Below are 144,179 nucleotides of genomic sequence, written 5' to 3'. Positions count from 1 at the left end.
TTTCTGGTCACCCACCATTATTTGCAGGAACAAGAAAGGAAGTATTTTCAGGTAGTTGCTAAATGGGCCATTGAAGAAGCAGCTTTGTTAATTCTGATTCCCATTCTCATTCCAACGTGTCAGTCAGTGGCCTCGTCTTGTGCCGAGATGAGGCCACCCTCAGAGTGGAGGAGCAACACCTTATATTCTGTCTGACTGGCCAACCTGATGGCATGAATATTGATTTCCCCTTTTGGTGAACAATTTTCTCATCCCACTTCCTCTATTCCCCACACAGAGCTTTAACCTCTTCTTCCCTGCCTATTACTTCGCCCTGAGTCCCCTCCTCCTTCTTTTTCGCCCATGGTCCACTCTCTTCTCTTTCAGATTCCTTTCTGTCCAGCTCTTTACCTTTCCTACCCACCTGCTTCACCTATCACCAGCTAGCCCCCTTCCCCTCTCCCCACCTTTTTATTCTGGCATCTTCACCCCACCCCCTTCTCAGTCCTGAAGAAGGATTTTGGCCTGAAACGTTGACTGTTTATTCATTTCCACAGATGTTGCCTGACCTCCTGAGCTCCTCCAGCATTTCGTGTGCATGTTGTAATGTAAATGTTAGATCTTGCTCAACTATCTCTTACTTTCTCATTTCTGTAAACAATTGCTGCCATCCATAGAGGACAATGTTTGGATCACAAAGCTGCTTGTTCAATTGCCCATTTAGCATTTTGCCAAACCCTGTCCAACCAGTATGGGAAGTCTTTGGCAAGGCTTCCTCCAACCCCTAAGATAAATCAATACTCAAGCCAACTGGCTGCTGACAGATGGTCTTGTTAGGATTTTATGGCCTCGGGATGTCCCAAATCACTTAATAACAAACTAAGTACATTTGATGTATAGTCAGTGCTGTAATACAGGAAACGCAGCAGGCAGTTTGCACACAGCAGATGCCCCACAAACACCAATGTGCTAATCATGTGATAATCTGTTTTATTTTTAGATGTTAATTGAGGGATAGATATTGGCCAGAATGCTGGCAAAAACTCCCCTGTTCTTTGAAATGATGTTATGGGTTGATTTATGTCGACAAGGGATAAGTTGTCCTCAAGGACTATCGAGGGTAATTGTAGAAAGCTCTGTCAGCTGTGGGTCAAGCAGCATCTATGGAGGCTGAGTCAGTGTTTTGGGGGAAGACCTGCATCCTGATTGAAATGTCGATTTTTCTTTTAGCCTTCAAAGTTACTGCCAGACCTGTTGAGTTCCTTGAACAGCAATGGCTTTTTTGTTTCAGATCCCAGCATCACCAGTCTCTTGTGTTGCCATTCAAAGCGGTTTGATAATGCATTTTTACTGCCACTTGAACAGTGAGCATTAACATTTTAAGAACTGATAACTTCTGTAAACAAAGTTGTGAACATATTTTATGTTTAGCTCTAAGTATAGTGTTTATAATAAATAAACTTGTAAAATAGACCTTTAAAAATGTTTTTCATCTCTCTGTGGAATGCTTGGAGTTTAGTAGAGCCAGCTGCAGTTTATATAAGGAATTACTTCCTTCGAGACTGGTTACAGCTGCTTTATTCTCAGAGAAAGAAATAATGTTCTCTGGTGCAATGTATTAGTGGCCTTTAATAGATCTTTCTTGTCACTGCACCTGTGCTACTACCAGGGTTTAGAAATGGAATGACAAGTTGGGTGGACATAGTTATGGGTTCCATTTTACAACTTGCACAGAAATGTCCACATTTGCAATAGTATTAGGCAACACTAATGCCATTTGCAATGCCAACCTCTGGCCTGCTTATTAGGGAATAATAGCACCTGGTTGTGTCTGTAACCTAGAAGGCTGCTCTAGTTTTTTTTCCCGCATGGTCAAGATAGAGATCATATTGTGACCATGGACTCGCTAAAGGATGTCAAAGAATACCAGGAAACAAGAATAACTGCAACATAATACGGTGTCCAGGCAGAGGAAACTTGGTTGGGCTACCACAAAGCTAAAAAGCAGCTTCACCTGCCTGTGCCTGTAAACTCCATTTTTATGAAATATAGTTGTAATTTGATAATTTGAACTATTTAAGTGTATATCTATCTTTAGTTCATATATACTTGAAAGCATCTGCTAATGAAGCAAATGGAAATAATGTGAGATTTTTCTGTCCATTAACAGTGAACTGCAAAATTAGAATTGTAATGATATCTGTGGAAAATTTGTCTTTTCAGATTTTAAGTACTTGCAGTTCTCCAAGTGTTAAATTATTTTGTTTGTAACATACAATTGTATTAATGTCATAATTTAGCCAATGTGCAAGTCACTCCCACTTCAGTCAACTGATACGATCATCAAATTTCAACATTGAACTTCAGTAATTCTGGATTCCATTCTGCTGAAAAGTGCATTTTTGTCAATTTCTATTTTTTTTTATTCCCATAAAAAGTTTAGTTTCATCTTACCAAGTCTATATCAAACCACACCTGGAGTCCAAGTCTGCAAGGAAATGTTTTTACCATCTGGCGTTCTCAGTAGATAGCAGGACCCGTAGAGAGAGTACATCAGAAACTATAGGAATACAGACTGAGAGCTTCCAATCTTGGCTTACATGCTCTTGGCTTCCATTATATTAGCATCTTGTGGTGCTGGTTCATTCCCAGAAATGATCAAACTTACTATCACCTATTGTACTTCTTCCACTTGTCACTGTTTTAAAACTGTTGGGGAAGTTTTATATACACAATTTGGTGAGATTATATACACCACTGCCTGGACCACAACACTCCCTACAAACTCCAAACTCCTCACAATGTGCCATATGCTCAGTGCTACATTTCATTGTGTGGTAAGAATCAAGACATTTGGCCCACCTGGTCCATGATTCCCATCTGAGCTAGTCTCATTAGCCTGCATAAAGCCCTTATCCCTTTAAACTTTTCTATCCAAGTAACTGTTCAAGTCCCTTTTAATAGTTTTTAATGTACCTGCTTCAACCAGTTCCTCTGCAATCTCATTCCACATATTGACTGCTTTCAGGGCAGAAAATGTGCCCCAGGTACCTACTAAATCTCTCTCCTCTCACCTTAAAAATGTGCTTCTACCTCTTGATTTCCCAACCCTGGAATATAGTCATTGAGCAATAGAGAAATATAGCACAGAAACAAGCCATTCAGACAACCGGTTCATGCAGACAGCACAATCCTCTCTGCTGTTTCAATTTGCCCCTGTTCAGCCCATAACCCTCCAAGCCTTTCTCCTCCAGGTATCCATCCAAATTCCTCTTAAATGTTGCAGCAATTGTACTCACCTCAACCACTTTCCCTGGCAGCTCATTTCAAGTCCTCACTACTGCTTGTATAGAAGTTACTTCTTAGGTGTCTTTCAGTTATCTTGTGTGTCTGTACCCTCTCGTTCTTGATTCCCCAGCCCTGTGGAAAAGAGCACAGCCATCCACCTTACCCATTCCCCTCATGATTTTATAAATTTCTGTGAGGTCATCCCTCATTTCCCTACACTCCAGAGAGTAAAGATCCAGTGTGGTCAATCCCTCTCTATAACTTGGACCCTGTAGTCCAAGCAGGGTCCTCACAAATCTCTTCTCCACCCTTTCTGGCCAGACGATGTCTTTCCTATATTAAGGTGACCAAAACTTTACACAATACTCCAAGTGTGGCCTCAGCAACGCTTTATATAACTGCAACATTATGTGCTGACTTTGCACGTTCTCCTCATCTATGCCTCGTAACTTTATAACATTTTATAATTTTTTTTGTGAGATGGAAGTCCGATCCAGTCTTGCAAGTTTCCCATCAGGCTGGTAAGGTTAACATTATTTCTAGTCAGCAATTGCAAATCTTCCAAAATGACGTATAAATTGTTCAGAATTCCAGTATTTAGCTTAAGTTTCATTTGTGCTTCATTTTTTGATTTCCTGTAAGGCTCAGGTATCATGACATTTCTTCACCTCTTTGCATTCTTGTCCAAATTCACAATTATGTTCCTCTACAGTATTCACTGTTTTATTTGGTGGTCTATTTGTCATTTGACCTATGCCTATTGTTGATGGAAATATTGTGGTTTGAATGGGTTTATCTGAACATAAACCAGCTGAGAAGTGGTAAATTTACAGTGCACTAATTCAGTAGATATTGCTTCAGATGATATACCTGGGTGAAGCAGAATGTTTCATTACAGTTCATTTGTGCGATAATGTCTGTGGGTTTCTGCATGAAATTAATGTTGACCTCAATTGTTCATCGGCCACAAGCCCTGTGGCCACATCATGACTACTCCTCCCTTCAATGATCTTGCTGCTGCTTGTATACACAGAGACAAGACTCCTAATCTGCACAAGGTGTGGTAAAGAAGCTGTTGCTTGTGTTCCTCACACCTTCTTTAATGGATGGGACCATTTCTTTGACTTGCACATTTCCCCTCCCCCAGGTGGGCCTGCTTGTCGCCTCAGTTCATTGTCAGTTTCCCAGGCAATCCATGATGAGATAATCACTATCAATAAGAACTTATAGGTATTTACATACCAGTCATAAAAGGGAATAAAAGGTTTCTTGATGCAGAAGGGCAGAAGAAGTTTCAAGGACATTTGAGTCCTTCAAATGCATAACATCCATTTATGATCAGAACACCTAAATGATTATAACATTTTAACATCTCATGATTATATATTGCCTCAACTTCATCTCATTCCTGAGACCAAATCCTAGAGTCTAATAATTCAATAGTTGTTCCACTAACCCAAAGGATCATTTTAGTATGTGACATCTTCTATATCATAAGCACAAGTTGCTTGAACAAGGCATTTAGAAGCAATCCCAAGAGGCCCTCCTTAAAAAAAAGCACTTCTATTTTCCTGACAGAACAATAATAGCACTTTATAAACATGAACAATAGACCTCTTTCATTTAAAAGTTTACCTCATCACATTGTTCAAGCATAAGCAGCCATAAAAGCCTACCATAATCATCTGCAGATGATGAGAATTTGTCCACTGGTGCCTTTATGGTGAACTGCTGATGAGGCCAAAGGAGGAAAAATTTGTAAAAATAAAATTACCTTGACAGTGAAGAGCAAGGGTCAAAAGCAAAGTAAAGTCCCTGCTTTCAGCAGTAATCGAAACAGTATGAACTGTCATCACCATAACACTTTTACACTTGAGAACAATGCACACTGAGAGCTCCTGCTGTGTTTAATTTGATTACAACCAAACCAAATGTGATATATATGCAGCAATTAGAAAGAAATAAGCACTTACGCTATTCTCAAGCATCAAAAAACCACGGTTCAGTAAAGCTTACAGAATACGGTGCTATGGACATAAAAGAATTGAAAATGATTGAGAGTGGTAAATTCCTAAACATGTTCTGCACCGTTATGAGGCATGATTAAATACGTTCACATGCTTTAGCTGGATTTCCTCTTCTGACCTGAGTCTTCTTACTCACAATTGCAGGATGTGGGAATCACTGGCAAACTCATAATTTATTGCCCATCCCTAATTGCCCTGGAGGTGTTGGGGCTGAGCCACCTTCTTGAGCTGTTATGGTGTAGCTGGGAATGAGTTGCAGAAGTTAAATCTAGTGCAACTGAAGGAGTGCCTCTCTAGTACAAGTCAGGATGGTGAGTGACAGGGAGAGGACCCTGCAGGTGGTCGCATCGACGTGGGCCTTCTGCCCTTACCACTCGGGCTCAGGAAGCTTGTGAATTTGAAAGATCCAGGCAAAGTCGCCTTGATAAGTAACTCCTATTTTTCCAAAAAGAAAGACAAAATCTTCAGTCGCAGGATTCTTTTGCTATGATAGCTAACACAGAATTACTCAGTGCAATTTAATGGCAAGAAATGAATTAACAGAGAAATTATTACTGGTAATCTAGTTAGAATTTCAGTACCTATTTGTTTATTCACTGATGGGATGATGGCAGCCAGTTGAGCATAACTGGCTAATTTGCAATCTTCTCTCAGCTGCCAGGGAGGACGCAATAGCGAACTGACCATTGCAACCATGGCAGTCTGTGACATGGGGGTACTCACACATTACAGTTTGGTCACAAACTTCAGAGTTTTGACCCCATGATAATAAAGGAATAAGTACTTCAAAATACCTGATCAGTGAGCAAACACAATATATGGCAAATATATTGGGTTGTCTATTTGATACATCAGTTATAGTTGAGTAATATTGTTAATATATTGTTTGATTAAGCATTCTAGTTTGTTTCAATAATTTATTGAAGTTCAAAACTTCAAAGTAAATTTATTATCACAGTACATGTATGTCATCATATACAACCCGGTGTCATGGTCCCTTCTGGCAATCGCCAACCTGGCTATTTACCTCAGGAATTGGGCCTCAATCACCTCGCTTATTTCCAATCATTCCCAGGTTCCACTAACTACAAACACCTGCTTTCCAGCAGCAAATGCAGTATAAAAACTGCGTGACCACAACAAGGAGTTGCCAATTCGTTGGTCAACTTATGTACAGGTAACCTCATTCCATGGTTCTTAGGACTATCAGTTCTAAATCTAACATTGTTCCTGAATTCTTTACTAAAACCAAGATTCTGGGTAAAGACTCCCCTGGCACCAATTCTGCGCTCGCTACAACCGTAACGCCTCCAAACTCGGCCTCCACGCCAACGTTCAGCCCTTGGGTTCGTTCCACCGCCACGTCCTTGGAACACCCTGAGGTTCATTTTCTTGAAGGCATACTCAAATAATCCAGAATAGAATAATAGCCCTAATAGAATCAACAGAAGATTGCACCAAGTGTGCAAACAAAGCAAAAACAAACTGAGAACATACAAAAAGAAAGGAGTAATAATAATAAATAATTAAGCAATAAATATCGAGAATGTGAGATGAAGAGTCCTTGAAAGTGAGCCCTTAGGTTGTGGAAACAATTCAGTGATGAGGCAAGTAAAGTTGAGTGAAGTTATCCCCTTTGGTTCAAGAGCTGGACGGTTGAGAGTTAATACCCATTCCTGAACCTGGTGGTGTGAGTACTGAGGCTCTTGTACCTTCTTACTGAAGGCAGCAGTGAGAAGAATCAGCATCACTGAATGGTGGGTGAAGGATGGTTGTAGTTGGAAGCTAAATGTTCAAAGTTACATGTACCGGAGGGATAGGAAGTTGGGCAGAGTGGGTGGCATGGATCTTCAGGTAAAGAATGACATTAAATCAGTAGAAAAGTGTGACATAGGATCAGAAGATGTTGAATCCTTGTGAATTAAGAAATTGCAGGGATAAAAGGACCCTGATGGCAGTCATATACGGGCCTCCCAACAGCTGGGATGTGGACCACAGATTAGGAAACAGAAAAGGCATGTCAAAAGGGCAATGTTATGATAGTCATGGGAGAATTCAACATGCAGGTCAATTGGGAAAATCAGTTTGGAAATGGATCTCAAGGGAGTGAGTTTGTTGAATGCCTATGAGATGGCTTTTTAGAGTGGTTTGTTGTTGAGCTTACATGAGGAACAGCTATACTGGATCAGGCATTATACAATGAACCAGAGATGATTAGGGAGCTTAAGGTAAAAGAAACCTTAGGAGACAGTGAGCGCAATATGATTAAGTTCAACTTGAAATTTGATAGGGAGAAAGGAAAGTCTGATGTAGCAGTATTTCAGTGGAGTAAAGGAAATTACAATGGCATGAGAGAGGAGTTGGCCGAAGTAAACTGGAAGGAGCTGCTGGCAGGGATGACAGCAGGGCAGCAATGGCTTGTGTTTCTGGGACAAATGAGGAAAGTGCAGGATAGATGTATTCCAAAAATGAAGAAATACTCCATGAGAATATAGTACAACTGTGGCTGACAAGGGAAGTCAAAGCTAATGTAAAAGCAAAAGAGAGAGCATCCAACAAAGCTGGAAGGCAGAGGATTGGGAAGCTTTAAAACCCTACAGCGAGCAACTAAAAGAATTATTAGGAAGGAAAATATGAAATATGAAAGCAAGCTAACAAACAATATCAAAATGGGTAGGAAAAGCTTTTTCAAGTACGCAAAAATAAAAGAGAGATGAGAGTGGATATAGGACCACTGGAAAATGAGGCCAGAGAAATAATAATGGCGGAGAAGGAGATGGCACATGAACTAAATGAGTATTTTGCATCAGTCTTCACTGCGAAAGACACGAGCAGTATGTCAGATGTTGAAGGGTGTGAGGGAAGAGAAGTGAGTGCAGTTACTATTACAAGGGAGAAGGTGCTCAAAAAGCTGAAAGACCTGAGGGTACACAAGTCATCCAGACCAGATGAACAGCACTGTAGGGTTCTGAAAGCGGTAGTGGAAGAGATTGTGGAGGCATCTTTCAAAAATCATTAGACTCTGGCAATGGTAGCAGAGACTGGAAAATTGCAAATATCACTCTACTCTTTAAGAAAGGAGGAAGGCAGCAAAAAGGAAATTATAGACCAGTTAGCCTGAACTCAGTGGTTGGGAAGATGCTAGGGTCAATTGTTAAGATGAGGTTATGGCGTGCTTGGTGACACAGGACAAAATAGGATAAAGTCAGCATGGTTACTTTGAGGGAAAGTTTTGCCTTATGAAACTGTTGGAATTCTTTGAGGAGATTACAAGTAGGATAGATAAAGGCGATGCAGTGGATGTTTCATATCTGGACTTCCAGAAAGCCCTTGACAAGATGCCACACATGAGGCTGCTTAACAAGTTAAGAGCCCATTCTATTACAGAACGGTTACTGGCATGGTTAGAGCATTGGTGATTGGTAGGAGGCAATGAGTGGGAATAAAAGGATCCTTTTCTTGTTGGTTGCCAGTGGTCAAATGGCCTAATTCTGCTCCTAAGTCTCATGACTAGTGGTATTCCACAAGAATCGGTGTCGGGACTCTTTGTTTTTATGCCGTAGATCAATGATTTGGATAATGGAATAGATGATTTTGTTGCTATGTTTTCAGATGATACAGAGATTGGTGGAGGGACAGGTAGTGTTGAGGAAACTGGTAGGGTGCAGAAGGACTTAGCTAGGTTGGGAGAATGAGCAAATGAAATACAATGTTGGAAAATGCATACTCATGCACTTTGATAGGAGTAATAAATGTGCAGACTATTTTCTAAATGAGGAGAAAGTACAAAAATCTAAGATTCAAAGGGACTTGGGAGTCCTTCTGCAGAACACTCTAAAGGTTAACTTGCAGGTAGAGTTAGTGTTGAGGAAGGTAAATGCAATGTTAGCATTCATTTCAGGAGGTCTGGAATACAAGAGCAGGGATGTGATGCTGAGGCTTTATAAGGCACTGGTGAGGCCTCACCTTGAGTATTGTGAACAGTTTTGGGCTCCTCATCTAAGAAAAGATGTGCTGGCATTGGAGAAGGTTTCTGAGGAGGTTCACAAGGATGATTTCAGGAATTAAAGGATTATCATACGAAGAATGGTTGATAGCTCTGGGTCTATACTCGCTGGAATTTAGGATATGGGGGGGATCTCATTGAATAAACTTTTCAGATTTTGAAAGGTATAGACAGAGTAGATAGGGAAAGGATGTCTCCCATGGTAGCGAGTCTAGGACAAGAGGGCATAGTCTCAGGATAGAGAGGGGTCCATTTAAAACAAAGATGCAGAGAAATTTCTTTCACTAGAGAGTGGCGAATTTGTGGAACTTATTACCACAGGCAGCTGTGGTGGTTAGGTTATTGTGTGTATTTAAGTCAGAGCTCAATAGGTTCCTGATTAGACATGACATCAAAGGTTCTGGGGAGAAGGCCAGGGAGTGCTGCTGAGGAGAGGGAAAAAAATCAGCTATGATTGAATGGTGGAGCAGACTTGATGGGCCAAATGGCCTAATTCTGCTCCTATGTCTTACGGTCTAAGAGAGCATGACCTGGGATGTGGGTTTCCCTGACAATGGATGCTGCTTTCCTGCCACAATGCTTCATGTAGATTTGCTCAATGGTGGGGAGGCCTTTACCTGTAATGAACTAGACCCTATCCACAATTTTCTGTAGGGCTTTCAGTTCAAGGATATTGTTGTTTCCATTCCGCGCTGTGATGCAGCCAGTCAATGTACCCACCACCATACAACTATAGAGTTTTGTCAAGGTTTTGAACACTATGTCAAATCTCCGCAGACTCCTAAGGATGTAAAGATACTGCTATGTTTCCTTTGTGATTGTATTACGTGCTGGGCCCAAAACAGGTCCTCCAAAATGACAACATCAAAGAATTTAAAGTTGCTGACTCTCTCCTCCTCTGATGAGGACAGATTCATGGAGCACTGGTTTCCTCCTCTTAAGATCAATAATCAGCTCCTTGATCTTGCTGACATTGAGAAAGAGATTGTTGCTGTGGCACCACTTAGACAGATTTTTAACCTCCTTCCTATATGCTGCTTCAGCATATGACAGTGGTGTCATCAGCAAACTTCAATATGGCATTGAAGCTGTGCTTAGCCTCACAGTCGTAAGTGTAAAGTGAGTAGAACGGGGGCTAAGCACACAGCCTTGTGGTAAACGTGTGCTGACAGAGATTACAGAGGAGATGTTGTTGCCATTCTAAACTGATGGGGGTTTGCAAGTGAGGAAATCAAAGTCCAATTGCGTAATGATGCACTGCTAAAATCGTGAAACCTATTGATTAGTTTTGAAGGTACAATGGTATTCAATGCTCAGTTGTAGTGAATAAGGAGCATCCTGATTTATGTATCTTTGCAGTCCAGATGTTTCGGGGTTGAGTGAAGAGCCAATGAGATGGCATCTACTGTGGACCTGTTGCAAATTGCACAGGATCTAAGTTGCTTTTCAGTTAGGACTTGATGTGTTTTATCACCAATCTCTCAAAACACTTCATCACCGTGGATGTAAATGCTACTGCACAAAAGTCATTGAGGCAGATTCCTACATCCTTCTTAGGCACTGGTATAAGTGAAATCTGCTTGAAGCAGGTGGGTACCTCAGACTGCCTAAGCGAGTGTGGACCTTCCAGCACGTTTATCAGCTCAGATCTTTAGTCTTTGGCCAGGTAACCCATCTGGGTCAGATGCTTTTTGTGGGTTCACCCTCCTGAAGGCTGCTCACACATCAGCCTCAGAGACTGAAATCACAGGGTTATTGAGGGCTGTGGGAGTCTGTGATGGTTACTTCATGCACTGATGGTCAAAGTGAATGTTTTAGTCCAGAATTGCCACTTCACTCATGAGATGACTTTCTGGAGGTTATACCTACATCTTCTGTAATTTTTTTGGAAAGAAACTTGGATGGTAGTTTGCCTCCCAGGTGCCAGGGTCCGGGATGTTTCTGATCGCATCCAAGATATCCTGCGGTGGGAGGGAGAACAGCCAGAGGTGGTGGTACATATTGGTACCAATGACATAGTTAGGAAAAGGGACGAGGTCCTGAAAGAAGACTACAGGGAGTTAGGAAGGAAGTTGAAAAGCAGGACCTCAAATGTAGTAATCTCGGGATTACTTCCTGTGCCACGTGACAGTGAGAATAGGAATAGAATGAGGTCGAGGATAAATGGATGGCTAAGGGATTGGAGCAGGGGGCAGGGATTCAGATTTCTGGATCATTGGGACCTCTTTTGGAGCGGGTGTGACCTGTACAAAAAGGACAGGTTTCACTTGGATCCCAGGGGGACCAATATCCTGGTGAGCAGGTTTGATAGAGCTGTTGTGAGGGGAGGTTTAAACTAGTTTGGCAGTGGGGTGGAATCAGAATGTGAGTGCAGGTAGAAGGACAAGGGCATGATGCTAAGAGTCCTGAGTTGATGAGGAAGGACAGGCAGGGGACAGAACATAATTGTAGCCAGTTAAAGAAATGGAGGAACAAATGGAGGGACAAGGAGGATGAATTTAGAGCATGGATTAGTACGTGGAACTACGATGTTGTTGCCATTACTGAAACTTGGTTGGAGGAAGGGCAGGATTGGATGATGCAGGTCCCAGGGTTCAAGAGATTTAAAAGGAATAGGATGGGAGGTAGAAAAGTGGGGGGGGGGGGAAGTGGCACTGCTGGTCAGTGATAGTATCACGTCTATAGAAAGAGAGGACGCTGCAGAAGGAGTGTCCACTGAGTCGTTCTGGGTGGAAGTCAGAAATAGCAAGGGATCAATCACTGTGCTGGGAGTAGTCTGTAGGTCCCCAAATAGCCCTCAGGACACCGAGCAGATAATCAGGCAGATGTTAGAATGGTACAGGAAATACAGGGTAGTAGTTATGGGTGATTTCAACTTCCCTCAGATTGACTGGCACCTCCTGAGTGCAAGGGGGATAGATGGGGCTGAATTTGTCAAGTGTGTTCAAGAAGGATTCCTGACACAGTATGTGGACCAGCCGACAAGAGGAGAGGCTATACTGGATCTAGTTCTGGGTAATGAACCTGGTCAGGTGACAGACTTCTTGGTGGGGGAGCATTTTGGTGAGAGTGACCACAACTCCCTTAGCTTCAGCAGAGCTATGGAAAGGGATAAAGTCAAATGAAATGGTGAAGTGCTTAACTGGGGAAGGGCTAACTTTGAAGGGATGAGGCAGGAACTAGCGAGAGTAAATTGGAAACATGTTCAAAGGGACATAGAAGTAATGTGGGAGAAGTTCAGGGACCACTTGAGCTGGGTTCAGGATAGGTTTGTCCCACTGAGAACTGTGGCTGATGAAACACGGGAGGCAATTCGTCAAGAGGAAACAGGAAGCATATGTTAGATATAAGAAGTAGGAGGGGCTTATGAGAAATATAGGGTAACCAGGAAAGAGCTAAAGAAAGGACTCAGGAGAGCTTGAAGGGGGCACAAGAAGGCCTTGACATGCAGGATTAAGGAGAACCACAAGGCGTTCTATGCATTTGTGAAGAACAGGAGGATGACAAGAACGAAGGTGGGATCGCTAAAGGATAAAGAGGGCAACAAGTGCCTGGAGGCGGAGGAGGTTGGGGAGGCCCTAAATGAATACTTTGCTTCAGTATTCACAAATGAAAAGGATCTTGATCAGGATGAGATCCAAGAAGAGCGGGCCTGTGTGCTGGACAATGTGGAGATCAAGGAAGAAGAAGTGCTAGATCTTCTTAAAAACATTAAGATTGATAAACCCTGGGGCCGGATATGATACACCCCAGGTTGTTGTGGGAATTGAGAGAAGAGATCGCAGGAACATTAGCTCTGATCTTTGAATCCTCTTTGGCTGCAGGGGAAGTGGCGGAGGACTGGAGAATGGCAAATGTAGTTTCCTTGTTTAAAAAAGGTAATAGGGAGAAACCTGGGAACTATAGACCGGTGAGTCTTACGTCGCTGGTATGCAAAGTACTGGAAAGGATTCTTAAGGATAGGATCTACGAACATTTGGAGAAGTACAGTCTACTCATCGATAGTCAACATGGCTTTGTGAAGGGAAGATCATGCCTCACAAGCCTGATGGAGTTTTTTGAAGAGGTAACAAAAGAAATTGATGAGGGTAGGACAGTGGATGTGTTCTACATGGACTTCAGCAAAGCATTTGACAAGGTCCCTCATGAGAGACTCATCCAGAAAGTCATGAGGCATGGGATAAACATGGCTGTTTGGATAAAAATTGGCTGAAAGGAAGAAAGCAGAGGGTAGCTGTGGAAGGAAAGTATTTTGCCTGGAGATCGGTGACTAGTGGTGTGCCACTGGGATCTATCCTGGGACCCCTGCTATTTGTGATTTTTATAAATGATCTGGATGTAGAGGCAGAAGGATGGGTGAGTAAGTTTGCGGATGACACAAAGATTGGAGGAGTTGTGGATGGAGCTGTAAGTTGTCGAAGGTTACAAGAGGATATAGACAGGCTGCAGAGTTGGGCAGAAAAATGGCAGATGGAGTTCAATCCGGACAAGTGTGAGGTGATGCATTTTGGAAGGACAAACCAGAAGACTGAATACAGGATTAATGGTCAGTTAGTTAAGAGTGTGGATGAACAAAGGGACCTTGGGGTTCAAATCCATACATTCTTCAAGGTTGCTGCACAGGTTGATAGGATAGTTAAGAAGGCCCTTGGGATGCTAGGCTTCATTAACACGGGGACTGAATTCAAGGGTAGAGAGGTCATGTTGCAACTCTACAAATCTCTGGTGAGACCACACTTATTGTGTTCAATTCTGGTCACCTCAATATAGGAAGAATGTGGAAGCTATGGAGAGGGTGCAGAGGAGATTTACCAGGATGTTGCCTGGTTTGGAGAACAAGTCATTTGAAGCAAGGTTAGTAGAGCTGGGACTACAAGAATATGAGAGGCATAAATAGGGTGGATAGTCAGTACCTGGTTCCCGGGGCACCAACAGCAAACACCAGAGGGCATATGTACAAAATTAAGGGAGGGAAGTTTAGGGGAGACATCAGGGGTAAGTTTTTTACACAGAGGGTTGTGAGTGCCTGGAATGACTTGAAAGGGATGGTGGTGGAGGCTAAAATATTAGTAGTATTTAAGAGCCTCTTGGACAGGTACATGGATGAAAGAAAGATGGAGGGTTATGGGATAGTGTGGGTTTAGTACTTTTTTTTAAGGATTATATGGGTCGGCACAACATGGAGGGCTGAAGGGCCTGTACTGTGCCGTAGTGTTCTATGGTTAAGATCATGAAATCCATAGTTCATTAAGTTGATTTAAAAGTGCATTGCTTGGAGGGAATTTACATGCTGTGGATTGGCATTAGAGTAATTTTTTTTAAGAAGTATTGAACGTAGCCCGGTAGAATGTCACCATGATTCAGCAGCAACATCTTGTCTTCTAGTTCATTATGGGTCACGTATAAAAACACATGAATTGCATACATCATGACAAGTGATATGCACATTCCTCTTTTAAAGCCAGACTTATCTTACACAAGTTATCTCTCATCTGCCTTGATTTCCTTTCAATCAGTTCAATGTTTTAAAGTTACAAAACATAACACATTGCATCACACATATGAAAGAAATTGAACTTAAGAAGTGGAAAGCAGAATACTGCCATTGGTTCTGGATCTTCCTTCTCAGTTGCTGAGTTGTCATCCACCACTGTTCTCAACTAGATGTTGTGAGCTGTCGAACTTCAATCAGTGACTTGTAAGCTTACTTGATCCTATCTGTAGCTTGCTTTCCAACTCCACCAGGTTGGAGTACATTTTAGGCACACTGGGTGCTGCTCTGTTTTTCTATACTCCTCGTTGAACCAGGAGCTGACCTCTTAGATTTCAAATATTGCAGAGTGAGAGGTTGTTAGACCACTAAGTTATACACTGTGTTGGAAAAGAATCCTGATGGTCCACTGCACCACATAGATGCTGAGTACTGAACAGCTGGCTCTATTCTGAAAGTATCTTGATTAATATGATCACTGGGTTTTAGGAATTGTGACTAGGTGACAATATGGATCCCTCTTGAACCATCATTACAGTCCAGGATGGCAGACTACTCATGTATTTCCATGTAGATTTTTGCTACCACTATGTCACTGGAGTCATATATATCCAAGACTCTGCAGATGGTAATCAATTGTTTTCTTTTTCAACCATGATCTGACATCTTAGAATCACAATCAGAATATCACTGACTGAAGTGATATGAAATTTTTTGTTTCGTGGAGTACATCCAATATGCAGATGACAAAAGTGTTGCAGCTCTCTCAGAAAACCACCTAAAAGAGATTCTGACTGCCTTCAACCATGCATATATGAAACTTGGACTTACCATCAATTCCAAGAAGAGTCAGATCATCTACCAACCGTCATCAACTGAGAGAAATCAGATAGAACCAACAATTCAACTTGGTGAAACAACCCTGGAAAATGTGGGCCACTTTCCATATCTTGGAAGTCACCTCACCTCCAATGTCAACCTTAATGATGAAATCCAACATCATCTTAAATGCACTGGAACAGCTTTTGGACATCTCCGAACAAAAGTCTTTCATGATCATGACATCCAAACAGACACTAAAATGTTAGTGTACAAAGCAGTGGTGATCCCAACACTGCTGTATGCATCAGCTACCTGGACAACATACCAACGATATCTGAAGGCACTTGAAAAGTTCCATCAACGCTGTCTTTGAAACATCTTAAATATCAGCTGGGAAGATAGAAGAACCAACGACAGCGTGCTAAATGAAGCAAAAACAACAAGCATTGAAGCCTAAGTCATCAAGAACCAACTAAGATGGAGCAGTCATGTCATTCGGATGAAAGATGAACGTCTGCTGAAACTAATCTTCTACTCCCAGCTTAAAGAAGGCAAATGTAAAAGAGGGGGACAACAGAAGAGATTCAAAGACATCTTAAAAGACAACATGAAAAAATTTAACATTGACATCAACAGTTGGGAAACCAATGCCAAGGACAGGAAACTCTGGAAAATCATCATCCGAGAAGGAACAGCAACTTTCGAAGCCAACAGATGTGCAGACTTAGAAGAAAAGAGAAGAAAATGGAATGAGAGGCAGCAACAAGCAAAGCCTGCCATCTGGAACTATCTGTCCTGAATGCGGAAGAACTTTCAAAGCCAAGATTGGACTCATAAGCCACTTGAGAGCCCATAAATAGGTCAACGGAACAAAAACCATCATCCTCGACCTCGAGGTATAGCCATGATGATGACAGGGCAAAGACATAAAATTACTATAAACCTGTAAAAAAAAGTGAATAAAGAAGGAATACTAAGTCAGATCTTTAGGAAACATCCAGAAATCTGGTCATGGAGAGGAAGTGTGGGTCTTCAGGCTCCTATACCACCTCCCTGATTAGAGTAATGACAAGAGGGCATGTCCCAGATGGTGAGGGACGCTAGTGGTGGATGCTGTCTTCTTGAGGCATCATTGGTCTTGTTAGTGCCAGACGGGGTGGTGTGAGTATCTTTGAGATTGCTGACTTTCTGGGATTTTCAGACATAACTGACTCTAGAATTTATAGAGAATGGTGCAAAAACAAAAAGAAAAGAAAAATCCAGTGAATGGCAGTTTTGTGAGTAAAAATGCCTTGTTAATGAGTAAGATCAGAGGAGAATGGCCAGACTAGTTCAAGGTGGCAGAAAGGAGACAGTAACTCAGATAACCATGTGTTCTAACAGTGGTGTTCAGAAGAGCATCCCTAAAGGCACAACATGTTGAACCTTGAAGTGGATGGACTACAGCAGCAGAAGACCACATAGATACACTCAGTCACCACATTATTAGGTACTGGAGGTAACTAATAAAGTGGCCACTGAGTTTAGACAGCACATGAGATACAGTACTACCCCTCATAGAACTATGCTGCCATAAAATTATTTCTTAATATAGTTTCCAACCGTTCATTTTCGTGGCTGGCTTTCTTATTCTTCTGAGGCAGTCCTTTAGGATCAAAGATATTTTGTTTCTGCTCTGTATCTATGAATACTGAGGAGAGTAATAATGACAATGTGGGAACTATAGACTCATTCACAGATTGGATAGATAGAGGGGTAAGCTATGAGAAGGTGCATTCCTTCCACTGTTTATCCTGCATTTCTGTATGCTCCTGATAGTTGGGCTCATGGTTCTCAGTGTCTTCCCAGAAGCTCCCTCTCCATTTTGAATGGTCATGGTCTAAGGATTCCCAGGAAATAGTAGTGATATTATATTTTTATAGAAGTTTTGAACACATCCTTGATTTTTTTATTACTAGATGATATGGTATGTGTAACTAGAAACACTTCTCACTTCTTGCTAACCTAAACATTGTAAGTGAATTTCAATATTAATGTTGCATTAAGGATTAGAAAAAAGATCAAGGATTGTAAAAAGATGATTAAGCAATATTAGACTTAAATTATAGTGGATGTTCACCCGAACTACCACTGTAAATTTGATTCAAACCCAGAAAGACCCAAAAGATACAATGAAACAGCTTGAGGCTACATTTCTGGAGTGGTCAACTTCACCTTTGACAGAAAATCACGAGAAGCCCACAGAAATCCTTGTTTATCTCAATTAAACATTTTGGTATCTGGTCACTTGACCTAATGGACAAAATAATTAAATGTGTCCATTGGCTAGAGTTATGAATTTTCTCTTGTGTAGCTTAATTGTATGAAGCAATTATTTAAAGCATTAATGTACCTTCAGATGACAGGCTTATTTACAATTACTATTACTGAGGCTCCATGACTCTGCTTACAATTTTGCAGTTCAGAATCAGAATCAGACTTTAATCGCCAAGTACCTGTGCACCTACAAGGAATTTACTTCCGGCAGATGTTGTCTCTCTGCTCATAACAATAATAATGATAAATATAAATGAAAATATAGATTATACATACAGGTAGTACAATCCAAGTAATAGTTAGCCAACAGTTAACCGGCAGTTAACTGTTCAGCAAAGTGACCGCAGTAGGGAAAAATCTTCTCCAGTGCCTATTAGTCTTAGTCTGGAGGGATCTGAAGCGCCTACCAGAAGGAAGCAGTTCAAACAGTCCATGCACAGGATGGAAGGAGTCCTTTATGATGTTCCCCACCCTCTTCTTCAACCTGGAAGAGTACAGGTCCACAATAGAGGGCAGGGAGGCTCCAATGATGCGCTCGGCAGTCCTCACTGTGTGCTGTAGTCTGGTTCTATCCTGCTTGGTGGCGGCTTCAAACCACACAGTGATGGAGGTGCACAGGACAGACTCAATGACTGCAGTGTAGAACTGCAGCAGCAATTCCTGAGGCAGACCATATTTCCTCAAGAGCCGCAGGAAGTACATCCGCTGCTGGGCCTTCTTCAGGATGGAGCTGATGTTCTGCTCCCACTTCAGATCCTGGGAGATGGTGGTTCCTAGGAACCTGAAGTTCTCCACAGTGGACACAGGGCTGCTGAGGACTGTGAAGGGGGACATAACAGGAGGATGTCTCCTGAAATCCACTATCGTCTCCTTTGTCTTGAGCGTGTTCAGCTCCAGATTGTTCCGACTGCACCAGAGCGCCAGTTGGTCCACCTGCTGTCGATATGCAGACTCATCACTGTTCCGGATGAGTCCTTCACTCAACTCAAATTAATTATTGCCTCACAGCATTTAAATCAGCATGTACTGTATATTTGCTTGAATACATGCTGTGCCGATTTTGGCATTGTGCTTAAAGCTAATATTTTTTATTTCTTAATTGGTTCATGACCTGTCACAGACTCAAGCCACTGCCCTGCTACAATGGCGTAGTTCTCTCTTTCAACTATCCAATGCTTAATTGTAGAAGAGTTAATTCCTCAAGTATGAACCGGCTTGGTTTGAAAGCACAAATCATTGCATAATATTTAAAGTATTAGTAGCAATTGTTGTCCACTTCAGAAAGAATTAAAATCATCTGACCCACAAGAGGAAAGCTTAGCATTATTACATACCATAAAACTGACTACAGGATGACATTATCTTTATGCTGGTGTTAAAAAATTACATTGCACGGTGTGAACTAAATTCTTCAAGGAAACCAGATGGAACTTGTATTCTGGCTGGCATATGTTAAAAGGTACTGTTGTGTAAACTTTTGAAGGTTTTGAAATATAGCCTAAATGCTGCTGACAAAAGAGGTGCCTTGTCCCTGTAAAGAAATAGTATTCTCTTTGTTAGACTAAGAATAGGCTGTTTGTTTTAAGTCAGTGGAGTCTGTTATTTATCACAGTGTTGTCCTTAAACTTAATGTAATTCTTTAAGCTAGTCAAGTAAGATGACATTAACAGTAATCAAAAAGAAACCAATGCTATATTTATCAAATCATTTTGGGGAAACAACAGTGAAAATCTTACTTCTGTGAGATTAATGTCTCTGTGGGGAATTGGCAAAATGATCTGGCAAGCCAGTTTCTACTAATTTTCTTGGGCAGAAATGGCTGTCGAGTGAAGATGCTTTCAAAAATAATGAAATGAAAAGGTTCTAAGTATCAAAAAAAATTACTATGAAGAACAGTAATCAGTATAAAGCTAAATCAAATCAATATTTGGCATGACCGCTCTTTGCCTTTCGAACTGTCTCAATTCTCTTCAGTACAGGTATATTAAAACCTGCAGTGTTATAACAAAATCAACTGGTAGGTTGTTCCAAGCATCTCGGAGAACTTACCATAGATCTTCAGCAGACTTTGTCTGTCTCACTTGTTTTGCCTCTCCAGGTAATCCCAGACAGGCTCAATGATGTTAAGATCAGGGCTTTGTGGAGGCCACATCATGTCCTGCAGAACTCCTTGTTCTTCTTTTCACTGAAGATGGTTCTTTATGACCTTGTCCATGTGTTTGGGGTCATTGTCCTGCTGCAGAATGAAATTGGGACCAATCAGACGCCTCCCTGATTGTATTGTGTGATGGATGAGAGAGAATCTGCTTGTACTTCCAGCTCTGGGGATTCCACTCATTCTGACCAATTCCTTTTTCTCCTTGGAGCGATGGAGGATGAGAGGTGACCTGATAGAGGTGTATAAGATGATGGGAGGCATTGATCGTGTGGATAGTCAGAGGCTTTTCCCCAGGGCTGAAATGGCTAGCATGAGGGGGCATAGTTTTTAAGGTGCTTTGAAGCAGGTACAGAGGAGATGTCAGGGATAAGTTTTTTATGCAGAGAGTGGTGAGTACGTGGAACGAACAGCCGGTGGTGGTGGTGGAGGTGGAAACATTAGGGTCTCTTAAGAGACTCTTGGATAGGTACATGTAGCATAGAGAATAGAGGGCTATGGGTAACTCTAGGTAATTTCTAAAGTAAGTACGTGTTCAGCATAGCATTGTGGACTGAAGGGCCTGTACTGTACTGTAGGTTTTCTACGGAATTCACCAACCCCATTTGCAGAAATGCAATCCCAAACTGGCAGGGAACTTTCACCGTTGGCTGCAGGCACTCATCTATGTAACACTCTCCAGCTCTTCTACCGACAAACTGACTCCTGTTTGAGCCAAGAATTACCAGGTCAGAAGTGGTTGGCATTGAAGAGTTGCTGCCCAAAAGCCATTCCTCTGAAGTGGAAACAAAGCCAAGAGGCTCACCTACCCACAGAAACACAATGATCAGAGTACTGAACAGTTCCAGCAGGTGCTATGGATTGCTGAGTCAACATCTGAAATTTTTAGCTCAAGCAAGTTTGTCTGTAGAAGAACTGGAGAGCACTACATGGTTGAGTGTTTGCAGTCAACAGTGAAGTATGCCGGACGTTTCCTGCAGCTTCGGGGCTGAATTTCTGCAAATGCAGTTGGTGAATTGCTCAGAATGAGTGGAATCCCCAGTGCTGGAAGTACAAGCAGATTCTCTCTCATCCAACACTCAATACCATCATGGAGGTGTCTGATTGGTCCCAACTTCATTCTGCAGCAGGATAATGACTCCAAACACATGGACACGGTCATAAAGAACCATCTTCAGTGAAAAGAAGAACAAGGAGTTCTGCAGCAGATGGTGTGGCCTCCACAGAGCCCTGATCTCAACATCATCGAGGCTGTCTGGGATTACCTGGAGAGGCAAAACAAATGAGACAGACAATGGCTGCTAAAGAACTATGGTAAGTTCTCCAAAATGCTTGGAGAATTAGCCAATTTTCCTATAAGATTTCACAACAGTGTACCTCAGAGAATTGATGCAGTTTTCAAGGCAAAGGATGGTCACACCAAGTATTGATTTGATTTAGTTTTTTACAGTTTACTGCTCTTTACAGTTTTTTTTTCATTATATAAGTATATATAAGTATTCTAGGTTAAGCTTTCTGCTCCATGTAACACCCTGCTTAAGATTTTTACCACTATGCTGTAGGTATTTCATTTTAGCAGCTCTGTTCTGCTCTCAACCTGTTTGAGTTTGAGCTTGGATAAGGGCTTTGTTGTTCAACTTCAACCAATCAGGATGGTGGAATTGGGAGAAGGTTCTAGAGAACACTGGGCGGAGAGGTTTTTGTGACGCACACTGATGTGGGCCCGAGTCTTTCTGGCAGAAGTTGGCGGATAACAGGAAGGAAGGTGTCTGAGGATGCTGTCCCTCTTGTACAAGGTGCATTGCACAAATGAATTACTTCAAGGGAGGAAGGGCTAAAATCCCCATGGGGGAGCCTGTTTGTTTGCATTGGATTTCGAGCAACATTCAGAAGGTGGTATGTGCTATCACACAGACCGAGGATCCAGCGCGCGAGTTAAAGAAAGCTTCAAGATAAACTCCAACTTACGGCATGTGCATGTTTGGACTGGGTTATCTGTAATGGGCCTTTTTTATTTTTTTCTTATTAACTGTTTCAATAAAGCTGACTTTCTTTATAATTGTATGAACTGTTCGATCTGTTATTTCTTGACGACGGCTAAATGCACGGAGGCAGTATTTACACAGTATTCACCTAGATTAGTGTCCGGGTGGGCAAGACATTCCAATTTCCCAGTTTTGGTGGGACTCAAGTCATACTGACTCAGGACGTACAGAGTCTGATAAAGGTGGTTTTCTCACCGCTGAGTCCAGTGGCTGTTAGCGAGGGGATAACAAGCCATGTTTCTGGAAACGCCCAGTAAAAAGGGGTTTCACCTATAATAAATGGATTAAGCTGCAGCAACAATGTGATATGATAAAGGCAGCTACTTATAAACCATTTATGATTTATTGGGCTTGTTCCAGTTTGGGGGATATTTATTATGCACTTACACTGCTTTAAATATTAACAAATTCACCTTGTGTTTTATGCCCTACCAGCTGCAGCTCTGTGGCTAGCACTTTCACTTCTGACTCCGAAGGCTAGGGATTCAATTCCCACCCCAGGGACCTCAGCACAGAAATCCAAGCTGACACTTCAATGTTGCACGAATGAAAGCATCTCCCCTCAGAGGAGGCACCAAATATACCCTTTGGCTGGCCTCAGCATGGAAGTAACAGATCCCATGATACCAAATTGAAGAAAAGCAGGTAAGTTATGCCTGATTTCCTGGTTCATGTTTACCCCTCATTCAGTCAGTAAAATCTGTCCATTCGGCACGACTGCAACTATAATGAAAGCTTCCTGTCTAAACTACTGTTTCCTAAATTGATTTCAATTATGAGTTATTGGTATAACTCTATACTCTTTAAATTGACTTGAAAGAATGAAAAACACTAAATAAGTGTAAATGTTCCTTTATTACAGCATCTCTGAAAGGAGTGATTTCAATGGTGGCTACTTTCACTTGTGCCTGCTCCTTCATTATTGAAATTTAATCAAAAACTAAACAGAAGTAACTGGACTTGAATTTAATATTCTAAGTCAAACCAGTCCTTCTGAACAGATCAAAGGTGGTAATTATATCAAATTCAAAATGAAATGCTTTGAAAAATGCAAAGCTGATATTGTTTTAATTTTAAGGGTATAGCCAGAATTATTCTGAATTCAAATTTATTTAGACATGATCATTGGATCTCCCCTTTACTTTTATGTGGATTATTTTATTTATATTAATCTTACTACAGCCTCCTTCAGTCAATTTACAAACTATTCAGCAACCGACAACCATTTGTTGCATTGATGGGCAACCAGATGGAGACTATTGTTATTTGCTTATATATGGCTTTGTATAACTACTCTCTTTCAGTCCCTACCTTCAAATTCCTCCACTGTCATCTTTTCCACCTCTGATCTCAATTTTAGCTCATTTTTGCCCTCAGTAACCGAAATCTGACCTTTCATATAATTAAACAGGAATACAACAATAAACATACATTTTGTACAAACCATCTTAATCTCCATTTCCCATCCATCTCTTTTCACTACTTTTCAATCCTTCATGAGCCCTGACTCCTGACCGCAGCAGATTCCTCAGTTTTTTTAACCCTAAACTACTTCTCCTACCATAGTTCCCGTTCAAGCCTTCCATCCCATCCAAGAACATGCCCTGCTCTACTCACTTGATACCTATGACTGTGCAGTGATGTACAGCTCCAATGCCATAGTTAGTTTTGCTGATGACGCCACTTCATTAGCCGAATCAAAGGTGGTGATGAATCAGCATATCAGAGGGAGATCAAAAATCTGGTTGAGTGTTGCCACAACACCATCTCACATTTCAGCAAAACCAATGAGCTGGCTATTGACTACAGGAGGAAGAAGCTAGAAGTCCTTGAGCCAGTCCACGTTAAGGGATCAGAGATGGAGAGGGTCAGTACATTTAAATTTCCTTGCATTATCATATCAGAGGATCTTTCCTGGGACTAGCAGTCAATTGCCATCACAAAGAAGGTACACAGCACCTTTACTTTCTTAGAGGTTTGTGCAGACTTGGCATATCACATAGAACTTTGACAAACTTCTAGAGATACGTGGTAAAGAGCATCCTGATTAGTTGCATCATGGCCTGGTATAGAAACACCAATGCCCAAGAATGGAAAAGTCTACAATAAGTGCTGGATAAAAGCCCTCTCATCATTGAGCCCATCTACAGAGAGCACTGCCACAAGAAAGTAGCATTCATCATCTAGGCCTTGCTCTCTTTTCACTAACTCTAATTGGGAAGGAGGCTGAGATCCCACATCACCAGGTTCAGTTCCAGTTATTACTCTATAACCTTCAGGCTCCTGAACCACTGTGAATAGCTTCACTCACCTCAATTCTGAACAGATCTTACAATCTATAGACTCACCTTCAAGGACTGTACAACTCATGTGCTTAGTATTATTTATTTATTTATGTACTTGCTTATTTTGCACAGTTTGTTTTCCTTTACACCTCAGTTGTTTGGCAGTCTCTGTGTATAGTTTCTCATTGATTCTATTCTATTTCTTTGTTTACCTGTGGATTCTACATGAAAATGAATTGCTAGGGTGACATACATGTACTTTGATAATAAACTTACTTTAAATTCTTTGTTAAGCAGAAGTTCTTTAACTACCAGTCTACTGTACATCTAAGGTCTTTGACATGGCAACATTGGTTAATAGTGCTTTGGATTACCAACTGGCATCCACAGAATTAACGCCTGAACTATGTGAACTCTGTCACTACAGCAACAAAAGACTTGGTTTACACAATACTGCACCAAGGCTGTAAAAGCAGTCTCCATTGATAACGAGCATTAAGGCATTTGAGTTGCTCTGAAGAGTTAAATACCTTTCTGCCGAGACAGAGCATGAAGGTGATGGACCAAAAGAAGGTGTGCGGATTAACGATACTGGCAAGAATTGAAAGGAATGTTAATTTATATTACACTATTTGGACAGATACTCAAATTGCCTGGGAGCTGAAGGTGCTAAAAGGAGTGGAGATGAATTATGTCAAAATATTGTAGGAACATATGTGGACTTGCAGTAAGGGAGCCAACAATGAAACCAAAAAGAAAAAGATCTAGTAGGTAAAGGCAGGGAAACTAGCAGCCAAGTGGAAATGAGTGGCTTTGGAACACCAAAGAACTCATGGGCACTAGCCTCAAGAGTATCCAGACGTGCCTTGAAAAAACAGCATCCATCATTAAGGACCCCCATCACCCAAGAGCCCTCTTCTCATTGCTACCATCAAGAGGACGTACAGAAGCCTGAGGCACAAACTCAACATTTCAGGAACAGCCTTCTTCCCCTCTGCCAGCAGATTTCAGAATGGATATTGAACCCATGAACACAAATCACTACTTTTGTTATTCTCTTTTTGTACTACTTAATGAATTTAACTTTTTAAAATATATATACTTCTTACTGTAATTTACACTTTTTTATTACTATGTATTGCAATTTACTGCTGCAGCATAACAGCAAATTTCATGACATACCAGAGAGATTAAACCTGATTCTGATTCTGAAGAGTTCTAACAGAAGATGAAAATAGTCAAACCATTAGAAAAAAGTAGAATAGCTACAACTTTAAACTCAGTGGCCACCAATGTAGATTCACAGACCTTACGCTTAAATCATGCCAGACGTTACCAACCCTCTCAACCGTGAGGCACTTGCTAAATATCTGTTAGAAAGCAAGCTGTGCAATGATGCAAGAGGTGAAAACTTAGCTGGCTTATGAAAAAAAATGAAGCATATTATTAAGGTAAAATAGCAAGATGAAGACAGGGCAGCAGTTTAAGAAAATTTGATTGGAATTTTACTTGTGTCATTAGTCTTATACATATAGTATATACATATAAGTCCTGCACCCTTCACACAGCCATTTTAGCTTCATTTCATTTCATTCAGGCATTTTTCATTTAAGTTAATTAGGAAAAGTGGATAATTTTGTGTGCTTGGCATTCAAACAATAATTTACAATCAATTACATTTACTAATGCAATTTTGTCACTGATAGGATATTAAACCATTCATTTGAATGTCAGATGGAATTATGCAAACTGAACAGTTTAATAACATCAGGAAATGAGGCACTTAACCTCTGTTAACAACCGATTTAATATGAGCAGGTCACAACTTAAGTATAATAGCTTACCGAACGATTCCAAGGGATAAGCTATTTTTAAGGGAGTATGAGCTTTATATATTCATTAGAGAAATGCTTAAGATGAAGGAAGCATTTAAGAGGTTTGAAAAGCCATTGGCTATTAGAGCGTGAGGTCCAGATGCCTAAAGTAAAAGAGAGAAAAGTGTATCAGCTGCTGCACATATAAATTGGATGTAAATAAATAATATTATCCATGTGATGACTTTAAAAAATGAAGTGGTTCAAGGATAAAGCTATGCCACAGAAATAAAAGACTTCAGTATCAAGAACATGGCCTGGATTCCCTGTCCAATGAATTAAATAATTCAGATCACCTTCTGATTGTACATTTTTTGTTATTCTTGTACCTGCCGGAAAATTACACTGTAGAAATAATGAAGTCACCACCATTGAAATAGAAAATGCATCCAATAAACAAGAAGGTGATTTGAGCTTTAGCATTCTGAATATTTTGTGGGATACTTAAGCTATTTTAATGATTGGCCGAACTAAGCCAATAGAAGTTGCAGTTTTCTTCTTGCTCAGGCTACCATTGCAGTTATTTTTCTGTTGCCATTATCTGTACAGGAACCACTTAGTCTTAAACCAAAACAGTGCAAGGGCAGGGGATTGATGAGATTCATGTGCTTCACATGATCCTACCTTGAGTGGCAGAACAGGGATCATTAAAGCCTTAAAATTGTCATCAAAGGTTTCCTTTCTCTACTTTGTTAGTTTCATCAGATTCTATAATGGGTCTATTTGTATCTAAAAGCTTAGAAGGCTAAAGTCATCCTTTCAAAACTATAGGATAGTAAATCAAGCCCAGCCAGGAAAATGAAGCTCAACAAAAGAAATGCAGATGCTGGAAATCTGAAATAAAATTAGAAAACTCTGCATAGGCAGCATATCTGGGAAGAAAAGCAGAGTTTAGGCCTTGTGCGATGAGCAGCAAAGTGTGTGCATGACGGTCTCTTTCTCTCTCTCTCCTGCTCACTGCTCCCAAAGGACCGTCCCGTCAGTCAAATGGTCTCTCTCTCCCTTGATGCTGTTGGAGGATGGTGCTGCAGTTCAGATCTTGGGCAAGGTTTAATCGACGCAGTTTGTGGATTGGACTCTGTAGTTCATGATATGACTTGTTTCTGGTTCCTGGCCGCTCCTTCTTTCTTGCTATTTCGGGCAATTTCAAATTGGGGCAGACAAACACTGAGATGAACTGAATATGCCTGGACTTTTGACTTCATGTTTTATATTCTGTGTTTTTTTGCTCATTTTGTTGTTGCTGTTTGCACAATTTGTTTTTTGGGTTTTTTTTGGTTCGTGTGGGGAGGGGGCTTGCCATTTCAGCAAGCCAATATCTCAATGCCTCAGATTTAACCCAAAGTGAAATAAAGAGTTCATGTGCACCATCACTCCTTGGGCATGAACTGGGTGAGAAAATCATCCAGCCAATGTACCAGCAGTTTCTATAATTTCCATAGAATTGCAGGCAGGACTCAGGAAGAAACACTGGAGATTCACACCATCGTTTCTCCATGCCTGTCACGTTAAGGGTTGAACATGATTGTGGAAATATTTTTTTAAAGCTGTCTAGACTTATGACCATAAGGTAAAAGTGTTACAGGAATGATGCAGTGCATAGCCCACATCTCAGAGTGGGGGGATGGAGGAAAGCGGTGCAGGAGATACAGAGAGAGAGAGAGAGAGAGGGAAGCCTATGTGTGTGCCTGCCTATCTTTCTATGGTAAGGGTGTGGGAGAGCATCACAAAAGATGCATAAAATGGAAACGAATGACCTGCCCTCTTTGAGGTTTGGGATTTAGTTTTGGCTTCTTGAATTATAGACTAGACCTTGCCTTGATTCACTACACTTTCCAGATTTTGATTGTGCACGCTAACCCTCTCCTTCTCTCTCTCCCTCTCCCCCTGCCCCCCTCTCTCTTTCCTACTGTGTATTTAATATTTCAGTATTAGTTGAGTAATGTAAATATATTGTTTGATTAAGCATTCTTTGTGTGCTTAAGTAAATCATTATTTGTAACAAGTAAGTTACATGTAACAAGTAAGTTACATGTAACAAGTAAGTGAATTGCATATGTCATGACAGTGACATGTGATATGTGCACACCTCACTTAAAGTAAACACGAAGTTAGCCCCTCATTCATTAACACGTGACTTTCTTTTAATTAGTTTACTGTTTTGGAGTTACAAAACATAACAGTGTCAATGAGGGAGTTCCCAAATGAATCCAAGACAACTACCTACCTGTTGAAGTGCAGCGAGACATTCGAGTTAAGAAAAAAGCAGCACAGTATGTGTTCTTTGGAACTGAAAACTCGATCAAGTTTAAAAAGAGACAGAAAATGAAAGAATTCATGGGTTCATAAACAATGAGTACCAGATGATATTAATCATTAAAAAATATCAGGAATGGCTCACTGCATCGGAAGGATATATGCATTCCATTACACACTGAATGTTGTATACTAAATGGATTGAGCAGTATTTTAAAGCAAATGGAATAGCCACTGAGAAGCAAGTGCCAATTTTGCTGCATACATTAGATTTAAAGGCATACAGTTTGCTTCGAAGTTTGACTGCTCCAACCAAACCAGCCAAATTGTGCTTTGCTGACATTGTGAAAGTAATGCAGGAACATTTAGAACAAAATCCATTGTTGTTTGCAGAATGTTATAGGTTTCATAAGCAGATTCAAAAGGAAAGGGTGTCCATTTCAGCTTTCATGGCTGAATAGAAGAGATTACCTGAGCATTGTCAGTTCAATAATGGGCTTAAGGATGCACTGAGAGATTGTTTAAGTTTGTAAAATTTTCCAAGAAAGCATCCAAAAATGGCTCAACTTACATTTAGAAAAGCAGTTGAAATAGTTGCATCAATGGAAATCACAGTCAGAGATGCAATCAAGTATGTAATCGTGGTGATTACACCAGATCAATGAGGATTTAAAGGTCAAACCTGCAGAAAGTGCAACAAAGTAGGACACATACAAAGACTAAGCTGAGCAGACAAAAATAAGTGGACTGCACAGGGTCAAGAAAAAGATAACAAGTCAAGTTGCAGTTTCAAATAGAGCACTAATCTGCACATTGTTGATGAAATGTCTGATCATGATGAGAGTGACGCAGAATTGGGTAGCCTAGAGATCTACAATGTGAAAACTAACCAGAGATGAGCAATATGGCTTATACCAGGAGTGAACAGCATATTAATTAAAATGGAGTTGGACATGGACTCGGCTGTTTCAGTCATTCCACCAAATGAGTTTGACTAGCATTTTAAAGATATTAAACTGAAGCCTGCAGATTTCCAACTAAGAACTTATACTGGAGAAAAGTTAACACTTATGGGAATGACATTTGTAACAGTGAAATATAACAACCAACAAACCACATTGGGCTTGTACATGGTAAAAACAGGAAGAGCAGCATTTTGGAAGCAGGATAGGCTGAGACAATACACTTTAATTGGAGATCCATCCACCATTTACACATATGCCCCACAACAGAGCCAACAGAAAGCAAATTAAGAAAGGTACTGGATGAATCCAGAACTGTCTCTGTTATGAACTGCAGTGCAACAGAGGGCATACAGGTGTTGGTGCCTCCCTCTCTGCACCTGGTTGGAAAGGATATTGAACCAAGGAAGGACCATGCTGCTCAGAGGATGCATGAACTACAACAGTTTTTGTAGACAACTAAGAAAACTTCGGATATGTTAATCAGACAGTTATTTGTGAAATATGGGTTAGTTTTAAGCTGGAAGAGAATTCAAGGAGCTGTAGGAAAAGCATCTGGCTTTTGTGAGTAAAAAGAACCAGAACCCACTCTGCATGCATTAATGTTATTGCATGAACTTCAAGTGGGAGACAAAAGGTTGTAAAAGTAGATGCAAAGACCATTCCCTAGTTGGAGGAATGGAAGGCCAAAAAAGAAAGGAGTTCATGAGATACAAAAAGAGGATTCATTAGATGATGTTGTGGATGAGGAAGCTAAGAGGGGAGATTATATTTTAAAAGTAGCAATGGAAGGATTAATATGTCAAATACTTGGATGATGGAATTGATGGCTTTGTTGCCAAGTTTGCAGATGATACAAAGGTAGGTGGAGGGGAAGCTAGTGTTGAGAAAGCAGGGAGGCTATAGTGCCTTTTAAAGCCTCAACACTTCCTTTTGTATTCTAGTCCTCTTGATATGATTGCTAACATTAGAGTTGAACAGATTAGGAGAATGGGCAAAGAAGTGGCAAAGGGAATGCAGTGTCAGGAAGTGAATTGTCATATAGAAGGAACAGTAGAAGCAACAAAAGCATAGACCATTTTCTAAACGGGGAGAAAATTCAAAAGACCTGAGGTGCAAGGGGTCTTGGGAGTCCTCGTGGAGGATTCCCTAAAGGTTAATTGGCATGTTGAGTCAGCGGTGAGGAAGGCAAAAGCACTATTAGCATTCATTTCATGAGGACAAGATTACTAAAGCAAAGATGTAAGGTTAAGGTTTTATAAAGGACTCTCTTGGAGGATTGTGAGCAGTTTTGGGCCCATTATTTAAGAAAGGAAGTGCTGACATTAGAGGGGTTTCCGAGGAGGTTCTCAAGAATGATTCCGGGAATTAAAGGTTTATCGTACGAGGAACAATTAATGGCTCTGGGCCTATACTCTCTGGAATTTAGAGCATTTAGGGGATTCTCATTAAACTTACTGAAAGGCCTGGATAGAGTGGATGTGGAGAAGATGTATCCTATGGTTGGGGAATATAGGGTTAGAGAACACAAACCCAGAATACAGGGATGTCCATTTAGAATGGAAATGAGGAAGGAATTCTTTAGTCAGAGGGTGGTGAATCTGTGGACTTCATTGTCACAGGTGGCTGTAGAAGCCAAGTCATTGGGTGTATTTAAGGCAGAGATTGCTAGATCCTTGATTAGTCAGGGCATGGAAGGTCACAGGCAAAAGGTAGGAGAAAGGAGCTGAAAGGCAAATGGAACAGACATGATGAAATAGCAGAGGAGACTTGATGGGCTGAATAGCCTAACTCTGCTCTTACATCTTATGGCCTCAAAGTTCAAAGTAAATTTATTAACAAAATACATACATGTCACCATATACAACCTTGAGATTCATTTTCCTGTGGGCATACCCAATAAATCCATAATAGAATAATAACCTTAATAGAATCAATGAAATACCTCACCAACTTATGTGCTCAACAGTGTGCAAAAGACAACAAACTATGCAGATACAAATGAAAGAAATAACAATAATAAATAAATAAACAAACAAACAATAAATATCAAAAGCATGAGCTGATGAGTCCATGACAGCGCATCCATAGGTTGTAAGAACATTTCAATGATGGGGTGAGTGAAGTTATTCCCTTTGGTTTAACAACCTGGTGATTGATGAGTAATAACTGTTCCTGAACCTGGTATATGAGTCCTGAGCTTCTGTACTTTCTTCCTGATAAAAGCAGCAAGATGAGAACATGTCCTGGGTGGTAGGGGTCCTTGATGTTGGGTGCTGCTTTCCTGAGATAGTGCTTCTTGTAGATCTGTTCAATAATGGGGACAGCTTTACCAGTGATGAACTGTCCCATATCCACAATTTTTGTAGGATTTTGTAGCATTGGTGTTTCCATACCAAACTGTGATGCAGCCAATCAATATGCCATCCACTACATACCTATAGATGTTAGTCAAAGTTTTAGATGCCATGCCGAATCTTTGCAAACTTCTAAGGAAGTAGAGGTGCTTTCTTCGTGATTGCACTTACATGTTGGGCCCAGGGCAGGTTCTCCGAAATAATAACACTGAGGAATTTAAAGCTGCTGATCCTCTCTGCCTCTGATCCTCTGAGGATTGGCTCATGGACCTATGGTTTTCTTTTCCTGAAATCCTCCTGAGGATCATCGGGGCTGTGGAAGTTTGTGATGGTTTTTCTATGTTTTTCAGTGAAGGCAAGCATAGAAGGCATTTAACTCATCTGGAAGTGAAGCACTGCTGTTGTCTATGTTACTTGATATAACTTTATAAAAGGTAATGGTATTCAAGCCATGTCACAACTATCGAGCACCCTTCATTGATTCAAATTTTGTCGGGAATTGCCACCTCACCCATGAGGTGGCTGTCCAGAGATCATACCTGGAATGCTCCTAATTTTCTTGGTCACCAGATCTAATTGCCTCTGATCTGGCCTCAGCAGATTGTGGATCTCAGGGTTCATCCAGGGCTTCTGGTTGGGGAAGTCTCTGAATGATTTTGTGGGGACAAATCCATTTATAATTGATTTAATAAAGTCTGTGACAAACATGGTGTTTTCATCAGATTCACAGATGAGTCCTCGAAACTGGTGCAGTTCGACTGACTCGAACTGACTTGAAGAAGTTCCATAGCCACTCCCCTGCCTTCCACAGCTATCTCTTTGGTGTCCTATTCTCTGGAGCTTTGCTCTTTGGCTTCTGCCTTTATGCAAGTAAGAGAAGGACAGCCAAGTGATCTGATTTACTGAAATGTGGTCTGGGCATGGAACAGTGGGCATTCATTATCTTAGTGTAACAATGGTCTAGTGTGTTGGGACCTCTGGTGCAGATCATATTATGGTTGACATTTTTCAATAAGTGCAAATAGAAAAAGAGAAATAAGGACAGCTTTAGAGAGAAAAACGCAACAACATGTGGGAAATGGGAGATCCGGAATACAATCATTGCTGGAAATGTAGGAAAAATTTGTAATGATCGAGGCACTCATCAGATCAATTGTGAGGGGAGAAAAACTAAGTTAATGTCAGAACTGAACAACATTACATCAAAATTGACCAGTTTTAACACAAACTGAATGTTTGGAAATAGTTAAATAATGTTCTGACTGCCACAATCTCCGTATTATAACACAGGAGACCATTTAAACATTGTGTCCATGCCATTTTCCAGCAGACAGATTGGGATGGATACTGATGTTTTTGATCTGAGGTTCTTCAGAAGTCAAGAATGAGACATAAAACATGTTGTTCAAGATAATTTATTAAGCATTACAAAAACAAAATGAGAAGGAAAAAGATGAAGCATCGGGGGAAGGGGGAAGGAGGGGGAGAGAGGGGGAGGGAGGGGGGAGGGGGCAAGGGAACTAACCAAGGTGGCTCATCTTATACCAGTTTGCTAATTCCATTGGATTTCCATGGATGTCAGTTAACTAATCAGATAGTGCCTATTCAAGTAATGTAGTACCCACAACTGCAACTAAGAGGCTATATATACATAGGCAAAGATATAAAAATGCAGGCAAGCATAAGAAAATTAAACTACAAGGAAAATAACAATTATACTGTCTGGTCCAACATCATCCTTCTACTTGTATCCAGACCTACCTCTCACGTGTACTTTAATTCCTTTCTGATTCTTTGAAAAGCTCATTGACGGTAGCCCCTCAAACTATGAGCGTATCAGAATCAGAATCAAGTTTAGTATCACTGGCATGTGCCGTGAATTTTGTTGGAGAAAACCAAGGTCACCCAGCAGAAATCCATTCAGCGAATGCGCAGACTCCACACAGGTCAGAATGGACCGAGGTACCTGGTCTTTGTGGCAGCATATCCGAGCTTTCCTGCTTTGGGAGAGTGGTCTGCAAAGGAACCACCCCCACCCCTTCCAATAACATGTCTAGAGGTTCTGTGTTCATCAGTTTATGCTGGTCTGCATCAAAGTAAGGTCAGTGGCCAATTTTGGAGGGATAGCATAGAGAATTAAAATGATTGGTTGGAAATAATTCTGAAGATGCGTAGCTTGGGAGGTTGATGGTTGGGTTGAGTTGTCTCTGATCTTGGCAATGTACTTCCAAACATGTCGTCACCATGTGAGGAGACATCAGTGTACTGTTCATTGTGGTGTGTCCTTTATATACTTTTCAATCAACTGATACGACGTCAGTTTGGAAATAGTAGGTGACTGGAAGCTGGGGGTTGCCCTTGTGAATGGAATGAAGGTGTTCTGCAAAGCAATCACTGAATCTGCACTTGGGTTCTCCAGTGAGAAGGGGGATACATAATGAGCACTGAATGCAGTGGTCTAATTGGAAGAAATGCATGGACTTCTGCTTCACGAGGAAGGAATGTTTGGGTGGCTAGCTGGTGAGAAAGAAAGAGTTACAAGAGCTGGTGATGCCGAATGCTTGTACTTTTCCCACTGCTCGACCTTGGCCTACATGAGCTCTCAGTGGAGAGATCTGAAGAGTTTTTTTGCTGAATCAGATGTTTCTGTGCCACTTTTACAAGAGTCAGTGATTTTCATGAGCTGGTGAGGAAGCCAGATTTTTCAGGGATGTTCCCAGGATGTCCTGGATCCGTTCTTCCGGAGATGTTTTGTTATGCCGAAGTGCCGAGCAGAGTGCTCGCTTCAGTAGACTTGTATCAGACATGTGGAAGATGTGGCTCACTTACTTACCAGAGGTAACTGAGCATATCAGAGTCTTACTCTTTCTAGAGGTGGCCTGTAAAGGCGGCCTAATGCTGGTCTTCCTATCCTGTGAATGGATTAGAAGAATTTTGCAGAGGTAAATTTTGGAGTTACTGATAATTTACTATTAATATTAATGGAATGGCTATGATGAATTGTTGAAGACACCCCCCACCTCTATATTCCAGATCTCCTTGGTATGTGGGGCTCGTATGAGACATTAGAGCCTCTAGTTTTAATCTAAGGTAGAAATAATATATCCATGTCTGGTAGCAAGTAAAATAAATAACTTCATAGAAATGCCTGACATGACAAAGTGAGTAACAGGCTGGAGAGGAGCTGGAACTTGGCAGCAGAATTCCACAGCCAAGGGAACAGAGAAGGAAGAACAATGCATCATGACTGAGGGAATCAAGAGGGTCTGCCAATGACTGGGAGTGTTGTAACATGGCACAAGGTTTCCATGTGAGACTCTGGAAGAGGAAATTAATCCCTAAGTCTTTGCTGTATCTGTCTGAAGTACACTGTGGCCTAGAAATACAGACATGTTTCACTTATTTTATCAGTTATATGCATTGAAAAGTGATTTTTTTTCTGGAATGGAATGCGAAAACAATAATTTTTAGGGTAAATAACGATGCCAAAGAAATTTAATCGGGCATTTTAAATCAAGAACACTCTTACGCATCTGTCATTATTTGAAAAGCAGTGCACAGTGCACAGTGCTTTGCTCTAAGCAGTATGTGTCATTGTTCACTCCCAGAACGACCAGGTTTAAGTAGCACTCGAAGCTCTGACCCTGCTCAGTGAAGTCCTACCACAATTCCCATTCCTTCACCCCCTAGTTGAACTGCAACATTTACCCCACTTCTCAATTATCTCTCTGGTGAACCCCGCCAATCCAGGAGCCAACCACTAACTCCACAAATAGGTGCCATCATCCTCAACTTAATGAGGTGATGGGTCTGGCTAGCCACCAGCACTGAACACCTCCGATTAACTGGGAACGTCTGGGGAATACAGCACACATCTCACCTTCTTAGTATTATTTGACTTTTCATTTATTTGTATGTGTGCAATTTCCTTTCTTCTGCAGATTGATTGTTTGTCTGTCTTTGTTTATGTAATTTTTCATAAATTCTATTATATTTCTTTATTTCCCTCTAAATGCCTGCAAGAAAATAAATTTCAGGTTAGTAAATGGTCAAATATACATGCTTTGATAAAAAGATTTACTTTGATTTTTTCTTTGAAATCTAATTTAGACAGACAAGTGGAGCTATAAAATGTTACCTGGCAAATGCATGTGTGCCTCTCTCCACAAGCTTATTCCTTTTTACATGATTATTGCAGTAGGGTGCAAGGCAGCAGGGTGCGGGGCAAGGATGGTGATGGCAGGGTGAGGAGCAACTCCCTTGCAGCTACCAGAAACTCTACACAATCCTCAGTACCTACTTAGCCTTTGACATGCGTTCCCCATTGCCCATAATGTTCTGGATGGTATATTTTCCTTCACATGCAACAATCATTTTGTTCCCTTCATGTCAGTTGTTCAGGTCCCTATGTCGAGTTGACAAGCAAATAGGCTCTTTTAGATTAAATACTTCAAAGGCTGCAGCTGGAGACTCTTCTGTAAAAAGAAAAAAAACTGTAGGAATATACAAGGCTTTGAGCCACAACATTTAAACATAACTCAACCCTGAAAAAAAGTACAACCCCATACCCAGGTGGTGACAACTAGCAAGGGTTATTTCTCGACTGAAAAATGATAGTGATAGGGCAAAGAAAGGCACCCAAATAATAAAAAGATTAAATTAGCAGATTACCTGTAATAGAGTAACACCATGCTTGGTTACTAATTTCAGTCCAGCTTAGTGAATTACAACGGAGTTATGTAAATCGCATGCAATATTCAAATGTTCTCTATAAATAAAAAATCTAAGTTCAAAATGCTAACATTCTGCAAATAGATTCCATATTTTATATTGGATTTCACCATTTTTGAAGTTAAACTCTTGTGCGTAATATGCAAAATTCAATTCTAACAAGAGCAATATTCTCCTTTGTAGCATGTTTCAACTAGTCACACTTTATGACTTTAAAAGGACAATGAATTGTTTCTCCCCTATAATGCATCTTTTACTTTATTAGTGATGTCTTGTTGTGATAAATATAAAAAAAAACATTGCTAGCTTATTCTCTATCATTCTACCAGCAGTACATGATTTGTGGCTTTCTGGAGCAATATGATATCACGGGCCTCAAAGCATCTGTTTTTATGCTTCCTTTTAGTATTCAGATACAATTAAATGCATATATTATCCCCGGTAGCCCAGGTGACAGATGCTTGCCAACCAAATCAGAAGACCATGAGGCAAAGTTCCAGGACTGTCTGACACTGAAATTCCAAGGTTATCAGTCATTTAAATAACCCTGAAATTGAATATGTTTTGTATGCTCTCTGTCTGGATAATAGATAAATTGTCTTGTAAGAACAAAGCATTTTATCTTGTTGCAGGAAGAGAGAGAGAGAGAGAGAACGAGGGAAAAAGAGAGGTGGGGGGAGGGAGAAACCATTTTGATGTTAACGGTTTTCTCAACTTCTCAGTCCTAAGTACTGGCAGAAAGTCTCACTGCACTTCCTGTTCACAGAGAATAAACAGAATTTCCAATTGAAATCAACTTCTTTAAAAAATAACACTATTTTCTGTATTCTTTTAGTGACTGTGATTATTCAGAGAAGTTATAGTTTAGTTCTATCATAAAATCAGTCATTCTCATTTCCAATTTTTAATGCATTGTAAAAGCAGATATTTGATCTTTTCTTTTAGTATATTAGCAACAGAGGGATTAATGTTATCTCTGAGGTCACTGTATGAGTTCATCAAAATATATATGCATCAGAGCAGTATTTAATATATTAAATACGTGTGCTGAGGCCAACTTCAGTAGCAGATTAAAATATAAACAGCAAATAAAGAGCATTATTCTATACAATGTATAGAATACTTAAAGCTTGCAGAAATACTTCAAATTAATTACATTTTAATTGAGCGATTGTCCATATGTTTTATTAAAAAATTATCTTTATTTTAGAGCTGAAATATACTTGCTTAATAATAATGAGAGGCCAGTTTGTTACACTAAGTATTTAACTTTATCATTGATTAACATAATGGAAACTGTTGAAATTTTGACAATGAAAACATTGACAAATATGTTCAATCTAATAATGAGTATGAATGTTTTACACAATTGAAGCTAGAATAACATAGACAGTAACTTTCAAATATTAAAGTTAGAATGGTAGAATTAAACAGCATAAATTGAATTAAAGACAGAAGACTTTGATTTATAAATGTAAAGTTGTTTAACCATTTTAGAGGATAATGCTCATATCAATTTGAAAAAGCAATTTCAAACGATTCACCGATTATAGTGTCACACTTAAAAAAACATCACTTGAAATCCATAGGTATTTACTGCCACATAAAACCAGATAACTCAAAAATATTCAATTTAAACCAGTGTGTCCATAAGCAAAAATAAAATCAAAAGTAAATATCTAACATTTCTATGCAATTGGCTGGTTGTCATTTTGGGGAGTGAAAAGGAGATCAGGGCTTAGGCTGCGCCAACCATTACAGTTCAAGCTGAAAGTTCAAACACTATCTGTAGAAGCAGCAAAATATTAACTGGATAACCACATTTCAAGGAAGGGATTTCACTTCAGGAAAATTCATGTTATTTCATAGCCAGAACACTCTAAAGTAATTCTAATTGATTAATTAATAAAAAGGTTTGACAAAAATCTCGGCTTGAAATTCATTCCATGTACGTAGTGTTCATTGCTTCCTTATAAAAGACAAACGTCTGAGGAAATGAAAGCAAAAAGAGAATAACCATAAATTATTTTAAGTTTAAATATTTGAACTACAATATCCACTCTTTTTATTTTATATAAAAAATTACCAGAATTTGAAACTGGTCCACTATAGGCACTGTTTTGCAATTCTAATGCAATGAAAAGGAGGGGCTATTTTTCATTTCCCCCCACTTTTCAATAACATTCACAAACGCTTGTAAGGCTTGTGATTCTCTATTCTGTGCACCGGGATCACTGTAGCAGGAGCCCGGAGTGAGGCCACTCATACCAAGTTTAATTTCATTCACAAGTAGAGTTGACAAAAGATCACAACCGCTAAGCCCCTGGAATTACCCTATATATTGCCCTCTGTGCTCTGCAAATGAAATCCAACAGAAGACTTCTTGGAAAGGAAGGACAAGATGGTTAACACAGAGAAATCCATTTTGCACAGAGCGAGGTTGGTACAGGAGTGGTTTGACTGACAGACAGATCTGCCTTTTCCTAGATGAGAAAAGTCAGATGCTTAGCATTACATTCTCTCATGCCCTTGATTGACTACCAGGTCAGATAAGAAATTAAGACCATTGAAATCAGAACCAGACCGCACCTGTCCCCAATGCAGCCAGAAAAGAACAGAAATAAAGCACTTATGAAACTGCTGTGATTATAACCTTCAAACCCTGAACTCTCCCAGCTGTCTGATTTCCCCAAAGCAAATCTCTTCAAAACTGGCATCAAAAGGCAACAATCAAAATACTATATAATGCTGTCTTTTCAGGGAGTTATATTATTCGGTAAGTAAAATATTTCTTTAAATAGCAGAAGATAAAGCTCCTATATTCAGAACTGAACAAATCCTTTTAAATAAACTATTTTTCTCAGTCTACAACACAAGGTGATAATCAGCTTTTTAAAACAAAACCAGGAGCACTGCTTCAGATATTTTTGATTGTGTTCTTTAAACTGGTATGAATAATTAAACCTCCAATAGTTATTTTTGTAAGTTGGTTAGTTTATATATTTCTTGCTAATATTAGATATCATGCTGTATACCAATAATATTCTTTCAAAATTGTTTTAAAAGTGACCAGTTCAAATGATTTTTCTTGATGCATTGCTACATTAGGTGTAATTTTTGCAACTCGTAAATAGTTCATATCAGCTCATTAAAGCCCAGAAATTTACAAACCAGTTAGCTTTTAGTCAGACAACAAGATTAAAGACAGCCAAATAATTCCATAAACAGTAGACTAAGTGGTGCTTGATTAAAAGCACCCAAAAGGGACTTACCAAATAGGTTGCTCGTCAGTAATGTATAAATGCTATACAGAGTAAACAGCTGTGTTATATTTTCATCAAACAATATTTTGCTTCAAACTTATGCCAGGCATAAACTGACCTTTGCGTTTCTGCAAAGAAAATCTTTAAACTTCTGTAACATCAGATTTTAATCCGCATCCTTCTTAATAGGTTTAAATTCCTTTTAAATTCTTTGGTGTCTACCCACTTTTTTATTATATTAACTAGTAGTCACCATTACTGACAATAAAAGGTTCTAAACATTTCCCAGTGTTAGTTTAGAGTATTCATTGTAAGTAATATTCTTGAGTATTATTTTCTTCCCTTTATAATCAGTGATAGTTTACTGCAACATTCAGTCATTCTTGAACCTTGCATCAAAATGTTGAAACTGATACTTCACAGCAAAGTGGCTTTGAAGTTGGTGAAATACAACAGCATGCTTCAAAATATGGCCCATACTGTACATCAGAACTTCACATAAATGAAATCACAAAAAATGTTTGCATAAATGGACCACAGTGTAATAGCATAATTAATACTTCTATATCATTCACAGAGATTGCTAATCTGAATGAAAATATATAAGAATAAAACAAAATTAATAATAAAATGCTACCCAAAATAGTGAAGTACATGAATTAAATGGCAACACTTTACTCAATGTTATTCATATCACTATATTTCTTTTATTATCAGAGGTTTAATTTGAATGTAAAATAGAACAATCTCACCTGGTGATTACCATCAGTTTATAAATAGTTACATACTTGTAAATTTATCAAAATATGTAGCATAAAATCTAAAATCTGTATGGAGATAGTTTGAAAGTTGCTCTCAAAAATCTATTCACAATCATCATATTTCTGAAGCATTCCATATGAATATTGTGTTTAATAATCAGTCTGATCTACTAAATTCAGTATAAAAAAACATTCTTATCATTCCCTCCTTGTCAGCATTAACAGGATCAGTTTTTTAATTGTGGCACATATCAAACTTCAAAGCAGTGTTTGTTTAACACCACGAGTAATATAGCTGATTAACTGCATATGCAATGTTTGATACCTGGGTTTAATAATGATGGAAACAATGTCATGATGTTTTAATAATGATGAGAAAAACGGGTTACTTATCTTGAGATTGAAACTATTATATCTTATGCCACATAACTGCAGTAGTCAGAAAAGATGAAGAAAGTGGAAAGATAATATTTGTCTTTCTTTTTATTTCTGATTCTGTAACATTAAAAACTATTAGTACAGTACAGACAGTTTCATGTACAAAATGTCAAATCCATACCAGTTGAGTAACAAATGTAAAGACTATAAAAAGTGAAGGAAACACACCAATAATATTGGTCACTCTGCACAGCCAAACATTTTGCAACTTAAATATAGAAAGGAATGCATAAGCTCTCCAATGTTTTTGCAACTGACATGCAGAAGCATGATGCTTCTACAGCCCTGGATCTAATGGGACTGATGCAATACCAAAGAGAAAGGGGTCATTTGCTATGGATGTTAGCCTGAAGGGGCCCATAACATTTTGCTGATCACATCTCATTTTTTTCTCAACCAAGGCAACTAAACTGTCAATGCTGTAGAAGTCTTAATGCCTTAATGGATATGATTTTCATTGAGCCCAATGCTTAGTTATAGCTGTTTGCACTTCTTAAAGTTAAAAAATATTTTGGCTGTGGTTCAGACATGCGATGGTGGAAGTTAAAGGCCTGACAACTGCTGGACAGATGTGTTGCAATGAGGTGGCAGATCAATTTTCTCCAAAACTAGGATGCAATGCAGAGTCTAAAAGCTGAATCTAACAATTTTCAAAAATCAAAACACACACAAATTGCTGGAGGAACTCAGCAAGTCAGGCAGCCTCTATGGAAAGGAATAAAGAATTGACATTTCAGGCTGAGACCCTTCTTCAGGACTGAGAAGGAAGGGGGAAGATTCCAAGATCCCAAGATCAGTTGGCTGTCCACACAAAGCAATTCACATTCTGTTTTACTAAAATACTTTCCTATTGCAGCATGAAGCTGCCTTCTTCCAGACAATATCCTTTCCATTTTGCTGACAATTTATGGTGTCTCTCTGAATCCATGTGTATGATAATACTACACACATCAACATAAAAGACCCACACAATCATTCATTAATTTTTTTCCAGCAGGACAGAACAATTCACAGAAAGAATAAAGTTGAATCATTTAAAAATGTTGTGATCTTCTGTTTTTCCTATTCCAATCAAAAATCTCACATTTTTCACGTTATATTTCATCTACTTCCTTTCCTGCACACCTAGACTTCTTTTACAAAATCCTTGCATCGTTTTTCTCAGAAAGCTCTATATTCGCAACTAAGCTTGAGTATATTAAACTTGATCATTTTACTAAATTAATTGTAAATCAAGTGTTTTACTTGAGGTGTTAGTGAGGAACAAGGTGACATCCCACTAATCTCAGCCTGCAAAGCTGTTAACTAGCTTCAGTTCTTAGCCATGGCTTCAATTCTTCAACAAATCATCTGTCATGCTAACATTTTACTTTAAAACATAAACCCCCTACTTTGTGCAAATTATTTTGTGTGGTTCTTTGACAACTGCTTTTAAATATCCTGATACATTATATCAAGAGATTCTCATTTGTTTACCTGACTAATTACACCTTCAAAAACCTTTAAACGTGTCAAGTATCGGTGCCTCATATAATGGACTGCATCAGAGTGAAAAGCCACTTACACCTGAACAGAAGTGATTTGGACATTTAATCTGCCAAAACATTTGTCATTTAATAAGATTATAGCTGATCTGATTGTATTCTCAACCTCACATTCTTATCTAACCACGGTAACCTTTCAATCTCTTACTTATCAAGAATCCTTCTCCCTTAACCTTAAAAATATTTGAAGATTCTGTTTTCACCACCCTGTGACAGAAATTGCTTATCCTTGTCTTAAAGTATCCTCTTGCTTTTTAACAATAACCACCAATTTTAAATGATCTCACAAGAGAGGAAACTCTACTTCCTCTGCACTCATAACTGTGATGCCAGATTCTACTATTTCATCCTCAATTTTCCCATAGTGGACTGGATGTCAAAGAATGAAGATTCAGATACAGAAAGGAGAAACAGAGTTTAGTAGCATGCTGTCATGACAACAAACATTCCCTCAATGTCAGCCAAATGAAAGAGTTGGTCATTGACTCCAGGAATGGTGGGTCGTACGCATGCAAGTTCCTAGGAGACTGTTCTGGTCGAATCATATTGATGCCATAGCAAAGAGAGCTCACCTGTGCTTCTACTTCCATGGGAAGCTAACAAATTTAGCATGACCCTTTAGATCTTCAGCAAATTTTTATGGATGCATCATAAGAAACTTCCTATCATGGCTTGGCATGGCAATTGCTCTGCCTGTAGCTGCCATAGACTGCAAAGAGTTGTGGATTCAGTACAGCATGTCACTGGAACCAGCCTCCTGTCAATGGACTCTGTCTACTCTTCCTGCTACCTCAGTAGAGTGAGCAAAGAGCACAAAGTGTTCTGCAGTTGCCAGAAATCCAGACTACCACATACCAAATGATGGTGGGTCAGGCAGCATCTAGGGAAAGGTCTGATGTTTCAGTCTAAGTCCCCTCATCAGGACTGGAAAGAAAGGGGAAAGAATAAGAAGATGTGGGAGGGGAAGGAGTACAAGCTAGAAAGTGATAGGTGAAGCCAGATGAAGGGGAAGGTATCTGGGTGGGGAATGGGGGATTAAGTGAGAAGCTGGGAGGTGATAGGTGGAAAAGGTAAAGGGCTGAAGAAGAAGAATAAATCTGATAGGAGAGGAGAGTGGACCACAGGAGAAAGGAAAGGAGGAGTGTCCAGAGGGTAGTGATAGGCAGGTAAGACGAGGAAAGGGGGAGCCAAATGGGGAATGGAAGAAGAGAGAATGGGGAGTGGGGAGAAATTACTGGAATGAAATCAATGCTCATGTCAACAGGTTGGAGGCTACCCAGCCAGAATATGAGGAGTTGCTCCTCCAACTTAATAGTGTCCTCATTCTGGCAGTAGAAGAGGTCATGGACTGACATATCAGAATGGGAATGGGGAATGAAATGAAAGTGGTTGGCTACAGGGAGAACTTGGTTGATGCGGATGGAGTGACCCAAAATATTGATACAATTACAAAGAAGGCACGACAGCAGTTATATTTCATCAGGAGTTTTAGCAGATTTAGCATGTCACCAAGGACTCTAGCGAATTTCTACAGATGTACTGTGGAGAGCAGTCTAGATGCTCTGGTATGGAGGAGAAACTGCACAGGATCAGAAGAAGCTGCAGAAAGTCTGCAAGCTCAGCCAGCTCCATCATGGACATTAACCTCAGCAGCACTGAGGACAGCTTTAAAAGTCACTACCTCAAAAGGGACCATCATTAAGGACCCATCACCCAGGGCATGACGGCTTTTCATTGTTACCATCAAAGAGGAGGAAAAGGAGATTGCAGACACACACTCAACATTTTATGCACAACTTCTTCCCTTCTGTTATCAGATTTCTGAATGGATAATGAACCCATGTACATGACCTCAGTCATTGGGGGGGGGGGGGTGTTGTTCTCTTTTTGCACTATTCATTTAATTTAATTGTATAAGTAATTTAATTTACAATTAATTATATAAATAATCTAAAACTTCTGATTCTGAAGGTGCTTGACAAAGCAGTCTGCCAGTCTACACCGGGTCTCACCAATGTAGAGGATGCCGCATCAGGAGCACCAGATGCAGTAGATGACTCAAAGGTGAAGGACTGTCTGGGGCACTGAATGAAGCTGAGGGACGAGGTGAATGGGCAGGCACAGCACTTACTCTGCTTGCAAGGATAACTGCCAGGAGGCTTATCAGAGGGAAGGGTTGAATGGACAAGGGAATCCTTGCAGAAAGTGGTGAATGGGGGGAGAGGTAAAGATGAGTTTGGTGGTACTCTTCATTAACCCCCACCACCCATCATCTTATTCAAGCTTCTTACTCCTTTCTTTCCAGACCCGATGAAGGGTCTCGGCCCGAAATGTCAACTCGTTATTCCTTTTCAAATCTGCTGCTCCAACCTGCTTAGTTCCTCCAGCATTGTGTGTGTGTTAAATCTGCTCAAAGTTCTCACTCATCCCTGACATTCTGTAGTCTCCCACCTCCTATCGGGCAGAAGATACTAAAGTCTGAAAGTAAATGCCACCAGGCTCAAGGACAGTTTCTATTGAACTAGGACTATTGAATCTCTTCATAGGAAGACAAGATGGACTCTTGACATCTCAATCTGCCTCTTTGTAACCTTGCACCTTCTGTCCACCTGCACTGCACTATGCCATACTGTAACACTTGATTCTGCATTCTTTTACTGTTTTACCTTATACCACCTCAATACACTGTTGTAATGAATTTATCTGCAAGCACGGTATGCTAGACAAGTTCTTCACTGTACCTCAGTGCATGTGACAATAATAAATCCAATTACTGTACCAATCTACCAGCCTTCTCTACATCCAAACCCTCTCAGAAACATTTCTCAAACAACTTTCCTCTCACACTTTTAAGCTCCAGTGGATAAAACCTTACATCTTTCTCATAGACAATCAGTACATCCCAGTAAGCCTTCTCTGAACTGCCTCTTTTGCATTCACGTACTTTGTTAAAAATGAGACAAGTAAAGGGCCCAGTGCTCCAGATTTAGTTTTCCCTACATAAGTGAAGCATATTGGCCAACCTTTATATTCAGGGCCTTTGTAACAATCTGTTAGTTTTCCTAATTAGCTGCTGTGCGTGCAAGCTAGACTTTTGATAATCCGACACTCTGATACCTCTACAGCTCAGAGATCTGCAATCCCTTATTATCCATGTTGATAATATGCTTCCTTCTTTAATTTTTCTTTCCACACGTTTGCCAGATTTTTACTCACTTTATAACCAATTGCAGTTTCCTTTTAACCATGTTACACCTTATTTTCCCACCCATCTTTCTACATCACAGATATTTGCTGACTGAGTGGCGAACTGTTGTTACACACTTCTGAAATCTGTAAACCTCCCCAGCTTAAAATCATGGGCCAAGTTTTCCTGGGTCCATCCAAAGCAGTACCTGTTACAATATTAAAAACTGGAACAATACCACAGAGTTTAAAAAATTCTCATTAAAACAGCAAAAACATGAAGGTAAAATAATGATTAAAAATACAACAATTCAGGTAAGAATTCCCTTTGAAATGAATAGGATCCGCATTCCTACACAGTTCATCCCTGTATAGAATCATGGACTCCCCAGTTTCTTCCTAGAGAATCCCACCAGGACTGAGCTCGAACTTGCAGATCCACTGGAGGTTGCTCATTTAAGACAAGGATGAGGAGCCTCCCTGGCAGGGTGCTGGAGGTAACTGCCACTTAGTAAATCGCAGACCTATGCTTAGCCTGTGTAATTCTGGGACTTGCTTCCACCGGAATGTCTGATCCTTTGAATTACACAGCACAGCAGAAGGCCACCTGGTGTGCCAGATCTTTGAACCTGCCATTCAATTACAGTAGAAGGACCATCCATTCCAAATTCCTCTTTTTCAAATATATATCCAATTGCCTTCTTAAACAGCTTTCAGAAGTCATGCATTTACTTCAATCTAGACTGATCAACTTGCTACATGTTGTGTGAAATCAGGTTTGTGGGTTCAGTGAGTGAGGACAGAAGACAATCACTACCGGTAAGTAAAGAACAGGACGCTGTAGATAGTAAACACACAGCAACCCCTTCAGGTTACACATAGTGGGAAACACTAGAGCCTATAAAAAGTATTCACCCCTGCCCCCTGGAAATTTTCATGTTTTATTGTTTCACAACATTGAATCACAGTGGGTTTAATTTGGCCTTTTTTGACACTGATCAATGGAAAAAGACTCTTATGTGTCAAAGTGAAAACAGATCTCTACAAAGTGATCTAAATTAAACTACAAAATAATTGATTGCACAAGTCTTCACCTCTTTGAATATGACACACTAAATCATCACTGGTGCAACCAATTGGTCTTTGAAGTCACATAATTAATTAAATGGAGATCCGTTTTTGGAGATCTGTGTCCAGTCAGGTTGTTTCAATTGATTGTGGTAAAAATACACCTGTGTCTGGAAGGTCCAACCACTAGTGAGTCAGTATCCTGGCAAAAACTACACCATGAAGACAAAAGAACACTCCAAACAACTCTGTGAAAAGGTTTTTGAAAAGCACAAGTCAGGAGATGGATACAAGAAAATTTCCAAGTTGCTGAATATCCCTTGGAGAACAGTTAAATCAATCAGCAAGAACTGGAAAGAAAATAGCACAGCTAAAATATGCCTAGAGCAGGCCTTCCTCAAAAATTGAGTGACTGTGCAAGGAGGGGGCTACTGAGGGAGGCCACCAGAGGAGTTACAAGCTTCAGTGGCTGAGATGGGAGAGACTGCACAGACAACTGTTGCCCAGGTGTTTCACTGATCATAACTTTATGGGAGAGTGTCAAAGAGAAAGCCACTGTTGGGAAAAAAAACTCAAATGAAATCTCAGCTAGATTTTGCCAGACAGCATGTGGGAGACTCTGAAATCAGTTGGAAGAGGGTTCTATGGTCTGATGAAACTAAAATTGAGCTTTTTGGCTATCAGACTAAATAGTATATTTGGCCCAAGCCAAACACTGCTCATCATCAAAAACACACACATGGTGGTGTCTGCATCATGCTGTGGGGATGCTTCACTGCAGCAGGCCCTAGAAGGCTTGTGAAGGTAGAGGGTAAAATGAATGCAGCAAAATACAAAGAAATCCTGAACAAAAACCTAATGCAGACTGGAAGAGAACTATGACTTGGGGTAAGATTTTTTTTCCCTGTAAGACAATAACCACCAAACATAAAGCCAAAGCTACACAAGAATGGCTTAAAAACAACAAAGTTAATGTTCTGGAATGGCTGTTAGGTTCCAGACCGCAATCCAATTGAGAATTTGTGGCAGGACTTGAAAAGGGCTGTTCACTCACGATTCCCATGCAATCTGACAGAACTTGAGCAGTTTTGTTAAGAAGAATGGGGAAATTTGCAGTGTCCAGATGTGCAAAGCTGATCGAGACCTATCCACACAAACTCAAGGCAGTAATTGCTGCCAAAGGTGCTTCTACTAAATACTAACTTGAAGGGTGAGTAATTATGCAATCAATTATTTTGTGTTTAATAATTGTAATAAATTTAGACCAATTTGAGAACTTTGTTTTTGCTTTGTCTTGAAGGAGTCTTTTCTGTTGATCAGTGTTAAAAAGCCAAATTAAATCTGTGGTGATTTGATGTCGTAAAACAATAAAACATGAAAACTTCCAGAGGGGGTGAGTACATTTTATAAGCACTCTATATAAAAGTGTGGGTCCAGGCCCTTTTCTCGGCAGTGCCCTTCTGCTGTTTCTATTGTACTGGTGATGATTCCCAACCAGCACGTGGTAACACAATTAGTGAAGTGTGCGTGTTTTCAGCATGCAAGATTTCTATCCTATGGGCACTGTGACATCATCAGCTAAATAGTAGCGAGTAGAAGGGCTGTATTGCTCCTTAAATGGGCTGATCCTCGGTTCCCACGGGGGGGAGGTTTGACACTTACTGCAACGTACCACCCCTCGAAAGACACAACGTCCTGACACTTGGCCCACAGTAACACACACAGATGCCACGCTAGACTACAAACAAAACATAATACTATAATACCAACTGATCAGTTACCAACCAGTGTCCCTAAAAACCACCAACTTCTCCCTGGGGTGTAGTTGCTATGGAGCTGGTCCCCTACCCTCTGACCTCTGGATATGATTAGCCGGGCAGTGAATGCTTCCAGACTCATTGGGGATGTAGGTGCACGACTCCTGACCAGTCACAGCACCGGTGGCAATTTTCTCCGTCAGCAGGTAGTCCAAGGCCGCCTGATTTTGCAAAGCCACCATCCGAAAAGCCGTCAGCTCACTGACTCTTAGGACAGTGCATGCTCTGAAATCCTGAGCTCTGTGGTTATCTCATTGGCCAGTGTATCCATCACAGTTCCCGGAGAGCCTGGCTGTACCACACTGGGGAAAGGGTGTAACTCAGAACCATTCTGCCCCTGTGATACGCCTCTCACTGTGCCAACTCTCACGAGCAGTCCACGCTGTATATATGGTACCACGTACCCCTGACAGCAGCAGCCATACCTTTCATTGGGGAGACACGGGGTAGGCCCGCACACCACATATCGAATACATACTGTATAGTCTCCAGGGAATACCCACCTACATGGCACCATTTTGTGTCAACGCAGTCACCCCAGGACACTGCTTCTGCTCACACTCAACGTGCCCCGCTGACTGGTTGGACCTGTGCTCATCATAACGCTTGCATTTCCCTGTTGGCAGAGGGCTCACTCTCAGATTCAGGAGCTTGTATATGGACAAATCATCAACAAGGAAGTGCCAGCCCCTGAAACTCTTACTCCACCGGGGGTTACTGAGACTCCAGTTCTTTGAGGCCATTCCCATATGACAGTTGGAGCGGACAACCCGCTCCCAGATTTCCCCAGAACAGAATGCCGAAGCCGGAGAAGGTGGACAAGTTCCTCTGACATTCCTGTTCATCTTCATTAAAGGGGATTGGTATCAGCGGCTCCCTTCTGCAGTGTGGGTTGGCACCTTCATGCAGATCCAGCAGTCCCAAGAACTGGTGTGGTTTGTATATTCGTACGCCATCATAGGAACGTGTTGTAGGATCTCCCACTGACCACCATCAGCACCACTACCTTCAGCAAACACAAATTTGCCAATCTGTAAAGTAAGGGGAGACACACACATTCTCACACCTGGTTAGTTGCTGAGTATTTAGACTGACGATACCCTGTCTCCCAGGTAACACCACTCAGCACATACTCTCTGGCCCACAAGCCACAATCTCACAAACCACCACCCCTCCCGACTCTGGTGGCTTGTATGTGTGCTACACCCACACCTTCCCCAATTCCTTCTCCAACTCTACCTCCCTCACCTCTGGAGGATCCAACATGGCCAAATGCCAGGACAGGGGGTACCTTCCTGGGTTGTCCTGGAAATCAGGTTGCCCACCAACAGCTGCAGTACAGTCAGCCATCTCGGAGAGGCGCAGGTGGGGTCAATAACTTAACTTGCCGTCTCAACAGCCCATTGATCCTGTCGTTCAGCCCTGCCGACTGTGGGTGTGGAACACACGTGGACCTTTATTGTGTTTTCCTGGTGAGCATGGCCAGATGGCCACCACCAGTACCATTGTGAGCACTTGTCATTTCTTGTTCTGCACGGGCAAAGGCCACCCATAATCTTCTTGCCTCCGTGCCCCTACAGAAGCTTCCTGAGGGACCTGCTGTCCACCCCCTGGGTTTAAACCTCTCAGCTGTCAGCCACTGCCCTGGCCTCAACAAATGTCAATGCCACCTCTGGGGCTTCTTCCCACTTCCTTGTTCCTTTCCCCCACCCCTTCTCTGTATGCCTGCCTCTTCAGATGCCCTCCAGAGGGGTCACCTGTCTACCTCCCAGTTCTGCCTGGACCAATGAGGCAACCAATTGCGATGACCTTAGCCACTGATCAGGGTGCAGATCCTCACAGGCCCCATCACTTCCTGGAGGGGCAGGGTTGCAGCCAATAGCTCAGGAATTCGCTAGCCCCCCCCCCCTTGCCCTCCTGGTTAACGATCCTCCATTATGCAGGGTAAAGAGCAACAGCCTTCCACCACTGTTTACCAATCTGCCAATGACTGAAGCCAGCGGTAAACCTGGCTTGCTGCTCCTACTCAGCTGTCAGATCACTCTAGGGTTTACCCCACAGTACGGGCGATGGTCAATGGTGGGATCTTCATCATGGGTGTAGTGGTGATTATCATGGAGAGCTATGACCTGCTCAGGGAGGCAGCTCACCCCATCAGGACCCTTCTCTGCCCAGTCTGAAATGTACCACTTCCACCTGACTATGGAACACGGCCGGCCACGATGCTCTCAGCGGGTCACATGGTCAGACTTTACCCGTTGCGCGATAGGGAGGAGTGGTCACAGCACGACTGACTTCGAGTTGGAGAGATGTTCTGTGACCAAGACAGCCCAGTAGCAGGCCAGCCTGGTGGTAGCTGAAACCTGCAGTTCAAACAACACCCCAATCCGTCTAGGGGGCAAAGGGGAGTTGCTTGGCAGTTTCAAAGGCCACCTGTTGCCTAGGACCCAATAGGAAGGTGGTTATTTTCTGGGAGACCCTTTACAGGTGGGGGATAGGCTGAAACCAGTCCCACAGAAGCCCCACAAAGCTCTGCTTCCATTCTTTGGAGGCAGGGACTTCAGCACCCAAGGGCTTATCAGGTATCTCCTGCTGCCCTGGAATATGATAATCTGGCTGGGGTCCTGTTCCTTATCAGGGTATATGGCCCAACTATGTTCCTGCAGAGAGGGAAGCAGCTTATGCATGGGCTGGGAAGGCCCCTGTAGCAGCACTTCATTGATGTAGAGATGGTGGGGCTCAACCGTATTCCCTGCAGATCTCAGGAAATCATGCTGAGACACAAGGTGGTTTTGTGGACATATCCTTGTGGTAGGTACCATGCCAATGCTTCCTCTCTCTACTCCCAATATCCTCAATGGGATTACTCTGTACACAACAGCCAATGTGAGAGAAGGTGTGTACATATTCAGTTTAGTTGATTGCCTATGTGCCATCCCACTTCTGCACCACCTCTCCGGGCTGTTGCGGGGGGAAGGGGGTGACCCACTCCTGCCTCCAAAGGAGGCCTCCAAAGTTTCTCTGATGTCCTTGGCATCTCCCAGGATCCTGTATTCCTTTGTGTTAACTACCTTGGTGGAGGAAGGAGGGCAGGATGGCCAAAGGCTCCCGCCTGGCCAAATCCCAGCAGCTCTTTCCCTCATGCCACCCAAAAGGTAAAACAACCCTTACTTGTCTGTCAGGATTTCGACCAACACTAAGACAGTCATGAGTCCAGGCTGCCCCGGTCCAATGGCCACTGTCCCGGATGGGTAGAAGTGAGCCCCCTAACCACAATGATCATCCTGGGGCCCCAGTCTAATTTGTGCACCCAACTGTGGGGACTTTCCCCCATGTACTAATCCCTCCAATAACCTGATGGCGATGTCGACTGTACTCCCTAACATTGATCCCAATAACAGCAGCACCTCTCCCTTTTAAATGGGACTTTGCTGCTTTAAATAAATATCCTATCATGGCCAGGGTTAAGCTATGACTCTCCAGTGGATCATCACTGCGTTGATAGGTCCCTGTGATCAGAGCGCCCTGGCGAAGGGATCTGGTCCATTCCTTCATTGTGTTCCACTCAACAGGTGCATTTAACATCAGAACTGTATACAATAGATATCCTGGAATTCTTTTTCTTCACAAACATCCAGAGGAGTGCCCCAAAGAATGAATGACAGTTGAAACGTTAAAACCCCAAAGCTACCCCCTCAGCTCCCCCCTCCCTTGCACAAGCAGCAAGGAAGCAACACCCCCCCACCAGCAAAAAAGCATCTGCACCCTCCCCACCGAGCACTCCAGCATACAGCAAAGCATCATTGAAGACACAGACTTGCAGTACCCCAAAAACTACATGTTCACCCAATAATTCAACATACCACAGGCTCCCTCTCTCCCTCAGGAAAAGAGGTGTCCCCATTTCACAGTGAGAGAGGAGACTTAACAAACACTTCTACAATGTCAGAAGTCTGTTGTGTTGCTTTTCCTGAGCTCTGCACCCAGAGGAAGGCTCAGATCTCCAGACACACAACCCCCAACGCTCCCGGTGTTCCGTGATCCCCACGACCCTTCAGACAGGGGCACCGGCTTAGAATCAGTACATTCCCAGAGCCCGGGGCTTCAAACCCCATTCGAAGTGTGAGGGATACCTGACCTTAACCACGTCATGTGAAGCGGGTGGCATTATTAATCACGTGGTGGGATGACACCCATCCACCTGTTGTATAAACTAATGCCAGCAATCCCTGCATGTCAGATCCTCAGCAACCACGTGGGCAGAGGTTCCCCGGGCAGCTGCCTATACCTGTCTCCCAACTCTGCCAGTTCCTTAGCACAGAAATTTCTGATGGTAGTCCTCTCACTGAGACCCAATTCTTTATTACCTCTTGGTCCCTTCCCTCATGCTGTCCTCCAGCTTGGCCTGCTACTCATCCTCGCTCTGTTCCATGGAGGTTGGAGGGGCTCTGGGTTTGAGGCCCCCTGAGGGGTCTGGGTCTGCATAACCATCAGTCTGGCCTGTACTAGTGCAGCCACATAGGAGGCAGGGTGCTCACTTAAAGGGGGAACCCTGGAGCTCTCTTCTAACCTCTTTTCCCCATCCTCACCATCTAACAAAATGTCCGCATGTCCCATCTGCATGTCAGGGTCGCATCAGGGCTCGGACCTTGATGGGGGCCAGTTAGTTGTGCAGGCAGCCTCTAACTGCTGCACCTGTACCAGCCGACAGGTCATCTCTGTACGTTTATCGGCTAGCCCGAGTCTGTGCGGGCTAGCCAACCAGTAACACATCACTGGATAAGCACTTTCACTTCATTTCTGATCTCTTCCTCCTCCTGTGAGATTGTCTCATAAAGCTGCTTTACTATGGCTGCCAGCAGCAGGAAAGCAACCTCTAGCTCCCCATCCTTTTGGGGAGTCCTATTTCGTTAAGTACAGGCATGATGTGGCATCCCCTTTCCACCCCGCGGGACTCCAACTTGTCTGATCTGGACTGGCATCCTGAAGCCCACCAGAAGGTTGTGAAGACTCGCAAATCCCACAACTTTGTCATTCCACCCTGGGAGTCAGCACTCCTCATATGGGGCTTATCTATCTCTTTGCCTTTTAGAGAAATTCATCTTCTGTTCAATCACTGAACCCTGCTCACAGCACCAATTGTTCACAATTTCGATGAGTGGGGACAGGGGATAGTAAGTAATGTAACAAGACAGACACTAAGCACCAGTAAACTCTTCAAGTTGTACTCGGTTACAAATACATAGTGGCAGCACGAGACAGACACTAAACATTCATTAACCCATTTAAATTACCCACAGTGGCAAATACTCATCTGAACTGCGTGCTCAGGCCCTCTTTACTGCAGCACACCTCCACTGCTTACTGTTTCCACAGCACTGATCATTACTCCCAGCCCGCGGTGACCCAGGGAGCGTGCTAGTTTTATGCCTCACCAGCGCTGTGACATCATCAGCTAAACCACAGCGAGTGGAAGGGCTGTCATGCTGCTTGAACACTCCCCCACACGGGAGTGCATTTCGGTGAGCAGGTAAGTTTGACACTTAATGCAACACTACATGTGTCGTTACTTCTCATGTGCCCCACATATTTTCCACAATTACCTTAAACTGGTGCTCACTGATTACTGAACAGTGACCCTTTGTCTGTTTTCACTTCTTATAAAAGGCATATTGTACTTTGGCAATGTGGTGGAATATGGGAGCAGTTTCACAAAGATCTACTCCCACAGATTACTCTGAATTTGGCTCAAACTAACCGTACCTACTGTTTTATCTGATCTCTGCAGAACCAGGGTCCCAAATGTCAGAGCTAATTCAATCCTCAACACATGGTACTCAGCTTGAGATACATTTCACAACTTCAAGTGGAACAGCGAGCCCCACAATAATGACAGGATATAACCATTGTGATTGCTGCCTGGTAAACGGGAACGTACTTGCTGGAGGCATTGCCAGTCTATGCCATAGCACCAGGGACTGAAACTCCTTGTGGTTTATGAAAGAATTGGCTCATTTCCCTGAGATTCATAATTCTCTAAATGGCTTCCAGTTGTTCTTGAAATTGTGGATATTCTGCGGGGGTGGGGGGGGGCTGCACATCTATTTTGTGCTATGTCTTGGATAATGGAGATGAAACCATTAGATCTGGTAACCTACTGTAAATAGCAATGTCTTGCTATTTTTGTTGATGTTCCTCTTCTCCAGCTGCTGCCTGAGATTACCATGAGACTCTGGGTGCTTTATGAAGGACCATATTTTCTCTGTTGAACTGCCCTAGTAAGTCCATTTACTTGATAATCTTGTTTACAGATTATCCATAGGATAATCCTGGCCTCATCCTATTGGAAATTTTCCCCTTGTTCTACTTATTCCTTCCTTGCCATCTCTCTGACTTAATATTACTTTATTTTTCTCCTTCCCAATTCTGACGAAGAAACTGTGACTGAAATTGTAGTTTACTTCCTTTCTCTCTCTCTCTCTCTCCAGATGCTGCCTGGCTTGCTGAGTGTTTTCTGCAATGCCAGCTGTGAAACTGATCTGCATTCCTATTATACCACCTAGCCTTTTCCTGCAATGTTGACAATTAACAATTTTCAAGCCAGAGTCTCCTTTTCCACTTCTCCCTGCTTACAAAAACATGATTCAATCTACATGCATGCCCACAAGGTTCAGATTATGGTATCCCAACAGTCTCTGCTGGACTCTGAGCAGAGACACAAATTGAAACCAATCCACATTGCTGCTGTTACTGCCTCTTATAGCTGATTATGGCTACCCACATCACTCCCATTCTCCAATAGATCATGATGACCAAAATGGTTGAAATTGTAAAAGAAAGAGAGGAAATTAATATATAACTTTAGTCATTAATGTCTTCTGTAATCATATTTGATTCTCTACAAAGACACCAATTATCTCAATTTGTACAGATGACTACCTCTTCAATTACAGCTGGGTTTATGATTTAAAAACCAGCTTTCATTTCCCTACTCCACCACGGCTTTATGATTCCATATTTGAATATGTCACAGTATATGGTGATTTTTGCTGAACTGCCTTTTGTCTCCACCTTGCTTTCAACCCCAGATCATCTTAACATTTCAAGTGGAGACTTAATTCAGATAAATGCAGGATTTATCTTACTGCGCCAATTTTCAGTATTGGTTCGGGTGGAAGAGTTTGTGTCATGTGGAAGAGATTAGTTCAGGTGGATAATGATGGATTGGATCAGTTATATACCCTTACTGATTTTTTTTCCATTGCTCTCCTAGGGCAGGTTGGTTAATAGGCAAACTGAAAGTTCTGCTTGCCCAAACTTGGAGCATTTCCCTTCCTTTTTATTATTCTCACAGTTCAGCATTCATCCTATAGTACTGTTCATTCTTAAAAATGTTGCCACAAGACTCTTTTGTCCATGGGTATTATTGAAAATGGTGCCCAGTCTGTTTTCAATCTTTCACCACTATTATAACTTCCCTCTTATCAGCTTTCTCAAATATGAGATTAGACTAACAGTGATTACCAACTGTACCAAAATACTATTTTAAAACATTTCATACCATTAGTAATAGTTGGTCAAGGAAAAAGGGCATAATATTGTTTGTACAATTGGGGTTTGGCTCATTTCAATCAGATTATTTCATGAATAAACAATTGATCCAGCTCAAATCCAATTACTGCTTTTTGTTTTTATTACAAAAGTAATGACCAGGCTGAAATGAGGCAGTGATTGTTTGTAAAAATATATCAATGTTTCTGAATGTGTTAAAAGCTGTGTGTGATGAGTGGACATGTTATAAACCTAAGCAGATCGAGCTTTCAATTTTGCTCTTGAACCAAACTACTTTAATCGTTGAATGGAAGAGAATCAGCCAGGGTTTGTGACTGGCAACACACACAAAATGCTGGTGTTAACGCAGCAAGCTAGTCAGCATCTGTAGGGAGAAGCACTGTCGACGTTTCAGGCCGAGACCCTTCGTCAGGACTAACTGAAGAGAAAGATACTAAGAGATTTGAAAGTAGTGGGGGGAGGGGGAAATCCAAAATGATAGGAGAAGACCGGAGGGGGTGGGATGAAGCCAAGAGCTGGAAAGGTGATTGGCTAAAGTGACACAGAGCTGGAGAAGGGAAAGGATCATGGGACGGGAGGCCTGGGGAGAAAGAAAGGAGTGGGGGGGAGCACCAGAGAGAGATAGAGAACAGGCAGAGTGATGGACAGAGAAAGGGAAAAAAACAAGCAACTAAATATGTCAGGGATGGGGTAAGAAGGGGAGGAGGGGCATTAACAGAACTTAGAGAAGTCAATGTTCGTGCTATCAGGTTGGAGGCTACCCAGCCAGTATATAAGGTGTTGTTTCTCCAACCTGAGTGTGGCTTCATCTTGACAGTAGAGGAGCCCATGGATAGACATATCAGAATGGGAATGGGACGTGGAATTAAAATTTGTGGCCACTGGGAGATCCTGCTTTCTCTGGCGGACAGAGTGTAGGTGTCCAGCGAAACGGTCTCCCAGTCTGCGTCGGGTCTCACCAATATATAAAAGGCCACACCGGGAGCACTGGATGCAGTATACCACACCAGCCGACTCACAGGTGAAGTGTCGCCTCACCTTGAAGGACTGTCTGGGGCACTGAATGGTGGTGAGGGAGGAAGTGTAAGGGCAGGTGTAGCACTTGTTCCGTTTACAAGGATAAGTGCCAGAAGGGAGATTGGTGGGTTGTTTTTTCTCTCTCTCTCTCTCTCTCTGCCCATCACTCTGCCTATCACTCTGCCTGTTCTCCCCCCCCCCCACCTTTCTTTCTCCTGAGGCCTCCCGTCCCATGATCCTTTCCCTTCTCCAGCTCTATCACTTTTGCCAATCACCTTTCCAGCTCTCAGCTTCATCCCACCCCCTCCTGTCTTCTCCTATCATTTCATATTTCCCTCTCCCCCTACTACTTTCAAATCTCTTACTATCTTTCCTTTTGGTTAGTCCTGACAAAGGGTCTCGGCCTGAAACGTCGACAGCATCTCAATAGATGCTGCTTGGCCTGCTGTGTTCCACCAGCATCTTGTGTGTGTTGTTTGAATTTCCAGCATCTGCAGATTTTCTCGTGTATGTGACTGGCAGCCAGTTCACTACCGTCGGTCCTCCACCCCAAACAATGCTGGGAATGGCTGTAAAAATAGTGAGGTAGTGTTCATGGGCAGTTCAAAAATCTAATAGTGGAGGGGAGGAAGCTGTTCCTAAAAGGTTCTGAAAACTTCTTCAGGCTCCTGTACTGCCTCATTGATAGTAGTAATGAGAAGAGGACATATCCTGGATGGTGAGAATTTTTATGATGAAGGCTTTGCCTTTTGAAGATATCCTCAATTGTGGCAGGCTTGTGCCCACGATGGATCTGGCTGTGTTTAAACCCTCTGCATCTTTTATCAGCACCAGTCAGAATGCTCTCCATAGTAAGGAGGAAGTCATGGAGGGATTGCCTACAGAGCTTCTGTGGGTGGAAGATAGAAACAAGAAGGGGTCAATGACTCTACTGGGTGTTTTTATACCCAGGAACATCAAGGAGTAGATAGGGAGACAGATTGTGCAAAGGTGTAATAATAACAGGGTTGTCATGGTTGGAGATTTTAATTTCCCAAATATTTATTGGCATTTCCATAAAGCAAGGGGTTTCTATGGGGTGGAGTTTGTTGGGTATGTTCAGGAAGGTTTCCTGATACAATATATAGATAAGCTTACAAGGGGAAGAGGCTATACTTGATCTGGTATTGGGAAATGAACCTGGTCAGGTGTCTGGTCTTTAAGTGGGAGAGCATTTTGGAGATAGAATTGTGAGCACTATCTCCTTTACTATAGCATTGGAGAGGAATAGGAACAGGTAAGTTAGGAAAGCATTTAATTGGAGTAAGGCGAAAAATGAAGCTCTCAGGCATGAAGTTGGAAGCATAAATTGGGAACAAATGTTCTCAGGGTACAGCAGAAATGTGGCAAATGTTCAGGGGATATTTGCATGGCATTTTACATAGGTACCCTCCAATGTGACAGGGAAAGGATGGTAGGGTACAGGAACCATGATGTAAGAAGGCTGTTGAAAATCTAATCAAGAAGAAAAGTAAAACGTACAGAAGGTTCAAAAAATTAGAAGTAGATAAAGCTTTAGAAGAATATAAGGCTAGCAGGAAGGAGCTTAAGAATGAAATTAAGAGAGCCAGAAGGAGCCATGAGAAGGCCTTGATGATCAGGATTAAAAAAAAACCCCAAGCATTCTACAAGTATGTGAAGAGCAAGAGGATAAGACGTGAGAGAATAGGACCAATCAAGTGTGACAGTGGAAAAGTGTGTATGGAACCGGAGGAGATAGCAGAGGTACTTAATGAATACTTTGCTTCAGTATTCACTACGGAAAAGGATCTTGGTGATTGTAGAGATGATTTGCAGTGGATTGAAAAGCTTGAGCATATAGACATTAAGAAAGAGGGTGTGCTGGAGCTTTTGGAAAGCATCAAGTTGGTTAAATCACCAGGACTGGATAAGATATACCCCAGGATACTGTGGGAGGTGAGGGAGGAGATTGCTGAGCCTCTGGCAATGATCTTTGCATCATCAATGGGGACGGGAGAGGTTCCGGAGGATTGAAGGCTGGCAGATGTTGTTCCATTATTCAAGAAAGCGAGCAGAAATAGCCCAGGAAATTAAAGACCAGTCTTACTTCAGTGGTTGGTAAGTTGATGGAAAAGATCCTGAGAGGCAGGATTTACGAATATTTGGAGAGGCATAATATGATTAGGCATAATCAGCGTGGTTTTGTCAAAGGCAGGTCATGCCTTATGAGCCTGATTGAATATTTTGAGGATGTGACTAAACACATTGATGAAGGTAAAGCAGTAGATATAGTGTATATGAATTTCAGCAAGGCATTTGATAAGATACCCCATGCAAGCTTAATAAGAAAGTAAGGAGGCATGGGATCCAAGGGGATCTTGCTTTGTGGATCGAGAAATGGCTTGCCCACAGAAGGCAAAGAGTGGTTGTAGACGGGTTATATTGTGCATGGAGGTTGGTGACCAGTGATATGCCTCAGGGATCTCTTCTGGGACGCCTTCTATTTGTGATTTTTATAAATGACCTGAATGAGAAAGTGCAGGAATGGGTTAGAAAATTTGCTGATGACACAAAGGTTGGAGGAGTTGTAGATAGTGTGGAGGGATGTCAGAGGTTACAGCGGGACATTGATAGGATGCAAAACTGAGGTGAGAAGTGGCAGATGAAGTTCAACCCAGATAAGTGTGAAGTGGTTCAATTTGGTAGGTCAAATATGATGGCAGAATATTGTATTAATGGTAAGACTCTTGGCAATGTGGAGGATCAGCAGGATCTTGGGGTCCAAGTCCATAGGACGTTCAAAGCAGCTGCGCAGGTTGACTGCATGGTTAAGAAGGCATATGGTGCATAGGCTTTCATCAACCATGGGATTGAGTTTACTAGCCAAGAGGTAATGTTGCAGCTATATAGGACCCTGGTCAGACCCCACTGGGAGTACTGTGCTCAGTTCCGGTCGCCTCACTACAGGAAGTATGTGGAAACCATAGAAAGAGTGCAGAGGAGATTTACAAAGATGTTGCCTGGATTGGGGAGCATGCCTTATGAGAATAGGTTGAGTGAACTCAGCCTTTTCTCTATGGAGCGGCGGAAGATGAGAGGTGACCTGATAGAGGTGTATAAGATGATGAGAGCCACTGATCGTGTAGATAGTTAGGTTTTACCCCAGGACTGAAATGGCTAACAAGAAAGGGCACAGTTTTAAGGTGCTTGGAAGTAGGTACAAAGGATATGACAGGGGTAAGTTTTTGACGTAGAGAGTGGTGAGTGCATGGAATGGGCTGCTAGCAACGGTGGTGGAGGTGGATATGATAGGGTCTTTTAGGAGACTCCTGAATGGGTACATGCAGCTTTGAAAACTAAAGGTCTATGGGTAACCCAAGGTAAAGGTTTGGTACAGCATTGTGGGCTGAAGGACCTGTATTGTGCTGTAGGTTTTCTATGTTTCTTTGTTACATCTGTGGAAATTTGATGGAGTCCAAATCTCCTCAAGCTCCTAATGAAATGTGCCTTCTTCATAATTGCAACAATATGCTGGGTTCAGGATAGATACAGGTATTCCAGAGGTATTGATACCCAGGAATTTGAAGCTGCTCCCCCGTTCCACTGCTGAACCTTCAATGAGGACTGGTGTGTGTTCCCCTGACTTCCCCTTCCTGAAGTCTATGAATAATTCCTTGGTCTTACTTAAGCTGAGTGCAAGGTTGTTGTTGCAACACCACAGAACCAGCCGATCTATCTCACTCATGTACGCTTCCTTGTCACTATAAAACATTCTGTGAACAAGAATTGCAGTTTTATAGATGGTATTTCATTATAATTCAGTTTTATTATCACTGGCATATTTATGCCAACCAGCTGGACTTCGGGGCGAGAAGTCCCAAGTTCAAATCCAGCCCGCTCCCTTGCACGCTCTCCATCCATGCTGGGTTAAGAGCTGGTGATCTCTTCAAATAAAACTCACCTGGCAGAAGGCAAAGGCAAACCACTGCTGTAACTTGCCACGTATATGATTTCCCAATATGTTAGAAGCAGCGTGGAGGGAAATCGTCTGCCAACTGGAAATTCCGGATGCGACCTACCGACGATGATGACGTATTTATAGATGGCATTTGAGCTGTGCTTCTCCACACAGCCATGGGGGTAGGGAGAGCAGAGCAGTGGCCTAAGCATGCATCCTTGAGATGTGTCTATGTTGATTTTCAGCAAGAAGAACATTCAGCTTCTCATCTGCACTTACTGTGGTTTCACAATGAGGAAAGCAAGGGTCAGGTTGCAGGGGAGGTACAAAGTTGCAGGTTTTGAAGCTTGTAGATCAGCACTGAGGGGATAGTAGCATTGAGCATTAAGCCATAATGAATAAACAGCAGCTTGACATGGGTATTGCTGTTGCCTGGGTGGTGCAAGGCCAGTGGAGAGCCAAAGAGAATGCATCCACTGTAAACCTGTTGAGGCTCACATTCTTATTTAGGGAGGAGTTAATCTGAGCCATGACTAATCTCTCAAATGACTTAATCACAGTAGATATGAGTAATTCCATGTGATAGCCATTGAGGCAGCTCACCCTGCTCTTGTTGGGCACTGGCATGATGGATGCCCTTCTAAAGCAGTTGGAACTTCCAAATGCAGTAGTGAGAGATTGAAGATGTCCTTGAATGCTCCAGCCAGTCTGTTGTTTGGGTTTTCGTTGCTCTATCAGGCATGCCATCGGGCCCTGATGCCTTTCAAAGTTCACCCTCTTGAAATATATTCTGATGTCGGCCTCTGAGACAAAGATCAGAAGATCAGCAGATTTTGCAAGGATTCACACAGGTATGGTTATATTCTCCTTTGAAACTGTTCATAAAAGCATGCATACTGACAGGTCACCAAGGTTCATGATGCAATTTGTCTGTCAAACCCAGTTCTCTAGCATCAGCCAGGAAACAAATGGCTAGGGTTAATGCATGGTGAATTTTGGATTTACTGTGCCTACAGTTTCAAACAGGAGACATACCTTGCACACCAGAGTCAACCTGTTCAATTCATCCTTGAAAGATCATTATGGATACCTTTACAATGGACAAATGTGATGCATTTTCCTCTGCATCCAGACTTACGACATGCCAACCCATCATATAAAGAACTTTGACTCTGTCATAAATGCATCTTATTTTATCCTGCAAACCTCTCCACAACTAGCACTCAACAATCAAGTTGGTGAGATCCTATACTTGTCAAAATACATTCTATTTTTAACAAAATAACAGTATGAAGGATATTCCATTAAATCAATGTATCAATTGTAATACGACATTCCAATTAACATAGCAAATCTAAAATTGCTCAAGGTTAAATATGGTGGAATTTGAACTAGTTCTACCTAATTATCCTTCATGAATCTGGATAAAATGCAAGAGAAAAGGGGAAAGATCCAAAGGTTAACTTCAGCACGAAAGCCTGCAGTGGCCTGATACTGGGCAGTCACATGTCAGAACCCATTCTGTTACAGTGTGATTGTCAAGCATACAGTTTTTGCAAGGAGTTGTGAATTTTATAGTGTCAATTACCACATTTTATTCATTCATATGGATTAAGTGTTTGATTAGAGAAAACCCGGTGTACCCAAATGTGGAACGTATAAGATGGAAATCTCAATGCAGGTTGGAGAACACAGCAGCAAGCCCCCTGGAAGCAGCCATCTCATTACATTGACCCTAACTTCGGTGGACATCGCAAAGAAACTCCTGCACACTTGTGAACTCAGAAAACAACAAAGAGCCAGAGTGAAACAGGTGGGCAGAACAGCCAACCCCTTCAGACTTGCTGACAAGATTTCAAAGAACTCACAAATGGTGAAAGTTAGTGAAAACAATGAAAATGCCAGTCTGGCATCTCATTCTCCCTCTACACCTCTTCACTGAACACTACTCCAAAATTCACTCATACTCCTCACACTTTACAGACACACCCCACTATTCCTCCATGCCCAGTGCAACGTATACACACACTGAGGTACTCTTGTACAGTTATACAATGGTTATGGCAGAGAGGGAATCTTTCACCTCTATTATATCCACTCTGGGTTCCCACCAGCACAGATCATTTGTTCCAACCTCGGCTCTTTCTCTTGGCCTTGGATTCTTTTTCTCCGCCATACTGGTAGTGTAGCGATTACTGCAATGATATTAGAGCTCAGGCTGTTGAAGTTTGGAGTTCAGTCCCACTGTCCTCTGTAAGCAGACTGTACAGTCTCCACATGGAATGTGTGGGTTTCCTCCAGGTGCTCTGATTCCCTCCCACAGTCTAAGGACATACCATTTAGTGGGTTAATTGATCAATATAAATTGTCCTGTGATTAGGTTAGGGTTAAATGGGCCGGTTGCTGGCACTGCAGGTCAAAGGACTGGAAGGGCCTATTCTGTACATCTCTAAATAAAACATTAAAGCATATATATTTATCCAATTCCCTTGAGAGAATACAGGCAATTTATTCCAGATTCCAACCATATGTAAGTAAAACAGTTTTGTTCTTTGTTGAACACTAGAATACTACAGCACAGTATAGGCCTTTCAGTCCTTGATGTTGTGCCAACCCATATTCCTTTTTTAAAAAAGTACTAAACCCACACTACCCCATAACCCTCTTTTTTTTTTCATCCATGTGCCTGACCAAGAGGCTCTTAAATACCCCTAATGTTTTAGCCTCCACCACCATCCCTGACAAGTCATTCCAAGCACTCACAACCCTCTGTGTAAATAAATAAATAAATAAATAAATAATAAACAAACAAACAAATAAATAAATAAATAACCCCTGATGTCTCCCTTATACTTTCCTCCCTTAACTTTGTACATATCCCCTCTGGTGTTTGCTATTGGTGCCTTCGGAAACAGCTATTGACTACCCACCCTAACTATGCCTCTCATAATCTTGTAGACCTCTATCAAGTCCCCTCTCATCCTTCTACGCTCCAAAAAGAAAAGTCCCAGCTCTGCTAACCTTGCCTCACAAGACTTGTTTTCCAATCCAGACAACATCCTGGTAAATCTCCTCTGCAACCTCTCCATAGCTTCCACATCCTTTCTATAATGAGGTGACCAGAACTGAACACAATACTCTAAGTGCGGTCTCACCAGAGATTTGTAGAGTTGCAATATGACTTCTCTACTCTTGAACTCAATCCCCCTATTATTGAAGCCTAGCATCCCATAGGCTTTCTTAACTATCCTATCAACCTGTGCAGCGACCGTGAGGGATGTATGGATTTGAACCCCAATGTCCCTCTGTTCATCCACACTCTTAAGTAACCAACCATTAACCTTGTACTCAGTCTTCTGGTTCATCCTTCCAAAATGCATCACCACACACTTGTCCGGATTGAACTCCATCTGCTACTTTTCTGCCCAACTCTGCATCCTGTCTATATCCTCTTGTAACCTTTGACCACCTATAGCTCCATCCACAATTCCTCCAATCTTCGTGTCATCTGCAATCTTACTCACCAATCCTTCTGCCTCTTCATCCAGGTCATTTATTAAAAAATCACTAAGAGCATGGGTCCCAGGATAGATCACTGCATCACTCCATTAGTCAATGACCTCCAGGCAGAATACTTTCTTTCCACTACTACCCTCTGCTTTCTTCCTGTAAGCCAATTTTTTATCCAAACAGCCAAGGTTCCACTGATCCCATGCCTCATGACTTTCTGGATAACTGTCTCGTGGGGGACTTTGTCAAGTGTCTTGCTAAAATCCATGTAGACCACATCTACTGCCCTAACCTCATCAATTTCTTTGTTACCTCTTCAAAAAAACTCAATTAGACTCGTGAGGCAAGACCTTCCCTTCACAAAGCTATGCTGACTATCCTTGAGGAGATTGTACTTCTCCAAATGCTCGTAGACCCTATCGTTAAGAATATTTTCCAATAGTTTGCAGACCACCGACATAAGACTCAATGGTCTATAGTTCCAAGTATTCTCCCTATTACTTTTTTTTAAACAAGGGAACTACATTTGCCATTTTCCAGTCCTCCTGCCAACTCCCCTGCAGCCAAAGAGGATTCAAAGATCATAGCTACTGCTCCAGCAATCTCTTCTCTCATTTCCCACAGCAACCTGGGGTATATCACATCCAGCTCTGGGGACTTATCAATCTTGATCTTTTTAAGAAGATTCAGAACTTCTTCCATAATCTCCACATTGTCCAGCACACGGGCCTGTTCTATTTCGACCTCACGCTCATCAAGGTCCTTTTCACTTGTGAATACTAAAGCAAAGTTATGGTTCATTCTTGTCATCCTTCTGTTTTTCACATACACTTAGAATGCCTTGGGGTTCTCCTTAATTCTACATGCCAGTGCCTTCTCATGCTCCCTTTGAGCTCTCCTAAGTCCTTTCTTAAGCTCCTTCTTGGCTACCCTATATTTCTCATGAGCCCATCCTGCTTCCTGCTCCTTATATCTAACGTATGCTTCCTTCTTCCTCTTGACAAGTTGCCTCCCGTATTTTGTCAGCCACAGTTCCCTTTTCCTACCATTTTTTCCCTTGTCTCAGTGGGACAAACCTATCCTGAACCCAGCTCGTGATCCCTAAACTTCCTCCACCTCACTTCTGTGCTTTAACCCTTGAACATCTGTTTCCAATTTACTCTCATCAGTTCCTGCCTCATCCCTTCATAGTTAGCCCTTCCCCAGTTAAGCACTGTCCCATTTTGTCTGTTTTTATACTTTTCCATAGCTATGCTGAAGCTAAGGGAGTTGTGGTCACTCTCACCAAAATGCTCCCCCACCAAGAGGTCTGCCACCTGACCAGGTTCATTACCCAGAACTAGATCCAGTATGGCCTTTTCTCTTGTCAGCTAGTCAACATACTGTGTCAGGAATCCTTCTTGAACACACCTGACAAATTCAGCCCCATCTATCTCCCTTGCACTCAGGAAGTGCCGGTTAATATGAGGGAAGTTGAAATCACCCATAACTACTACCTTGTATTTCCTGTACCATTCTAAAATCTGCCTGATTATCTGGTCCTTGGTGTCCCAAGGGCTATTTGGGGGCCTACAGACTACTCCCAGCACAGTGATTGACCCCTTCCTATTTCTGACTTCCACCCTAACCAACTCAGTGGACACTGCCTCAGCAGCGTCCTCTCTTTCTTTAGCCGTGATACTACCCCGACCTGTAATGCTACTCCCTCCTCTTATCTACCTCCCATCCTATCCTTTTAAAACAGCTCAACCCTGGGACCTGCATCAGCCAATCCTGTCCTTCCTCCAGCCAAGTTACAGTAATGGCCACAACATCGTAGTTCCACAAACTGATCCATGTTCTGAGTTCATCCCCTTTATTCCTAATACTCCTAGCGTTGAAATAGACACATTTCAACCCCTCTAACTGGCTGCATTTATGTTTTGTCGGCTGTCTATCCTTCTTCACCAACTCAGAAAACATAGCATCATGCCCTTGTCCTACTACGCTAACCTCTGCACTCACATTCTGATTCCCAACCCCCCTGCCAAACTAGTTTAAACCCTCCCCAACAGCTCTAGCAAACCTGCCCATCAGGATATTGGTCCCTTTCCAGTTCAGGTGCAGCCCGTCTTTTTTATACAGGTCAGACCTTCTCCAGAAGAGATCTCAATGATTCAAAAATCTGAACCCCTGCCCCCTGCGCCAGCTCCTCAGCCACGCATTCATCTGCAATAACTTCATGTTCCTACCCTCTCTATCTCGTGGCACTGCTTTTTAACTTCTTTCCTAACTCCCTATATTCCTTCTTTAGGACCTCATCCCTACTCCCATCCATGTCATTGGTCCCCACAAGGACCACAACATCCAGCTGCTGATCCTCTCTCCTGAAAATACCTTGATTTGAGATATCATGGACCCTGGCACCAGGGAGGCAACAGACCATCTGGGATTCTCAATCTCTCTCATAGAACCTCTTATCAGTCTCCCTAACTATCAAATCCCCTATCACTACTGCTCTCCTCTTTTCCCTCCTTCCTTTTTGAACTGAGGGTCCAGTCTTGGTGCCAGAGATGCATCCACTACACTTGTCCCTGGTAGGTCATCCCCACCAACAGTATCTAAAGCAGTATACTTATTATTGATGGGAATGGCCACAGGGGTACACTGTTCTTCCTGTCTGTTCCCCTTCCCTCTCCTGACATCACCCAGCTGCCTGTCTCCTGACTTTTAGAGGTGACTGTCTCCCTGAAACTCTGATCTATTACTACCTCTGCCTCCTAAGTGATTCGAAGTTCATCCAGCTCCAGTTCCCTAACTCGGTTTGTCAGGAGCTGCAGCTGGATGGACCTTTTGCAGGTGTAGTTATCAGAGACAATCGTGCTGTCCCTGACTTCCCACATACTGCAAACGGAGCACTGGACTGCCCTATCTACTGCCTCCATTACCAACTCCTAAGTTAATTAAATTAATTAAAGAAACTTACCCAGCCTTCCCTCACTGGGAGCAAGCTCATCCTCCACCTCCTCTCGCCGAAGCCTCTCAAGCCAAAGCCTCAAAGCTCCACTCCTCCACTGGCCCACTCACTCACTGGCCGCTCTGCTTTAGCTACCCCTCTTTTTATTTGTTTGAGCTTTTCAATTTTCGATTGCCCAATCAACTGCTTTCTGCTGAGTCTGAGCTATTCAAATCTTAATTGACTTTATTGCACCATCCAACTGCCAAAACCTCTCAAGCCAAAGCTTAAAAGAATTTTGCTTAACTAAATTCGTATCCATGCCACCAAAACCCCTTTTATGATTTTAAGGTTTCAAAGATACAATTTAATGTCAGAGAAATATATATAATATACATCCTAAAATGTTTGCCTTCACAACCATCCATGAAATCAGAAGAGTGCCCTAAAAAATGCTAGAACCCCAAAGTTTCCTCCGCCCAGCTCCCCTCCCTCCTGCACATAAGTGGCAGCGAGCAACAATTCCCCTCCCCCATCAACAAATAAAAGCATTGGCACCCGCCACCGAGCACTCCAGTGTGCAGCAAAAGCAACAGCAAAGACACAGATTTGCAGTACTCCAAAGACTACATGTTCACCCGGTATTCAACATACCACAGATTCCCTCTCTCCCTGATGAGAGAAAGATGTCTCCGTTTCACAGCGAGAGGGGAGACATAACTCACTGGTTTACGATGTTAAAAGTCCGATGCATCACTTTTTCCGAGCTCTGTGCCCAATGATCTCAGGTCTCTGGGCACACAGCCAAAGATTTTATAGCTCCCACGACACACCAGTCTGTTACACCGACATTCAATCCACCCGCCTCCAGAGCACCAATCCTCGGACTCCAAAGCCAAGCCGAACTCTTAGGCTGCGCCCTTCGCATGTCAGATAACAACCAGTCATGAGGCCCCAAGAGTGGGTTTCATTCCTGCAAAGAACCAAAGTCGGCGTGTAACTCCAGTTCATGGGCTTCAAAAGACCCCTGAAAGGGAAAAATAGAGATATTAAAGATGGAAATAGAGCTGTTTCTGAAGATGCAAGCAAAGGAGTCGCCATTTAGCACCATCTTGACTAATGTGATTCAACTTTGCTAAATAACTTGCTATATTTAGCAATTCCAATCTCTGCTTTTTGTTAAAAAAAAGATAGCTTGCTACTGCAACTCACCTTTCCATAGCAACGTTCCTATCCATTTGGAGGAGAGAATGCTGGCAATAATGGGATCAATTGTGACAAAGCCAATGGTTCGAGAAAACCACTTAAGGATAACTAATGCCTCTTACAATCTCTTTAAAACAGTCAGCTGGTTTTCTTTCCTATGCCTCCACCAGCCATATCCATATCTCTCCACCTATCTCGTGTCGGGGTCCCAAACACGCTACTTAATGAAAACATGCCAGGCCCCAGCAGTAGCAATGTCACATTCGGAAGGCACATATTTTGCTTATAATTTAGAGGGTAATTCAAAGGCAGGGTCTGTCACCAAACAAAAGTGGATAGCAGATTAGCTTGGATGAAAGGATAGTTCATCTAAAAGATTCCTGTAAAGTGAGGTCAGACAAAGATTACCATGGAACAACGTATTTTAAAAAAACTGTGAACATAAATAGAGATTCCAGAAGCATTTTCTAGTCTGAAAGCCTATCATACAAAGCCCAGGAGTATGAGAGGAAGGAGTCCAGCTACATTTGTCTCTGTAAGGCCTATTTGTTTTCAATGTAAAGTGGTGGGCATTTTGACATCAAACATCTGACAACGGAGCAGTATCTGATGGCAGAGGTCCATACTTTCAGGGCAGCAGAGGCAGAAGACTGAACTGCAGCAGAATCTCTGACTGAGCAGCCAAGGCTGGACTGCTGCCATCATGCCTTGGATTCCACTGCTGCCATCAGTGTGGCAGTCAGCAGTCTGCCCTTCAGAACACTACTAGGGCTGCTGATTATCTTGCCATGGTGGTGTGCCAGTAGCTCCACTAAGCACAAAGCTGTTTGATACTCTCTCTCTCTCTTTCTCTCAAGATAACAGCATTCATGTTCCCATCATTGCCGCACTGACTATACTCTCAGAGTCACTCATCAAACAATTAGCACAGGTGGCTGCCGCTCGAGGCGTGAGGGTGGAGTCCGAATCCATCCAGAATGATCTAGGGCCAAAGTAAAGAGTTTCCCTTTCTGGCTCATTCACACAAGGGTAGCAATATCTAACAGCTTATCTGCTTTCATGGGATACCACCACAGGTACAAATGGTGAGTCAAGAAAAGACAGCAGTTTGTAGTACACCGACTGTTCAAGGAATGTGTGGTGTTGCACTTGAACTGAGGTATAAAGAGGCTTGAGAAAGGAGATTTCAATGTATTTTGTTTTGAACATTCATGATCTGTCCACAAGAGACACTAAGGTGACCAATAACTGAAGGATGGAGATATGATTTCTCTTCACCTCTTTTTCACTAGTGGAAAAACTAGTGGCCTTACTGAAGCACAGCTGTGCTTGGGGTCAGCTCCAACAACATAAATCAAAGTATTGTATACAGGAGATAGGATGTTATAAGACAATGGTGAGGCCTAATTTAGAGTAATGTTTGCAGTTCAGGTCTCTGGCCTACAGGAAAGATGTAAATAAGGTTGAAAGAAAATTTCCATGTTGTCAGGCCTGGAGGACCTGAGTTATAAGGAAAGATTGAATAGGTTAGGATTATATTCCTTGGAATGTAGAAAACTGAGAGGAGATTTGATAGAGGTGTAGAAAATTATGAGTGGTGTAGATAGGATAAATGCAAGCAGGCTTTTCCCACTGAGGTTGCATGGGACTACAACCAGAATTCATGGGTTAAGGGCAAGAGGGGAAACTTTCTCACTCAAGAGGGTCATGAGCGTGTGGAACAAGCTGCCAGCACAAGTGGTGTATGCTAGCTCGATTTCAACATTTAAGAAAAGTTTGAATAGGCACATGGATAGTAAGAATATGGAGCGCTCTGGTCCTGGTGCAGTTCGATGGAAGTTGGCAATTTAAATGTCATGGCATAGGCTGGGCTAGATGGGCTGAAGGGCCTGTTCCTGTGGCTGTACTTTTCTATGACTCAAATATGGATAACAGAACACATTGAAAATGGAAGGTAAATATCCAAGCTCATCCTGCAGATGTGAAAGTACCTGCACAAAAGTTGCATCTTTCCTTTCAGTAATACTTCTCAAGTTCTCCTCTTTCTGGGAGAAAGGGAGAATTCAGGAGTTTCTGTCAACAAACTGGAGAAAGGCAACTGCATCTTTGTCAGACTGCAGTGCAAGGTTAAAGGAATATGTAAATGCAGCAAGCATTTCTTTGTGGTAAATGAAGTAAGCTATCTTTCTGGGTGTGGTGAACTACATATACCTGTCTGGACATGCCCCCCTGCTGACTGCTCCTGTGGCTCCTCCCACGGACCCCAGTATAAAGGCGATGAGAGACACAGCCCTGGCCTCAGTCTCCAGGATGTAGTGTGATGGTCAATTGCTGCTTGTTCTTTCTTCCAGCCAATAAAGCCTATATCTCGTCTCGTGTCTGCGAGTTATTTTTGATGCATCACTGGGCTTCTGGAGGTTTGCGCTCTGAAGCAAGCAGAGCACAGTCTTCAATCTATGTACAGTTGTACAGAGATTTTCTTGCAACCCTGACTTAAACCATGGTTTTGCAAAGTCAAAAGCTCACTGCAGTACTCACACTCTCTGCTATGTCTTGCAGCTGCAGTCGGTGCCTAATTTAGGAGTTTTCTGATCAATTGAGATCTCAGGCATTTTTTTGCTGCAGGAATTGTCAATAATAATGCTGCTGAACTGGTGGGACTTCCACTTCGAGCAGATGAACATTACCAGGCACTGGTGTACACCGTGGCAATTTGCCAGATAACATTACATCCAGATGAAGGCAAGGACATGCTTCATTGAAGCACAGACTGTCTCCCAGCTCGTAACTTGAACTGTAGAGTGTAGTCCTTAAATGAAACTCGGGGACAAACAGTTTGCCCTGAGAACTCCTCTTTGTCATTATTTGCTGCTTCCCTCTTCACGGTTTGATAGCCAAACTGTGGAGAATGCAGCTGATGATTACAAAAGATATCTCTGCATAATGATTCAAGCAACAGAAACTTGCAAGGATCCAAGTGCTCTGTCTGGTAGTGTGGCTCCTGTTATAAATGCACTCTCCAGCACAACCGAGATCCCAGACTGGAACTAAGAATGGGATAGTAGGTGGGCGGTGGGCAGTGGGGGGGGGGCAGACTTTGTTGTAAGTGTTAGCTGGACTACAGTGTGTACAACTTCAGGATGAACTTGTTATGTAATTTTCTCTGATATATGGTATTTGTCCTGAGGGGCCATTTCTCTGATGGCTGTGTACAATCTCTTTGGTCAGGGCCTTCATGAAGTGCTGCTGACTCACCTTCAGATTCCACAGTACCCTTTTGATGTAAACCATCAGCCCCTGAAAATTTGCGAAGCTGTAGTACACTCTGTCAAAGGGCAAGGAAATTTATCCTTTGCATCCTGAATGCAACAAGCTACACACTGGAAAAAGTGACAGCTGATCGTCTGGAATGGTCTGGAGATCTTCACAGTGACTTTCATCTCTATAGGCAAAGCAATCTTCACTGTCCTAGAAAACCATTCTCTCTGCATTGGTTCTCAGGCAGCTAGAGGTATGTGTGGTTTCTGAAAGACTCAGAGTTTAAAGAAGTTCTTGCAAAGAATCTGCCCTCCCTTTTCCTTTACAGTGAGGCAGGTCTTGACATTGGCTCCTGTGGTCCCACTCCTGGTTATGTTGGAGATACAGAAGATCCACAGCTAAAGTTCTTACAGTTACACCAACAGTCAACTGTGACCCAAACCAATGCCAAGATTTTCAGTGCTATTCACTCCAAAGAGCTCTTGTCAATGTCGTTCCCTGTCAAACCACATGAAACAGCATAAGAGAAAAGGCTGACCCTGCTGCTTAGATCAGCTTACCTGTAGTGAAAGTTTCAAACTGTGAATCAATTTTGATGGGGTGTTATTAATCAGTTATTGCAAGTAAATTGATGGCTTCCATGCCTACTTTATGTGGAGCTGCATGTGGAGCTGCAAATACATACACAGAAGTTCACAGCTAATATTTACAAACTCCTCCAAGTTCCCTGAGAAGATATCAAATCAATGTCTGAACTCACCCCCCACCCCAGGCCATCATCCCCAGCACCAAAGCATTACACTTTGATGCCTTCGTACATGCCACATCTTATACCTGTCCATCTCCAGATGCCTGAAACAGGAACTCCATTCAGAGCTCTGTGATGAGAAGAGCAGATATTCAGAGAAAAAGATTCAAGGATGTTCTCAAAGCATCTTTGAAGCAATGTAACATTGCCACAGGACTCCAGGTTAAGAAATTGTGATAACACTGAACAACTATTTTTTTGTAAAGTGTTGTTTTCCCATAATTTTGTTTTGTTTATGATAGACCGTTTGAAGCCAAATACAGATATATTTTCACACTACTTGTATCACGTAGGAATTTGGAAAAACAAGAAGTTAACTCTTATTGACTATAATGCATTTAATTGCATAACAGTGCAGGCACTTTGCAATAGTTCAACTAACCTAAAAATGTTTTGTTGATGACTTTTATTTGTGTACAGTGTATGAGGCTTTTCGCTTAAGTGTCCAACAATAATCAGCCAGCACTGATGGATTCCAGTTGCCCTGATACTGTTTCTCCATGACGGCAATGTCCTGGTGAAACCTTTCACCGTGCTCATCACTGACAGTGCCAAGACTTCAGGGAAGAAGGCTAAATGGCAATGCAGAAAGTGAATCTTCAGTGACATTTTGCACTTCATGGTTTTGTGAGTGTGTGGCACATTGTTAACCAGCTGCACATAATGCTCTGTAGTTGCCAAGAAATGTTTCAACAACATCGTTGAATACCTTCTAGGTGATTTTCCCCAGTCCCACTAGAAGTTCTTCAAATTGTCTATCACTGATAGCCTATTTGATAACTGATAACCTATTTGATTTGTAGGCCAACAAAACTGCCTTCCTTAATCTTGCAATCAGTTATTCTGAACTGAAATAACAAATATAGGCAACTTAAAAAGCGGAGCATGATAGGAACATTTCATGGTGATTTTCATGATCAGCAGCCCAAATTCCATGAGGTACACCCAGAAGTGCTCAGGAAGCAATATCTTTGTTGGCCCTTGTTAGTAGGGTGCTGTAGTGACTCGTTCACAATTCATACCAGTGATTTGAATCAGGTGATCAAATTTAATTTAGCCGAGCTTACTTCTGATAAACAACTAAGTGGCTGCTTGGGGCATGAGGAACAAGAGAGGCTTCAATGAAGTATAGACAGGTAGTGAATAGGTGAGAACATGGCCTATGGGATAAATGTGGAAAATTCTGAAGCCATACACTTTGGGAGGAAATAAAAGAAAGCAGAATACGTTTGCAATGTTGAGAAATTAAGAGCCTGGTGTTTAGTGAGATCTTCGTATCCCTTGTACATGAAGATCAGCACACAGGTTCAGCAATTAGGTTTGTTGCAAGAAGATTTGAGTATGAGTGAAAATATCTTCTGTAAAATATATAAAGCCTCATCTAAAATAGTATGTGAAGACAAGGAAAGATATACCTGAAACAGTGAGTGCAGAGAAGGTTAGCCAAATTATTTCCTGGGAATGGCACATTTGTTATATAATGATAAATTAAGCCCCATCAGGGCTAACAACCCTGGCTGGTCAAAAAAAAATGGTATGGAAACAGCACTGAAGAATCCTTCTTATCTGTATTTAGCTCAGGAGCTGAACCACGCTTGGGGCACAATGAAGGGGATTGCCAGGGACGGACAAAGATAGAGCAACTTAATTGCCCTAACCAGCAGCAGAGTAATGGAGGGTAAGTAGGTCAGTATAGCCTCTTGAGTTTGAAAGAATAGATGTTAGAAAATTCTTAAGGGGCTTTAGAGGGAACTTGTAAGCATGACGATTCCCCTAGATGAGCTGATTGGAATCAAGGGTCACAGTCTCAAAATAAGAGATCAGTAACTCAACATGGAAGGAAATTAAAATCAACATGGAAGGCAAGTGAAATATTTTCCCCCGGAGGCTAGTGAATTTTGGAATTTTCTACCCCTAGAGGGCTGTGGAAGTTCAGCCTCAGAGTGTGCATCATAGATTTTTAGAAAATAAGTGAATAGAGAGATATAGGGTTGATGTGGGAAAATGGAGCTGGGGTTAAAGAAATCAGCCATCATCGTACTGAATGCCAGAGCAGGTATGAAAATTAAATGCCATATTCCTATGTCTACTTATAAATTTTCAAACTTTCAAAGCAGATTTATTACTAAAGTTCAGTATGCATGTGTTCCCATATGCTACAGTGAGATTCATTTCTACAGGCAAAAAAATGAAATACAATAGAATTTAGAAAAAACTCTACATTAGTATAGACTGACAAACTACCAATAATCAAAAGACAAACTGCAAATAGAAAATATTTCAGATGTGAGTTGTAAAGAGTCTTTGAAAGTGAGTCTTTAGGTCTCAGAATCAGTTCAGAGTAATGATTAGACATGCTGGTCAAGGAGCCTAATAAAATGTCATAACCTCTTGCACCTGAAGGCTGAGTGCTGGCCAGCCATTCAGATATAGAGGGCCTGAAATTTGCACCAGAATGATTTAACACTCTCAGGCTATGGAAGAATATCTAGGAGGGATAAAAAGCCCTCTAAAAGTGTGTTAATGTTTCCAAGGGATTTTCCACAATTTTTTGTTGGTATAATTTATAAGGTCTTGTGAGCAGTTGTTTATTTTGGCCAATGATTTAGGAATCAGCTTTCAAACCAGAAATGTTAATTCTGTCTGTGGAACAGACAGCTACTTTTTTCCAGCTTCATACAATATGCATAGCAATATTTCTTGCATGCTGAGGACAGGGTTCTGCAACTTGATTATGGTTTTCTTAGCCTGGCAACATAAATTTTTCATTATGAAGGGAGATAAGGCCAAGTTCTATCTGACCTTATTTTCACAGACTGCAACCGTTTTAAATAAAAAGGGAGCTGGTGGGAGGGGGAGCCTGTTACTCAGATGTAAATGTAAATCAGACACCTGTGGGTTGTTGTCTTTTACTGGCACAGGAGTAATAAAAAAGGTAACAATTCCATTTTGTTTGCTGGAAAATCATTCCCTTAAACAATAAATTCAAATTGTGGATTTAACACTGGCTGATGGATAGCAAGGAATGCTTTCCTGTTCTAAATATATTGTATAAGATGGAACTATTTCGACCACCAGTGATGACGGGTTCTATACTGCCTGGTGTTTACTGAGCTCAGCCCGTACAAAAATGTATTGAATTACTGGCTGGGTTGTACACATTTTTGAATAATACTGCAGGTTTTGGAGCTGCATTTTAAAAGACACAAGTTGAATAGGTGCCAGTGATCAAATACTGGCACATATGACCCCCATTTCATCAAAGGAGTTGGTAATGCCAAAAAACTGAACTCTCCAGTTATCCACCAGCCCCACTACCATAATGGGCAGCCTTATATCTGCTCATCTGTGATCTGTGCCATATTGCCCTTTAAGTATCACACAACACAGAACTCTCAGTGCAAAGGAAGATATGTAACAGAAGATCAGTAATTTCACATAACAACCAATCAGTGCAAACAAGTTGTGAAGGAGTTCAGTGACCGGAATTTGCTCCAAGAACTTTGTATCAGAATGGAATAAAGTTGGACTATCCAGAAAATCAGTGAATCTCACCAACTGGATGTTTCATACTGTTCACTTACCCCCATCAACCAACTACCAACAATTTGTCAAATAGTGTCCAATTCTTCAATACCTTCAGCTGACTTCACCCTTATCCATTTAGATCTGTTACAGAAAACCATGGCGTAATATAGCACAGAGCAATCGTAAGGATATCATAGTTAGGGGAACTATTCTCTGCTGCAAAGATCGTCCAGAAGACTGTGTTACCTGCCTAATGCTATGTTCAGAACATCTCCATTGGGCACAGGAAGAACCTGAAGTGGAAGGGTAGGTTTGTCATGGTCCCCATATGCACTGATGACAAAGGTAGGACTAGGAAGGTGATTCTGCTGAGGGATAATGAAGAGCTGGAGGCAAAATTAAAAAGCAGATTCAATTTCAATTCATTTGTCATATTTACATTGAAAGATACAGTGAAACATGTTGTTTGTGTTAACACACCCAAGAATGTGTGTTGGCAACCCACAAATGTTGCCAGACATTCCAGAACAAACATAGCCGCCCACCACATTCAGCAGAACAACACAAGCAGCAGCAACAAAAACATCAAAACAAAATCAGACTACAACGACAAAATATTCCTCCCTCCCACCAACTCTCACACACAGAGACAGGCTTCCAAACCCAGTACAGGCCACTGCTGGGCCTCCAGTCCTCGTCCCGTGACTCTCAGACTCATATACATCAGCTTTCAACTTTAGACATCACCCCAGAGCTTGCTAATCATGGGGATGACCTGCTAGCCCCAAATTCCAGACTCACTCAAAACTCTGACCCTGGTCTCCTGGGCCCTCATCACTATTTTTAGCCCCCACCTTCGGTCTTCAATCTTCAAGCTTCTACTCTTGTCATTCCGCTCTGAACTTCAACCTAGGGCTTTGCCTTTCGGACTTCACTGGGTTTGAATTTAGAAACACAGAAAACCTAAAGCCCAAACAGGTCCCTTGGCCCACAATGCTGTGTCGAACATGTACTTACTTCAGAAATTATCAAAGGTTATCCATAGTCCTCTATTTTTCTAAGCTCCATGAACCTGTCCAGGAATCTCTTAAAAGAACCTATCATATCCGCCTCCACCACCATTGCTGGCAGCCCATTCCACTCACTCACCACTCTCTGCATAAAAAAACTTGCCCCTGACATCTCCTCTGTACCTACTTCTTGAATGTCATATAAAACTTCAGGCCTTGACTTCCAGAATCCAATAACCTGAGGAACATAGAACATAGAATATCTACAGCACATTACAGGCCCTTTGGTCCACAATGTTGTAACCAACTCAAGACGCTGCCTAAAATTTCCCTACTGTATACCCCTCTATCATTCTAAGCTCCATGTACCTATCCAGGTGTCTCTTAAGACTCTATTGTATCTGCCTCTACCATAGTCATTGGCACTGCATTCCATGCACCCACCACTCTCTGTGAATGACTTACCTCTGACATCCCATCTATACCTGCTTCAAAGCACCTTAAAACTATGTGCCCCCTCCCCCCCCACCCCCGTGCTTGGCATTTTAGCAGCCAAGCTTCTGACTATCCACACAATCAATGTCTCTCATCATCTTATACACCTCTATCAGGTCACCTCTCATCCTCCGTTGCTCCAAGGAGAAACCGCCAAGTTCATTCAACTTGCTCTATCAGGCATACTCTTCAATCCAGGCAACATCCTTGTAAATCTCCCCTGCACTTTCTCTATAGCATCCGCATCCCTCCTGTAATGAGGTGACCAGAACTGAACACAGCACTCCACGTGGGGTCTAATTAAGGTCTTATTTAGCTGTGTAATTTTGGGGAGTCTTGCCCACACCCATGACTCACCATTCATATGAACCTCCAACCTGGGACTAATCTCCAACCAGGGATCTCTGACGTTTGACCACAGAGCACTTTGATCTGAACTCAAACCCCTGCCAAGGCTCTTCAGTTACAGTACTAACCCTGATCTCTAAGTCCCTCTCACCCCTGTCCCTAAAACTTCTCCTAACCTAACCCTAACTTAACTCCCAGCATTGTCCTCAAAGCTGTCCCTACGAACCTAAAAACAATGGCAAAGTATGAGCCAGGACATGAATGGACATTGCAGCTCAGCACTACAAGAGTGATAATCTCTGGAGTATTACCTAAATCAAGTACAAATTGCCAATGAGTAAATAGGATTAGAAAGGTAAATGTGTGGCTCAAAGTGTGGAGTGGTAGAAATGGGTTATGATTTTTGAGACAATAGCTAAGTAGTGGGGAAGGGAAGTGCTGATCTGTTGGGAAGGGCTGTACCAGAATAATGCTGGAACCAGTGTCTTGTCCCAGTGAAACACATAAACAGGGAAACAAATGGGCAAATTTGTGTCTCTAAGTGGACAAATAAATCTGTCCAGGGTTTCAAGGAAGAAGAATTTGTGGAGTACATCAGGGATTGCTTTTTAGAGCAATATGTTATGGAAACTACGCAGTGGCAAAAGAGAGTGAGGGAGAAATTCACAAGCAAGGTGTGACAGGCTAGGGCAAAAAATGTAAGAACTATGCAGCACAAAGCAAATCCTGAGTTAGTAAAATCTATTTAAAAATCAAACTTAAACAGTTTGCATTTAAATGCATGCTGCATTTGTAATAAGAGTTGACAGCAATATAAGTAGGATCAAGTAACTTTTGTAGACATGGGGGTGCAGGGTGACTGGGACAGGGAACTCAATATTCCAGGTTCTACAATGTTCGAAAAGAACAAGTTAAAAGAAGGAAAAGGAGCACTGTTACTCAAAGAATGTATCAAAGTGATATTGAATCATGATATAGGGTCAGTGGGTAGTTGGGTTGAATAGCAGGGAGAAGAAGATATGGGTCTCCAATATATGATCTCTAATTGGAGCAGTGTATGAATAGGAAAATATCAATGGTATGTTCAAAGGGAACTGCAAACATTATGGAATACTTTATTGTATATTCTGAGTGGTGAAATAAATCAGTCCAGGGTTTCAAGGAAGAAAAATTTGTGGTGTGCATCAAGGATTGCTTCTTAGAGCAGTTTGTTTTGGAAAGTACCTAGTGCTAGGCTATTTGGATTTGGTCATGAGTAATGAGAAATGATTAATAAGAGATCTTGTGGTTAGAGGTTCTCTAGGAGGTGGTAACAACAGTATACAGTATTCCAGACATAGTATGAACACCACAGGGCCAAAACCACTGTCTTCCAATGTCTCCTGAAGGCAATTATGATAGTATGAATGTAGAGTTGCCTAAGGTGGACTGAAAAAACATGTCAGGAGACAGTTCAGTAGCAGATTTTCAAATAGGTGGCCCATAATGCCCAGCATGAATTTATCCCAATTAGAAAGATGGATACCACAAGCAAGAGTCAAAATCGGTGCTTAACAAAGTTAAGAAAATAATAATGTTGAATTGAAAAGTAGGGCAAACAAAATGGCAAGTGCTGCTGTTAGGCTAGAGAACTGAGAAGTTTTTAAGTGTCCAGCAGTGAAAAACAAAATCTCATGAGGAAAAGAAATTTGATTTTGAGGGAAACCATTTATATAACACCAAATCAAATGATAGGAGTTTCTATGTATATTTTAGTAGGAAGAAGGCAGTTGAAGTAAGAGGAAGCACAAGAGAATGAAATGACTGAGATAGCAGATATATTATTTCAGTTTTTGCATCAGTTTTCACCACAGACGCTGCAATTATCTCTAAGGGCTAATTTCAACTAACATGGATGGAACTGTGAAAATCCCAACCTCGAGGGATAAAATATAGAAGAAACACATTGAACTAAAAGTGCTCAAATTACCAGAGCCAATGGCCTGCACGTGGGGTTTTAGGAAAACTGGCTGCTGAGGTAATGGACATATTGGGTTTTTTTTTCAAAACTTACTAAGTTCCAGTAAGAATCCAGGGGGTTGGAAAGCAGCCAGTGTCACTCCCTTATTTAAAAAGGAAACATAGCAGCAAAAGAATCCAGAATGAAAACAAAATGATACAGATAGAGAACAGATACATGACTCCTACAAGGAAGACAGGCTCGTTAATTGAACATCTGTTGTTAGTAAGATGCTAGAGTTAATAATAAAAGAGCAAATAGCTAATCATTCGGAAAAGTGAAATATAATCAAACCGTGGCTTCATGAAAGGTAAATAATTGTTGACAAATTCATACAAATTCTTTGAGGATATGAAAAGGAGAGTCAATGAAGTGGGAACGGCAGATGTAACATATCTATTTTCAAAAAGTATTTGACATGCTGCCACAAAAGGGTTTGCTGCATAAGTTAAGAACCCAAAGTACTAGAGGAGATGTGTTAGCATGGATTAAAAAGAGATCATGAAGTTAAACAGTAAATTATAAGATATAAATGTAAAATTTCAGGTGTCCAAATTTGCCAATGATACAAAAATAGGTGGAAAGTCATATTATGATGAAGACATTGATTGTTAAACAGAAAATGGGTAGGTTGATTAATTGGGCAAACACGTGGCAAATGCAGTTTAATATGTAGGGGAATGTGATGGGTAGTGTTATGATCCCAGCCCCCCTCCTTTGTGAGAATTGCAAGAGCACCCGTTGGGGGAGGGGGGTGTCAGTAGACCCAGGAAGTGAGAGAGAGAAACGTGCTAAACTGCACGTCACACCTGGGATACAGAATAAGATGCCAGCGACTATTGTCTCATGGAGACCACATGAAAAGCCCTCGGGCAAGGTGGGCTGGTTGAGAGAGAGATTGCATCATCCCAACCTGATTGACACCTGCGACCCTGTGAGGAAGTATAAAGGAGAGTCTCGGGGGGACAGCACCTCAGACGCACCCAGAAGACACGAGAGAGTGATCCTGCAGCAGAGGGAAGCCATTCTGAAGGAAGCCACGTGCGTTAGATTCCAGGATTGGAATTTGTGGCTGGAATCACAGGAAACCGCTTTTAACTAACATCGGGGAGAGGGAACCAACGCTCCCCCGATTTCACGGAAGATTCATCAAGACTCGGCAAGTTCTTTCTCTTCTCCCCCAATCTCGCTCTCTCGGTCGCCCCACGCGAAACCCAGCGATTTTCAAAGGGCTGAGGCCTGCAGACTTTCAGAGTGACTTTTATATTTCCAACGGACAATCTATTAACCCCTAGACACCAGCAGAGCTCACTTCTTAATGATCATTATTACTATACCCGCGCTTTAGATTGAGTGTTGACGATGTGCACTATCTGAATGTATGTATTAACCCTACTTTTGTGTCCCTTTATGAATAAAACATTTGAAAATAGTGACATCAGACTTCAACGGACCTCTCTATCTTTGCTGGTAAATTCTCCAGTTACGGGAGTCATAACAGTTGGGGTTCTCGTCTCGGGATTTGACACCAAATTGGGAGGCCAGTGAATCGGGCTTGTAAATCAAAACCTTGAATCTGGTTACGCGGGTAGCCAGACGGGAAACCAGCAAAGATGGACATGGGTGAATTTATGGAAAACCTGACAGTGGGGGCGCTAGAGGCGGCCACAAAATCAGACTTGTTAAATTTAGTGAAGGGGTTGAACCTGACAGAAGTGAGGTCGTCCATGAAAAAGCGGGAGGTACGAAGGGTCATAACCCAGTATTACATTGGGAAGAAGGTGTTTGAAACTGAGGTATTGGGAGATATCCCTGAAGAGGTACCATCAAGTGGGACGGTTCAGTTAGAGGTGGAGAAATTGAAGTTGGAACGTGAAATTAAGTTAAAAGAGCTGGAAGTGGCTGAGAGAGAGAGAGAGAGAGAGAGGGGGGGGAGGCAAGAGAGAGAGAGGGAAAGGCAAAGGCAGCATGAAATTCACCTAAAGAAGCTAGAAGCAGAAGAGAAAGAGAAGGAACGGGCCGAGAAAGAGAAACAGAGGCACCATGACTGGGAAATTAAGAAGATGAAGAACGAGCGAAGAGATCAAGGGTTAGACCAAGCAGAGCGGTTTAATGTCAGTAGGGAGTTGAGATTGGTGCCCCCATTCGAGAAGACCGATGTCGATAGTTATTTCTTGCTTTTTGAAAAGGTGGCAGTAAATCAGAAGTGGCCAAAAGAGCAGAGGGTGGCGTTGTTACAAAGTGTGTTAAAGGGGAAGGCCCAACGAGCATATGCGGCCTTGTCCCTGGAGGAGGGAGGAGTGGAGAATTATGATGAGGTAAAAAAGGTCATTCTCCGGACTTACGAATTGGTACCTGAGGCCTATAGACAAAAGTTTAGAAATTTAAGGAAAGGGTGGAATCAAACGTATACCGAACTAGCCCATGAGAAGGGGGTGCTCTTGGACCGTTGGTGCACCGCGGAAAGAGTGGGCAAGGATTATGGGCGTCTCAGGGAGTTGTTTTTGATTGAGGAATTTAAAAGTTGTGTTCTGGAGGAGATCCGGGTGTATTTGAATGAGAAGCCGGATAAGTCCATTTCAGAATTTGCCAGGTTTGCGGACGAATATGCCCTAACCCACAAGACAAAGACTCCCTCGAATAAAGGTCCCCAGAGAGACCGTGGGAACGATCAAGAAAGTCCGACGAGTGAGGCAGAGGTTCCACCGGGAGCTAGCGGTAAGGGTGAGGGGGAACGGCAAGACGGCCAGAGGTCTCCAGGTTTGATCTGTTTTAATTGTGGAAAGGAGGGGCACATTGCATCTCGATGCTTTGCTCCAAGGAAGGAGATAGGAAGGGGGAAAACCACAGTCCCTATCGGGTGTGTCATGGTAATCAGCAAATCGACCAGAGAGCCGAGGGTAGACAGAGTACGAGAAGGCTCTGGGAGTTGTCTGTCACATGGAACCGTGTCTGTGACGGAGGGAGACACACCGGTTCCCGTACGAATCTGGAGGGATACGGGCTCTGAATTATCCCTGGTTAGCTGTAAGGTACTAGAATTTGGTCGGGAAACGGGCATGGTAAAGGTGGAAGGAATAAATAAATGGATAGAAATGGTGCCCTTATATAAAGTCATTCTGGATTGTGAGCTGGTGTATGGATCAGTTGAAGTGGGGGTGCCCTCAGAATTCCCGAGAGCTGACGTGGACATCCTGCTGGGGAATGACTTAGCAGGGGGTAAGGTTTGGTCAGCCATGCTGCCGACCTGGCGACCAGCGAGTACGGTGGCCCCGTCCCTAGCGCCCAAGGACCATCTCGCCGGCGCGGTCACTCGCAGCCGGTCAAGAGAGAGAGCTGTGAATGAGAGCAGTTTAAATCTGGCCAGTTTTGATTTGGCCGAGATGTCTTTGCTGACCCTGTGCCATGTGGGTTTAGAGGGTGGTAAGACGAAGAGTAGTAAAGTGAAAGGGGGTAAGGGAGAGGAGATAGATCTGCCCTTAGCAAAGAGAAAGGTCCTAAAGGTAGGAGATAAAGATGAGAAACGGATAAAGCTGTTGAAAGGTCCAGAGTTGGACATGGATGATCTGTCTGGTTTGGCAGAATTGTTTGAAGAACTTGAGAGTTCTAAAGGTGTTCCCGATAATGAGAGGAGGGCAGTCCTAGATGGAAAGGATACCCTTGCCTTGAAGGGGTCTGCTGAAAGGGCCGAGGAGGTTGTTTCAGCTTGCAGGGTTGCGCCTTCCCCGGGTGGGAGCTGCCCAGAGAGTAACTGGGAGGATCGGGGGAAGTTAGAATTTGAAAAGGGTACGGGTGTTGAAAGCCTGGAAGAGGCCAATGTCCCGTTTGAGTGTGTCTGAGATGGGATGCACGAGGTGCTGAACCTGGTAACGGAGCTCAGAAGAAGTCTGAGGTATCTGATTCAGTGGAATGGGGCGGCCGTCCTTGTGGGTCAGATAGACTCGGTTCAGTGGGAAAAGGGTTAACCTTGGTAACCGGGGGAAGTGTGAGTTCCCCGGCGACTGTACTCGAAGGAGTGTTCAAAGTTAATGCAGAATTTAAGAATGGGGGGGTGAGGATTGTTGGCGAAGGAAACGAAAAGTCTGTAGTTTCCAAATCGAAGGAAGAAATCTTAAACCTGGCAGATCGCTCACAGAGTGAGCCGGGGAATAGCGGGGCCCCCCACTCTATTGTTATGCCAGGATGGGGTGTGAAAAGGCTGCCTTCGACATGCTACTTGAGCGAAGAGTTCGAATCAAACACCAATAGCCTGAAGGGGACTGATAAAAGGGCCAGCCACCTGGGTAAAATCAAAGAGTTGGGTGGAAATGGTCTAAGTCTGGGGCATGGTGTTGCTAAAATAACCCCGATGAGCGGGGCGGGCGGGAGTTCACCACGCAAAATTACTCAATTTCCCCACGGGGGGGGGACTCGCCGAAAAAGAGGCGACGGTTAATGGGGATGCCATTGTTAGACAGCCTCTTTGGAGACCTGCCGGTTAAGTTAAACAACTGAAACGATTAGTATTCGCGTAAACTTTTGTAAATGCACCTAAGCTAAGGTCACACCTCCTTAGTTTTGTTGCTTAAGAAAAAAAATTAAATAGGTGGTTATTGAATTGAAGTCTGATGTAGGGTTCGCAATGTTAAGATATTAAAGAAAGAGACACTGTAATCGTTAACTATTTAGATACTGACTTGAATATATAACGGTAGTATTTTGTGAAAAGAAAAACTTGTGTATTGTGTTAGATCCAAAACTCCTGTAAGACTGTGGACCACTCCGTTTTAACCGCTGGTTAAAAACGTTTTTTTAAGAGGGGAGGTGTTATGATCCCAGCCCCCTCCTTTGTGAGAATCGCAAGAGCACCCGTTTGGGGGGGGGGGGGGTCAGTAGACACAGGAAGTGAGAGAGAGAAACGTGCTAAATTGCACGTCACATCTGGGATACAGAATAAGATACCAGCGACTATTGTCTCATGGAGACCACGTGAAAAGCCCTCGGGCAAGGTGGGCTGGTTGAGAGAGAGATTGCATCATCCCAACCTGATTGACACCTGCGACCCCGTGAGGAAGTATAAAGGAGAGTCTCGGGGGGACAGCACCTCAGACGCACCCAGAAGACACAAGAGAGTGATCCTGCAGCAGCGGGAAGCCATTCTGAAGGAGGCCACGTGCTTTAGATTCCGGGATTGGAATTTGTGGCTGGAATCACAGGAAACCGCTTTTAACTAACATCGGGGAGAGGGAACCAACGCTCCCCCGATTTCACGGAAGATTCATCAAGATTCGGCAAGTTCTTTCTCTTCTCCCCCAATCTCTCTCTCTCGGTCGCCCCACGTGAAACCCAGCGATTTTCAAAGGGCTGAGGCCTGCAGACTTTCAGAGTGACTTTTATATTTCCAACGGACAATCTATTAACCCCTAGACACCAGCAGAGCTCACTTCTTAATGATCATTATTACTATACCCGCGCTTTAGATTGAATGTTGACGATGTGCACTATCTGAATGTATGTATTAACCCTACTTTTGTGTCCCTTTATGAATAAAACATTTGAAAATAGTGACATCAGACTTCAACGGACCTCTCTATCTTTGTTGGTAAGTTCTCCAGTTATGGGAGTCATAACAGTAGACAAATGCTTAATTCACAAACTCTGACATTGAGTTTGATTTCACTTTAAGAGACTGGTCTGACGTAATGACATAACTACATTACGTTTTTTTTACCATGCTTTATGTTCAGTAAAGGAGTTTGTTATAATTTTGTTTAAACTTAAAACACTTCTGCCAGTTTATTTGCAAAAATCTACAATTGAAGGGCAGTTAAAGGTCATGCACTTTAATAAGAGGAATTAAATGAATTTTTATTTTTTATCTAAATTGTGAAGACTGTAAGTGAATAAGAAGGTCAGAGGAGTCTAGGTGTTGTAGTGCATGAACCATAAGTTTTCAAGCAGGTCAAATAAGCAGCTATCAGGCAATGCTATCAGCCTTTATAGTAAAGCAGTTAGCTTTTCAGGACAGGGATATTTAAGGTGTAAAGGGCATTGGAGAGGCCACAAAGGAATACTGGACAGTTCCTTTCTCTCCTTATTTAAAATTAATATATTGTCGTATTGTTGACAGTCCAAGGAGAATTTTTGAGAGGGTTGTCACATCACAAGTCATCAGGACTGACGAAGGTTCTCGGCCCGAAACGTTGACATCACTTCTCCCTATAGATGCTGCCTAGCCTGCTGTGTTCTACCAGCATTTCGTATGTGTTGTTGTTTGAATTTCCAGCATCTGCAGCTTTCCTTGTGTTTGCTCTTTAAAGATATAAGGCAATGTCTCTTATGTTCTCCTCTCCTTTCATGAAAGTCCAATCAATGTGTTTTTCTATTCAGTTACCCAAAAATGTGTACCTTCCCATGAGGAAGATGAAAAAGAAGATAGTGAAGGAACTAGTAGAGCAAGCCAATGGGATCTACCTAATGATAGGGCACTAAGCAAAAAGTACATCAAAACCAGAAGAGTGGGAAATGCATATTTCAATGCCCACTATTTGGAAGTGGGTTTCAAAGGAGGGGACTCGGGGATTCCATAAGAAACCTGATGGGTATATACAACCAAACATGAACTGCTTCACAAAGCCCTTACCAACTGGTCTGGGACATGGTAGGACCCAGCAACAATGTGAAGCCCTTTACTTCGAAAATAGTGAATTCCATCAGTTCATTTAATCCCAAGATGGCTAATGTCACGGCTTCCATTAATGGTCTGAATAGGTCAGCAACTACTTTCAGCTATATGTCTGAATACAAGGGTGCTGCACTGTAATCTGTCTTCCAAAGTCAGCTCTCTTAAAGTACCAGCCTACTGAAGAGACAGTGGCTCCTTTGACCATGGCCTTCTCTCCTCTCCCAGGTTGACTGCAGTCCTGCAATCACATGGCCAATGCCCTTTGTCAGTCTGTCCAGTCTACTGCTGCCCATCTCAGAATTGCTAGGCCCAGGGGTGATCTCCCAAGGCCATTCAGAGTCTCTTCAGTTAAACTCTATTGTGACCCTACTATCTTACTGTGCCTGGTCTATGTGTGCTTAAGAGAAGGCACATAGGGAATGAACAATCTTAGTTAGAAAACTAAGTCACTGTCAGCTTGAGGGTCACAGTCTATTTGTTCAAACACTGTTTTGAGGCTTCAGAAGTCACTAATGACTTTACTGCCAAGTGCGAAAGCATCACAAATCAATAATTTGTGACAATAAAAGAATTAACCCTCTTCCCCCTTCCAAATATATCATGTCGTTCTGCCTGGACAATCTTCCGGTCATATTTAATCACCCAAAGGAAAGCTTATGAGAAACTGGTTTGAGCACAAGATTTAAAAGGTCAAAAATCTGCTTCAAGAACAGCCAATCTGCATTGTAAACTATTCCAGCATTAGTGGAATTAAAGGAGAAATAATCATGCAAAAGACCTGCAAGATGTTCACAAATCTTTCAAATAGTGTTCATTAGTAACCCCCTTTCTTTTAACATTTTGTTTAAATAGGTAAGGTATTCAGCGGAGCATATTGTATCGAGATTGCAGCTATGGTTTTACATATGAAATTACATTAATGGCATAGAATTTATAGTTTGGCAGCAATCCAGGCATTGAGTATTAAAGTTGGGATGTTATGTTGCAGTTGTTCAAGAAACTGGTGAAATGTTGTGTTTGGTTTTGGTCACACTGCTACAAAAAAGATGCTATTATAGCGGTGTGCTACATGCAGTGCTGAAATAATGACACGGAGTCGGTGAGCTGCGGTTGCAAAAAGAAATTTATTCAAACTTCGCGGCCTCGCTTTAAAGCCTTCCTGTTCTCACCCTCCCCAGCCAGGAGTACTGTAGGGGGCGCGGATTCACAGTCCCATCCCATGCGCGGGCTTTTCCCCTTGCTGGTGAAGCAGACTTGGCACCCTCTTTGGCACCGGCCTCAATGCCGGCGCGCAGCACTTTGTGAGCCGGTTCGAGCATGCTGGGAAGTGGGACACCACATAACCCCCCCCAGAACCGGCGATACATCCCCCAATGTCCACAGTCTGGGTCGGACTCTGTTTGGGAGGTCTGCCTCTGCGCCGCGGTGCCGGAATCTCGACCGGCTGCCCCAAGTCCGCATAGGCCGGTTTGAATCGGTCCACTGTGTAAACTTCCTCTTTCCCCCCAATATCCAGCATGAATGTGGACCTGTTGTTTCTGATCACCATAAACGGCCCCTTGTAGGGCTGCTGTAGTGTGCCCGATGTCCGCCCCGTCATACAAAAACAAACTTACAGTTTTGCAGGTCTTTGGGTACGCAGGTCGGTTTCTGCCCATGCTGCGAAGTGAGTATGGGGGCTAGGTTACCGAGCCTCTCGCGTAGTCTGCCCAGGACTGCTGCGGGTTCTTCCTCTTGCCCCCTTGGGGCTGGTATGAACTCCCCTGGGATGACCAGGGGTGCACCGTACACCAACTCGGCTGACGAGGCGGCAGATCTTCTTTGGGCGCCATGCAAATTCCGCGCAGGACCCAGGGAAGCTCGTCCACCCAGTTAGGCCCTTTGAGGCGGGCCATGAGAGCCGACTTCAGGTGACGGTGGAAACGCTCTACCAGTCCGTTCCACTGTGGGTGGTAGGCAGTTGTGTGGTGCAGCTGTGTCCCCAAAAGGCTGGCCATAGCTGACCACAGGCTGAAGGTGAACTGCGTGCCTCTGTCGGAGGTAATGTGGGCTGGTACACCACAGCGAGATACCCAGGTGGCAATCAGTGTCCGGGTGCAAGATTCGGAGGTGGTGTCGGTGAGTGGGACCGCCTCTGGCCATCTTGTGAACCGGTCCATGATAGTCAGGAGGTGACGCGCTCCTCGCGACACTGGCAGGGGGCCCACGATATCCACATGAATGTGGTCGAAACGCCAGCGGGTGGGGTGGAACTGCTGCAGCAGAGCTTTGGTGTGCCGCTGCACCTTGGCTGTTTGGCAGGGCATGCACGTTTTGGCCCATTCACTGACCTGCTTGTGGAGTCCGTGCCAAACGAACCTGTTGGCTACCATCCGGACGGTTGTCCTGATGGAGGGGTGCGCTAAGTTGTGAATGGTGCTGAAAATGCGCCGCCGGAACGACGGGGTGGGGTTGGCCGGTGGTGACGTCACAGAGTAGGGTCCTCTCACCTGGGTCTACGGGGTGGTCCTGGAGCTGCAAACCGGAGACTGTGGTTCTGTAACTAGGGATGTCCTCATCTGCCTGCTGCGCCTCTGCCAGTGCTTCAAAGTCTACCCCCTGGGAGAGGGCTTAGATGTTAGGGCAGGAGAGGGCGTCTGCTATGACATTGTCTTTCCCAAGACATGCCGGACATCCATCGTGTATTTGGAGATGTAGGACAGATGTCGCTGCTGGTGGGACGACCAGGGGTCGGATGCTTTAGTGAATGCAAAACTAAGAGGTTTGTGGTCCGTGAACGCGGTGAAGGGCCTACCTTCTAAGAAGGACCTGAAATGCCGGATTGCCTGGTATAGCGTCAACAGTTCCCGGTCGAAAGCACTGTATTTGAGCTCAGGTGGTCGTAGGTGTTTGCTGAAAAACGTCAGGGGTTGCCAGCGACCCTCGATGAGTTGTTCCAGCACCCCACCGACTGCCGTGTTAGATGTGTCCACTGTGAGGGCAGTAGGGATGTCTGTTCTGGGGTGCACTAGCATCGCGGCATTTGCCAAGGCTTCTTTCATTTGAATGAAAGCGGCGGCAGACTCCTCATCCCTGGTAATGTCCTTGCCCTTACCCGACATCAGGGCGAACAGGAGGCACATGATTCGGGCAGCCGAAGGGAAGAAGCAGTGGTAGAAATTGACCATACCCATGAATTCCTGAAGGCCTTTGATTGTGTTGGGTCGGGGGAAATGGCGGATCGCGTCTACCTGGTGGGCAGAGGGGTTGCCCCATCTTTAGTAATCTTGTGGCCCAGGAAGTTGATGGTGTCGAGCCCGAACTGGCATTTGGCCGGGTTGATTGTCAGGCCGTATTCACTCAGTCGGACGTAGAGTTGACGGAGGTGGGACAGATGCTCCTGACGACTGCTGCTGGCTATGAGGACGTCATCCAAATAGATGAACGTGAAGTCCAGGTCACGTCCCACCGCGTCCATTAACTGCTGAAACATCTGTGCGGCATTCTTTAGGCCGAACGGCATGTGGAGGAACTCGAAAAGGCCGAAAAGGGTGATGAGTGCTGTTTTGGGAACGTCGTCTGGATGCATCGGGATTTGATGGTATCCCCGGATGAGGTCTACCTTGGAGAAGATCCGTGCGCTGTGCAGGTTTGCTCCAAAGTCCTGAATGTGCGGCACAGGGTAGCGGTCCAGTGTTGTAGCCTTCTTCAGCCTGCGGTAGTCACCGCATGGTCTTCAGCTGTTGCTTTGGGTACCATGTGCAGGGGGGAGGCCCATGGGCTGTCGGACCACTGTATGATCCCCAATTCCTCCATCCTCTTGAACTCCTCCTTCGCCAGTTGGAACTTGGTCGGGGGAAGCCTTCAAGCATGGGTGTGGAGGGGTGGTCCTTGTGTCAGGATGTGGTGCTGTACGCCGTGTCTGGGCATGGCCGCTGTGAACTGCGGTGCCAGAACCAAAGGGAAATCCGCCAGGACTCTGGTGAAGTTGTTGTCGGACAGCGTGATGGAGTCTAGGTGTGGGGCTGGCAACTGGGCTTCACTCAGGGAGAACGTTTGAAAAGTCTGGGCGTGGACCAGTCTCTTCCTTGGCAGGTCGACCAGTAGTCTGTGAGCTCGCAAGAGATCTGCTCCCAGGAGCGGTTGGGCTATGGCGGCCAGTGTGAAGTCCCACTTGAACCGGCTGGAGCCGAACTGTAGCCGCACCGTATGGGTGCCACAGGTCCTTACTGTGCTGCCGTTCGTGGCCCTCATGGTGGGACCCGGTTCTCTGTTGCGGGTGTCGTAACTCATCAGAGGTAAGACGCTGATCTCGGCACCGGTGTCGACCAAAAAACGGCGTCCTGACCACTTGTCCCACACATACAGGAGGCTATCCTGATGGCCAGCTGCCGTAGCCATCAGCGGCGGCTGGCCCTGGCGTTTCCCGGGAACTTGCAGGGCGGGCGACAGCAGCAGGCTTCTGTGCCCCACCACTGATGGTAGAAGCACCATTGTTCGTTGGGCTCCCCACCCCTGCCTCTGGGGTCAGCGGGCTCTGCTGCCAGGCCTGGTCTGGTTTGCCGCTTGAAGCGTGGCCTGGTGATCTGTGTGACGGACGCCCCACTCTCCTTCTTGGTTTTCCAAGGCACGTCCGCCCGGGCCGCCACCTTCCGGGTGTTGCTGAAATCCGCGTCGGACAGCAGCAGGGGTATGTCCTTGGGCAGCTGCTCTAGGAATGCCTGCTCAAACATGAGGCAGGGCTTGTGTCCTCTGGCCAGGGACAGCATCTCGTTCATCAAAGCCAACGGTGGCCTGTCCCCCAAACCACCCAGGTGCAGTAAGCGGGCAGCTTGCTCGCGCCGTGAGAGTCCGAAAGTCCTTATGAGCAGGGCTTTGAATTCTGTGTATTTGCCGTACTCCGGGGACGACTGTATGAACCCCTCAACCTGGGTGGCTGTCTCCTGGTTGAGGGAGCTCACCACATAGTAGTAATGTGTGTCATCTGAGGTTATCTGCCAAATGTGGAATTGGGCTTCTGCTTGCTGGAACCATAGGTGAGGTCGCAGCGTCCAGAAGCTTGGCAATTTTAATGAAACTGCATGAACAGATGCGGTGTCGTTCATCTTCGGCCCAAATATCGTTTGGGCCATCAGGGTCACCAATTGTAGTGGTGTGCTACACGCAGCGCTGCAATAACGACACGCAGTCGGTGAGCTGCAGTTGCAAAAAGAGATTTATTCAAACTTGGCGGCCTCGCTTTAAAGCCTTCCTGTTCCCGCCCTCCCCAGCCGGGAATACTGTAGGGGGCGCGTATTCACAGTCCCGTCCCATGCGTGGGCTTTTCCCCTTGCTGGTGAAGCAGACTTGGCACCCTCTTTGGGACCAGCCTCAATGCCAGCGCAAGCTGCTTTGTGAGCCAGTTCCAGTGCACTGGGAAGTGGGTCGCCACACTATTAAGTTTGAAAAAGTTCAGAGATTTATGGAATATTGCCAGAACTCGGATGAATGAGTTATGTTCTGATTTCGGGCAATTGATTTGTGTTTTCACTATATGATTAAGCACCTTTAGCTTTGATTTTGAAATGAGCAGTTTCAGATCTGTATTAGGTCACTTCCAGTGCAGTCAGGAAATAGGAAGTAGGAAAACACATTGCCTGGCAGAAAGCTGGAGGTTTATGTCAGGAGCTAAATCAGTTCTATCTACAGCTGTCCTGTTTCCCCAGCAGAAGCATCGCTTGTAAGTGGAAGGTGTATTCTTTAGAAGTTAATCTAAAGGTATCAATCAGATTATGCTGAAATAGAATGTTATTTTTGTGTTTATTTGACACTAAACTAGATGCTAATAGTTTACACATACTATTTACCTGTAGTATTTACTTGTTGGCATCTTATAATATTTACCTGCAGGAAACTTAACAAAGTTCTTACTTACCTGTTTATATTTATTTGTGTGAATGGAACGACACAGTAATGGTACTGTATTTCTTGTTTATCAGTTTCATTCCTTATTTACTATGTCATGCCATTGAGTCTGCTGTACAACCAGGGGGCTTGGATGCGCTACCCTGTCTCTCAGATCATTACTGAATGGAGTTTGGCTGACTGTCTAGTTGATGTTACAACACCTCAGCGAGGGCAGTACAAGTTATGAGAGAGGTTGAGCAGATTGCGACTGTGTTCATTGAAGCACAGGAAAATGAGGGGTGGTTTTACAGAAGTGGATAAAACAATGAGGGGCATAGTCGCTATCCCAGGGTTGAGGAATCAAGAACTAAAGGCTATAGGTTTAATGCGAAAGGGGACAACTTCTTCACACAGGCTGGTTTGAACATAAAATGGAAGTGGTGGAAGCAGGTACATTATCAACGTTTAAAGGTAATTGGACAGGCACGTGGATGGGAAAGATTCAGGGGAATATGGGCCAAGTGAGGCAAGTGCGACTGTCTTGGATGGGAATTTTGGTTGGCAGGAACATACTGGGCCATGGGTCTGTTTCAGTGCTGTTTAACTCTACTAGCCACTAATCGAAAGTCTCGGATTATCTTTGTGGTGAACTACACATACCTGTCTGGACACGCCCCCTGCTGACTGCTCCTGTGGCTCCTCCCACAGACCCCTGTATAAAGGCGATTGAGGCCTGAGCCCTGCCCTCAGTCTCCAGGATGTAGTATGGTGGTCACTCACTGCTTGTTCTTTCTTCCAGTCAATAAAAGCCGATATTTCACCTTTACGTCTCAGAGAGAGTTATTGATGGTGCATCAATCTTGCATAGTTCCAAGGCAGGAACTGGAATTGGAATTACGTTACTTTTGGTACATGTACCAAGGTGCAGTGGAAAACACTGATTTGCATGCCATGCAGATAATTTCATTACAAAAGTAAATTAATGTAGTGCATCGAGATAGGAGACAGTAACAGAATGCAAATTAAAGCGTTCTAGTTACAGAGGAAGTGCAGTACCAGCAGACAATAAGGTGCAAAGACACAACCAGTTCAAGAGTCAATCTTCAATAGGCTTACAAAAGTGTGATAAAAGCTCTCCTTGATCCTGGTGGTATGTGTTTTCAGACTTCATGTCCTCTTCCTGATGGGAGGGAGGGAGGGAGAAGACAGAATGTCCAGCTGGGCCAGGTCTTTCACTATGTTGGCTGCTTTACTGAGGCAGCAAAATGTGCAAACAGAGGCCATGGAGCCAAGGTTACTTTCCACAACATGTAGAGGTGTCCGCAACTCTCAGCAGTCACAGGCACAGTAGTTAGCATACCAAGGGTGATTCATCCAGATAGAAAGTTCTCTGAAATTAGTGATGGTCAAACGGGATGTGTCCAATTACTTGAGCATACTGAGGAAGTAGAGGCATTGGTACACTTTCTTATCGGCCGCATCGACATAGTTGAACCAGGACAGATTAATGGTGATGTTCACTCTTAGGATCTTGAAGCTCTCAGACCTGTCGACCTCAGCACTGTTGATGTAAGTAGAAGCTTGTGTAATGCCCTCCTTTCTGGAGTCATGATCAGCTCTTTTGTGTTGCTCATGTTGAAGGAAAGCTTGTCATCGAAACACAAGGTGACTAGGTTCTCCATCTCTTTCATGTTCTCCAACTCATTACTGACCTACTATGGTGGTGTTATCCTCAAACTTGTAGATAGAGTTAGAGCAGATTTTGGCCATGAAGTCCTGAGTATATAGCGAGTAGAGCAGGGGACTGAGGACACAGCCTTGTGGGACACCTATGTTGAGGAGAATCACAGTAGAGCTGTTCCTACCTATCCTTACCAATTTTACTTAATGACACACAGCATGGAGAAGGCCCTTCTTGCCCTTTGAGCGGTGCTACCCTGCAATCACCCAATTTAATCCTAGCCTAATCACAGGACAATTTGTAATGACCAATTAACCTACCAACTGATACATCTATGACTGTGGGAGGAAACCGGAGCACCCAAAGGAAACCCACGCAGTCACGGGAGGAACATACAAACATCTTACAGTGGGAATTGAACTCGGGTCGCCTGTGCTGTAAAGCTTTGTGCTAACCACTGCGCTACCCTGGCATTCTTTACGCTATCAATTACAGCCTTCTTGCCAAGAAGTCAAGGATCGTGTTGCAAAGGGAAGTGTGAAGTTGCGGGTCTAGGAATGTGGTAATGAGTTTGCTTGGAATTATAGTATTGAAGGTCGAGCTGCAGTCAATAAACCATGATCTGCCATGACATGCCTTCGGAAGAATTTCATGACAGGTAGATGTCAGAGCCAGCAAGCAGTAGTTAAGGCAAATTACATTGTTTTTTCTTAGATACTAGGATGATAATGGGCTTCTTAAAACATGTGGGAATCTCTCATTTAAATAGGAAGAAGTTGAAAATGTCTGCAAGTGCCATCGCCCCCACCCCCACCAGCTAGTATGGCAGAAATATCATCGGGGCAGATGCTTTCCAAGGGTAACACACACAAAATGCTGGAGGAATGCACAGCAGGGCAGGCAGCACTTATGGAGAAGAATAAAGAGTCAATGTTTCAGACAGAGACCCTTCATCAGGACCAGTGAAGGGTCTCAGCCCAAAACATCAACTCTTTATTCCTCTGCATAGATGTGGATTGTCTTGCTGAGTTCCTCCAGTATGTTGTGTGTTACTCTGGATTTCCAGCATCCGTGGAATTTTTCCGTTCACACTTTCCATGGGTTGCCTCTCCAGAAGACTGACCTGACTTTGGCAACAGTGACTGTGGGTTCGGGTGGATTGAAAGCTGCTGGGGCAAATAGTAAGGTGGCCCAATCTTCAAAGGGTAAGAACCATGCAGCAAAACATCTTCCACAGTAGAAAAAGTATCATACGGTGACCAAAACAAGCCCCATCTGAAGAGCAATTTAAAACATCGGTAGCCAGATCTCCTTGGCTTTGCCAGCAGTCGAAGTCTTCAAATATTTTTCAGTCAGAACTTTATAAATAGAACATTTTTTAAAAAATGCATAACTCAAAAAATATCTAACCAAAGCACATAAAAGCACTTACAGAAACTCAAGCAATCAAGAACATTCTAAAATTACTTCAATTTAGCTTAATCCCAATGGAAAAAAAGACTTTCTGGATCAAGTCACAATTGTACATGAGTATTTGTTCAGACGTGTATTTAGTTCCTACTTTCTACCTTTTATGTACGTAAATACAGTCAATTATGTATGGATCTACTATAAATTCCCTCTCTCCCACCCCTACTTCCCAACAAATGGGGTATATGTTTGCTGGTGAAAGTTAGTCATGTGCATACATAAGAACATGAGGTGTCAGCCATCTGACCCATCGAGCCTGCTCTGACATTCAATCCGATCATGCCTGATCTGACCATGGACTCATCTCCACCTACCTGCCTTTTCCCCAGAACCCTTAATTCCCCTACTATGCAAAAATCTATCCAACCCCGTCTTAAATATATTTACTGAGGTAGCCTCCACTGCTTCATTGGACAGAGAATTCCACAGATTTCCATAGCTTTATATGCACTTCACATTCCATTTTACTCTTACATCTGTGGCCTAAAAATCGGGTTCCCTTGCTTTGCAAGACTGTCAGTTTGATTTTAAAATTACTTTCAAAGTTATAATCACTGAAGATTAACTTGTTGTCATGAAAAAACAAATGAAGGATAAGCATGTGAGCAAAGCCATAGTTTGTGTTAATCATTTTTATTACATGTTTTATACAGTGATGGTAAGGTAATAGTTTACAAATTGATTGAATGGTAGGTACGTATAGCATGACATTTTACAGTACAGGCAACCCAGGTTCAATTCCTAATGCTGCCTGTAAGGAGTTTGTACATTCCCATGTGACTTCAGGGTTTCCTCTGGGTGGCCTGGTCCTGTGACATTAGCTTCTGGACCCCACAGCCAAATATTAGTGATTTGTTACACAGCATTGGTGGTGGAATTGGATCTGCAAGGGTCAAATTAAATCTGGCAATTGAGTCTCAACAGTAAAGCTAATGGTGGTGATATTGTCCCATGAGGAGTTTGTAAGTTCTCCCCATTACCGTTTCCTCCAGGTGCTCCGGTTTCCTCCCACAGTCCAAAGATGTACAAAGATGTAGGTTAGCTGGTCATTGTAAATTGTCCCGTGATTAGACTAGGGTTAAATCAGTGGGTTGTTGTGTGGTGTGGTTCAAAGGGCTGGAAGGGCCTACTCCACAGTTTGGTTTTCTTGGATCAGCTTGAAAAAAAAGATGCATGTCTCAATTAATTAATAAAATATTTCCTGTGTCGTGAAGTAAGGTGACCTGAAGATATATGTAGCTAATAAAGAAAATATTAATTAAACACGACTGCCTCATGAACTGTACTTTGGAAAGGAACTACTGACAATGAATTTACAAAGTATTTGATTTGAGAAAGTAACTGTTGGAGACACAAATGGTATTTAATAGTATTATCATTAAAGTCCAATTTGAATGCCTCTACAGATCAAATCTGCTTACCATATGCCCCAGGATTAAGGCTCTGGAAAACTACCTTTAGATACAGAAGAAACAGCACCACTGGCACTGTGCCGTCTTTTAAAGATCAGCAATTTCAATGGCTCACTGATTTGACAAACTATTGGCAGTGAAAGGCCAAGCTAAATACTATGATTACGTTGACAATAAATTACCAAGATTTTTCTGATTATGACACATTGATTTGCAGATGCAAAGCTTCAATGGAGATAGATGAAGAGCACGCATAATGTAGAGGGATTCTGCTGACACCAATAAATGGGGTATACAAAAAAAGGACATTGCGATTTGCAAACTTCAGTTTTGCAAAGCCATTAGAATCAATCCTCAGACTACTATTTCATTTAAGACAATAAATAACGCATGTTAAATCAAATAGTTGTAAATGTCAATTTGACGCTCTTATCTCAAACTAGATTTTAACTATTTACTATAGATATCCAACACTATAAGCACATTCCAAAATGAGATAATGCTACAAACATATCTACATCATTAGCACAACTGAACATTAAAGATGTTTATATAGTCTTCTATTTCACTAAAAACATTTAATGAAACAATTACATTTTGGAACTGCTTTGTTCTAAAAGGCAGACATCTACAAAATGTTATTCTCCTTCCCCTTCCCCCACCTTTTTATTCTGGCACCTTCCCCCTTTTTCAGTCTTTTTTTTTAAACTTTTTTTTATTGCATTTTTAAATGATTACAAAGTATGAAAAAACAATGTATTTAACCCATACCCCCTAACTACCCTATAGAAAAAAAAAGAAAGAAAGAAAGAATGCCTGGTTGTTGGAAGATCTCCACATGCTCCATGGAATTCATAATAACTTTAATATGTATATTTATTTCTTTCCCTTGAAGAATGATCTCAGCCCAAAACATCACTGTTTATTCACTTCCATAGATGCTGCCTGACCTGCTGAGTTCCTCCAGCATTTTGGGTGTGTTGCTCTACAATAATCAAATTTGGAATGCCTTTCCTATGCTTATGGACCTAATGTAAAATTGCCCATGGTGAGTGGTCAGTGTATTTTTTAATGATGCTGGAGCTGCTATCAAAGAATGATAAAGTATTACAGAAAATAAGTATGACATTCACAGGAAGTTTTTTGTGTAAAGTGTTTAAAACATTTAATTGGCTCTATCAATAAATATATTATATGCATATTAGTAAAACACTCAAATCGAACAGGCAGTTGATCCAGTGTGCTGAGTTAGGTAACGTAAGATAGACAAGAACTTGGGGAACTTCAGGAAGGTTAAGATGAAGAAACACATATCAATCCTCATAGAGGGATCAGAAGCAGAGAGAGTGAACAACTTCAAGTTCATGGGTGTCAAGATATCTGAGGACCTAACCTGGTCCCAACATATGGATGCAACTATAAAGAAGGCAAGACAGCGACTATACTTCATTCATTAGGAGTTTGAAGAGATTTGGTATGTCAACAAAAACACTCAAAAATTTTAGATATACCACGGAGAACATTCTGACAGGCTGTATCACAGTCTAGTATGGGGGGGGGGGGGGGGAGGCTACTGCACTGGACCGAAAGAAGCTGCAGAGGGTTGTAAATTTAGTCAGCTCCATCTTGGTACGAGCCAACAAAGTACCCAGGACATCTTCAAGGAGCAGTGTCTCAGAAAGGCAGTGTCCATTATTAAGGACCTCCTGCACCCAGGGCATGGCCTTTTCTCACTGTTACCATCAGGTAGGAGATACAGAAGCCGGAAGGCACACACTCAGTGGTTCAGGAACAGCTTCTTCCCCTCTGCCATCTGATTCCTAAATGGACTTTGAATCCTTGGACACTACCTCACTTTTTAATATACATTCTTTTTGTTTTTGCACGATTTTTAATCTATACGTATACTGTGATTGATTGATTGATTTATCTATATTATGTATTGCATTGAACTGTTGCTGCTAAGTTAACAAATTTCACGACACATGCCGGTGACAATAAACGTGTTTCTGATTCTGACTTGTTACTGGCATCTGCCTTTTGAATTTGAGGAGAGTGTATGATAATCAGCCAGGCTTTTCATAGCCCATTGTCAGAATAGCTTAAAGTCATTATTCAGATAGTGCCAGCAGTTCCAGTCTTACTTCCATAACAGAAAAAAGCATGCAATAAGCAGGATTGAGCTGACCCTCACTTGTTCTGTACTGTCCAATTTTACTTTATTTTCAACGTCCAGAGGTCAGTTCAAAGTAGACTGAGTTCGCACTGAGAGAAGTAGTCATTCAGAATAGAACAAAATGGCATGACTCACAAGTTTCAGTTAGTTCGTCACAAACCTGTTAAGAGCATAGACTGGAGGAAAGCGTAGCTTACACAAAATGCTGTAAAAAGTGTGAGATTCAGGGCGGCTGTAATCCCGCAAGAAGAAAAAATTGGAAAAGAAAGGGATAAAATAAGGTATAGCCTAGACTTTGCATGGAGAACCCATCAGCACCATCATTAGTGTCCAGTACATCAGACTGCAAATTACAGGATTAAATACAGAAATCCACAGTTTATACAAAGCAAAATGAGGAATATCATATTGTCCCTCGGGTCTGCTCTACCTTGTAATAAAGTCATGGTTGGTCTGATCTTTGGCCTCAACCCCACTTGATTGCTTGTTTCCCATAACTATTGACTTCCCGGTAGACCAAAAATATTTCTATTTTAGCCTTAAATATATTCAGTAATTCAGCCCATTTAGTTCACTGGGACAGAGAATTCTTAAGTTCGATGACCGCTGAGAGAAGAAACGACTGCTCAACTTGGCCTTACATAGCAACCCCTTGTTCTAAAGCTATGTCCTCTAGTTCTACATTACCCCATGAGGGTACCACTCCCATCAGGGAGGAGGCTAGGTAGCATCCATACTTGGACAACCAGTTACTTTCCCAAACAGTAAGGCTAATCAATACCTCCACTCCCTAACTCCATGACTACTTTATTACTGCAACAGACATACAGTGCTGGAGGAACTCAGCAGGCCAGGCAGCATCGATGGAAAAAAGTACAGTCGACATTTTGGGCTGAAACCCTTCAGCAGGAAGGCAGATATACTGCACTATTTTATTATTTCCTGTCAGTCACCTTATGTACAGCCCAGAGTCACTTTAGGGATGTACAATCAATCTATGTATATAAACTATCTTGAATCTCTATATTTATTGTGATTTTTATTATTATTCTGTTATTTTTGTGTTTTTTGTGCCACATTGGATCCAGGGTAACAATAATTTTGTTTGTCTTTACATTTAAACAAACTTGAATCTTTCCAGCATCTATTTTCATACAAGTCATTTGTTTCAGTAAAGATTACTCCTCATTTTTCTAAGCTCCTATGAAACATAATCTCCACCTACTCGTCCATTTTCAGAACCTATTCCCTTCATATCAGGAATGAAGCTAACAAAACAATTCTGAATTGCCTCTGTTGCAGGAATATCCTTAATTAAACATGGAAGCTAAAACTGTACACAGCACTCCAGAGATATGGGAAGAGAGAAGCTAAAATCAGACGTATCATTATTACAGTTGCTAGCTAAATGATTGGGAAGCTTTCAAAAACCAGAAGGAAAGCACTAAGGAGAGAGAAAAATTATATACGACAGAAAGTTAACCAATAACATAAAAGAGTATACCAAATTTTTTTCAGATACACAAAGAATAAAACAAGAGCAAGAGTGGATATTGGACTGCTGGAAAACGATGGTGGAAAGGAGTCATTAAGTATTTTGTGTCAGTCTTCACTGTGGAAGATATCAGCAGTATATTCAAAATTCAAGAACGTCATGAGATAGAAGTGAGTGTAGACCAACCTTCTCTCTCTTTTTTTTACAGCTGTACAGAACAAACATTACCTGAAACAGGATTTTTTTTTACATGACCTGAAAACCGTGCAGCATTTTGAATTTTTTTTTGTAATGTGCATACAATGAATACTTAGAATGAATAGCTGCGCAGCAACAAAGGTTAATGTGTGCGGAAGCATTTTGGTTACTCTGAGCCCTGGCGCCCACGCAGCTTAGAAGTAACAGTGGTGTAGACGCTATTCCTAAGGAGAAGGTGCTTGGGAAACTGAGAGGTCCAACTGAATGTGGATAAGTCACCTGGACCAGATAGATTACACCCACCCAGAGTTCTAAAAGAGAGCTGACCAGATTGTGGAGGCATCAGTAGTGCTCTTACTGTAATCATTAGATTCTGGAATTGTTCAAGGACTAAAGAATTGCAAATATCACTTCACTCTTTAAGAAGGGAGGGGGACAAAAGACAGAAAATAATAGGCCAGTTAGTCTGACCTTCAGGTTGCAGGGTATTTGAAGGCATATCATAAAATGTGTCAAAGTCAGCATGGCTTCCTTTAAAGTGGAAATCTTGCCGGACAAATCTGTTGGAATTCTTTGAGGGTAGAGGAAGGAGAGCGAGTGGATATTTTTTACCTCTGCTTTTCTCTCACAGTCCAAAGCTGTAGGTTAATTGGTCATTACAAATTACCCCGTGATTAGGTTAGGGCTAATTAGGTTTGCCAGGGGTTGTTGGAGCAGCCCGGCTGGAAGAACCTGAGTGCCCACTCCACACTGTACCAGTAGATAAAGTAAAGTAAGACTTCCCTACCTTCATATCCTCTGCCCTCTCCAACATTCCATTTATCTGTAACTACTTCCTGCACGGCATTTTAACCTGTTATTCATGTGGGAATACTGCCAGATACTAGACAATAGACAATAGGTGCAGAAGTAGACCATTCAGCCCTTTGAGTCTGCACCACCATTTTGAGATCATGGCTGATCATCTACTATCAATACCCGGTTCCTGCCTTGTCCCCATATCCCTTGATTCCCCTATCCATAAGATACCTATCTAGCTCCTTCTTGAAAGCATCCAGAGAATTGGCCTCCACTACCTTCCGAGGCAGTGCATTCCAGACCCCCACAACTCTCTGGGAGAAGAAGTTTTTCCTTAACTCTGTCCTAAATGACCTACCCCTTATTCTCAAACCATGCCCTCTGGTACTGGACTCTCTCAGCATCTGGAACATATTTCCTGCCTCTATTTTGTCCAATCCCTTAATAATCTTATATGTTTCAATCAGATCCCCTCTCAATCTCCTTAATTCCAGCGTGTACAAGCCCAGTCTCTCTAACCTCTCTGCATAAGACAGTCCAGACATCCCAGGAATTAACCTCGTGAATCTACGCTGCACTTCCTCTACAGCCAGGATGTCCTTCCTTAACCCTGGAGACCAAAACTGTACACAATACTCCAGGTGTGGTCTCACCAGGGCTCTGTACAAATGCAAGAGGAATTCCTTGCTCTTGTACTCAATTCCCTTTGTAATAAAGGCCAACATTCCATTAGCCTTCTTCACTGCCTGCTGCACTTGCTCATTCACCTTAAGTGACTGATGAACAAGGACTCCTAGATCTCTTTGTATTTCTCCCTTACCTAACTCTACACCATTCAGATAATAATCTGCCTTCCTGTTCTTACTCCCAAAGTGGATAACCTCACACTTATTCACATTAAATGTCATCTGCCAAGTATCTGGCCACTCACCCAGCCTATCCAAGTCACCCTGAATTCTCCTAACATTCTCATCACATGTCACACTGCCACCCAGCTTAGTATCATCAGCAAATTTGCTGATGTTATTCTCAATACCTTCATCTAAATCGTTGACGTAAATTGTAAACAGCTGCGGTCCCAATACCAAGCCCTGTGGCACCCCACTAGTTGGATAGCAGTAGGTCCCAGCTTTCTAACTCCAAAAAGGTCTATGAAAATTACATCGATGAAAGCCTTGTAACTTGACTCACAAATCTGACCCACTAAATGAGTTATAAAATGTTAGGGCCTGTGCATTTAAATTTTAGCGTTGTGTTGCTAAACAAAATATCTTCTAGAAATTTCACTCTACAAGTCGGGAGTCTAATTTTTTTTCACACTATTGGTGTTGCAGAAATAGAAGGTACATGAAATCATTTATACCATCAGACCATAATTAAGCCATCCAGCCCATTGAGTCAGCTCTGCCATTTCATCGTGGCTGACTTAATTTTCTGCTCAGCCCTAATCTCCTGCCTTCTCCCCATATCCCTTCATGCTTTGACTAATTAAGAATTCTGCTGCCTTAAATATACATAAAGACTTGGCCTCCACAGCTGCCTGTAGCAATGAAGGGATTTTAGGGAGAGGTCACCAGCAGCCCAGTCACAAAGCTGGATCCTAGCAGAAGGTTATGAGTCAGAGGGGGTTTCTCAAGGATAATATTTTCTATATCACTGATGGCACGATGACCAAGCATGGAATAAATGAATTAGGAATCAGAATCAGGTTTAATATCACTGGCATATGTTGCAAAATGTGCTAACTCAGCAGCAGCAGTACAATGCAATATATGATAAATATAGATAAAAATAAAGAAATGAATTACAGTAAATATATGTATAATTGTTAAATTAAAAATAGTGCCAAAACAGAAATAATGAAAAAAAAATGAGGTAGTGTTCACGGATTCAATGTCCATTCAGGAATTGGATGGCAGAGGGGAAGAAGCTGTTCCTGAATCACTGAGTATGTGTGTTTTCAGGCTCCTGTACCTCCTTTCTGATGGTAATAATGAGAGAAGCGCATGCCCTGTGTGATGGGGGTCCTTAATAATGGATGCCACCTGCATGGGATGCATGTAAGATGAAGAGAAAATGCAGATTTCTTAGGTCAGAAGGAGAGTGTGGGTTACAAAACAAAAAGCCAGTAATATATAAAATTTCATCAAGAACGGTCTAAGATTGAGTGGATATTTGTAATTTTGCAGAATGCCATTATTATGAACAAGTCAGATGGAAATTCAGACTGGGGTCAGTAAAGATGCCAATGTTAAGTTTGATTCAGTTTATGACAATGCTAAAAGATATGATGGTTTGGAATTCTGATGTTGACTGCGGAAACTGTAGATAATTCACAATTAGGTATCAGACAAAAAATTATAGATTATGCAGTTCTTTCTGTGGATTGGAAGGTAGCAAATATGATCCCACTGTTTTAAATATGGGGCAGAAGGAGAATGGACAACTACTTGTCTTTATAATGTCAGTGAAGGGAACCCTCCTGGAATCTCTAAAGAATGTAACAGAACACTTGATATGATTGAGTAGAACCAACATTGACTTATGAAAAGAAAGTCACATTTGACCAATCTACTAGCGTTAGAAACATAGAAAACCTATAGCACAATACAGGCCCTTTGGCCCACAAAGTTCTGCAGAACATGTCCCTGCCTTCGAAATTACTAGGTTTACCCATAGCCCTCTATTTTTCTAAGCTCCGTGTACCTATCCAAAAGTCTCTGAAGAGAAAAGATACAGAGGTAACTAGTGGTGCATTTGAATTTCAAAAGTGGTCAGTGGAGTACTGCACAGGAGTTTGAGCAGTAAAATTGAAACATGTGGAAGCAAGGATAATGTATTGATGTGGATTGAGAAACGCTTATTGGATTGAAAGCAAATCATGGGAATAAACAGATCATTTCCACGTTGGTAAACTGTATCTATTGAGTACTGTAGCAAATGGTACTTAAGTCCCATCTTTACACAACGTGTGTTAACAATTTGGCTGAGAAGATCAGATCAACACACACAAAAAGCTAGTGTAACCAATTAGGTCAGGCAGCATCTTTGGAAATGAATAAGCAGTCAACATTTCAGGCTGAAACCTTTTATAAGGACTGGAAAGGAAGGGGGAAGAAGCCAGAATAAGAATGTGTGGAGAGGGAGAGGAAGAAGACAGCTAGAAAGATGATAGGTGAAGCAGATAAGTCAGGGAGCATGATGAAGTAAGATGCTGGGAGGTGATAAGTGGAGAAGGCTAAGAGTTGGTGAAGGAACCTGATAGCAGAGGAGAGCGGATCATGGCAGAAATATTAGCCAGGGGATCAAAGGGTACGGGGTGAAAGCAGGGGAGTGCGGATGACTGGAAGAATTGGATCAGCCCATGATTGAATGGCAGAGCAGACTCAATGGGCCAAATAGCTTACTTCTATATCTTATGGTCTTATGGGAAGGAGGAGGGACACCAGAGGGGAGATGATGGGCAGCTGAGGAGAAGAGGCCAGAGTAGTGAAATGAAGAAGAGGGGAAGGGAAAGTGGAAAAAATTACTGGAAATTGAAAAACTCAATGTTCATGCCATCAGGTTGGAAGCTATCTAAAGCAGAATATGAGATGTCACTCCTTCAGGCTGAGAGTGGTAGAAGAAGCCATGAACTGATCTATCAGAATGGGACTGGGCCGAGGAACCATACTGGTGGCCCACTGGGAAATCCTGCTTTTTGTGGATGGAGCTGAGGTGCTTGACAAGCAGTCTCCCACTCTACATCAAGTCTCACTAATATAGAGGAGCACTGTATATAGTAGTACAGCAGATTCATATGTGATGCATTGCCTCACCTGAAAAGACAGATTGGGGCCCTGAATGGAGGTGAGGGAGGAGGTGAGTAGGTAGGTGTAGCACTTTTGCCATTTGCAGGGATAAATTAGTGGGAAGGGATTATTGGACAAGGGAATCATGAAGGAAATGATCCCTACATAAGGCAGAGATGAGGGGGGTGGTAAAGATGTGTTTGGAGATAGGGTCCTGTTGAAGGTGACAGACATTGCAGAGATGTGGAGGCTCATGTGATGGTAGGTAAGGACAGGAGGAACTCTATTACTGTTAAAGCAGCAGGAAGATGAGATATGCAGATGAACGGGAAATGAGGAGATGCGGGCGAAAGCAGCATCAATGGTGGAGGAAGAAAAACCCCATTCTTTGAAGAAAGTGGACATCTCTGATATCCTGGAAAGGAGACTGTCATCCTGAGAACAGATGTAGTACAGCCGTACTGTGCTGTAGGTTTTTGTATTTCTATGAAGGAATTGAGAAACGGGAATGGAATTTTACAGGAGAAGTATAATCAAGAAAGCCATGGGAGTCAGTGGGTGTATAAAAGATAACTGAGGACAGTTTGTCTCCAGTGATGGAGAGATTGAGAAAGGGGAGAGAGGTGACATAAATGGACAAGATGGAAATTGGAGGCAAAGTTGATGAAATTGGTGAGCTCAATGTGGATGCTTGAAGCAGCACTAATGCAGTTGTCAATGTAGCACAGAGAGAGAAGAGGAGTATTACCAGGGAAAGCTTAGAAGAAATGTTATAATTACATATTTTCCAATGGCACTAATCTAGGTGGGTTTGTGAGTAGGAAGGAGACATGGAAAAGCAAAATGAAAGATAAAAACATGGGAGATGGAATAAAAGTGTTAGTCATTGACTTCAGAAAAGGCGGGGGGGGAGTGTTGCCTATATTCCTGTCTATTTCAATGGTGATTAAAATTGAGAACTTTAAGTTCCTAGGCATGATCATCACCAATAGCCTGTCCAGGTCTAACCATGTTGATGTCATGGCCAAAAAAGCTCACAAATACCTCAACTTCCTCAGGAGGCTGAAGAAATTTGGCATGTTCCAAGTAATCAACATGCCCTCGATTTTTTTACAGCTGCACAGTCCAACCATTGCTCTAAGCAAGAATTTTTTACACAGCTTGAAAACTATGTGGCTCTTTTTTTTGTAATATGTGCATCAAACAAACACAAGCTGCAACTCACAACACAAGTTACAAAGTTAGGCAGTCAAAACAACTGACAGGCACAATGGCAAAATAAAACTGCATGGCATTAGGTTCAGTGGGTCAGTGGTTAATTAACAATGAGCTGCCAACTTCCATTCTGTGTTTACTGTTACAATTTAACTACATCGTAAACATATTGAAGCTCTAAAACATTTCAAAGTTTATGGTATGTTAGAAGTATGGATTATATTTATGAACAAAATTAATTACAAGGTATTTCAGAATTATATTAACATAGATTTCAAAATTACATTAACATTATATAAAATTCCAGCTGCGTGGAAACAAAGGCTCTGTGCATGGGAGCGTTTCAGTTACTGCATGGCTGTGCACCTGTGCAGATTAGCGAGAGCAAGGCAAGCAATCCTTACAAACTTTTATCAATGTATCACAGAAAGCATTCAGACTGGATACATAACACCTCAGTATGGCAACTGCTCTGCACGTTACTGTAAGAAATTGCAGAGAGTTGCAGACACAGATGAGCACGTCACAGGAACTAGCCTCTCCTATATACTTCATGCAAGTTCAGTATATCCGCCAGTAAAATCAAAGACCCACCTATCTCAGACATTCTCTCTTCTCACCTCTCCCATCAGACAGAAGATGCAAAAGCCTGAAAGCACATATCACCAAGCTCAAGGACAATCTGTACACCATTGTCTGAAAGGTTCCCTAATACGATAAGGTGGACTCATTACCTGTAATAGTATTGTTTACATGCACTGCCCTTTCTCTGTTTATTTTGCATTCTGCCATTGTTTTAACTTTTTCCTCCTCAATGCAATGGGAAATGTTTTGATCTATATAAACAGAATGCAAAATGAGTATTTCATATATCTTAATGCACATGACAATAGTAAGCGAATTTCAATTCGTAATTTAGTATCAAAGTGACACAATAATCACTTTGCATTACTTTGTGAAATGAAGTTTACTGTTGGAGCAGACAGCCAAATTGAGAATGACAAAACTCAAAATAGCTTTCTGACTCCATCTGATTTTATGATCAAAAGCAGTTATTTCCCCAAGATGAGTCTGAGCACAGGCTACAACTAAAAAAATGTCACATTTAATTAAATGCACTAGAGGGTTGGCACCAGAGATTGCTGCTTTTGGTCAAAAGCCGATATGCCCTTGTAGTGAACTACCATTCAGGGACCCAAACAATCCTTCCAGGTGAAGCAACACTATTGGGGACTATTGTCTATTGGGGACATCTACAGAATCCGATGCTCCTGGTGTGGCCTCTTGTATATTGATAAGACCGGACGTAGATTGAGCGACTGCTGCGCAGAACACCTGTGCTCCGTCCACCAGAAAATGTGAGATCTCTCAGGGGCCATCCATTTCAGTTCTACTTCCCATTCTCATTCTCATTCTCTCTCATTCTCACTCATTCTCTCTCATTCTCTCTCTCTCTCTCTCTCTCTCTCTCTCTCTCTCTCTCTCTCTCTCTCTCTCTCTCTCTCTCTCTCTTCTTAATCTTTTTATTAATATTAGTAATATGGACAGAATACAGATGATATATTGATAAAGAAATTACCAACATACACATTCCATTACATATGAAAAAAAAACATACATAATAGTTACAATATAAATGAGTTTACCAAGACATAAGCCATAAGATATATGTATGGACATAGTAAATCTAAATATTTCATAATGTATAATATAAAAAAACAGAAAAAAGAAAGAAAAAAAAAACAAAAAAAAATTTATATAATGCAAAACTAACTAATCTAATCTAATAACTATAACTAATAAGTAATATAAAAGAAAAAAAAAACAAACAAAAGAGAAGGAAAAAAAAAGTGGGCTGTTTATAATATCTCACAAAAATAAGTATTCATCAATGCCGTCACTTCCGGTCCTCTCAAAATACATAAGCTAAAAGCTGGGAAATCAAATGTACTTGGCACAGGGTCATATTACATCATATGAAAATGTTGAATAAATGGTCTCCATAACTTTTCAAATTTAATAGAAGTCTCAAAAGTACCACTTCTAATTTTTTCTAAATTTAAACATAACATAGTTTGAGAGAACCAATTAAATACAGTGGGAGGATCAATTTCTTTCCAATTCAACAATATAGATCTTCTAGCCATCAGAGTTAGAAATGCAATCATTCGACGGGCTACCCATTCTCATTTCAACAAATTGATGGCTTTGTGGCAAAGATAGGTAGATACAAAGATAGGTGGGGGGGGGGGAGGGCGTAGTTGGTGGTGCTGAGGAAGCAATGCGACTGTAGTAGGACTTAAACAAATTGGAAGAATGGGCAAAAAAGTGACAGATGGACTAGAGTGTTGGGAAATGTATGATAATAGTGTTTGGTAAAAGGAACAATAGTGAGGACAATTATTTAAATGGGAGAAAGGTTCAAGCATCAGAGGTGCAGAGGGACTTAGGAATCCTCGTGCAAAACTCCAGCAAGTCAATCTACAGGTTGAGTCTGTGGTAAAGAAGGCAAATGTAATGTTGGCATTTATTTCAAGGGGAGTAGAATATAAAAGCAAGGACATAATGCTGAGCCTTTGTAAGACACTTGTTAGGCTGCACTTGGAGTATTGTCGACAGTTTTGGGCCCCATATCTCAAAAAGGATGTGCTGTCATTGGAGAGAGTCCAGAGGTGGTTCACAAGGATGATTCTGGGAATGAAGGGGTTAACTTATGAGGTGTGTTTGGCAGATTCGGGCCTGTACTCACTGTAATTTAGAAGAATGCAGGGGAATCTCAATGAAACCTGCCGAATGTTGAAAGGACTAGAGAGGGTGGATGTGGATGTAGAGGGCACAGTCTCAGAATTGAGAGGTGACCCTTTAGAACAGTCAAGGAAAGATTTTTTTAACCAGAGAGTAGTAAATCTGTGGAATGCTCGGACACAGACCGCAGTAGAGGCCAAGTCCATGTGTATACTTAAGGCAGAAGTTGATCGTTTCCTGATCGATCAGGGCATCAAAGAATATGGTGAGAAAGCAGGTGCATGGGGTTGAGTGGAATCCAGGATCAGCCATGATGTAATGGCAGAACAGACTTGATGGACTGAATGTTCTAATTCTGCTCCTATGTCTTATGGTTTTATGGTCTTATGTCAGTCCACGGCCTCTTCTACTGCTGCAGTCAGGTTGGAGGAGCAACACCTTATATTTCATTTGAGTAGCCTCCAACTTGATGGCATGAACATCTCATTTCAACATTCCCATTTCCCTGTCCTACCTTACCTCCCTACCTTCCCATCACCTACTTCTGGTGCTCTTTCCCTTCCCTTGGTCTTCTATCCTCTCCTACCAGATTCCACCTTCTCCAGCCCTTTATCTCTTTCACTAGTCAACTCCCTAGTTCTTTACTTTCACCTATCATTTACCACCTTGTACACCTTCTTCCCCCCCCCCCCCAACTTCCTGTTCTGACTTCTCATCTTTTTCTCTAGTCCTGAAGAAGTGTCTTGGCTGGAAATTTCAACATGTTTACTCTTTTCCATAGATGCTGGCTGGCCTATTAAGTTCCTCCAGCATTTTGTGTGTGATGACCTTGTAGGGATTACTTGAAAACCATACATAACCATATAACAATCACAGCACAGAAACAGGCCATCTCGGCCCTTCTAATCCATGCTGAACGCTTACTCTCACATAGTCCCACCGACCTGCACTCAGCCCATAACCCTCCATTCCTTTCCTGTCCATATACCTATCCAATTTTACTTTAAATGACAATATCGAATCTGCCTCTACCACTTATACTGGAAGCTCATTCCACACAGCTACCACTCTCTGAGTAAAGAAGTTCCCGCTCATGTTATCCCTAAACTTTTGCCCCCTAACTCTCAGCTCATGTATTCTTGTTTGAATCTCCCCTACTCTCAATGGAAAAAGCCTATCCACGTCAACACTATCTATCCCCCTCATAATTTTAAATACCTCTATCAAGTCCCCCCTCAAACTTCTACGCTCCAAAGAATAAAGACCTAACTTGTTCAAACTTTCTCTGTAACTTAGGTGCTGAAACCCAGGTAACATTCCAGTAAATCTTCTCTGTACTGTCTCTATTTTGTTGACATCTTTCCTATAATTCAGTGACCAGAACTGTACACAATACTCCAAATTTGGTCTTACCAATGCCTTGTATAATTTTAACATTACATCCCAACTCCTATACTCAATGCTCTGATTTATAAAGGCCAACATACCAAAAGCTTTCTTCACCACCCTATCCACATGAGATTCCACCTTCAGGGAACTATGCACCATTATTCCTAGATCACTCTGTTCTATTGCATTCTTCAAAGCCCTACCATTTACCATGTATGTCCTATTTTGATTAGTCCTACCTAAATGTAGCACCTCACACTTACTAGCATTAAACTCCATTTGCCATCTTTCAGCTCACTCTCCTAACTGGCCTAAATCTCTCTGCAAGCTTTGAAAACCTACTACATTATCCACAACACCACCTATCTTAGTATCATCTACATACTTACTAATCTAATTTACCACCCCATCATCCAGATCATTAATGTATATGACAAACAACATTGGACCCAGTACAGATCCCTGAGGCACACCACTAGTCACCGGCCTCCAAATGACAAACAGTTATCCACCACTACTCTCTGGCATCTCCCATCTAGCCACTGTTGAATCCATTTTGCTACTTCAATATTAATATCTAACAATTGAACCTTCCTAATTAACCTTCTGTGCAGAACCTTGTCAAAGGCCTTACTGAAGTCCATATAGACAACATCCACTGCTTTACCCTCGTCAACTTTCCTAGTAACCTCTTCAAAAAATTCAGTAAGATTTGTCAAACATGACCTTCTATGCACAAATCCATGTTGACTGTTCCTAATCAGACCCTGTCTATCCAGATAATTATATATACCATCTCTAAGAATACTTTTCATTAATTTATCCATCATTGACGTCAAACTCACAGACCTATAATTGCTAGGTTTACTCTTAGAGAACACTTTTTAAACAATGGAACAACATGAGCAATACACCAATTCTCCGGCACCATCGCCATTTCTAATGATATTTAAAATATTTCTGTCAGAGCCCCTACTATTTCTACACTAACTTCCCTCAAGGTGCTAGGGAATATCCTGTCAGGTTCCGGAGATTTATCCACTTTTATATTCCTTAAAAGTGCCAGTACTTTCTCCTCTTTAATCATCACAATTTTTGTAACTTCCCTACTTGTTTCCATTACCTTACACAATTCAATATCCTTCTCCTTAGAAAATACCAAAGAAAAGAAATTGTTCAAAATCTCCCCCATCTATTTTGGCTCCACACATAGCTGTCCACTCTGATTCTCTAAGGGACCAATTTTATCCCTCACTATCCTTTTGCTATTAATATAACTGTAGAAACCCATTGGATTTATTTTCACCTTACTTGCCAAAGCAACCTCATATCTTCTTTTAGCTTTTCTAATTTCTTTCTTAAGATTCTTCTTACATTCTTTATATTCCTCAAGCACCTCATTTACTCCATGCTGCCTATATTTATTGTAGATATCCTTCTTTTTCTGAACCAAGTTTCTGATATCGCTTGAAAACCATGGCTCCCTCAAACTTTTAACCTTTCCTTTCAACCTAACAGGAACATAAAAATTCTGTACCCTCAAAATTACACATTTAAATGACCTCCATTTCTCTATTACATCCTTCCCATAAAACAAATTGTCCCAATCCACTCATTCTAAATCCTTTCCTATCTCCTCAAACTTAGCCTTTCTTTAATCAAAAATCTCAACCCTGGGTCCAGTCCTATCCTTCTCAATAATTATATTGAAACTAATGGCATTGTGATCACTGGACCCGAACTGCTCCCCAACGCATACCTCCGTCACCTGACCTATCTCATTCCCTAACAGGAGATCCAACACTGCCCCTTCTCTAGTTAGTACCTTTATGTATTGCTGCAAAAAACTATCCTGCACACATTTTACAAACTCTAAACCATCCAGCCCTTTTATAGTATGGGCTTCCCAGTCTATGTGAGGAAAATTAAAATCTCCCACAATCACAACCCTGTGCTTACAACAAATATCTGCTATCTCCTTACAAATTTGCTCCTCCAATTCTCGCTCCCCATTAGGTGGTTTATAATACACCCCTATAAGTGTTACTACAGCTCATTCCTCAGTTCCACCCAAATAGCTTCCCTAGACAAGCCCTCTAATCTATCCTGCCAGAGCACTGCTGTAATATTTTCTCTAACAAGCAATGCAACACCTCCCCCTCTTGCCCCTCCGATTCTATCACACCTGAGGCAATGAAATCCAGGAAATTTAGTTGCCAATCACAACCATCCTGCAACCATGTTTCACTAATAGCTACAACATCATATTTCCTGGTATCAATCCATTCTCTAAGCACTTCCACCTTTCCTACAATGCTCCTAGCATTAAAATAAATGCATTTAAGAAATTCTCCACCTCTTACTCTCTGTTTATCACTAACGATGCAAACAACTTTACTATCTCCTTTTTCTTCCTTCTCCCATACATCTGTTCCTACACTCTGGTTCCCCTCCCTCCTTATATCTAGTTTAAATCCACTAGAGCCTCCCTAGCAAAACAACCTGCAAGAATATTTGTCTCCCTCCAGTTCAGGTGTAAACCGTCCTGCCAGAACAGGTCCCACCTTCCCTGGAAAACTGCCCAATTATCTATAAATCTGAAGCCCTCCCCCCTGCACCATGTCTTCAGCCATGCGTTGATCTGCACTATCTTACTACTTCTAAACTCACCTGCACGTGGCACTGGTAGCAATCCTGAGATTGCTATCCTGGAGGTCCTGTCTTTTAACTTGGTGCCTAACTCCCTAAACTCACCTTTCAGGACCTCCTCACTCTTCCCACCCACGTCATTGGTCCCTACATGGACCATGACATCTGGCTGCTCACCCTCCCTCTTGAGAATACTGAGAACTCAATCCAAGATATTGCAGACCATGGCACCAGGGAGGCAACAGCCCATCTAGGATTCTCAATCTCTTCCACAGAACCTCCTATCTGTCCCCCTAATTATCGAATCCCCTATCACTGCTGCTCTCCTCTTTTCCCTCCTTCCCTTCTGAGCTGAGGGTCCAGTATCAGTGCCAGAGACGCAACCACTGCAACTTGTCCCTGGTAGGTCATCCCCACCAACAGTATCCAAAATGGTATACTTATTATTGATGGGAACAGCCACAGGGGTGCTCTGCTCATTCTGTCTAATCCCCTTCCCTCTCTGTACAGTCACCCAGCTACCTGTCTCCTGACTCTTAGAGGTGACTATCTCCCTGTAACTCTTGTTTATTTCTGCTTTTGCCTCACGAATAATCTGAAGTTCATCCAGCTCTAGCTCCCGTTCCCTAACTCGGTTTGTCAGGAGCTACAGCTGGATGCACCTTTTACAGGTGTAGTCATCAGGGACAATTGTGCTCACCCTGACTTCCCACATACTGCAAACAGAGCACTCAACTGCCCTAACCGCTGCCTCCATTACTTACTCCTATGGTAATTGAATTAATTAAAGGAACTTACCTGGCCTCACCTGACTTGGAGTGAAGCTCGTCCTCAGCCTCTGCTCGCCGAAACCTCTTGAGCCAAAGGCTTCCCACTCTGTCTCCTCTACTCCATTGCCCGCTCTGTTAATTTGCTTGCTTTTTAAATTCTCCCGCTGCCTCATGGGCTAACTTTCACGTGCTTGCGCAGTTGTACCCCATTCGAAAACATGCCAAAGCCACTGAGAGACTAAGCCAGGTTAATCAACGATCTATGACGCACTTTCAAATAATGAAAAAGGTATGTTTGATCTTTTATTATGAAACCAAAGACAAACAATCTTGTAGTGGTAAAAAATTAACCAAAGTAAATAAGCAACTGAAATATTGAGGAAGATTGGTAACTTGGGTTGGCTATTTGTTAGTTTGGTTGATCACCAAACTTGGCAAAATGTTTGCAGACATTTCGGCTCCAATTAAGAAGTCATTGTCAGTGCGTCATTGAGGGCTCTGTGATTATAAGGAAAACAAGACCTTCAAGACCTTTCAACAGAACAGATATCCAGGAAGCTTCATCCAAAGGTGCCACAAGGTCAGAAACCCAAATATACAAACTACACAAACAACAAATAAATAAATTGTATTTCTGTACATAAAGAACAAGTTGGAAATGACAGCAAGACTGCCTCAGCAACACAACATCACAGTTGCTCACAAACTGGCTGCAACTTTGAGGAGGGGCCTAACTAAGCTCAAAGCGCAACAAAACGTGGCTGATAGAACAAATGTTATCTACAAAATCCAGTGTAGTCACTATGACAAGTTGAAAACTATCGACCAGGCTACATGAGCATCAGCTATCGAGCAGAAGGTGCGACTCACTCTCACTAGCGTCAGCTCATGAAGATGAAGAAGGACACTGTTTCAACTGGACAGCAGCTAGTCGTGACTCAAGCAACAACAAGAAAAGAACAAGAATTTCTCGAAGCGTGGTTCTCTACAGAAGGATCCATCAACAAACACATCAACATAGATCTGGTACATGAAACCTGGTGGAAAAAAAGAAACAACAACGTCAACAATCAGTGAATCACCAGTACTGCCGTTGGGCCGCCCTCGAAGCTGGCCAAACAAAATCTTCTACTGCTAAACTGTTCAGTGTTTTGAACCAGTGAACCTGATCACAACATCTAATCAATATCCATTCACACCCCGGAGGAATTCTGAGGAGACAACACCCTCAACTCTGCACTGATGATGGCTTCTCAATTGAAGCCGAAATGTCTGCAAACCTTTCGCCAAACTTGGCAATCAACCAAACATCCACATGGTCTAACTTGCAGTCTAATAGCAATATTAGTGATATGATGGTATAGCTAGCAGACTAATAGCATTCCAATTAGTGTATCTAATTGAAGTTAACATAATTAATCAGCTTACTAAGTAGTTTCCATTAGCGATCTAGTTAGCGGTCAACAAAACTATATCCTTCCCCGGCTGCCTCTAACTAAACTAACAAAGGTAAAGCGTAAATATGAAACAATACTACACCCCAACTCACATGATAGGTAAGCATGCCACAAAATACAAAACAGACAGAAAATAGATACATGGTTCCTACAGACCTCCAAATGAACATCTTTGTTTCTAGTCTTCCAGGCTTACACCAGTTAACTTGCTTTGCTTGCTCTGAGTATAGGCCCCTGCCAGGAGGCAGGCCTGGACTGTGAATACGTCACACAGGTGATGTGAAAAAATAAACACAGGCAGCTTCAGGCCTCATGTCAAACAGTCTGCACTGTGACCCTTGTGAAAAAACAAAACAACACCATTCCTGTTTAAGTTGCAAAATATGCAATTAAAGAAAAGCAGTAACTGCAAAATCATGTGTTTTAGTCACCAGGTCCTGCTCAGCAATGATCATTTTAACTTTTCCCCCTTTAAATTGTCTGTGGTGCAACAGAGTAAGATTTAAACAATACAACACTGTCACTCACTCAGTCTTCAGGTGTCCTAGAAATGATCCAACTGACAAAATTCCTGTCTGAAATAGAAAACATTATTCTTTATTTAAATGACAGCACTGCATTTATTTTCATTTCTAAGGACAAATGATTACTTTTCTCAGATGGCTTAATTGAACTTTTGCTGGAAAAGAATACCTTAAGAGTTTACAGGTTTCTTTCCTTCACCGTAACAGATGTTCTCCAACCTCGAACCTACATTCACCAGAAGAAAAGGTAACAAAAGGTAAACTTGTTTAGTCCCTTCCCTCATCCCATTCCTCCAGTCCTGCTGTGTTCTCATAATAAGTGATTTTTATGTAAATATAAGGAAGAAAGGTGAGTGAGTTCTCCCCCCAAAACTGTTTAGCAAGGGGGGGGTGAGCCTTTGAGTAAAGAAACAGATCAAAGGAGTGCACTAACTGAACTTGTAGCCTGTCAAGAGAAGATCAAGCCCTAATTTCAGAAGAAAGATTTGCAGTGAGAAGGCTTGTGGTCAATAGGTAGCTGACCTAGAGACCCTAAACCGAGAGGCTTGATTCATGGTCTGAATTATCTTGATTATAGCACCCCATCAGATTCCAAGCTTTTCTGTTAATCAGGGGGCAGTAAACAGACAAAACTTTAAAAGGATGATGCACTTAAGCAATCTGAGAAAGGTAATGATTTTTCCTTAAAAACCTACAATTCTTATATAGTTGCTGTTGACTTTAAAAGGAATGTAAGAACATTCAGCACCTGTTTTATGAATTTAAAGGCTTTTATTTCTGGCTTTAGGATTCTTACAGCCACACACTTGACTGTATACCATGGATCAAATGAGTTGGTACTTTTATTCAGGCCAATAGTTTTTATGAAAATGCTAATTTCTCTTATCTTAATTTTTAGGCATTTCACTCTTTCTCACTTTCTCCCAATAATACTCGGATGAATAAAATTGTATTTGAAAAGATGAGTTAAAAAGAAAATCAGCAAAAATACAATACAAATACAAAATAAAATCAGCAATATACAATTGTATCTGAGAGAGATATACAGGACATTTTGCCTGACAGTTTTCCTCATATCTTTATAGAATAATGTTGTTAATTTCCTTCTGTCTCCCATCAATTTACAGAAAGGTGAGTGATAATCAAAGGGAAAACTTTCTTGTCCTGATGCAGCAATATGGGAAAATCTCAACACTGGCTTGCTTGTCTTGCTGACAAAGGGGGAGGATAAAGGGCGCAGTGTACAGCAATAATTCAGATTGCTTTGTTGATTTTGACTACAAAGCATTCAGCACCGCAGAGCACCTTCAGATTCTGCTGCTGCATCAGAAAGGTCTCTAAGGGGAACCGATAAGAGATAGCAAGCAAATTAAATGACAAGTTAATCAGCTTGTCGGCTTCAAACAGTAAAAATTATTAACAGCTGGTATTTACTGTAGGGCAAGTACAGATTTATTATTCTATTGAACAAAAATTTTATAAGTATAGGTAAGCTGAGTTCTCTGTTCTTGGCAATTTACTTGCACCATGTGAGGAAACATCATCGGTGCACTGTTGATTGTATAAATTAACAGATTTATTATTAAATCTATCAAATGTTGAAAGGCCTATATAGTGTGGTGGTGGATAGGATGTTTCCTCTACTAGGGGAGTCTAGGATCAGAGGGCACAACCTCAGAATAGAGGGATGTCCACTTAGAACGGAGATGAGGAGGATTTTTTTTGAGCCAGAGGGTGGTGAATCTGTGGAACGTGTTGCCACAGGAGGCTGTGGAGGCCAGGTCATTGGATGTATTTAAAGTGGAGGTTGATAGATTCTTGATGTTAGGGTTTGGATGGTTGAGAATGGGGTTGAGAGGGAAATGGATCAGCCATGATCAAATGGTGGAGTAGACTCGATGGGCCAAATTGCCTAATTCTGTTCCAATGTCTGATGGACATACGGTCAACATAAATGTGTAGACTAACCCTATGTTAAATAGCATCTGTAACTTTAAAACAGTTCCCAAATTTGCAGCAGCATCAGCCTTTTCCTCTTGCCATAGTACCACTGAGAAAGTGAGTCTTCAATACAGAAACCCTTAATACAATTTACAGTGCTCTAAGTAAATATAAACACAATTAACCAGTTTTTCAACATCACGGTCTGTATCTGCTAATGACATGCTGGATAGTTAAAGAATGGGCACATGATCTCTGGTGAACATAGTTTCCTCAATTCTAACCCTTAAAAGCAACAACTTTGCTCCAGCAGAGATCTCTCCTGAATAATCATTAATGTCTTGAACTGCTTTTGGCTGCAGATGGACATTGTTCACATCATCAATCATTCCCAAATCTACATTGTCCAGAGAACCTTCAACATAATAATGCCCAGGTTGTGCTCTCTTCTCGCTGCTACCATCAGGTAAAAGGTACAATAACCTCAGGACCTGAACCAGTAGGTTCAAGAACAGCTACTACCTCTCAACTACCAGGCTCTTGAATAAAAGGGAATAACTACACTCACTTGCCCCAGCACTGCAATGTTCCCACAACCAGGGACCTTTAAGGACTCTTTATCTCATGTTCTGGATATTTATTGCTATTTATTTGTATTTGTATTTGCACATTTTGTTGTCTTCTGCACTCTGGCTGATCTTTGATTGACACTGTTATAGATACTATTCTACAGATTTGCTGAGCATGCCCACAAGAAAATAAATCTTAGGGTTGGTTATATATGGTGACATATATATATATCTTGATAATAGAATTTACTTTGAACTTTGATCTATTCACAGAAAGGTAATCACACAAAATCATATTGTGAGATATTGGACCAAATGATCAGAAGTTAACTTGAAGTGGCAGACAAAAAGCTCTGAGACGGGAAAAATAGGAACAGGGAAAGTTTTAGAGGAAATTTTCAAAATCTACGTATCTTAAATCAAAGGTACAACCACCAGTGGTAGAAATAACTGAAGCTGAAGTGGTTCAAGGGATCAGAAATTGAGAAGTGCAGAAATTAATAGAATTGGGTGAAAATGCAGAGCAATGGACAGATGCAGAGCACCTGTGTAGTTTAAAAGATGAAGACCCTTCGTTCTGCCTTATTTTATAAGGATATAGTTTTGTTGACCGCTAACTAGATCGCTAATGGCAACCACTTAGTAAGCTAATTAATATGCTAACTTCAATTAGATACACTAATTGGAATGCTATTAGTCTGCTAGCTATACCATCATATCACTAATATTGCTATTAGACTGCAAGTTAGACCATGTGGATGTTTGGTTGATTGCCAAGTTTGGCGAAAGGTTTGCAGACATTTCGGCTCCAATTGAGAAGCCATCATCAGTGCAGAGTTGATCTTAAATAAGATTGAAAGAGTACAGAGAAAATTTACAAGGATGATGCCAGAATGGAGGACCTGATTTATAAAGAAAGATTGAATAGATTAGGACTTTATTTCTTGGAACATAGAAGATTGAGAGAAGATTTGATAGAGGTATACAAAACTATGAGGAGTATAGATAGAGTAAATGCAGGCAGGCATCTTCCACTGAGGTTGTGAGGGATTGTAACTAGAGATCATGGGTTAAGGGTGAAAGGTGAAAAGTTTAAGGGGAACATGAGGGGAAAATTCTTCGGTCAGAGTGTTATGAGAGCATAGAACAGGCTACCAGTGCAAGTAGTACATGCGAGCTCAATTTCAATGTTTGGGGAAGTTTGGATTGGTACATGGATGGTATAGTATGGAGCAGGTCAATAGGAATACATAGTTTAATTGGTTCTGCCCTCATTTACTGTAGTTCTTCATTTCCACGAAACCGGGGTGGGTCTCATGAAAGTGAGGTGCTTAGTGAGAGCACAATGAAGACAGAAGAACAACCTGAAAATATTGCATCACTTGCTCTATGATCTGGCCTCTCTGGCACTTATACAAACTACAATAAGTCTGACAAGGCCAAACTGTTTCAATTCCCTCTAGTACTGTAACTACTGACTGCAAACGGTGCACCAGTATATTTAATGACCTTCATAAACATATAACATGCTCTTATATGTCAGCACGAAAGACAATATGTTACCTTCAGTTGCTCCTACCCCTCAACCTCCACCACTACTCTGGTTGTCTAGTTGCTATGTTCATCAAAGGAGAAAGTAACCGATATCCCGATTGTCCCAGCTTACATGCTGTTGTGTTGATAATGTCAGTGAATGCTGTGCTGAGTTTAATAATAAATAATAATAATAAGTACTTTATTGATCCTGAGAGGAACATTCTTTCATCACAGCAGCAACATTTAAAAACAGACAGCACTGATTTAACTAATAATAAAGTACAGAATAATAATTTACCAATGAGCAATAATAATTTCTGAGATAATAAAACAGAGACTGTTGTACTATGATGCATGTTCTCCTGTCACACAGAGATGAATGTTGTGTATGCTTATTGCATTTAGTAGGAAAGATTTTCTGTAACGATCCTTGTGACAGCAGAGCTGAATGAGTCTGTTCAAAAGGGGGCTCTGCTGCTTATTCAGTAGGTCATGGAGAGGATGTGCCAGATTGTCCATAATGGATAACAGTTTGTTTAGTGACCTCCTCTCCACCACTAACTCACAAGATTCCGGGTTGTAGCCAAGGGCGATCCAGTCTTTTTGATGAGTTCACTTAGCCTGTTTGCATCCCCAACATAAAGCAGCACACTGTGGCTGGTGGTCCTCTTGATTCTTGTTGATCTGGCAAGCAAAAAAAAATGGTACAAGGATCATCTTAGTATCCTCATTCTCATGAGCACCATAGCAGAGTGAGAGCTTCATCAGCTGACCTCAAGTATTAAGTAGTCCAGGTTGTGGTGTTCTGGCAGTATTACTGACCAATGTTCCTATCTATTAAGGCTCTATTTAAAAAAAGTAGCCCTGGGTGAATATATACCCAACCCAAATTTGCGCATCAACAGGGAACACAAATAGATTCACTAATGCATTATCCACAGGTATAATATGTTATATGATGCCATTACTATGAATTCAGAATCATGTCATTTCTTTACAATAGCTTCAAGCTTCAACTTCCAAACCAAACCCATAGGCTAGGGGCTTGTAACTGGTGTGGTTCCCATTTTAATTATTTTATTAAGGCTATTTCCTTTGGACAGAAGTGTTGAACATCTATTTTTAAAAATTAAGCAGGATTTTAAATAAATACTTTTCTGCCTTTTCCCTATTCAGCTTTAGCACGGCTGAAATTATCTGGAAAAAGTAGCCCTTTTTTACATCCTTTACATTTTACCTTTTAAAATTGTCCACTGGTCACTGGGGTACCGTATTTCTGCAGAATTTCTAAAGTAAAAGCTGGAAATGCTGAAAATACTCAACAGGTTTGGCTGAATCTGTGGGGAGAAAAGGAGGTAACATTTCAGATCAAAGACCCTTGATTAGAACAGAGGAGACAAAAGAATAGAGTCATAGAAAGGTACACCACAGAAGCAGGCTCTTCAGCCCATCTAGTCCATGCTGAACCAATTAAACTGTGTATTCCTATTGACCTGCTCCATACTATACCATCCATCTACCAATCCAAACTTCCCCAAACGTTGAAATTGAGCTTGCATGTACTACTTGCACTGGTAGCCTGTTCTATGCTCTCATAACACTCTGACCGAAGAATTTTCCCCTCACGTTCCCCTTAAACTTTTCACCTTTCACCCTGAACCCATGATCTCTAGTTACAGTCCCTCACAACCTCAGTGGAAGATGCCTGCCTGCATTTACTCTATCTATACTCCTCATAATTTCGTATACCTCTATCAAATCTTCTCTCAATCTTCCATGTTCCAAGAAATAAAGTCCCAATCTATTCTATCTTTCTTTATAAATCAGGTCCTCCATCCTAGCAACATTCTTGTAAATTTTCTCTGTACTCTTTCAATCTTACTTACATCTTTCCTGCAGGTAGATGACCAAAACTGCACACAATACTCCTGCTGAAGGGACTCGGCCTGAGACATTGACTGTTTACTCTTTTCCATTGACACTGTCTGGCCTGCTGAGTTCCACTATCATTTTGTCCATGTTGCTTGGATTTCCAGCGCCTGCATACTTTCTCTTGCTCACAATACTCCAAATCGGGCCTCACTAATGTCCTAACCAGCTTCATCATAACATTATGCTTCTCCTTTACTTGGCACTCATGCTTAACTGCATCAATTCTGGATTATTAATATGTTTTGTTAGTTATGTTTATTCACATCCATTTAAACCGTGATACCACATTATATAAAATTGAACTCCATATTTAAACAGAATAATTCCTTTTGCACCTGCCGTTCTGCCATCTGAAAAGGCATTCACTTGAACACCCCAATCCAAATTCTTCAGGACAGTAATGGAATTGCAGTTCTAACTCTGCCTCTTTACCTACTTCCCTCTTTCCATCAGAGTTGAGACAGCTGTTTACGACCCACCGTCTATCCAGCACATGTAAATGTCAATATCCAGTTACCCCTGTGCATATTTTAGTACTTGCTGACTGCCCCCACCCCCCATGACTCGATCACAGGCCTACTTTTAAGTGAAATGGCAGATGTTGTGGTTTAAGTAAACTGTTAATCATTTATAGACTGAAGAGACTAAGTTTACCTTTGCAGAGATTGATCTTGGCTGGAGTACAAGCCAGCTGTAGCCTATTTATCTTCTGGCTCTTTGTGACCTCTTTGGGTGCCGTGGTGGTGATCCACTTGCAGCGTGGTCAGATTACTTCTCCCTGCGTTCAGATTTCCATCCTGACACTGAGAAACTTGCTGGGAGATCGTCCAACTACAATGACCAATGCAACGTAGAAAAATCAGCCAAAGTTGTGTCTGAATCAGCAGGGTGGCTGAAAATATCAGTCACAACGTTTCTATAAGCAGAGACCTACGGCCCAGAAAACATCTCAATTCCATACTGTACATCTTCCTGCCCTTTCCTGGTTTGATTTCTTCACCAGAATTGAGCTAATGAACATTAACATTTGGAGAATCTTGTTAAAGCATTTAAATCACCTTCATTTACCTGAAACGATTTACTCCACAGCTAAATCAATGCTATATATAGAGTTTCTCTGCCAAAGGCTCTCAGCCCAAAACATCGTCTCTACTCTTTTCCATAGATGCTGCCTGGCCTGCTAAGTTCCTCCAACATTTTGTGTAAGTTGCTCGGAGTTCCAGCATCTGTGGATTTTCTCTTGTTTATAGAGCTTTCTTCATAGCTCAGAACAATGCATTATTTTATTTGTGCAGAAAAAGTAAGGTCTATGATTGAAGATCAGTTATTCTCATGGTGGATAGCAAATGGTATGCACAAATCATAATTTTCCACAAAAAGGTGCTTTTTTTCCAATTTGACAGCCATGGAGAGGGTATCAGGTATAGTCCTACTGAGCAGAGATGAAAAGACAAGCCATGGAGGGTAGTACCTACGATAGTTACACCTGTAAAGCATTATAAGTCATGCACAAGCGTAATTTATCAATCTTGCTTCCTTATGATATGGGTGGCACGATAGTGTAGAGGCTTGCACAACGCTTTACAGTACAGGCAACACGGGTTCAATTCCCACTGCTGCCTGTAAGGAGTTTGTATGTTCTCCCCAGGACCACGTGGATTTCCTATCACAGTCCAAAGACAGTCAATTGGTCATTGTAAATTGTCCTGTGCTTAGCCTCAAATTAAAGTGGGGGATTGATGGGTGACATGACACAAAGAGCCTAGTCTATGCTGTATCGCAGTAAATAAATAAATATATACAAACTTCGCACAGAAACTCCTGACCATCCAAAAGGTCCAGTCAAAAATGGTAACGTCTTTTAGATATACCTCAGTGTCAGAGGCACATTTAGCTCTCTAGAGAGCAGCAGTCGCTGGCGTTCAGGATTGTGGAGGGTAGTTGAGGGATAACAGAAATAGAAAAGCAAACCAAAGATTAAAAGATTTGAGTTTCAAACACAAGTTCTTTACAATTTAAACAAAATGAGGGAAATGTTTGAGGAAAACTTCAATTTGTAATAGCAAGATTCCAATCCCCCAATATTTACAAAATTGCTACATGAACAGCTTTTACTTCAGAGAACCCAATACTGCTGCAAAGAGCCACAACTATTCTTTGTGACTTAATTATTGTGCCACAGTCTGACTGAACAAAGAAGCTCTACTGTTATATACTTTGTGATGTCAGTGGGATTACAGATTACTACATTGAAAAATGTAAGCATTTCAGGTTCATATTACACAACACCTGTTGCTAATTTCAACAGCAAAATAATTATTGAAAATCTATCTCATGATTCCCTGATGTGTTGTTAAACAAATGGAACTTAAATTTCATCAGTGATAAGTCACACTTTCACTTTGAAGTCTAGTTAAGTGGAAAAACCTTGTCAACATTCAGACTAGTTATAAAATGGATATGCCAGACCATCAACGATAATCATTTACTTGCAATAAATATAGTATCCTTAAATATGACCCAGCACCCCCTTCCATGAGACTGTCAACAATAGTGTCCAAATAAACTTTGCTTTAAAAAAATTCATTCTGTTTTATATCCAGACAAATGCTGAAGCGTACAGGGATATTTTGAAACTCAGGAGAAATTACTTTCCTAAACCCAAACATCACAATGTCAAAAAATTGAGATGGAAAGAAATTTCTCACTCAGTGGGTAATGAATTTTTGGATTCTCTAACTGTGAGGGCTGAAAATACTCATTTGTTGAATGTATTTAAGAAGAGATTGATAGATTTATGGGTTTTAAGAGAATCAATGATATGGGGTTATTGCAGGAAATACCAAGGAGTCTTACTGACTGGTGGTGGAGGCAGAAAAGGCTGAATGGTTTACTCCTGCTTCTACTTGTTCTGTTTATGTCATCACAGTACCCGGATAAAATATGTTCTGGAAAATAGCTGTAAAGTCTGTTCTGCATTTGGTCATCAACGAGCAAAACATCAGCCCAGTCTTGGGCTTAGTCATTTCATCACTATCTCCATTCCACTGTGAAGATTGAAGTATAGCTGTTCAGGTAAAGATTCCCTCAAGCAGTGGGGAGTTAAACAGCTTTTCTTTGATAGTTCTATTACCAGGACTCTAGTAATATCTATGGGTTTTTTTTGCAAACTAGAATAACGAGCTCAAGCAGATCACAGAAATGAGCATTCCCTGGTAAATACTCTGATCCTAACTCAACAAGATGCAACTCAGCTAAGAGATGGAATCCGAAATGCAAACATGAAAAATTTTGGAAAAACTCCAGAGAATCTGCTACTCTCAATTGCCATTTCATTCACCTGCCAAAATATCTATCATCTGTCACTCAAGTAGCATCTCCCAAACTGGTGGGTGCCTTGGAATAGTATTCTTGCTGCTCATCTCCAAATTTCTCAACATAGAGAATTACCCAGGATTTTTTATATTTTTCTTTCTATGTCCTTGTGTTTTGTGTCTAATTGCTTAAATCAGAGGTTCCGAACCTGGTGTCCACAGACCCCACCCCTTGCTTAATAGTCCATGGCATAAAAAGTTTAGAAAGCCCAGTTTTAAATGGAAAATATATCACATTGGAGAGTCTATGCTTACTCTATAAAGGGAAAAGACAGCCCGTCCCTTCTCCGGATTTTAGGCAGGCTTTTGCAACAATCTGGTAATTTTGTGATGATATTTGTTCTCATGCTGCTAGATCAATGGTATGAGCCTCTAGATTCTTACTTACAGAACCACTTATGGCCATTTGTTTCCCTGTAAGCACATCTTCAAGCAACATCAAAGACAGGAAAATGGATATAATTTTTAATTGCCAACTGCATTCAAACTTAAGTCCTTCGATAGAATGAAGGCACAACAACTACATTAAAAGGTGTCAATGAGTCAAAATCCTTGGTGGAATTTGGGTTCTCTTACAGATTAATAATCTAAGTGGAAATATCACCTCAAAGGACAAATGAATTAGAAGTGGGAACAGAGGAGGTATGGAGATGGGTTGAAATTCTCCCTTTTTGAAATCCAAGTAGTGGATTTGAAAATTGGATCCAGGCAGGTAGACACTGTCAAAATGAGCATACTTGGGAGAAATCCCTAAATATATTTTAAACTCAGCTTCAAATTTAATTTGTGCAATAGTGTTTCTCAGGCTCTGAAAACTGACCAAAGAATCAGAACTCATGTTATGTCTCTGTTCAAATGCTGTTTAATTTTCTTATTAGCCCATCTAAATAAAGCTCAATTAACACTGTTGATATCTCAGATCTCTTTGCCATTTATTGGGAAAAACAACTTTTTCATTCTTGAAAGTTTACGAACTACAAAATCAGCAAGGGGCCAGATTGGAGGTATTTCTTTAAACATCAGAAGCATAGCATTCCAGCCCCCCTCAACAATTGCAATCTGGTCTCCAGCTACACTGAGGAAAAAGCTGAGTAAAATGCTTAAACGAGATTTCTGAAGAGGCTTACTCTGCAATCCAGAAATTCTAGAAAAGTTATTGAGAAGTATTCCTTGACTGCATCAGGAACTGGTAATCAAACTGGGAAAGCAGTCCCATGTACCACTGAAGCAGCAGAAATGCCCCTCCTCCCAGAATCACATCTTGCAGAGATTTCTCCATCAAAATTCCTGCCTATCTATCTTGCCTCACCAGCTTGGGGTGGGTGGTGGTGGTGGTGGGGTGGGTAGCTTACAGTTAGGAAGGATTAGTGTTGGGAGCATTCAACACTGACTACATGGTCTCAAGGAACCAAATCGTAAACAGGCAAAGCACCTTCTAATAGCCACCTCCTGATGTCATCCAGCCCACGAATTATGCCCAGTCTAGCTCACCCATGCTGATCGAACACTTGGGGGGCACAGTCACAAACCTCATGCTGAGTTGGGAGTTACAAAGGTTATCGACAAAGGAGGCTTGTTCTTATCACCACTGGCATAGCTAACTGATGAATCTGTGACATTTGTTAAAAAGTAAAACAACTTCACCTCTTTTTCACAATCTATCTGTTGCAGATATATTTGTCCATGACAGTATCCAGCATGCAGCCCTTGTAGAAATAAAATCGAGTCTTCACACCATCCGTGGTGTTGTGTGCCACTATCAACTTGCTGAATGAAGAAGATTCGGGACAGATCAATGGTGGGCATCCATGATGCAGTTCCTGCTCACCAAGAGCAAAACTGACTTATATTTAATGTTTTATAATTTAATAACTGTTCACCACACTAGGGGCCAAGATTGGTTCAGTGCGATCCATGGGCAGAGCATGTGTGGGTAGCAGCATCAAATGTATTTATTACTGAAATACATCTGCCCCTCAAAGTCCAACCCTATGTCCCCATCGGCTCCCAAGGCCGGCCAACAGGGCTCTGGTGAAGCCCTGTACAGTGGATGCAATGGGTTGCAGACGTGCTGATGAACTTCAGTTTCAGAGGACGATGGGGACAGGAGGTTACAATGACCTATGCTCCCACTTAGGAGCCAGGGGCCCAAGTAAGTATTCAAATGTATCTAAATTTCTTATTCAAGAGAAGATTTCATCCACTTTTCCTTCAGTCCACTGATGGCCAAAATATGGGTATTGATAAACTGCACTGGTCGTGTTACGTCCTTACAGAGCTGCCCCTGGTAACCTCATGCTGGAGATGCCTGGCTGTAACACTGCAGTTCTAGAGTGGTTCTCCTGCACAAAGGATATTCCTCTCTGAGCTGTTTTTATCTAACCTCCAGAAACACTTTTGTCACTTCCGTTCCCATTCCCTGCCCCTACGCCAAAACACTACACACATCCCCACTGTGCTGTTGTGAAAGCTCTGCCTGAATAATAATCCCACGATCTGCTTAGAATAAGTCAGTATACGCAAGACTGAAGTGAACATGGCACTATGATAAATTATCACATTTTCCTTCATTTTCATTTGAATTATCCTGAGAAAGGAAAGCTGACTTTCAGTAACCTGTTAAGGCTTTCTACAAAATGAATTTGGGTAGTTTCACCCCAGTTCTTAGTGGGTGTGAATCAACAGCAGAAAATTATCACTTGCTCAAAAACCTTAACATTAGTTAATGTGTGAAATGGGAAATGTCACGAGTGTAATAAATTATGCTCTTTTAGATTGGGGTAAAAAGCATTAGCATAGAAATTGCTGCTAATGCATTATTCAGTGTTAACTGTGGTTTATTATATGCTTCTGGGAGAATGTGTCTCCTGGTTTATACAGGAGTCAGATTACTTTCGTTTTTTTTGTATATAATTTGCGTCTCCTTTACCACATAGCATAAAAGCCTATGAAAAGAGCAATGGTAAGATCCTACACAAAATGCTGGAGTAACTCAGCAGGCCAGGCAGCATCTATGGAAAAAGTACAGTTGATGTTTTGGACCAAGACCCTTCAGCAGGACTGGAGAGAGAAAAGATGAGGAATGTATTTAAAAGCTGGGGGAGGGGAGAGAGAAGCACAAATGATTAGGTGAAACCGGGAGGGGGCGGGATGAGGTAAAGAGCTGGGAAGTTGATTGGTGAAAGAGATACAGCGTTGGAGAAGGGGGTGTCTGATAAGAGAGGACAGAAGGCCATGGAAGAAATTTTAACATTTTAATTTATAGTGTGCCTAGACATTAGATCACAGACAGCCATATTTTTGGGCTATACTAACCAATTTTTTTGAAAAATATGAATAAGAATCAGGGGGTTTCAGCCAGAAACCTATAACTTTCATTCCATTTCCCTGTGTCAATGTGAAGATCCCTGACATGAGCAGTATCTAACAATACACAACACGTCTTCAGTTATTCATGAGTGGCATGCCCACTCTGAGAAACAGGCTTTCAAATGGCCTGAAGGGATTGCTACTACAAGGGTGGCGCAGTAGTGTAGTGGTTAGCACAGCATTTTACAGTTCAGGCAACCCAGGTTCAATTCCTGCCGCTGCCTGTAAGGAGTTTGTACGTTCTCCCCGTGACAGTGTGGGTTTCCTACGGGTGCTCCAGTTTCCTCCCACAGTCCAAATAACGGTTGGGAAGTTAATTGGTCATTGTAAATAGTCCTGTGATTAGGCCGGGATTAAATTGGGGGAGTGCAGGGTGGTGTGCCCTAAGGGGCTGGCACAGCCTAATCCCACTAGATCTCAATAAATAAATAAATAACTTTGAGCAACTAAAAAAATGCAAGCATTGTAAACTAGAAGTAAAATTGCGTCTTACTTTGCTCAATTTCTTATATCTCTGCTCTCTTCACAGTCAGAAAGAAAAGTAATCAAAAAGAAAACTGTGCTCAGTTCAGGTCGCCTCATTTTAGGAGGGATGTGGAAGCCATAGAAAGGGTGCAGAAGAAATTTACAAGGATGTTGCCTGGATTGGGGAGCATGCCTTATGAGAATAGGTTGAGTGAACTTGGCCTTCTCTCCCTGGAGCGACGGAGGATGAGAGGTGACCTGATAGAGGTGTATAAGATGATGAGAGGCATTGATCGTGTGGGTAGTCAGAGACTTTCTCCCAGGGCTAAGATGGTTGCCACAAGAGGATACAGGGTTTAAGGTGCTTGGGAATAGGTACAGTGGAGATGTCAGGGGTAAGTTTTTTACGCAGAGAATGGTGAGTGTGTGGAATGGGCTGCCGGCAATGGTGGTGGAGGCAGATACGATAGGGGCTTTTAAGAGACTTTTGGATAGGTACATGGAGCTTAGTGAAATAGAGGGCTGTGGGTAACCCTAGTAATTTCTAAGGTAGGGACATGTTCAGCACAACTTTGTGGGCCAAAGGGCTTGTATTGTGCTGTAGGTTTTCTATGTTTCTAATTCAGGTTATCGCATCCTCAGCCTCTGTGGTCCATTACACCAGCCATTGCATTCAATGCAGCATCCTCCATCACTTACAGCATGATTCTACTACCACGCCTCCTCTTTCACCATTCTGCAAGGCCTGCAAAGACACCTCCTCACCTGTCAGATCACTCCTCTTCTCACCTACAATCTTCTGAAGTAACTGCACAAAATTTAAAATCTGCTTTTTCATTTTTTCCCTTTCCACCACTGAGGGACCCAAAGAGTTCTTCAAGTGAAGCAGCGATTCACTTCAACTATTTTTCAGTTTGGTACACTGCATTCATTGACAAAGGTTCATTCTCCTCTACCTTGGAAGAAACAAATTCCATTCAGTCAACTAATTTGGTTTTGGGAAAGACAATATGGTAGGACTGTATTGAATGGTAGGGCTGGCTCAAACAGCTGAATTGACAACCTCTACTCCTCCTTTTCCATGGTCTGTCTTTCCATAGATATTTGCATGTCGTCCCTTTATAAAAAAAAGCTTTAAATGTACCTAGTCACTGTTTAAGTGCAATCACTTTTTCAGAGAGGCTGCAGTCATATTCAAAATAATAAGGTCACAAGAACATGACTTTATTTTTGAGATTAATATTGGGCAGAAATTGGAATAAATACTGCACCTTACTTCAAAATATTTCCCTGGGATCTTTTACATCAAGAAAAAACAACCCACCAAAGTGAAACTTTGAGAGTATAAAGTTTGTATATTCCTGAAAGAAAAGACAAGGATAACAGGTTTAGGGAACCTTGGATTTGGGCGATATTGCGGCTCTGGTTAAGAAAAAGAAGCAGGTTCATAGTAGGTTCGGGCAAGTAAGAACAAATCAGGTACCTGAGGAGTATAGGAAATGCAAGAGAACACTTACGAAGGAAATCAAGAGGGCTAAAAGAAGACATGAGGTTGTTCTAGCAGAAAAGGTGAATCCCATGTGTCTCTACAGATATATTAAGAGCAAAAAGGATAACAAATTGGTTCTCTAGAGAATCAGAGTGGTAAACTATGCATGCAGCTAAAAATGACAGAGGAGATCTTAAATGAGTTTCTATTTACTCAGGACATGGACTTACATGAGTATATAGAAGTTAGGCAAAGCAGAAGTGATGTCATGGACGGTATACAGATTACAGAGGAGGTGTTTGCTGTCTTGAGGCAAATTAGGGAGGATATATCCACAGGGACTGACAAGGTGTTCCCTTGGATCCTGTGGCTAGTGCAGAGTTTGCAGGGACCCCAGCAGAGATATAGAAAGCATACTTAGCCACAGGTGAGGATTGGAGGACAACTAATATTTTTTTCCATTGTTTAAGTAAGGCTCTAATAAAAACCAGGAATTATAGGCTGGTGAGTCTGACATCAGTAGTGGGTAAGTTATTGGAAGGTATTCTAAGGGACTGAATATATTAGCATTTGGATAGACAGGAACTGATTAGGGATATTCAACATGGCTTTGTGCATGGGAGGTCATGTCTAACCAATCTTATAGAGTTTTTCAAGCAAGTTACCGAGAAAGTTGATGAAGGCAAGGCAGTGGGTTATATTCTCATGGACTTTAGCAAAACCTTTGACAAGATCCTATGTAGGAAATTGGTCAAAAAGGTTCAATCATTTGGCATTCAGAATGAAGTAGCAAATTGGATTAGACATTAGCTTCACGGGAGAAGCCAGGGAGTGGTAATAGAGGGTAACATCTTTGAATGGAGGTCTGTGACTAGTGGTGTGTTACAGGAATCGGTGCTGGTTCTGTTGGTGTTTGTCATATATCAATGATCTAGGTGATGATGTGGTAAACTAGAATGGGCATGTAGTGGACAGTGAGGAAGTGTCTTAAAGCTTTTATCGGGATCTGGGCCAACCGAAAAATGGCAGATGGAATTTAATGCAGACAAGTCTGAGGTGTTGCACTTTGGGAAAACAAACCTAGGTAGGACTTACACAGTGAGCGATAGGAACCTGAAGAGTGTGGTAAAACAGAGGAATCTGGGAATACAGATCCATAATTCCTTGAAAGAGGTGTCACAGATAGATAGCATTGTAAAGAAAGCTTTTGGTACACTGGCTTTCATAAATCAAAATATTGAGTTAAAAAGATGGGATCCTATATCGAAGGTGCACAAGATGATTAGGAGATATAATTTGGAGAGTTGTATGCAGTCTTCATCACCTACATACAGGAAGGATGTCAATAAAATTGAAAGAAGAATGCAATGAATTTTGCAAGGACCTGAGTTATCGGGAAAGGTTGAACAGGTCAAAACATTATTCCCTAGAATGTGGGAGAATGAGGGGGGATTTGATAGAGGTTGCAAAATTATAAGGGATCTAGATAGGTTCAAAATAAGCAGGCTTTTTTCACTGAGGCTGGTTGAGACTAGAAATAGAGGTCATGGTTAAGGGTGAAAGGGGGAACATGAAGGGGAACTTGTTCACTCAGAGGGTGGTGAGAGTGTGGAACCAGCTGCCAGCATAAGTGGAGGATGTGGGTTCTATTTGGCACTTAATGAAAATTTGGATAGGTGCATGGATGGAAAGGGTATGGTGTAGGTGCAGATCAATGGGCTGAAGGTCCCTCTTCTGTACTGCAGTATTCTATGACACTATCAGAGTCCTGCCTCAATAGTACAGAATGGTGTTAGAAGAAATTTTAATATGAAATAATATGGGCCATGTTGAAATCTGGACCATATTAAGGGTCAGAGGCGAGAGACGGGACAGTTCGGCTCCCTACTCCACGGAGTTTGCTCGACTGTGTGCTGGACTGAGGCGGTCGGAGTCGGCTTCTGTGGTCTTCTGGGTTGGCTGCAGTGGTGCCTGGTGTTGTGAACTTCAGTTCTGAATGCTGTTTGCTTGCTTTATTGTTTACACTACTTTCCCTGCACAGCACGTGTTTGACGTTCTTCGTTGGTTTATAGTGGGTGCAGTTGGGCTTCTTTGCCTCTTGGCTGCTTGTAAGGAGATGAATCTCCAAGCTGTATAAAATATACAAACATACTTTGATAATAAATGTACTTTGAACTTTGAATGACAACCCCGAACCTAACTGCTTGCAAACAGATGAAAAATCCAAAGCTTTCCTGAAGACATAGAATACTTTAAAACTATCATGAAGTTAGGCAGCATATATGGAACTGGAAACAATGTTTCAAATCTGAGACCTTTCATCGCAACTGAAAAAGACAAAAAATAAATTTGTTAGATAGCAGAGAAGTTATGCTGATTTTGTTTAGGAAGACTGCCTTGTAATGCAAGCAGTCTTGATGATGACAGTATAGCAAGTAAATATTAATAGATGTATGTTCGCCATATTAAGACAGTACTCTGCATGTGCTTCACATTTCCTTTGAACTACATGATGATATTACTATGTGGATTTCCACGATTGACAGAACTTGAAGAATTTACTTTCAACATCTACTATAAAATTGGGCAATCGTTCAACCTCTTTAATCTTTTCATCTAAGTTTAAATTAAAACATGCAAGGCAAACCTTTGCTGTCACCCTGAGAGTGAGGGAATCACCTTACTGCTGAAATGCGTGACATTGGGGAGAGAACTCGAGTAGTTGCCATGTCTGAACATTCTTTACAAAACCTTGTAATATCAGTTTCAACGGCTCAAAAAAGAAACATCTGGATGGGACATTTTGCGAATAAAACAAATTATCGACAGAGAAGAAAAGGGTTGAAGCTGCACCTTAGTTTTTGCACTCAAATCCATCAAATAAAAATAATTGGATTTAGATCTTTGGAGACAGTCACTAAAACAATGAACATTTATACTGGCACATTCAAAAAGTCTGAAACAATACTGACTTACTGAAGGAGAGAATTTCTAGTAAATCCCTGAAGGGCCGAATGCCTCTTCCTATGCTGTGTGAATAAAAAACTCCAGTCAGCCTCTAAAGAAAAAATACCCACCTAGTCATATATGACTTCATCAAAAGCCTTGCTAAGATCCATACAGACTACATCAAAAGCACTGCTCTTATTGACCCTCCTTACTACCTAGACAAGATCCAATCAAATCTGTCAGACATAACCTTCCCTTTACAGCCCCATCCTAATTAACATTGATTAATGTATGTGCCTTTTCAGTGGCTTATACACTCCCTTTGAATGCATTCCAATAAATTGTCCACCAACAAAGGTAAACCGACCAGCCTGTTCACTTGGTTCACTCTTGCTTCCTCTTTAAACAATGTTAGCATTTCTAATCTTTCTGGAACCAGTTCTAAAGCTAGATTGAAAACCTGTGGTCAAGGCCCCTGCACTTTAATTTAACAACGTGGCACACATTTCATTCATGACTTTGTCCATTCAGCTTTGACCACCGCCATAGATGTCACATCCTGTAGTACTTCCTCTTTTACTGAGTTTATACCCCCTCCCCTTTAAGAGGATGGTTTCAAAAGATTCATTAAGAATTGTATCCATGTCAACACATTGACTTTCTTAGTTGGTTCCTAATAGAGCAGGCTGTGGCCAAGATAGCTGAAAGCACAGCTTTCAGTGGTTAGTCTGAAGAAGGATGGACAAGAGGCCAATTTGAACGAGCATACATAAAGCCATCATACTCTTGGAAAATATTTGCCCCATCCCCAAACAGCTTGTTCTTTCTCTTGTGCATCTCATCACATTGTCTGCCAGATCATCCACTTTCATTGCCCCTTTAAAAAGTTATCAAGATGCAGAATCCTAGAGACATACTGCATTTGAACAGGTTCTTCAGCCAAGTACTCACTGGTTCTGGAGACTTCTTAGATCAGGAGTTATGCCTGTTTACTTACAAGCCCAAATGCACCGTATTATTTCTTTTGTTAACTCAGAATGTGAACTACACTATCGTAGTAATGAACAGTTATGAACCTGGGTGACAAATAGTCTTTTATATTTATTCCTCATAAATCTGAAGAGGGCTGATGGTATTAGCAGCAAGGAATTTTATATTCGCATCCCCCTAGCTCTCCAACACTTTGTTTAATCCGCTTGGACTACCTACTACAGACTTACTTAATATCACAGACTCACACCTGTAGGCTCCTTATACAACATAATGGATTGATACCACTACCTGAAAGTATCCTAAAGTCTTCTTTCATCTGTTCCAAGGACATAGTAGATGTGAGAATCAGAATAGCGGGGCCATGCTCATGATATATAGGCAAGTAAATACGTATATATAAAACTTGTAGAATTCGTGAGTTAACACCTACATATAAAACTTCTGGATTTTGCACAACTTACTAAATCTCTGATCTGGAATTGCAAAAGCATAAGGCAGAAAAAGAAGAAACATTATTTCCTTCCTATAGAGAGCTTCATAAATTATTTAATCTAACATTACATTCCAAGATTCTGCATCTTGATAAGAAAACAAATGAAACCTCATACTTAGATTTAAACTCAACAAGTTGAACATAGTATTTATGATGGAGAATGGATAAATAGTTAGAGTAGTAACATGCAGAACGTATGGCTTGCTGAAACTTTTCCAGATGTACATTTGGTTTATTCTGGTGCGTAGTAGGTTAGCACAACACTTTACAGTACGGGTGACCTGGGTTCAATTCCACGTAGCCTGTAAGGAGTATGTACATTCTCCCCATGACTGCATGGGGTTTCTTTGGGTCGTCCAGATTCCTCCCACAGTCCAAAGACTTACTGGTTGTTGGTTAATAGGTTAACTGGTCTTTTAACTTTTCCTGTGATTATGCTAGGATTGAATGAGGGGATTGCTGGGCAATGTGTATTAAAAGGCCAGAAGGGCCTATTTTGCTCTGTATCTCAATAAAATAAATAAATAGAAATCCACTTCTACATATATTTATTAAAGGATCAACAAATTTATTTTGGTGAATAAAAATGAGGCATACATGAACTTTAAAGTCACCCTCACATGTTCAGCGTTGTTTCTAGTAATTTACTTACGAATGCTACCTGTTTGCTTCCAAGCCGAGCAGCATTGTATTTTTTGCTCCTCCAATTCAGAATCTGAATTGCACCATCTCATTTATGAATAATCCATCAATCTGGGTGACAAATAGTCTTCTATATTTACTCATCGTAAATCTGTAGAGGGCCGTTAGCATTAGCAGCTGAACTCCAAACACTACTGCCAATCAATCTCACTGGCAAACTAACATCTTCCTTGTCACCGTGGGGCTTAAAACCAAGAATTGTGCTTAATTCTTTTAAACCCCACAGGTCAAAAGGTTTAAAAATTATTTTTAACACTATTTCTATCATTTGTCAACAAGTTATTGCCATCCGAAAATAAAAAGGACACCCAGTGTTTACTTTTCCTCTAAAGATATTAATAAGATTATGTACTAGATTTGTTTTACACCAAAGCAACATTTGTTGTCATAGCATGATCTTACTTTATGGAATGAACATTTTAATTTATTAACTCTCTATGGATGACATAACGTTTCTTATATTTATAATAATAAAAACCCTTTAGATTCTACACTTGCAAATTTTGTATATGTCCAACTTCTAACTGTAGTTGGAGTCTTTTGAAAAGATGTTGATACAGTTTGCACAAGTTGTGTCTCTATTTATTATACCTCCTTGCAGTATTAAGATCACATATCCACATGGGCAACAGTTAGCTTTAAGTTGTTCTGCTATGGAATTATTTATGTTGTAAGACACACACTCAAGAAAAGAAATCAATGCTTATTTGGGTGAAAATTTATGGATTCATTTTATTGTTTTGATGCGACATATTTCAAAAATATCCTTTTATGCCATTTTATAAATGTCACATTGCCTACCCCCGCAGAAAACTCCCCCATGCAGCAGCATTTCACAATCTCTTAACATCTGGTGTCTCAAATGATTAATGGGCAAAGCACAAAACAGAACCATGTGACTTTCTAAATCATCCAGCAGATATTACACGTGGGGTATCTTGGATGCAGTCAGTGTTTCATTACGTTATGGCCCACATATACTTATGTCAATCCTGAAATCATACTTTCACCCAGTTATTAATCTGCCTTAGGACAAGCAACTTGAGTAATTTGATTTTTTCTTAAGGGCCTAATCCTTTCATTGATATCAATAAAATAGGATTACTGAGTTTTTCTTCCTGCTCTTAAGCCGTAAAGATGTCCACAGCATTTTTTGGATCCTTAGTCACCCAAGCATATTGAAGGTGAATATATGTTTGTTGGCTCCTGGAACCATTAACATGCAATGATCTTTGCAACGGACCATTGTTGCAAAGTTCTGTAATGTACAAACCTTGTTCGCAATAAAATGGTGTAACAAAGGTACTCAAATTTTTACTCTACATTCCTGTCTAGGTGTCTCCATAGCTAAGTAGGCCATAAGCAAAGTGGACTGGGATGGAAAATCTAGAACTTTAAGATACATGGGAAAAGTTGCAGAGAATAGTAGACTCTGCACACTATGTCAGGGCATATCCCTCCGCACCGTTGGTAGTATCTACTGGAGGCACTATCATCAGAGATCCGCATCACCCAGGCCATGCCATCTTTATACAGCCACTGTCAGCCAGGAGATACCGCAGCCTGAGGTCCCACACCACCAGGTTCAAGAACAGCTACATCCCTTCATCCATTTGGCTTTCAAACCATTCAGCAAAACCTTAATCACTATAGCTTGGCAACACTATGACCACTTTGCATTGGATAGATATTTTTGAAAATAAATTATAATTTGCTGGTAATTTATGTTTAAATAATGTGTTTTTCTCTTGCAACTATTTCCCAGGTGGGCAATCTGTTAGCTTTTGTGCAAGGGAGGAGCTTGGGGGTTTAGAGTTTAATACTATAGCCGTCGTTTTTTGTGTCAGTGATTTGTTAGATTTTGTGTGAGGGAGGAGCTTGGGGGTTTAGAATTTAATACTATAGCTGTCGTTTTTTGTGTCAGTGATTTGTTAGATTTTGCGTGAGGGCAGGGTTGGGGTTTGATGTTCCAGATGCCATTTTTTTGTGTGGGCAGTCTGTTGGGTTTTTTTGCAGGGAGGGAGGTGGGGTTTAAAAGTTTTGTTTCTTTTTATGCTTCATGCAGGTGGAGGGTGTTGATGTCTTTTCTTTTAATGACACCCCTGGCTACCTGGGGAAGATAATTATCAGAGTTGTGGTACATCCATACTTTGACAATAAAATGAACTTATAAAGCTTTATATGATACTATGAGGTCAGCGATTCAAAAAGTAATATTTTTGGGCTTTCAGCTTCCAGAGTAGTAACCTTTGCCATGCGGCAGTGAGGGTAAGAATAGTATGACTTGGCAGATGAATGCATGCTGAAGAACTTGTGCAGGGGACAGTGCCTCAGATTTCTGGATCACTGGGATCTCTCCTGTAGAAGGTATGATCTGAACAAAAAGGAGGGGTTACACATGAACCAGAGGGGCAGCCAATATCCCAGCAGGCACGCTTGTGAGAGCTTGGCAGGAGGATGGGAATCTAAGGGATACAGATGAAGATGGGGCAGTTGGTCTACAAGCAGATGCATTGTGAAGTGAAACAGTCAGGAAGGACGGGCAGCTGATAGGGCAAAATTGCAGTCAGTGGGATGAGTTGCACTGTAATATTGGGCAACGTTGAAAAAGGTGATGAATGGAGGACTGAAGGTGGCATATACACGCAGTATATAGAATAAGGTAGATGACCCAATAGCACAGTTAGAGATTGGCAGGTATGACGTTGTAGGCATCACTGAGTCGTGGGGGGCTGAAAGAAGATTATAGTTGGCAGCTTAACATCCACGGATACATATTGTATCAAAAGGACAGGCGGATAGACAGAGGGATGACGTGGCTCTGTTGGTAAAAAATGAAATCAAGTCTTTAGAAAGAGCTGACATAGGATCAGAAGATGTAGAGTCCTGTGGGTAGAGTTAAGGGAGTGCAAGGGTAGGAAGACCCTGGTGGGAGTTTTATACAGGCCTCTGAACATTAGCCAGGATGTGGGGTACGAATTGTAATAGCAAATAGAAAACGCATGTCAAAAGGGCAATGTTACAATAGTATTGGGGGATTTCAACATGCAGGTAGATTAGAAAAATGAGGTTGGTGCTGCATCCCAAGAGACAGAATTTATAGAATGCCTACAGGATGGCTTTTTAGAGCAGCTTGTGGTTGTGTCTACTTGGAGAAGGGATATTCTGAATTTGCTACTGAGTCATGAATCAGATTTGATTAGGGAGCTTGAAGTAAAGAAAAGTCCTAAGGAGACAATGATCATAATGATACAATTTATTTTGCAGTTTAAGATAGAGAAGCTAAAGTCAGATCTATCAGTATTACTTTGGAGTAAAGGGAATTATAGAGGCATGAGAGAGGAGCTGGCCAAAGAAGACTAGCAGGGATGACTGCACAGCAGCAATGACTAGAGCTTCTGAGAGCAATTCAGAAGGTGCACGATAGCTACATCCCAAAGAAGACTGAGTACTGCAAAGGGAGGAATGAGGCAATTGTGATTGACAAGGGAAATCAAAGACAACATAAAAGCTAAAAAGGAGGCATATACTAGAGCAAAAATAATGGCTATAATATCATACATGCCAATCTGCAAATATGCCACAAGTTCACCTACCTTATTCCGTATATTGCACACATTCAAATATAACACCTTCAGCTCTGTTTTCACCCTTGTCAATTTTGTCTGCCTTTTACGTTGCAACTCATCCTGCTGGCTGCAATTTGGCCCTATCAACAGCCTCTCCTCACTACATGTTACTTCTGTTTGTAAACCATCAACTCATCTTCAGCACTATCACTCCAGTTCCCATTGCCTTGCCAAATTAGTTTAAACCTTGCCAAACAACTCAAGCCAAACTGCCCGCAAGTATATTGGACCCTCTCAGGTTCAGGTGTAACCCTTCCCTTTTGAACAGTTCATACCTTCCACAGAAGAGATTCCAATGGTCTATAAATCTGAACCCCTTCCCCCTGTACCAATTCCTCAGCCATTCATTCACCTGCCAATTCATCCTATTACGACCCTCACTGGCATGGAAAGTGTCACTGTCGGGAAGCATACAGTCACACACTTTGGTAGAAGAAATAGAAGTGTAGACTGTCTCCTAAATGGTCAGAAAATTCAAAGATCAAGATGCAAAGGTACTTGTGAGTCCTCATGCAAGATTCCCTAAAGGTTAATTTGGAGGTTGAGATGGGGGTGAGAAAGGCAAATGCAATGTTAACATTCATTTGAAGGGGACTAGAGTATAAGAACAAGAATATAATGCTGAGGTTTTATAAGGTATTGGACAAACCACACATAAAGCATTCTGAGTAGTTTCAGGCCCCTTATCTGAGAAAAGATGTACTGACATTGGAGAGGGTCCAGAGGAGGTTTACAAGAATGATTCCAAGAATGAAAGGGTTATTGTATGAAGAGAAGTTGTTGGCTCTTGGCCTGTACTCACTCGAATTTAGAAGAATGAGGGAGGATCTCATTGATACCCATCGAATGTTGAAAGACCTATATAGAATGGATGTGGAAAGGATGTTTCCTATAGTAGGGAAGTCTAGGACCAGAGGGCACAGCCTCAGAATAGAGGGATGACCATTTAGAACAGAGATGAGAGGAATTTTGTTTGCCTGAGGGTGGTGGATCTATGGAATTCATTACTACAGTGGCCGTGGAGGCCAATTCATTGGTGAATATAAGGCAGAGGTTAATAAGTTCTTGATTAGTCAGGGCATGAAATATTATGGGGAAAGAGCAGGAGATTGGGGTTGAGAGGGAAAATGGATCAGCCAAGAGGAAATAGCAGAGCAGACTCAATGGGTTGAATAGTCTATTTCTGCTTCAGTGTCTTATGGTCACGTGTACCCTGATGGTGATGTAACGTAAGTTTATAATTACATGTGCATGCACGTACATATGCATATGACAATACACTCAACTTCGCCATTAATTAAGTCAAAGTGAATAATTAGCCTACAATCTTTAGGATGTAGGAGGAAAACAGAGTACCTAGGAAACCCGTGCAGTCACAAGAAGAACATACAAACGGCGTGTACACAGCACTGGAGATTAATATTGAATCAGGTCACTGGAGATGTAAAATAGCCACCCTACTAATCCTGCCATCTGATCTCACTTTCCCCAGTTTGTACTGAATTCAAGACCCAGTCTCCGAGGCTATTTTCTTAAACCCCTTTTGCAATTGTTTAAAATTTCTAGTGTGTCGTCATAATCACAATTTGTAGCAGTTTCACATAACCACCCTGCTCGGCTTATTAATCCAATAATCACCCATGCTATTTTAACCATTTTCCTAATCCTGTCCTTTCTTTAAAGATCCATACACACAAGTCACTAACATGTCATTATTCCTCAAGAAGCAAAATACAGTAGATGCTGGAAATCTGAAAGGAAAACAGGTCAGATTGCATCTGTGGATAAGAGCAGTGATATGTTTCAGATTGTCCATCTTTAACCAGGAGTGTGGAAGGTTAGAAATGAAATAAGTTTTAAGTTGCAGAGAAGACTTGGTGGCTGCCAGAAGGGAAAGAATAGCTGGTGGGTGAAAGGATAAATGTTCTCTGTAAACAAGGAAAGACTGAATAATGTAAGTGGTGTTACCACCACCCGCATGAGAGTGGTGAAAGTATGCCTGGAAGAGAAATTGAATGAAATCTGAAGCACCAGAAATGAGGAGGGGGAAGAACCTGAATGTGGGAAATGTTAAGATACAAAACTGATTATCTGAAAATGTGGAATTTATTACTGAGTCTTAAAGGCAACATTAAGCCAAGTCAGAAAATAAGGTGCTCAAGTTTTACATTTCATTTCATAAGGTCACCAAGAGAAAAGCCAAAATGGGGATAGGAGACCATCAATGTCTAAGGATTAAACAAGTAATCATCTTTCCTGGCAGGGTTCCTAGTCCAAAGCTGCATGGCTAAAACCTGACCAATGACAAATAGTCCTGGGACAATGCGGTCAGTTTGCATGGTGAATAACATCATCATGTGTGCTCTTGACATGGAAATCATGTCATTGTTCTGCTCATTCAAGGAAAAGTCAGTTTTCAATCTCATAATGGAAATGAAACCCATTGTCCCCGGAATTTCCAGATGTATGCCTTTCATACACGTACATTTTCAATTCTGTATCTCTTCTCCCACCTTGTCCCAATAAGATATTTTAAATGTTCAGTCCTTGTCCAAATCACAAATTTTAGCCTGTTCTCCCCACAATGAAAGCTACCATAGAAACATAGAAAATAGGTGCAGGAGTAGGCCATTCGGCCCTTCGAGCCTGCACCACCATTCAGTATGATCATGGCTGATCCCAACTATATCATATCCATTAATAACTATCTGCACATTCAATTCATCCACCTTGTTACAAATGCTCCTCGCATTGACAGACAAAGACTTCAGGCTTGTTTTTACAACACTCTTAGCCCTTACACAATTACGTTGAAAGGTGGCTCTTTTTGCTTTTTGCCCTGGATTTGCCTGCCTGCCACTTTTACTTTTCACCTTACTACTTTTTGCTTCTACCCTCATTTTACACCCCTCTGTCTCTCTGCACTTGTTTCCATCCCCCTGCCACATTAGCTTATTTCCTCCTGAACAGCAGTAGCAAACGCTCCCTCTAGAACATTGGTTCCAGTCCAGCCCAGGTACGGACCATTCTGTTTATATCAGTCCCACCTCCCCCAGAACTGGTTCCAATGCCCCAGAAATTTGAATCCCTCCCCCTTGCACCATTTTTCAAGCCACGTATTCATTTAAAATATCCTCCTATTTCTACTCTGACTAGCACATGGCACTGGTAGTAATCCAGAGATTATTACCTTTGTGGTCCTACTTTTTAGTTTATCTCCTAACTCCCTAAATTCACCTTGTAGGACCTCATCCCGTTTTTTACCTATATCATTGGTACCTATGTGCACCATGACCACTGGCTGTTCACCCTCCCATTCCAGAATGTCCTGCAGCCGCTCAGAGACATCCTCGGCCCTTGCACCAGGGAGGCAACATACCATCCAGGAGTCTCATTTGAGGCCGCAGAAACATCTATCTATTCCCCTTACAATCAAATCCCCTATCACTATAGTTCTCCCACTCCTTTTCCTTCCCTCCTGTGCCACAGAGCCACCCATGGTGCAATGAACTCGGCTGCTGCTGCCTTCCCCTGATGAGACATCTCCCCCCACAGTATCCAAAACAGTATATCTGTTTAGGAGGGAGATGATCTCGGGCGACGCCTGCACTACTTGCCTACTGCTACGCTGTCTAGTGGCCACCCCTTCCCTTTCTGCCTGTGTAGCCTTTACCTGCGGTGTGGCCAACTCACTAAAATTAATGTCATCCTCTTATTCGACTCCTCCATAAAATCAGCAATACAATCAGAGTGAACAAGCAAGGTTCAAAAATGACAAGATCATATATGGACTCAATATTTCTCAAACTGAACTTCTGGAGGAAGAAGCACAACTTGTGCACATTGAATCTGTGTGAGAGTGACACGCCGTTTTATTTGTGAGAGTGATAGACAAAGGCTTGTGTCACCACAATTATTGCAAAAATACTATCACAGAAGAAACTCTGAAGCATTGCTTTGCTACCAAAATTGTATTAGAAGGCAGCATTACCAATTTTTTCACAATATGCATTTAATTGTGTAGTATTTTAATAGAAATAAATATTGCTGTAAATTCATGCACTCCAAACCTCCATAAGTGGGCGAGAATGTCATTGAACTTCCAAAACAAACTTAGTGGCAAA

At 41.8% G+C, this 144,179-nt stretch overlaps 2 long non-coding RNA genes across 2 annotated transcripts; both read right to left on the bottom strand.

Annotated features, from left to right (window-relative positions):
• Window positions 1-33,345: 33,345 nt before the first annotated feature.
• On the bottom strand, window positions 33,346-114,845 carry LOC132391559 (uncharacterized). Its single transcript, XR_009511265.1, has 5 exons — window positions 114,662-114,845; window positions 39,867-39,898; window positions 36,002-36,338; window positions 35,744-35,879; window positions 33,346-34,775 (listed from the first exon to the last, which is right to left on the bottom strand). It is a non-coding gene; the product is annotated as an uncharacterized LOC132391559 (long non-coding RNA).
• Window positions 114,846-120,900: 6,055 nt separating this feature from the next.
• On the bottom strand, window positions 120,901-123,411 carry LOC132390809 (uncharacterized). Its single transcript, XR_009511014.1, has 3 exons — window positions 123,247-123,411; window positions 121,898-121,997; window positions 120,901-121,344 (listed from the first exon to the last, which is right to left on the bottom strand). It is a non-coding gene; the product is annotated as an uncharacterized LOC132390809 (long non-coding RNA).
• Between the last annotated feature and the right edge of the window lie 20,768 nt (window positions 123,412-144,179).

This window comes from Hypanus sabinus, chromosome 3, assembly GCF_030144855.1.
Source record: "Hypanus sabinus isolate sHypSab1 chromosome 3, sHypSab1.hap1, whole genome shotgun sequence".
In the NCBI taxonomy this organism is placed as follows: domain Eukaryota; kingdom Metazoa; phylum Chordata; class Chondrichthyes; order Myliobatiformes; family Dasyatidae; genus Hypanus; species Hypanus sabinus.
Note: the sequence above shows the minus strand (reverse complement) of the source record. Positions and strands in the feature narration are given on the sequence as shown.